Below are 144,179 nucleotides of genomic sequence, written 5' to 3'. Positions count from 1 at the left end.
GTCTGACCTACCGGGCGGCGGGCCCCTGCTCTGCCGGGCCCCGTCGCAGTGGCGACCGCTGCGACCGCGGTAGTTACGCCACTGCTCTCGGCTTATACTCGAGTCATACCCAGGGGTCGGCAGGGGAGGGGGAGCGGAGCTGTGTAATAATACTCACCTGCTCCTGGCACGGTCCCTGCACTTCTGTTCCCCGGCGCCGGCAGCTTCTTCCTGTAGTGAGCGGTCACATGGTACATACTTGTGACACGGTATTATACTTTTATTGGTATCTATTTTTATTTTTGAAATTTACCGGTAGCTGCTGCATTTTCCATCCTAGGCTTATACTCGAGTCATTAAGTTTTCCCAGTTTTTTGTGGCAAAATTAGGGGGGTCGGCTAATATTCGGGTCGGCTTATACTCGGGTATATACGGTATAAGTATATATATTGCAAAAATGAATTTATTAATACAAGTCAATGGCAAACAACAGGGCTAAAAAGTGACAGATAATACCGCCTACATAAGGGCGGTAGTTACAGCATGGAGATCACTGTTCCAAAGAACACAGGTTTGAGGATATATACAGAGTAATTTCAGTCATATGAAGGTAATAGAGTCAAATACACATACCAAGTATTCAGGTAGAGGGATCACACGCTGTCTCCCGCCCACCCCGACGCGCGTTTCAGCGATTTCCATCCTCAGGGGGCGAAACCGCCAAAATGGTATTGTATTAATAAATTCATTTTTTGCAATATATATACATATATGTTGATTTGGACTTTTTTCACTGGAATTTTTTCTGCGGTGTTTTTCTTATCGACAGTCAGTGTGACCATATTGTCCTAGCATGTAGCTATGGAATTTATTCATAGTATTCTCCATATATTTTCCAACATTATATATTTAACATGCTATCTTCCAGTAACTATATGTGTTTTTCCGCTTGCTATTTAGCCTGCCACTGTGCAGAGTCTATCAGACAGGGGAGGCGACATTGTGCTGCTCTCCCTGACACCACAAACACGGCAGTGGATCTCCGGTGGGCCCCTTCAGGTGACTGAGCCTGGGGCAATGGCCCCCTCTGCCCCCCCCCACTAGCTACGCTACTGGTGCTCACATAAAACCAGCCTATGCCTAAATTTAAAACAACCCTCTCAGCACATAGCGTGCTGGAGGGAAAACAATATTCTGGTTTTACATCACTGAACGCAGTATGCGCTGTGACACATATCTCTCATCCCACACTGTTGTAGTGACTCTGTCACATATTTCCCCCCCCCCCCCCTCAGTCCAAAGCCATGGGTTTTGGCACCTTCAGAAATTAAACAGGGAATTCGGGAGAAAGCATCTGCATTACCATGTAACCTACCGAGCCTACACTCCATGTGGAAAGTGAAGTCTTGAAGGAATAAGAACCACCCAGTCACCCTGACTTTCTCACCCTTCTCTCTCAACCATCTCAGAGGGGCATGGTCCTACACTAACATACACCTACGGCCTAGCAGGTAGTACTTCAGTGTGTCTATGGCTCACTTTATGGCTAAGCATTCTCTCTCAATTATTGCGTAGATATTTTCGCAAGAAGAGTTTCCGGCTCAGATACAGGATGGAATGCTCTTTTCCATTTATTTCCTGTGACAATATGGCTCCCAACCCAACTTCTGAAGCATCGGTCTGGACCACAAATTCTTTGCTAAAGCCTGGTGCGAGCAGAAGCGGATGCTTGCGCAGAATCCACTTACGTTCTTGAAATGCCATCTTTGTGTCAGGAGTCTATTTCACCATCGTTGACTTGGTGCCCACAAGGAGATCCGTTAACGGTGCAGCAATTATGGCAAAGTTCGGGTAAATCGCCGGTAATACCCCACAATCCCAAGAAACACCCTGACTTGCTTCTTCGAGAGCGGTTGTGATCACTCTTGAATTGCCTCTGCTTTATTTAACTGGGGCTTGATTTCGCCTTTCCCGTTGGTGTAGCCTAAGAACCTGACCTCTTCTTTCCCTATGGCACACTTCTTTGGAATTATGGTGAAAACCCGCTTTCCTCAATTCATCGAGGATCACCTGTACCTTAGGCAGATGCGCACTCTAGTCAGGGCTGAAGAAGACAATGTCATCCAAGTAGGCTGCAGCATACTTTTGGAGCCATGATTCGATCCATTGCCCTCTGGAAGCTAGCTGGAGTCCCCTGCAGTCCTAAGGGCATTCTGGTGTACTGAAAACACCCATCCAGTGTCGAGAAGGCCGTCTTCTCCTTGGTGCTCTGGGACATGGGGATCTGTGTTGTGAGTTCTGTTTTTGGGCTCCCTCTGGTGGATACTGATGGTACTGGGTGACTTGTGTTCTCTGCGGTCTCTGGTGTCCACCTGTTCCATCAGGTTATGGGAGTTTCCTATTTAACCTGGCTTTTTTGTCATTTCCTCGCCGGCTATCAATGTATTCAGCGTGTCTTTTTACCTCTGCTCCCTGCGTCTGTTTTCTTCAGGACAAGCTAAGATTTGATTTTCCTGTTCCACGTTTTGCTTTATTTTTGTCTTAGTCCAGCTTGCAGACATGTGATTCCTTGCTGCTGGTTGCTCTAGTGGGCTGAAATTACTCCTCATGTTCCATGAGTTGGCACATGACTTCAAGTAATTTCAGGATGGTTTTTTTTAAGGGTTTTTCGCTGACCGCGCAGTTCACTTTTGTATCCTCTGCTATCTAGCTTTAGCGGGCCTCATTTTTGCTGATTCTATTTTCATAACTACGTATGTGCTTTCCTCTCATTTCACCGTTATTACATGTGGGGGGCTGCTATTTCTGTGGGGTGTTTCTCTGGAGGCAAGTGAGGTCTGTGTTTCTTCTAATAGGGGAAGTTAATCCTTCGGCTGGCGCGAGACGTCTAGGAATCATCGTAGGCACGTTCCCCGGCTACTGCTAGTTGTGTGCTTAGGTTCAGGATCGCGGTCAGCTCAGGTTCCATCACCCTAGAGCTTGTTTTGTTTTTGTGCTTGTCCTTTTGTGATCCCCTGCCATTGGGATCATGATAGTATAGCCGGCCAAAAAAAAAAAATTGGTCATCGTTTTGGCTGAAGTAGGAGGAAAAGTAGTCTGAGGAAGTTTTTTTTTTTTTTTTTTTCCCCTCCTCAGTGTTTGCTGCCTAGCCTTAATTGCTGCTTGGCTGCTTCTTTCCTCCTCTTAATCCTTGAATGGCTCTGACCTCAGCTGTTTATTATGGACGTCCAGAGTTTGGCTTCCAGCCTGAATAATCTTGCTGCTAAGGTTCAAAATATACAAGATTTTGTTGTACATACGCCTATGTCTGAACCTAGAATTCCTATCCCAGAGTTTTTTTCTGGAGATAGATCTAGTTTTCTGAATTTTAGGAACAATTGCAAGTTGTTTCTTTCCTTGAAATCTCGTTCCTCTGGAGACCCTGCTCAGCAGATCAAGATTGTTATATCTTTCCTGCGGGGTGACCCTCAGAATTGGGCATTTGCATTGGCACCAGGGGATCCTGCGTTGCTCAATGTGGATGCGTTTTTTCTGGCATTGGGTTTGCTCTATGAGGAACCAAACCTAGAGATTCAGGCTGAAAAAGCTTTATTGGCTCTCTCTCAGGGGCAAGATGAAGCAGAAATATATTGTCAGAAATTTCGGAAATGGTCGGTGCTTACTCAGTGGAATGAGTGCGCTCTGGCTGCAAAATTCAGAGATGGTCTTTCTGAGGCCATTAAAGATGTTATGGTGGGGTTCCCGGCGCCTACAGGTCTGAATGAGTCCATGACTATGGCTATTCAGATTGATCGGCGTTTACGGGAGCGCAAACCTGTGCACCATTTGGTGGTGTCTTCTGAACAGGCACCTGAGATAATGCAATGTGATAGAATTCAGTCCAGAAGTGAACGGCAAAATTATAGGCGGAAAAATGGATTGTGTTTTTATTGTGGTGATTCAGCTCATGTTATATCAGCATGCTCTAAACGCACAAAAAAGGTTGATAAGTCTGTTGCCATTGGTACTTTACAGTCTAAGTTCATTCTGTCTGTGACTCTGATTTGTTCATTATCATCCATTTCCGTCGATGCCTATGTGGATTCAGGCGCTGCCCTGAGTCTTATGGATTGGTCATTTGCCAATCGCTGTGGGTTTAGCCTGGAACCTCTGGAAGTTCCTATTCCTTTGAAAGGAATTGAGTCTACACCTTTGGCTATGAATAAACCTCAGTACTGGACACAAGTGACCATGCGTATGACTCCCGTTCATCAGGAGGTGATTCGCTTCCTGGTACTGTATAATTTACATGATGTCTTAGTGCTTGGTCTGCCATGGTTACAAACTCATAACCCAGTCCTGGACTGGAAAACAATGTCTGTGTTAAGCTGGGGATGTCAGGGGGTTCATGATGATGCATCTCCGATTTCTATCGCTTCATCTACTCCTTCTGAGGTTCCGGTATTTTTGTCTGATTATCGGGAGGTTTTTGAGGAGCCTAAGCTCAGTTCGCTTCCTCCTCACAGGGATTGCGATTGTGCTATAGATTTGATTCCTGGCAGTAAATTCCCTAAAGGTCGTTTGTTCAATCTGTCAGTGCCAGAGCATACTGCTATGCGGAATTGTGTTAAGGAGTCCTTGGAAAAGGGACATATCCGTCCATCTTCGTCCCCTTTGGGAGCAGGTTTTTTTTTCGTGGCCAAAAAAGATGGTTCCTTGAGGCCTTGCATAGATTATCGTCTTTTGAATAAGATTACAGTCAAATATCAGTATCCTTTGCCATTGTTGACTGATTTGTTCGCTCGCATTAAGGGGGCTAAATGGTTCACTAAGATTGATCTTCGGGGTGCGTATAATCTTGTGCGGATAAGGCAGGGTGATGAGTGGAAAACCGCATTTAATACGCCTGAGGGCCATTTCGAGTATTTGGTGATGCCTTTTGGACTTTCGAATGCTCCTTCTGTCTTCCAGTCTTTTATGCACGATATTTTCCGTGAATATCTGGATAAATTTATTATCGTGTATTTGGATGATGTTTTGGTTTTTTCTGATGACTGGGAGTCTCATGTTCAGCAGGTCAGGAAGGTGTTTCAGGTCCTGCGGGCCAATTCTTTGTTTGTAAAGGGTTCTAAATGTCTCTTTGGAGTCCAGAAGATTTCTTTTTTGGGGTATATTTTTTCCCCTTCTACTATTGAGATGGATCCCGTCAAGGTTCAGGCTATTTGTGACTGGACGCAGCCTACATCTCTTAAGAGTCTACAGAAGTTCTTGGGCTTTGCTAAATTTTATCGTCGCTTCATAACTAATTTTTCTAGTGTTGTTAAGCCTTTGACGGATTTGACTAAGAAGAGTGCTGATGTTACTGATTGGTCTCCTGCGGCTGTGGAGGCCTTTCAGGAACTTAAGCGCCGGTTTTCTTCTGCTCCTGTGGTGCGTCAGCCAGATACGTCGCTTCCTTTTCAGGTTGAGGTTGATGCTTCCGAGATCGGAGCAGGGGCGGTTTTGTCACAGAGAAGCTCCGATGGCTCAGTGATGAAGCCATGTGCATTCTTTTCTAGAAAATTTTCGCCCGCTGAACGGAATTATGATGTTGGTAATCGGGAGCTTTTGGCCATGAAGTGGGCATTTGAGGAGTGGCGTCATTGGCTTGAGGGTGCTAGACATCGTGTGGTGGTCTTGACTGATCACAAAAATCTGATGTACCTTGAGTCTGCCAAGCGTCTGAATCCTAGACAGGCTCGTTGGTCACTGTTTTTCTCCCGTTTCAATTTTGTGGTTTCATACCTGCCAGGTTCAAAGATTGTAAAGGCGGATGCTCTTTCTAGGAGTTTTGTGCCTGACTCCCCTGGAAATTCTGAGCCCACTGGTATCCTTAGGGATGGGGTGATTTTGTCGGCTGTCTCCCCAGACTTGCGACGTGCTTTGCAGGAGTTTCAGGCGGATAAACCTGATCGTTGTCCGCCTTAAAGACTGTTTGTTCTGGATAATTGGACCAGTAGAGTCATCTCCGAGGTCCATTCTTCTGTGTTGGCAGGTCATCCTGGAATATTTGGTACTAGAGACTTGGTGGCCAGGTCTTTTTGGTGGTCTTCCTTGTCGAGGGATGTGCGTTCTTTCGTGCAGTCTTGTGGAGTTTGCGCTCGGGCTAAGCCTTGCTGTTCTCGGGCCAGTGGATTGTTGTCACCTTTGCCTATCCCGAAGAGGCCTTGGACGCACATTTCCATGGACTTTATTTCGGATCTCCCTGTCTCTCAAAAAATGTCCGTCATATGGGTTGTGTGTGACCGCTTTTCTAAGATGGTTCATCTGGTACCCTTGCCTAAGTTACCTTCCTCCTCTGAGTTGGTCCCTCTGTTTTTTCAAAACGTGGTCCGTTTGCATGGCATTCCGGAGAACATCGTTTCTGACAGGGGATCCCAGTTTGTGTCTAGATTTTGGCGGACGTTCTGTGCTAAGATGGGCATTGATTTGTCCTTTTCGTCTGCATTCCATCCCCAGACGAATGGCCAGACGGAACGAACTAATCAGACTTTAGAAACTTATTTAAGGTGTTTTGTTTCTGCTGATCAAGATGACTGGGTTTCCTTTTTGCCGCTTGCCGAGTTTGCCCTTAATAATCGGGCTAGTTCTGCTACCTTGGTTTCTCCTTTCTTTTGTAATTCGGGGTTTCATCCTCGTTTTTCCTCTGGTCAGGTGGAGCCTTCTGATTGTCCTGGAGTGGACATGGTGGTGGATAGGTTGCATCAGATTTGGAGTCATGTGGTGGACAATTTGAAGTTGTCCCAGGAGAGGGCTCAGCAGTTTGCTAATCGCCGTCGCCGCGTGGGTCCTCGACTTCTTGTTGGGGACTTGGTGTGGTTGTCTTCTCGTTTTGTTCCTATGAAGGTCTCTTCTCCTAAGTTCAAGCCTCGGTTCATTGGTCCCTATAGGATCTTGGAAATTCTTAACCCTGTGTCGTTTCGTTTGGATCTCCCAGCATCGTTTGCTATTCATAATGTGTTCCATCGGTCGTTGTTGCGGAAGTATGAGGTACCTGTTGTTCCTTCGCTTGAGCCTCCTGCTCCGGTGCTGGTGGAGGGTGAATTGGAGTATGTTGTGGAGAAGATCTTGGATTCTCGTGTTTCCAGACGGAAACTCCAGTATTTGGTCAAGTGGAAGGGTTATGGTCAGGAGGATAATTCTTGGGTGATTGCCTCTGATGTTCATGCTGCCGATTTGGTCCGTGCTTTTCATAGGGCTCATCCTGGTCGCCCTGGTGGTTCTCGTGAGGGTTCGGTGACCCCTCCTCAAGGGGGGGGTACTGTTGTGAGTTCTGTTTTTGGGCTCCCTCTGGTGGTTACTGATGGTACTGGGTGACTTGTGTTCTCTGCGGTCTCTGGTGTCCACCTGTTCAATCAGGTTATGGGAGTTTCCTATTTAACCTGGCTTTTTTGTCATTTCCTCGCCGGCTATCAATGTATTCAGCGTGTCTTTTTACCTCTGCTCCCTGCGTCTGTTATCTTCAGGACAAGCTAAGTTTTGATTTTCCTGTTCCACGTTTTGCTTTATTTTTGTCTTAGTCCAGCTTGCAGATATGTGATTCCTTGCTGCTGGTTGCTCTAGTGGGCTGAAATTACTCCTCATGTTCCATGAGTTGGCACATGACTTCAAGTAATTTCAGGATGGTTTTTTTTTAAGGGTTTTTCGCTGACCGCGCAGTTCACTTTTGTATCCTCTGCTATCTAGCTTTAGCGGGCCTCATTTTTGCTGATACTATTTTCATAACTATGTATGGGCTTTCCTCTCATTTCACCGTTATTACATGTGGGGGGCTGCTATTTCTGTGGGGTGTTTCTCTGGAGGCAAGTGAGGTCTGTGTTTCTTCTAATAGGGGAAGTTAATCCTTCGGCTGGCGCGAGACATCTAGGAATCATCGTAGGCACGTTCCCCGGCTACTGCTAGTTGTGTGTTTAGGTTCAGGATCGCGGTCAGCTCAGGTTCCATCACCCTAGAGCTTGTTTTGTTTTTGTGCTTGTCCTTTTGTGATCCCCTGCCATTGGGATCATGATAGATCTGCCAGTATCCCTTTGTCAAGTCGAAGGTTGTGATGTACCTTGTAGGGCCCAGTTGCTCAATGAGTTAATCCACGTGGGGCATCAGGAACACATCTAAACAGGACACCTCATTGAGCCTGCGGTAGTCGTTACAAAACAAAACTGACATTGGGCTTTGATATGAGAATGATGGGACATGACCAGCCATTTCTTGATTACTCTATCACCCCGTGGTCCAGCATTTTCTTCAGGTCCTTTGAGATTAACTCTCAGCATGCTTCAGGGATTCTGTAGGGCTTGAGGTTCACTCTTACATGTGGCTTTGTTAGTGTGGCGCCCCAGGGTCCTGGTCGTCACAGTAGCATTGCTTTCCTCACGGGGAGAGTGATGTTACGTTTGGAAGCGATGAAGAATATCTTTTATCAGGTAATCACATGCACACAACATGTTCACACTCCAGGCCACAAGGGGGAGCTTTTGACCCTATTTCTAGGTGACTCCCCTATATTTATTGTGGTTTGGAGGAAAAGAGAAGTCAGATTGTCAGAGATACAGGAGAGAGCAGACCGACATAGAGTGTCAGAAGGTCTGAAGGGGCCGTGTAGTCTGAAGTACTACAGCCCCTGGAGAAAGGGACATACAGAAGGAAAGGACATCGTTTAGTGAGAGTGAAGGAGAGCGAGGCACAGGCAAGGACACCAGGGGGAGGACAGCAGCGAGCAGACTGTCTCCCTGCCAAAGCGCATATAGCCAGTAGCCGGCACACCGAGGTTGTAAGGGACTCTAAGGCTTACATCAGAGACTGGCAGGAAAGCTGAACTGCAAGTTACCTGTCCGCCACACACACCTGAAGACACAGTCATACATAGAGCCCGGGGCGTGATAGAGTCCCTGTAAAAAGGCTCGAGTTACCTGTCATACAGGTATTGTCCTATCCTATATGGGGGACAGAGAGAAGAACTGTGAGAACCTTATCTGAAGCCATACGCAGTAAGGGACTACAACTCCACCGCGCTAGAGGAAGACTTTTAACTCTACCTGGTAAAGGGGACTCTGGAATCACTTCCAAGCCGGCCGGACCCTGCCTGCCCTGTGATCTGGTGCCCTGGACTGTGGCTGCCTGAAGTCTTCAGTAAACCAGGTAAAGAGACTGCAAACCTGTGTCCTCATTCTTTACTGCACCATTCACCATCTTCCATCAACACACCTGGAGCCCTGGGGATATACTTCACCTCTGGGAATATATATAGCAATAACTTGGCACTCAGTCAGTTATGAAGTGAAGGTTATCAGTTTTTATTGCACGTCCAGATACAGTTTCAATGGTTAAGTGTTTAAGGTCCCAAATGGACCTTCCTCAGAACAATTTCAATTTATCTGGGTTGCTGGATTGAACCATTTGGACAGAAGGAAAAAAAATACCTTCTGGGTAAATACTGTATGGTGTTGCAATAAGTGGGTATGTGGGCTCTTTGGCATATTAAGCCGCTTAAGGAATGCTGAGGCCCATGTTTGGAGCATGAGGGTACAGTGCTGGTGGCGTTCAAGCGCCAGTGAGGACGCGCTGTCGTGGGAAGCTTTACCATCTAGCTTCCATAACATCACCCCAGAAGACCCCTTAAAGCAGCGTTGGTCCCCACTGACCAAATACCACAGGTGGCGTCATGAATATAAACTTTATTCAATTTTCCCTTTTACATGGGCACCCAGAGCCACGGACTGGGTCGCCGCTGTGACATCCCCCTGTGAACACCGGATCCGGTGCCGGGTACCCCACGGCCCTGGCGGGCGACTCATCTGCACGTTGTGTTCAATGACTTGTATGCACCCTGGCAACTCCGAGAACAGGTCACGGTTCTGCTGTAGCAGTTGTTGACATTGTTGCTTCTGGGCCAGCATTATCGTCTCAGCAATCACAACCTCCTCAACCTTGGCATCGGGACGGGCCCCCAGGCAAGGAGCTTCTGGAGCGCCCCCAGCCACAGGGCCACAGGCTTCTCGGTACCGGTCCTCTCTGGCTCAGTTCTGGGGACGTCACGGTGGCTGGACCCGGTTCGTGACCCTGCTAAGGGGCGTCCAATAAAAGGGATGATGAAAGTCAGCTAATGCTTCGTGACGCCACCTGTGGTATTCGGTCACGGAGACCGACGCTGCTTGGGGTCCACTGGGGTGATGTGATGGCAGCTAGATGGTATACCTTCCCACAGGTGAAGTATGTCCCCAGGGCTTCCCGATAATGTAGATGGCGATGGTGTGAGGTGCAGTCAATAACGAGGACACAGGGTTGCAGTCTCTTTACCTATTTACTGAAGGCTTCAGGATCCTCAATCCAGAGCACTGTTAACAAAGCTGTCTGAGACCGGCCGGTCCGAAGGCACATCCAGAGTTCCCTTTGCAGGTGGAAATCGTGGCCTACCACTAGCGCCTGTGTGTTGTAGTGCTTCCCTGCTGAGCATTCGGGATATTCCTCACAACTTCTGTTCTTGTTCTTTCTAGTTCTTTCTCATTCTTTCTATTCTCCGTCCCCCAGGTTGCTCGGAGCTATTCTGAGACCTTAGAGATGCCCCTCTCCACGTTTGCCCCCTATGTCTTCTTAGGTGATGTAAGGTAGACAGCCAACCTATAATTAACTGTCCTGCGGTATTTGAAGTAAGGCGTAAAGTCAGTTACTTCCTCGGTTTTCCGGTCACCGTCTACGCGCCTCAGTAGGACGTTGCCGTTCTCGACTCCTACTGGCTCTCCTTTGTGCTTTGATCTCGTTTCTCACTGTCCACAATATCCTTCGCTTTGTGTCCTTTCTTTAGATGCCGCCGCAGGTAGTGCAGGCGCGGCTCTGTAACGTTCTATCCTTGTCACTAGGTGCCTGCCAGGTTCCCACGCCTGACAGGGACCCCCTGAATCTTCCCCGCAACACCCCCTGCCACGGGATGTTGCCTGGACAAAACCCAGTCAGCTTCTGACTAACTTCCTATCCAACCCCTAGTTTTACCAGTGTGAGGAGTGGCCTAATAAATAAAACCCTTTGCTCCCCCTAGTGGCCGGAGTGTGAAGTATAATGTGTGCTGGTGATACCTGGTCAGATGAAATCCTTTAGTGCCATCAGACGTACCATCACTCCCCTTAGTGGCAGAGCAATACCACTGCAACAACCAGGTTTCTGGGGCGCTGCACTCCCTGTTGTGAATTCTGTTATCGAACTCCCTCCTGTGGTCATGAATGGTACTTCGGCGAGTTCTGTCCATGGACTCCCTCTGGTGGCTGTGAGTGGAGCTGCTGCTTCTGAGGTTCCTTCCACAGGTGACGTAGTTTATTCTTTGACTGGCTGCTCTATTTAACTCCACTCAAATCGTTACTCCATGCCAGCTGTCAATGTTCTTGTACTGGTTCAGTTCGGTCTTGGATCTTTCTGGTGACCTGTCTACTCCAGCAGAAGCTAAGTCCCTGCTAGTTTATTATTTGTTCATTGTTTTCTTGTCCAGCTTGATATCATGATTTTGCCTTGCTAGCTGGAAGCTCTGGGATGCAGAGTGGCACCTCCGCACCGTGAGTCGGTGCGGAGGTCTTTTTGCAAACTCTGCGTGGTCTTTTTGTAGTTTTTTGTGCTGACCGCAAAGATACCTTTCCTATCCTCAGTCTGTTTAGTAAGTCTGGCCTCCCTTTGCTGAAACCTGTTTCATTTCTGTGTTTGTGACTTTCATCTTAACTCACAGTCAATATATGTGGGGGGCTTCCTTTACCTTTGGGGAATTTCTCTGAGGCAAGGTAGGCTTTATTTTCTATCTCTAGGGCTAGTTAGTTCTTAGGCTGTGAAGAGGCGTCTAGGGAGAGTCAGGAACGCTCCACGGCTATTTCTAGTGTGTGTTATAGGATTAGGGGTTGCGGTCAGCAGAGCTCCCACTTCCCAGAGCTTGTCCTTTGTTAGTTTAACCATCAGCTCTTTTTGGGTGCTCCTAACCACCAGGTCCATAACAGTACAGCTGGCCCAAAGTATTAATGCATCTCAATAGAGGGATAAGAGAAGTTCTGAGACCATTTTTTTTTCTCTGCAGCGTGTTTTGTCTTTCTTTTCCCGTTAACCTCTGGGTGGTTCAGGACACAGGTGTAGATATGGACATTCAAGGTCTGTCCTCTTGTGTGGATCATCTCACTGCAAGGGTACAAAACATTCAAGATTTTGTGGTTCAGAATCTGATGTTAGAGCCAAGAATTCCTATTCCTGATTTGTTTTCTGGGGATAGATCTAGGTTCCTGAATTTCAAAAATAATTGTAAACTGTTTCTTGCTTTGAAACCTCGCTCCTCTGGTGACCCCGTTCAACAAGTAAAAATCATTATTTCTTTGTTGCGTGGTGACCCTCAAGACTGGGCATTTTCCCTTGCGCCAGAAGATCCTGCATTGCGTGATGTAGATGCGTTTTTTCTGGCGCTTGGATTGCTTTATGATGAACCAAATTCAGTGGATCAGGCAGAGAAAATCTTGCTGGCTTTGCGTCAGGGTCAGGATGAGGCGGAGGTATATTGTCAGAAGTTTAGAAAGTGGTCTGTGCTTACTCAGTGGAATGAGTGTGCCCTGGCGGCAGTTTTCAGAAAGGGTCTTTCTGAAACCCTTAAGGATGTCATGGTGGGATTTCCCACGCCTGCTGGTCTGAATGAGTCTATGTCCTTGGCCATTCAGATCGATCGGCGCTTGCGGGAGCGCAAAGTTGTGCACCATTTGGCGGTATTCTCTGAGCACAGGCCTGAGCCTATGCAATGTGATAGGACTTTGACCAGAGCTGAACAGCAAGAACACAGACGTCGGAATGGGCTGTGTTTTTACTGTGGTGATTCCACTCATGCTATCTCCGATTGTCCTAAGCGCACTAAGCGGTTCGCTAGGTCTGCCACCATTGGTACGGTACAGTCTAAATTTCTTTTGTCCGTTACTCTGATTTGCTCTTTGTCGTCCTATTCTGTTATGGCATTTGTGGATTCAGGCGCTGCCCTGAATTTGATGGACTTGGAGTTTGCCAGGCGCTGTGTTTTTTTCTTCGAGCCCTTGCAGTATCCTATTCCATTGAGAGGAATTTATGCTACGCCTTTGGCCAAGAATAAGCCTCAGTACTGGACTCAATTGACCATGTGCATGGCTCCTGCACATCAGGAGGATATTCGCTTTTTGGTGTTGCATAATCTGCATGATGTGGTCATTTTGGGGTTGCCATGGCTACAGGTCCATAATCCAGTTCTGGATTGGAAATCTATGTCTGTGTCCAGCTGGGGTTGTCAAGGGGTACATGGTGATGTTCCATTGTTGTCAATTTCGCCTTCCACTCCTTCTGAAGTCCCTGAATTTTTGTCGGATTACCGGGATGTATTTGATGAGCCCAAATCCAGTGCCATACCTCCCCATAGGGATTGCGATTGTGCTATTAATTTGATTCCTGGTAGTAAGTTTCCTAAGGGCTGACTGTTCAATTTATCTGTGCCAGAGCACGCCGCTATGCGGAGTTATATAAAGGAATCCTTGGAGAAAGGTCATATTCGCCCGTCGTCATCACCGTTGGGAGCAGGGTTCTTTTTTGTGGCCAAGAAGGATGGTTCTTTGAGACCTTGTATTGATTACCGCATTCTAAATAAGATCACAGTCAAATATCAGTACCCTTTGCCGCTGCTGTCTGATTTGTTTGCTCGGATTAAGGGGGCTAGTTGGTTCACCAAGATAGATCTTCGAGGGGCGTATAATCTTGTGCGTATTAAACAGGGCGATGAATGGAAAACAGCATTTAATACGCCCGAGGGCCATTTTGAGTACCTGGTTATGCCATTCGGGCTTTCTAATGCTCCATCTGTATTTCAGTCCTTTATGCATGACATCTTCCGAGAGTACCTGGATAGATTCTTGATTGTATATTTGGATGATATTTTGGTCTTTTCGGATGATTGGGAGTCTCATGTAAAGCAGGTCAGAATGGTGTTCCAGGTCCTTCGTGCGAATTCCTTGTTTGGGAAGGGGTCAAAGTGTCTCTTTGGAGTTCAGAAGGTTTCATTTTTGGGTTTCATTTTTTCCCCTTCTACTATCGAGATGGACCCTGTTAAAGTTCAGGCCATTTATGATTGGACTCAGCCGACATCTGTGAAGAGCCTGCAGAAGTTCCTGGGCTTTGCTAATTTTTACCGTCGCTTCATCGCTAATTTTTCTAGTGTTGATAAACCGTTGACTGATTTGACCAAGAAAGGTGCTGATGTGGTCAATTGGTCCTCTGCGGCTGTAGAGGTTTTTCAGGAGTTGAAGCGTCGTTTTTCTTCTGCCCCTGTGTTGTGTCAGCCAGATGTTTCGCTCCCGTTTCAGGTCGAGGTTGATGCTTCTGAGATTGGAGCAGGGGCTGTTTTGTTGCAAAGAAGTTCTGATGGCTCGGTGATGAAACCATGTGCCTTCTTTTCTAGAAAGTTCTCGCCTGCTGAGCACAATTATGATGTTGGCAATCGAGAGTTGTTGGCCATGAAGTGGGCATTCGAGGAGTGGCGACATTGGCTTGAAGGAGCCAAGCATCACGTGGTGGTTTTGACGGATCACAAGAATTTGACTTATCTCGAGTCTGCCAAACGGTTGAATCCTAGACAGGCTCGATGGTCGCTGTTTTTCTCCCGTTTTGATTTTGTGGTTTCGTACCTTCCGGGATCTAAGAATGTGAAGGCTGATGCCCTGTCAAGGAGTTTTGTGCCCGACTCTCCGGGTGTTCCTGAGCCGGCGGGTATTCTCAAATAGGGGGTAATTTTGTCTGCCATCTCCCCTGATTTGCGGCGGGTGCTGCAGAAGTTTCAGGCTGATAGACCTGACCGTTGTCCAGCAGAGAAACTGTTTGTCCCTGATAGATGGACTAGTAGAGTTATCTCTGAGGTTCATTGTTCGGTGTTGGCTGGTCATCCTGGAATTTGGGTACCAGAGATTTGGTGGCTAGATCCTTTTGGTGGCCGTCTTTGTCGCGGGATGTGCGTTCTTTTGTGCAGTCCTGTGGGACTTGTGCTCGGGCTAAGCCCTGCTGTTCTTTTGCCAGTGGGTTGCTTTTGCCCTTGCCAGTCCCGAAGAGGCCCTGGACGCATATTTCCATGGATTTTATTTCAGATCTCCCTGTCTCTCAGAGGATGTCGGTCATTTGGGTGGTTTGTGATCGCTTCTCTAAGATGGTCCATTTGGTACCCTTGTCTAAGTTGCCTTCTTCCTCTGATTTGGTGCCATTGTTTTTCCAGCATGTGGTTCGTTTGCATGGCATTCCGGAGAACATCGTATCGGACAGAGGTTCCCAGTTTGTTTTGAGGTTTTGGCGGTCCTTTTGTGCTAAGATGGGCATTGATTTGTCTTTTTATTTGGCTTTCCATCCTCAGACAAATGGCCAAACCGAACGAACTAATCAGACTTTGGAAACCTATCTGAGATGCTTTGTTTCTCCATATCAGGATGATTGGGTGTCCTTCTTGCCTTTGGCCAAGTTCGCCCTTAATAATCGGGCCAGCTCGGCTACTTTGGTTTCGCCGTTTTTCTGTAATTCTGGTTTTCATCCTCGTTTCTCTTCAGGGCAGGTTGAGCCTTCGGACTGTCCTGGTGTGGATACTGTGGTGGACAGGTTGCAGCAGATTTGGACTCATGTGGTGGACAATTTGACATTGTCCCAGGAGAAGGCTCAACGTTTCGCTAACCGCCGGCGCTGTGTTGGTCCCCGACTTCGTGTTGGGGATTTGGTTTGGTTGTCGTCTCGTTATGTTCCTATGAAGGTTTCCTCTCCTAAGTTTAAGCCTCGTTTCATTGGTCCGTATAAGATTTCTGAAGTTCTCAATCCTGTGTCATTTCGTTTGGCCCTTCCAGCTTCTTTTGCCATCCATAATGTGTTCCATAGGTTGTTGTTGCGGAGATACGTGGCGCCTATGGTTCCCTCCGTTGATCCTCCTGCCCTGGTGTTGGTCGAGGGGGAGTTGGAGTATGTGGTGGAGAAGATTTTGGATTCTCGTATTTCGAGATGGAAACTCCAGTACCTGGTCAAGTGGAAGGGTTATGGTCAGGAAGATAATTCCTGGGTTTTTGCCTCTGATGTTCATGCTGCCGATCTAGTTCGTGCATTTGGCTCGTCCTAATCGACCTGGGGGCTCTGGTGAGGGTTCGGTGACCCCTTCTCAAGGGGGGGTACTGTTGTGAATTCTGTTATCGAACTCCCTCCTGTGGTCATGAATGGTACTTCAGCGAGTTCTGTCCATGGACTCCCTCTGGTGGCTGTGAGTGGAGCTGCTGCTTCTGAGGTTCCTTCCACAGGTGACGTAGTTTATTCTTTGGCTGGCTGCTCTATTTAACTCCACTCAGATCGTTACTCCATGCCAGCTGTCAATGTTCTTGTACTGGTTCAGTTCGGTCTTGGATCTTTCTGGTGACCTGTCTTCTCCAGCAGAAGCTAAGTCCCTGCTAGTTTATTATTTGTTCATTGTTTTCTTGTCCAGCTTGATATCATGATTTTGCCTTGCTAGCTGGAAGCTCTGGGATGCAGAGTGGCACCTTCGCACCGTGAGTCGGTGCGGAGGTCTTTTTGCACACTCTGCGTGGTCTTTTTGTAGTTTTTTGTGCTTACCGCAAAGATACCTTTCCTATCCTCAGTCTGTTTAGTAAGTCTGGCCTCCCTTTGCTGAAACCTGTTTCATTTCTGTGTTTGTGACTTTCATCTTAACTCACAGTCAATATATGTGGGGGGGCTTCCTTTACCTTTGGGGAATTTTTCTGAGGCAAGGTAGGCTTTATTTTCTATCTCTAGGGCTAGTTAGTTCTTAGGCTGTGAAGAGGCGTCTAGGGAGAGTCAGGAACGCTCCACGGCTATTTCTAGTGTGTGTTATAGGATTAGGGGTTGCTGTCAGCAGAGCTCCCACTTCCCAGAGCTTGTCCTTTGTTAGTTTAACCATCAGGTCTTTTTGGGTGCTCCTAACCACCAGGTCCATAACAACTCCCCCCCCAGTTAAATCCAGTACTCCTGGACTGGGAAGAAGAACAACAATACATGTTAGCAAAAGTCATGCAAATTTTTGAAATGCAAGGAACAAGTAAATATAACAATGCTTCCATTTATGGGAGGTGAGAACACTTGAACGTTACAAACAGAAACAAGTTTAAATATTTTAAATAACACTCTGACTATAAATACCTTCTGGTACCCAGCCGGGTATTCTACTAAGTGCAAATTCTGAACAAAAATTTAACTTCTCCTTTAAGGGCGTGTAGGCTGAACCCACTAAAGGCTTTCTATAAAATACTATAAGGCAAACTTAACTTTTTCTTTACTTTTCTAACTTCACAAATGCAGGACCGCCTAGCTCCTTGTCTGGTCCTACTGCCATCTGTTCTTCTGTCAGCGCAACTAACTATCTTTCTATGGTTCTCAGGAGGACTCTCTAACCCCTATGGGTTCACTATGTTGAAATTCGGCTTCCAACTTTTCCTGTCCTCAATCTCTAGTAACATTATTAACATTTCCTAAATCTCAACATTATTAAAATTTTAACTTTCTTAAGGCAACATTATACTTTATTGCAACACGTAAACATTCCCTTTAAGAGGGAACTAAGTCTCTTTGAGGTAGTGCAGATTCTCTCTATCTGCAAGTCCTTTGGAAAGCAAGACCTTCTATGCTGTATTCAGAAACAGTCTCTTCTCAAAGTCTTCTTTCTTTTGTAAAATCAGTAGAGGGAACCTTTAAGAAGGTGCAAACTATTTACAAAACAGTTTGTGAACCATTCATCGTCCATGATTCGGCAGTCTTTCAACAATGATGAACTTGTACAAGGTAGAAAAATGGAAAACAATAGGGATCCCGGGTCAACAAAGGGATCCCTTTAAGAAATAACCCTGGACGGGTTTAGCAGCAAAAGAGCAGGAAACAATTAACTATTTACTGTCACCGGGCTTCCGAGGTTTATTACAGCGAAGGTTGCGGTCTTACCTCGCAGACCACCCTTCCCAGCCGAGAACGGGTAGGACCCACAGTTACATGATGGGCTTGGTCAGTCTGGTGTTCTGTAGCGGGGACTTCGCCCCCTTGAGTTTCAGCAGCGACCTGAAGGACTGCACACCGCTGGACGCCCCTGGCCATCCAACCGGTCCCCCTCTGCCATCGGGTGTAGGTCACAGCATCCCCAGGTTTCAGGTCACAATCTTCATCGACCTCTCCATAACAGGGCTCCACCTTCGCTTCGGGTGACATGGACCTGTAGGGGCTCCCCGATCTCCTGGATAACTCCCCTTTCTTCCTTGGAGTTGAAGAGGATCACCACCCCCCAATGCGAGGGTGAGACCTTCACTTCCTCCGTGAGGTCAATCATGGCCACAGGTCGGGGCTGCCTCCATGCCGCGACTCTAGAGACGCCCCTCTCCACTTTTGCCCCCTATGTCTTCTTAGGTGATGTAAGGTAGACAGCCAACCTATAATTAACTGTCCTGCGGTATTTGAAGTAAGGCGTAAAGTCATTTACTTCCTCGGTGTTCCGGTCACCGGCTACGCGCCTCAGTAGGATGTTGTCGTTCTCAGGGCACAACTCCTACTGGCTGTCCTTTGTGCTTTGATCTCGTTTCTCACTGTCCACAATATCCTTCGCTTCGTGTCCTTTCTTTAGATGCCGCCGCAGGTAGCGCAGGTGCGGCTCTGTAACGTTCTATCCTTGTCGCTAGGTGCCTGCCAGGTTCCCACGCCTGACAGGGACCCCCCTGAATCTTTCCCTCAACACCCCCTGCCACGGGTTGTTGCCTGGACAAAACCCAGTCAGCTTCTGACTAATGTTGTTAATTCTGTTGTCGAACTCCCTCCTGTGGTCGTGAATGGTACTTCGGCGAGTTCTGTCCATGGACTCCCTCTGGTGGCTGTGAGTGAAGCTGCTGCTTCTGAGGTTCCTTACACAGGTGACGTGGTTTATCCTTTAGTTGGCTGCTCTATTTAACTCCACTCAGATCGTTACTCCATGCCAGCTGTCAATGTTCCTGCATTGGTTCAGTTCGGATCTTTCTGGTGACCTGTCTTCTCCAGCAGAAGCTAAGTTCCTGATAGTTATTATTTGTTCATTGTTTCCTTGTCCAGCTGGTTATCATGATTTTGTCTTGCTAGCTGGAAGCTCTGGGATGCAGAATGGCATCTCCGCACCGTTAGTCGGTGCGGAGGTCTTTTTGCACACTCTGCATGGTCTTTTGTAGATATTTGTGCGGACCGCAAAGATACCTTTCCTATCCTCTGTCTGTTTAGTAAGTCTGGCCTCCCTTTGCTGAAACCTGTTTCATTTCTGCGTTTGTGACTTTCATCTTTACTCACAGTCAATATATGTGGGGGGCTGCCTTTTCCTTTGGGGAATTTCTCTGAGGCAAGGTAGGCTTTATTTTCTATCTCTAGGGCTAGCTAGCTCTTAGGCTGTGAAGAGGCGTCTAGGGAGAGTCAGGAACGCTCCACGGCTATTTCTAGTTGTTGTGATAGGATTAGGGGTTGCGGTCAGCAGAGCTCCCACATCCCAGAGCTTGTCCTGTGTGAGTTTAACCATCAGGTCGTTCCGGGTGCTCCTAACCACCAGGTCCATAACAGACTAACTTCCTATCCAACCCCTAGTTTTACCAGTGTGAGGAGTGGCCTAATAAATAAAACCCTTTGCTCCCCTAGTGGCCGGAGTGTGAAGTATAATGTGTGCTGGTGATACCTGGTCAGATGAACTCCTTTAGTGCCATCAGACGTACCATCACTCCCCTTAGTGGCAGAGCGATACTACTGCAACGACCAGGTCTCTGGGGCACTGCACTTCCAGCGGTTCAGGGTCCCGCCAAGGACTGCGACCGGGCTGGTGTACCTTGTAATTCACGTCCCTGAGTTTTTCCACAATCTCATATGGATCTTGTCATAAGTAGGGATAAGTAGTAGTATACGGTCCCTAGGCTGGAATTGCCTTAGCCACGCTGATCCGTTGCATACCCTCGCTTGGGCCTCCTGTGCCTGGAGAAGATGTTCCTTTGTGATAGGCATTACGTGTTCCATCCCTTCCTGCAGCTGGGTGACATGCTCAATAACACTCCCGTGCGGAGTGACCTCAGCTTCCCAGGTTTCCTTGGCAATGTCCAGGAGCCCTCGTGGATGTCAATATTCAACCAAAGAAAAAAAGTGGACCTTAGAGAAATGTATATATAAATTTAATCATAAAAATGATTACATATAAAAACAGACAGGGTATAATGACATCATAGTGCCACGTCCGCAACACAGTATTGAAAAATTGCAGTCAAGGGAATGATAATATGGATATTCACGTATATTTCCAAAGGAAAACCAGCGTGCTGATTATGCTGGAGAGACATATAATAATGCCCGTTGAGTATTCCTATTTACAAGTTGATAACAAAGACCCTGGGTAAAAATATAATTGCATACTGCAGATAAATACCAGGATCAGAGTAATAATACACAGGGAATAATAGTGGAAACCAACATACATATATTAAAGCTAAGTATATAAAACATATACCAAAGGAGCTATACTAAGGCACAAGTCCATAAATGACATGCAATAAATAACATCAAAGATAATAGGGGGAAAGAAATGCCCATGGTAAACCAACCTGGATGCAGATGTGGAAAAACCGGACCCCAACGCACGTTTCGCAGTGTTGCTTCCTCGGGGGGCGTGATGTGTAAGTGAACACAGCAGGTTTTTATAGTGGCAAGCAGCCATTAATCAGTATGGGTGGCATCATGTGGCGCTTCCAAAGGCAATAGCGCCGACCGGAAGTCAAGGCCACAGCGTCCGACGTCACCAGCCCGCGCCCGCTGCTGACATGCCAGTCAAATGGGCGAAGGGCCGAGGATGTCATGAGGATGCGCTACCATGACAACGACCAAGACGTGAGCCAGAGGAAGTGCACGGTGCCAGGAGGGGCGTGGATTGATGTGCGGAAACCAGAGAGCATGAAAAAGAACCGTAATGAACATAATATACATGATGTACATGAGGGGCCATGATAGAAAAGGCAAGAAACAGATATACCGCTGTGAGTAATAACAATACGCATCTAAATTATAACGGTGGGAGCATCACTCTGTCCGAAGCCTTTATAGACTGCGCAAGCACGACGCACCGCGCCTGCACAGTCTGAACAAGAGTGACGCAGCCGAACTTACTTATCCCCCCCAATATACCGGCCATGGGGGCTCCACACACCCGTGTATCCCCCATAATATAGCGGCCATGGGGGCTCCGTGCTCTGCAGCTCCGGTCAGGGTAGATGTAGAGCCCAGCGGAGCTCCAGGACCTTCGATGATGTCACCAGCATGTGACCAGTGACGCGAGTGGGCGGAGTCAGCCCTCGCTGTGCTGGCTGCAGAGGTGCTGTATCCATTATAGCCAGCGCCGCACTCAGGCAGTAAGTACAGTCACACCCACGCAGTACAGCCACACTCACACAGTACAGCCACAATCACACAGTACATGTCAAACAAGAAAAAGATAGACTGATATGGTATGCACAACCACAAATATTAAGACAATATATAAATGTATATGTATCAAAGCACCTTTATTAACACCTCAAAAAAAACATATTTAAAAACATTTAAAACAAAATATCAAAATCAATACACACACCATACCCTGCAATGAATAACAGTTTCATGATTATGCCAACAATCTCATATAGACATATATTGCCCTTTGTGCACCAAATAAACAACCCTGCAGGAAATGCCCATTAGGGCTGCATAAACCTGACCCAAAGTTCTCTTCAGGCACCTCTAAGTTAGGGAAGCTGGGCTCTTCTGCTACCATCTCATCCTCCTCTCCAGCAAGGATGCAGAGGGGAAATTTCTTCACCTCTGACTATGACGGAGCCGCTTTCAGAGGGGCCTGGCTTTTGACCAGGACCCTCTGTACAGTCCCTTATTGCCACAGAGAACAGAAAAAAATCCTGCCCCAGTATGACCAGATGAATTAAGTATTTTCCACCCCAACCTTATGGGTCTTATTTCCACAGTCTGTTCCCATGACTACTCTGGCTACAGGGTAGTCTTTGGTGTCTCCGTGTATGCAGTGAATGCCCACAGACTTGTTAAGGATTAACTGGTGGGGCAATGCATCGCTGATTAGGGTCACCAGACTTCCAGAGTCCAACACCAACAGTCTCTGAACCATCACCCCATTGACAAACACGGCACATGACTGGGGACCCTAGCTGGGTTGACAGTCCACACTGCACGCCGGGTAGGCATAGTAGGGGCAGCACCTGCCTAGGCTATAGTCCATAGGTTCAGAGGGCATATGTCAAGGGCAGCTATGTGTCCACGATTGTGACACCACCAACAAACCATATCATGCATAACAACCTTAAGGGACCCCTCAGCAGGGTTGGAACGCCCCCCAGTTGTGGGTCTAGCCACCCTCTGTGGTGAGCCCACCCCCTTTTGGGTATCTCTGTATGGGGAAGTAGCAATGTATGGTTTTACAAGGAATTTCTCCACAACCTGGTATCTCTCAACCAGGCCGACCAGGTCGTCTGCATTCCGAGGGTCACCCTGGGCAACCCCGGTCTGTATTGGCCTGGGGAGGGAATGGATGAACCTGTCCATCACCACTCGCTCGACCTTCTGAGCCAGAGTGGAAGTCTTTGGCTGTAACCTCTTTTGGACCAGTTGCAACAGATCAAACATTTGGGAGCATGCAGGTTTGTAGCCAGCATACGCCCAGCAGTGGACTCGCTGAGCCCTTACAGACATTGTTACTCCCAGGCAGGGCTAGACTGAGACTAAAATTCAGCCCTGGCATTTGAAGGTACACAGAACCACTTGTCACATGATGAATATATAATATATTTGTGCACAAGATGTGAGGTGAGTGTAACTAGACTATACAACATACAGTCACAGATGTTTCACTATTACAGCTAATTCTAAGGCCAGGGTCACATGAGCATACAACATGGCTGAGTGCTATGCGATAAAACATTGCATAGCACTCGGCCCTGCGTAATTCTATTTGGTAGCTCTGATCTGTGATATTTTCTCACGTCGATTCGGCATGAGAAAACAATTGCTGCATGCTGCGATTGGCAGCGACACTTGGCTCACACACATCCACACAAGTCTATGGATGCATGTGAAACATGGGACTGCACTCGGATGTCATCCTAGTGCAGTCCGATATATGCTGATGTAACACCCCAGGAAACCGGTTGTCACAGTGGCATAGCTTTCCTCACCGGGAGAGTGATGTCATGCTTGGAAGCAAAGAAGGATCCCTTTAACAGGTACTCAGTACATGCAACATTGTTCTGACTCAAGGCCAGAAGGGGGAGCTCTGAACCCGTTTCAGGGGAGCTTCCCTAGAATATATATATATATATATATATATATATATATTCTGGCCTAGGGGAGGAGTTAGTTCAGTCAGTGAGAGTAGTCTGTGAGGAGGCAGTCTGTCAGAGGGACAGAGCAGAGTGGAAGCAGACAGAGTCTGAGAAAGGAAAGCTGGGGTCGTGCAGACCCATGGATCTGCAGCTCCTGGAAGTAGAGAAAAGCAGAGCAGTCTGTAGGAGACTGACAGGGAGGGAAGCAAAGGCGAGTAAAGAGCTGGAGGGAAGCTGCGACTGAGCTTCCTCCATGCTGAAGTGCAGAATTCCGGTAGCAGGAAGACCGAGGTTGTGGGGGTAACTCTATGCCAGGAGATTGCAGGTCGCCTGTCCACCATTAACACCTGAAGGCACAGTAACAGATAGAGCCGGGAATCATCTGAGAGACCCTGTAAAAAGGCTCGAGTTACCTTCCATGCGGGTAGTGTCCTACCAGCAAGAGGTACAGAGAGATCATGAGGACCTTGTGTGAGGCCTAAGGTAGCAAGGGGGATTCCCGAGTCACTTCCAAGCCTGCCAGACCGTACCAGTACCTGTGATCCGGTGTTCTGGACTGTGGCTGCCTTACACCAGTAAAGAGGTAAAGAGACTGCAACCTTGTGTCCTCTGTTTCTTACTACACCATCTTTATCTATTGCACTGGGTGCCCTGGGGATCCAGCTTCACCTGTGGGAAGCTATACCATCCCTGCTGCCATAACATCACCCCAGTGGACCCTTCTAAGTAGCGTCGGTCATCCCTGACCGAATACCACAGGTGGCGTCAAGAACATTCTTATTTCTAATACCCCTTTAAAGAACTTTCCTTTAATTTAGATGCCCAGGGCCACAGACCGGGTTGCTGCCACCGTGACACACCCCTTTAATGACGACCGGTACCGAGTACCCCTAGGCCCTGGCAGGGGCACTCCAAATCTTGGCATCACGAACAGGATGGACCTACCCGATAAACCGGGTCCTGTGTGCTATGGACTGTGTTAGATCATTTAATGGCCGCCATTGTTGCACCACAAGGTGGGTAAGGAGCGGAGAAGATGTGCTGCCATGGGTGGAGCTTAGGAATGGGCGCGAAAGCTGGACCCACCCACTACAGAGACTTTAATGTAAAAGGAACATGTCCATCAGGAGGACGGAGATGGCCGGTGGGAAAGTGGAGCAAGGACTGCCCAAGAAAGAGAGAGAAGAAAGGAGGCGCGGGAAAGCATGGCCGCAAATGGTTGCACGCTACCCGGTTGATGAAATGGCGAGCGGCGATGAGGAGCCGCAGAAGTAGACAGAAGGCGGAGTGGATGTCCCCAGTCGGCCAGAAGAATCCCTGGACCAGATGGAAGCATTGGATCCGGAGCTCCTCGGTGCAGAGATGGAGAAGCTGGCCCGACAACTCCTACAGACCCAGTTAGCAGCGGTGACCGCATGAAAAGAGTCCCTGCAGAAAAGAATGATGACCGCGCAGCACCAGACCTTGGCACCAGCGTTAACAGCCCCAGCAGAGCTGGAGAAGGAGACGCTGATGAAGACACTGCAGAAACAGATCCTACAACCAGTGATCCTGACCCCAATGGAGGCGGAGAAGGAGGATGGCACCGGAGAAGCAGGTATGGAAACTGCCTCAGTAGCTGAGGAGACCCTGGTGGGACCCCTAGATTCCCCGCCAACTCTAACACCCGGCCAGGTAGTAACAACAGTAACCTGGGACTGAATTACAGACCTGGGGGTATACTGAGAGACCCGCTGGTACCCGAACCCTTGTCCCTAGGGGCATGCAGGCAGGAGGAAGCCATACATTGGAGGCACCCTAAGACAGACCTGATGGGATTCCCAGAAAAGGCCCAAGCAGGGGCAAATTACGTAGAGATTGTGGAGAAGGAGGAATACTGCTGGCGGCAGATCATAAAGCTAGCGGCAGAACAGCGGGAGCGCAGATCAAAGTGGAAGTCTATGGAGGAGCACAACATGCTGGCCAAAGCTCAAACCCGCAAATCCAGACCCGCAGAAAGGGGTCCAATTAGTAAAGGGACTGTAGTTTCCTTCAACCTGGAAAGAGGATGGGGATTTATCAGTGAACCAGGAGAGCCCTCAGAACTCTTTGTCAACCGTAGAGACGTTGAATCGCATCTCTTAAAGTGACACCCATAACATGACCTTTATCCTGGAGACTAAGTGACATTCACCCAGCCCAATAGTGAAAGGGGATACTATGCCCTGAATGTAAAAAGATGCACAAAAGAGTGTGCTGATTTAGATGTAGCCTCTGAGAGTAAAGTAAAAACCAAGGCTACGCAAACCCAAGTTGCTGGACTGTTTTCAGTTGAGTCACCTGTTGTAACGCCCAGAACATACTATTCCCAACCAGGAGGTTGCAAACCTGAATACCTGCCCTGGAAGAGAAAATAAAGAAAAAGAACCAACAGATAATGACAGTTGTGGTTAATAGTTTGCTGCCTGGTTTAAAAATGTTGATTTTTGTTTATTGAAAGTTTAAAATGGACAGTAGGGTAATGAATGGTGCATAACCTGAAACTTCCCAGTAAATAGTTGCCACCTCTTAAGGTGCCCCTTATTGGTTTTGCCACACGCCGGCAGCGTGAGTGGAACTCTGTTTGTTCGCAGACCCGAAGAAAAACCGTTTGGCATGGCCGAAGACAAGGTCTGGATTGTTATCCTGGGTGCCACACTTCCAAGCCATCCGGACTGTACCAGTACCTGTGATCCGGAGTCCTGGACTGTGGCTGCCTTACACCAGTAAAGAGGAAAAGAGACTGCAGCCTTGTGTCCTCTGTTTCATACTACACCATCTTTGTATTACATCGGGAGCCCTGGGGATCCAGCTTCACCTGTGGGAAGCTATACCATCCTTGCTGCCATAACATCACTCCAGTGGACCCCTTTAACCCCTTCATGACCCAGCCTATTTTGACCTTAAAGACCTTGCAGTTTTTTGCAATTCTGACTAGTGTCCCTTTATGAGGTAATAACTCAGGAACGCTTCAACGGATCCTAGCGGTTCTGAGATTGTTTTTTCGTGACATATTGGGCTTCATGTTAGTGGTAAATTTAGGTCAATAAATTCTGCGTTTATTTGTGATAAAAACGGAAATTTGGCGAAAATTTTGAAAATTTCGCAATTTTCACATTTTGAATTTTTATTCTGTTAAACCAGAGAGTTATGTGACACAAAATAGATAATAAATAACATTTCCCACATGTATACTTTACATCAGCACAATTTTGGAAACAAAATTTTTTTTCGCTAGGAAGTTATAAGGGTTAAAATTTGACCAGCGATTTCTCATTTTTACAACGAAATTTACAAAACCATTTTTTTTAAGGACCACCTCACATTTGAAGTCAGTTTGAGGGGTCTACATGGCTGAAAATACCCAAAAGTGACACCATTCTAAAAACTGCACGCCTCAAGGTACTCAAAACCACATTCAAGAAGTTTATTAACCCTTCAGGTGCTTCACAGCAGCAGAAGCAACATGGAAGGAAAAAATGAACATTTAACTTTTTAGTCACAAAAATTATATTTTAGCAACAATTTTTTTATTTTCCCAATGGTAAAAGGAGAAACTGAACCACGAAAGTTGTTGTCCAATTTGTCCTGAGTACGCTGATACCTCATATGTGGGGGTAAACCACTGTTTGGGCGCACGGCAGGGCTTGGAAGGGAAGGAGCGCCATTTGACTTTTTGAATGAAAAATTGGCTCCACTCTTTAGCGGACACCATGTCACGTTTGGAGAGCCCCCGTGTGCCTAAAAATTGGAGCTCCCCTACAAGTGACCCCATTTTGGAAACTAGATGCCCCAAGGAACTTATCTAGATGCATAGTGAGCACTTTGAACCCCCAGGTGCTTCACAAATTGATCCGTAAAAATGAAAAATTACTTTTTTTTCACAAAAACATTCTTTAGCCTCAATTTTTTCATTTTCACATGAGCAACAGGATAAAATGGATCCTAAAATTTGTTGGGCAATTTCTCCTGAGTACACCAATACCTCACATGTGGTGGTAAACCACTGTTTGGGCAAATGGTAAGGCTCGGAAGGGAAGGAGCGCCATTTGACTTTTTGAATGAAAAATTATCTCCATCGTTAGCAGACACCATGTCGCGTTTGGAGAGACCCTGTGTGCCTAAACATTGGCGCTCCCCCACAAGTGACCCCATTTTGGAAACTAGACCCCCCAAGGAACTTATCTAGATGCCTAGTGAGCACTTTAAACCCTTAGATGCTTCACAAATTGATCTGTAAAAATGAAAAAGTACTTTTTTTTCACAAAAAAATTCTTTTCGCCTCAATTTTTTCATTTTCACATGGGCAATAGGATAAAATGGATCAAAATTTGTTGGGCAATTTCTCCCGAGTACGACGATACCTCATATGTGGGGGTAAACCACTGTTTGGGCACTCGGCAGGGCTCGGAAGGGAAGGTGCGCCATTTGACTTTTTGAATGGAAAATTAGCTCCAATTGTTAGCGGACACCATGTCGCGTTTGGAGAGCCCCTGTGTGCCTAAACATTGGCGCTTCCCCACAACTGACCCCATTTTGGAAACTAGACCCCCCAAGGAACTTATCTAGATGCATACTGAGCACTTTGAACCCCCAGGTGCTTCACAGAAGTTTGTAACGCAGAGCCATGAAAATAAAAAATAATTTTTCTTTCCTCAAAAATGATTTTTTAGCCTGGAATTTACTATTTTGCCAAGGGTAATAGGAGAAATTCGACCCCAAATGTTGTTGCCCAGTTTGTCCTGAGTACGCTGATACCCCATATGTGGGGGTAAACCACTGTTTGGGCGCACAGCAGGGCTCGGAAGGGAAGGCACGCCATTTGGCTTTTTAAATGGATAATTAGCTCCAATCATTAGCGGACACCATGTCACGTTTGGAGAGCCCCTGTGTGCCTAAACATTGGAGATCCCCCAGAAATGACCCCATTTTGGAAACTAGACCCCAAAAGGAACTAATCTAGATGTGTGGTGAGGACTTTGAACCCCCAAGTGCTTCACAGAAGTTTATAACACAGAGCCATGAAAATAAAAAAATAAAAACATTTTCTCAAAAATGATCTTTTAGCCTGCAATTTTTTATTTTCCCAAGGGTAACAGGAGAAATTTGACCCCAAAAGTTGTTGTACAGTTTCTCCTGAGTACACTGATACCCCATATGTGGGGGTAAACCACTGTTTGGGCACATGCCGGGGCTCGAAAGTGAAGTAGTGACGTTTTGAAATGCAGACTTTGATGGAATGGTCTGCGGTCGTCACGTTGCGTTTGCAGAGCCCCTGATGTGGCTTAACAGTAGAAACCCCCCACAAGTGACCCCATTTTGGAAACTAGACCCCGAAAGGAACTTATCTAGATGTGTGGTGAGCACTTTGAACCCCCAAGTGCTTCACAGAAGTTTATAATGCAGAGCCGTGAAAATAAATACGTTTTCTTTCCTCAAAAATAATTATTTAGCCCAGAATTTTTTAATTTTCCCAAGGGTAACAGGAGAAATTTGACCCCAATATTTGTTGTCCAGTTTCTCCTGAGTACGGTGATACCCCATATGTGGGGGTAAACTACTGTTTGGGCACATGCCGGGGCTCGGAATTGAAGTAGTGACGTTTTGAAATGCAGACTTTGATGGAATGGTCTGCGGTCGTCACGTTGCGTTTGCAGAGCCCCTGATGTGGCTAAACAGTAGAAACCCCCCACAAGTGACCCCATTTTGGAAACTAGACCCCAAAAGGAACTTATCTAGATGCGTGGTGAGCACTTTGAACCCCCAAGTGCTTCATAGAAGTTTATAATGCAGAACCGTGAAAATAATTAATACGTTTTGAGCCGTGAAAATAATAAGTACATTTTCTTTCCTCAAAAATAATTATTTAGCCCAGAATTTTTTATTTTCCCAAGGGTTACAGGAGAAATTGGACCCCAAAAGTTGTTCTCCAGTTTCTCCAGAGTACGCTGATACCCCATGTGTGGAGGTAAACCACTGTTTGGGCACACGTCGGGTCTCAGAAGGGAAGTAGTGACTTTTGAAATGCAGACTTTGATGGAATGGTCTGCGGGCGTCACGTTGCATTTGCAGAGCCCCTGGTGTGCCTAAACAGTAGAAACCCCCCACAAGTGACCCCATTTTAGAAACTAGACCCCCAAAGGAACTTATCTAGATATGTGGTGAGCACTTTGAACCCCCCAAGTGCTTCACAGACGTTTACAACGCAGAGCTGTGAAAATAAAAAATCATTTTTCTTTCCTCAAAAATGATGTTTTAGCAAGCATTTTTTTTATTTTCACAAGGGTAACAGGAAAAATTGGACCCCAGTAATTGTTGCGCAGTTTATCCTGAGTATGCTGGTACCCCATATGTGGGGGTAAACCACTGTTTGGGCACACGTCGGGGCTCGGAATTGAGGGAGCACCATTTGACTTTTTGAATACAAGATTGGCTGGAATCAAGCTTGAGGAGGCTAATTTGCATACTCCAGGTGCCTTCTGGGAAAAGCGAAGAGTCTCCCTAAGCTAGAAGATCGTTGGGTACAGCCGGGACCAGCTGCTTGGAAAGCATCACCAAACCGCGCGCCTTAAGGCGCGCAAATTTTTGCCTGTGGGACATTATTGCAAGAGAGCTTGGCTGAGTAGATTACGCAAGAAGGAAAACACACAGCAAGTCAGCAGGATCTAGGAGCAACATGGCAGATGTGACAACCTACATGGTGAGCTGCAGAATGTGCTACATGTTCACAGATCGACCAGAAGAAGAATCAAATTTCACCTGTCAGAAGTGTAGACTAGTGGCCCTTTTAGAAGAAAAGGTGCGGGGTCTGGAAGAAAGAATAGCAACTTTGAAACTCATCAAAGAGAATGAAGACTTCCTAGACAGAACAGAAGCATCTCTACTGGTCACAGAAGGTGAAAAAAAGTGTCAGAGAACCTCCAAAAGCAGATGAGTGGAAGCATGTGACCAAAAGAAGCAAGAAGACCATGGAGAAATCACCAACCACACAACTGAAGAACCGATATCAAATCTTTGTAGAGGATGAAGATGGCACACCTAAGGATGAAGCAATACCAGCAAGCAAAAAAGAAATGGGCACACAGCAACAAGTGACAGCAAAAAGTACAGCCAAGAAGCAACGAAGAGTGGTGGTGGTGGGAGACTCACTACTGAGAGGCACAGAAGCAGCCATCTGCAGACCGGACATAACTGCAAGAGAAGTATGCTGCCTTCCAGGTGCGATGATCAAGGATGTGACCGATAGGATACCAAAGCTCTTCAGCTTCAAGGACGTCCACCCATTTCTTCTGATACATGTTGGCACCAATGACACGGCAAGGAAGGACCTACCGACAATCTGCAAAGACTTTGAAGAGTTGGGGAAGAAAGTAAAGGAACTGGATGCACAGGTAGTTTTTTCTTCTATCCTTCCAGTAGACGGGCATGGCACCAGGAGATGGAACAGGATCCTTGATGCAAACAACTGGTTAAGACGATGGAGCAGACAACAAGGATTTGAATTCCTGGACCACGGTGTGAATTACTGGTACGATGGACTCCTCGCCAGAGACGGACTACACCTCAACAAACCTGGGAAACACACATTCGCCAGAAGACTCGCTACACTCATCAGGAGGGCGTTAAACTAGAAGAAGAGGGGACGGGAAGAAAAACATTAGACTTGAACAAATAAGACCCAGGAAAACATACTCAGATGGGAGGTAAGAACATTTCTAAAACAATCCACAGCGAGGAGATTGGAACAAAACAAAATCCTCTAAACTGCATGCTCGCAAACGCCAGAAGCCTGACAAACAAGATGGAAGAACTAGAAGCAGAAATATCTACAGGTAACTTTGACATAGTGGGAATAACCAAGACATGGTTAGATAAAAGCTATGACTGGGCAATTAACTTACAGGGTTACAGTCTGTTTAGAAAGGATCGTAAAAATCGGAGAGGAGGAGGGGTTTGTCTCTATGTAAAGTCTTGTCTAAAGTCCACTTTAAGGGAGGATATTAGCGAAGGGAATGAGGATGTCGAGTCCATATGGGTCGAAATTCATGGAGGGAAAAATGGTAACAAAATTCTCATTGGGGTCTGTTACAAACCCCCAAATATAACAGAAACCATGGAAAGTCTACTTCTAAAGCAGATAGATGAAGCTGCAACCCATAATGAGGTCCTGGTTATGGGGGACTTTAACTACCCGGATATTAACTGGGAAACAGAAACCTGTGAAACCCATAAAGGCAACAGGTTTCTGCTAATAACCAAGAAAAATTATCTTTCACAATTGGTGCAGAATCCAACCAGAGGAGCAGCACTTTTAGACCTAATACTATCTAATAGACCTGACAGAATAACAAATCTGCAGGTGGTTGGGCATCTAGGAAATAGCGACCACAATATTGTGCAGTTTCACCTGTCTTTCACTATGGGGACTTGTCAGGGAGTCACAAAAACACTGAACTTTAGGAAGGCAAAGTTTGACCAGCTTAGAGATGCCCTTAATCTGGTAGACTGGGACAATATCCTCAGAAATAAGAATACAGATAATAAATGGGAAATGTTTAAGAACATCCTAAATAGGCAGTGTAAGCGGTTTATACCTTGTGGGAATAAAAGGACTAGAAATAGGAAAAACCCAATGTGGCTAAACAAAGTAGTAAGACAGGCAATTAACAGTAAAAAGAAAGCATTTGCACTACTAAAGCAGGATGGCACCATTGAAGCTCTAAAAAACTATAGGGAGAAAAATACTTTATCTAAAAAACTAATTAAAGCTGCCAAAAAGGAAACAGAGAAGCACATTGCTAAGGAGAGTAAAACTAATCCCAAACTGTTCTTCAACTATATCAATAGTAAAAGAATAAAAACTGAAAATGTAGGCCCCTTAAAAAATAGTGAGGAAAGAATGGTTGTAGATGACGAGGAAAAAGCTAACATATTAAACACCTTCTTCTCCACGGTATTCACGGTGGAAAATGAAATGCTAGGTGAAATCCCAAGAAACAATGAAAACCCTATATTAAGGGTCACCAATCTAACCCAAGAAGAGGTGTGAAACCGGCTAAATAAGATTAAAATAGATAAATCTCCGGGTCCGGATGGCATACACCCACGAGTACTAAGAGAACTAAGTAATGTAATAGATAAACCATTATTTCTTATTTTTAGGGACTCTATAGCGACAGGGTCTGTTCCGCAGGACTGGCGCATAGCAAATGTGGTGCCAATATTCAAAAAGGGCTCTAAAAGTGAACCTGGAAATTATAGGCCAGTAAGTCTAACCTCTATTGTTGGTAAAATATTTGAAGGGTTTCTGAGGGATGTTATTCTGGATTATCTCAATGAGAATAACTGTTTAACTCCATATCAGCATGGGTTTATGAGAAATCGCTCCTGTCAAACCAATCTAATCAGTTTTTATGAAGAGGTAAGCTATAGGCTGGACCACGGTGAGTCATTGGACGTGGTATATCTCGATTTTTCCAAAGCGTTTGATACCGTGCCGCACAAGAGGTTGGTACACAAAATGAGAATGCTTGGTCTGGGGGAAAATGTGTGTAAATGGGTTAGTAACTGGCTTAGTGATAGAAAGCAGAGAGTGGTTATAAATGGTATAGTCTCTAACTGGGTCGCTGTGAACAGTGGGGTACCGCAGGGGTCAGTATTGGGACCTGTTCTCTTCAACATATTCATTAATGATCTGGTAGAAGGTTTACACAGTAAAACATCGATATTTGCAGATGATACAAAACTATGTAAAGCAGTTAATACAAGAGAAGATAGTATTCTGCTACAGATGGATCTGGATAAGTTGGAAACTTGGGCTGAAAGGTGGCAGATGAGGTTTAACAATGATAAATGTAAGGTTATACACATGGGAAGAAGGAATCAATATCACCATTACACACTGAATGGGAAACCACTGGGTAAATCTGACAGGGAGAAGGACTTGGGGATCCTAGTTAATGATAAACTTACCTGGAGCAGCCAGTGCCAGGCAGCAGCTGCCAAGGCAAACAGGATCATGGGGTGCATTAAAAGAGGTCTGGATACACATGATGAGAGCATTATACTGCCTCTGTACAAATCCCTAGTTAGACCGCACATGGAGTACTGTGTCCAGTTTTGGGCACCGGTGCTCAGGAAGGATATAATGGAACTAGAGAGAGAGTACAAAGGAGGGCAACAAAATTAATAAAGGGGATGGGAGAACTGCAATACCCAGATAGATTAGCGAAATTAGGATTATTTAGTCTAGAAAAAAGACGACTGAGGGGCGATCTAATAACCATGTATAAGTATATAAGGGGACTATACAAATATCTCGCTGTGGATCTGTTTATACCAAGGAAGGTGACGGGCACAAGGGGGCATTCTTTGCGTCTGGAGGAGAGAAGATTTTTCCACCAACATAGAAGAGGATTCTTTACTGTTAGGGCAGTGAGAATCTGGAATTGCTTGCCTGAGGAGGTGGTGATGGCAAACTCAGTCGAGGGGTTCAAGAGAGGCCTGGATGTCTTCCTGGAGCAGAACAATATTGTATCATACAATTATTAGGTTCTGTAGAAGGACGTAGATCTGGGGATTTATTATGATGGAATATAGGCTGAACTGGATGGACAAATGTCTATTTTCGGCTTTACTAACTATGTTACTTTGTAATGGTGGCGCCATGTTGCGTTTGTAGACCCCTGATGTGCCTAAACAGTGGAAACCCCTCAATTCTACCTACAACACTAACCTCAACACACCCCTAACCCTAATCCCAACTGTAGCCATAACCCTAATCACAACCCTAACCACAACCCTAATTCCAACCCTAACCCTAAGGCTATGTGCCCACGTTGCGGATTCGTGTGAGATTTTTCAGCATCATTTTTGAAAAAGTGTTTTTTGTGCGGATTTCACCTGCGGATTCCTATTGAGGAACAGGTGTAAAACGCTGAGGAATCCGCACAAAGAATTGACATGCTGCGGAAAATACAACGCAGCGTTTCCGTGTGGTATTTTCCGCACCATGGGCACAGCGGATTTGGTTTTCCATAGGTTTACATGGTACTGTAAACCTGATGGAACACTGCTGCGAATCCGCAGCGGCCAATCCGCTGCGGATCCGCAGCCAAATCCGCACCGTGTGCACATAGCCTAATTCTAAAGGTATGTGCACATGCTGCGGAAACGCTGCGGATCCGCAGCAGTTTCCCATGAGTTTACAGTTCAATGTAAACCTATGGGAAACAAAAATCGCTGTACACATGCTGCGGAAAAACTGCACGGAAACGCAGCGGTTTACATTCCACAGCATGTCACTTCTTTGTGCGGATTCTGCAGCGGTTTTACAACTGCTCAAATAGAAAATCGCAGTTGTAAAACCGCAGTGAAATGCGCAGAAAAAACATGGTAAAAATCCACAGCGGTTTAGCACTGCGGATTTATCAAATCCGCAGCGAAAAAATCCGCAGAGGACCAGAATACGTGTGCACATACCAAAACCCTAACCCTAGCCCTAACCCTAACCCTAGCCCTAACCCTAACTCTAACCCTAACCCTAACCCTAACCCTAGCCCTAACCCTAGCCCTAACCCTAACCCTAGCCCTATTCTAACATTAGTGGAAAAAAAAATTCTTTATTTTTTTATTGTCCCTACCTATGGGGGTGGGTGACAAAGGGGGGGGGTCATTTATTATTTTTTTATTTTGATCACTGAGATATAATCTATCTCAGTGATCAAAATGCACTTTGGAACGAATCTGCCAGCCGGCAGATTCGGCGGGCGCACTGCGCATGCGCCCGTCATTTTGGAAGATAGCGGCGCCCAGGGAGAAGACGGACGGACCCCGGCAGGATCGGTAAGTATGATGGGGTGGGGGGGAGCATGGGGGGAGGATCGGAGCATGGCGGGGGTGGATCGGAGCGCGGGAGGGGTGGAACGGAGCACGGGGGGGTGGAACGGAGCACGGGGGGGTTGAACGGAGCACGGGGGGGTGGAATGGAGCACGGGGGGTGGATCGGAGTGCAGGGGGGGTGATTGGAGCACGGGGAGGGTGATTGGAGCACAGGGGGAGCGGACAAGAGCACGGGGGGAGTGGAGCACAGGACGGAGGGGAGCCGGAGCAGTGTACCGGACAGATCGGTGGCTTGGGGGGGCGATCGGTGGGGTGGGGGCACATTAGTGTTTCCAGCCATGGCCGATGATATTGCAGCATCGGCCATGGCTGGATTGTAATATTTCACCAGTTATAATAGGTGAAATATTACAAATCGCTCTGATTGGCAGTTTCACTTTCAACAGCCAATCAGAGCGATCGTTGCCACTGGGGGGTGAAGCCACCCCCCCTGGGCTAAACTATCACTCCCCCTGTCCCTGCAGATCAGGTGAAATGGGAGTTAACCCTTTCACCGGATCTGCAGGGACGTGATCTTTCCATGACGCCACATAGGCATCATGGGTCGGATTGGCACCGACTTTCATGACGCCTACATGGCGTCATGGGTCGGGAAGGGGTTAAGCAGCGTCGGTCATCCCTGACCGAATACCACAGGTGGCATCACGAACATTCTTATTGCTAACTAGATGGTAGCCCGATTCTAACGCATTGGGTATTCTAGAATATGTATGTAGTTTATTTATGAAGATTTTAGAATAATACATTGAATACACAGGATTCGGCCGGCCGTGACCAATTAGCGAAGCGTGGTTCAAATCCCGTGCCAATTCTCGGCTGGACTGCGCCTGTCACTGATTGTCTGCGCCGGCCACGTAGTATATAACAGCCCACGTAGTAAATAGCACAGCAAAGTAGTACATAGCACAGCCACATAGTATATTGCACAGCCATGTAGCATATAGCACAGCCACGTAGTATATAGCACAGACCACGGAGTATATATCACAGCCCACGGAGTATATAGCACAGCCCATGCAGTGTATAACAGCCCACATAGCCTATAACACAGCTCAAGGAGTATATAACAGCCCACGCACGCAGTATCTATCGCAGCCCACGTAGTGTATAACACAGCCCACGTAGTATATAGCACAACCCACGTAGTATATAGCACAGCCCATGTAGTATATAAAACAGCCCATGTAGTGTATAGCACAGCCCACGTAGTATATTGCACAGCCACGTAGTATATTGCACAGCCCACGTAGTATATAGCAATGTGGGCATCATATCCCTGTTAAAAAATAGAACTAAAATAAAAAATAGTGATATACTCACCTTCCGTCGGCCCCTCGGATCCAAAACAGGCCTTTCCCGCTACTCGCGACGCCGCGGTGACCGCTCCATGCATTGCGGTCTCGCAAGATGATGACGTAACTGTGAGGCTGTGAGAATCTGGCTGCACTCGGATGTCACCCGAGTGCAGTCCTATTAGAGCATGTAGATTCAAACAGTGAAAAACGGAGAGTGGATCCACTGGACAGTGATGACGAACCCCTCTCGGACGAGCTGACCAGGTGGACCGCCCCCTATACAGGGAGAGTTAGAGGCAGGCCCGTGAGGGACTATCGCCACGGAAGCTGGAGGGTCGACTGAGATCAGATGGGAACACAGCAGGCACAAAGGGAAAGAGGGAACAGAAAGGAACTACTGAGACAAGAGAGAAGATGGGAACGCTACGGAGGCACGGAGGCTGGCAGGACAATATGGAGACACCGAGGCTGACGGGAGCAAAGAAAAGATATAGGAGCCGGGCAGGTACCGCAGAGGAAAAGGAACTGAAGGAACAAGGCAGGAACACAGGAAACAGGCAGGCACTGCAGAGGGCGGAGGAGACCCAAAGTCAGAGAGCTAGGAACGCACAGAGACCACAGCTGGCCAGAAGCACTTGTAAACACAAATGAACATCAGGCACAGAGAAGCAGCAGGAAGCAATTTACATAGCAGCATGGGAGCTACTTCCGGGTTACAGTCCTCCAGGATGACGGAGAGGACAGGAAAGAGCGCCAGAGGAATCAGATGTGCGCATGCGCAGAGCTGAATGCGACGCGCGCGCGCACCCGGCGAGCTGCAGTGGGGAGAGGCGGCGGCAGCAACGGCATGACAGTACCCCCATCTTTACGCCCCTCCTTTTTAAGACTAGAAAGAAACCGGGACAAAATACGAGGAGCCCAAATGTTCTCTCGAGGCTCCCAGGACCTCTCCTCAGAACCAAAACCCTTCCAGTCAACCAAAAACAAAGTTCTCCCTCTAAGTTTTTTCATGGCTAAAATGTCCCTAACTTCAAAGACATCATCCTCGGAAACAGGCGAAGGAGAACAAAGGTTAGAAGAATGAAACTGATTAAAAACTACAGGTTTAAGGAGAGACACATGAAAAGAATTAGAAATACGCAGAGAGGCAGGCAACTTAAGTTTGTAAGAAACGTCATTAATACGAGACAAAACTTCGAATGGACCGATATAGCGAGGACCCAGCTTATGTGAAGGGATTTTGAGACGGATAAATTTAGAAGAAACCCAAACCTTGTCCCCAGGATAGAATATAGGAGAATCAAGACGTCTTTTGTCCGCATGTCTCTTCATCCTAACTTGAGCCAACTCAAGGGCGGACTTGGTCTCCTGCCAGACCCTGGAGAACTCTCTAGACAGAAGATCAGCCGCTGGTACAGTAGAGACAGGAGGAACTGGAAGAGGAAGACCAGGATGTTGACCGTAGACGATAAAAAAAATGGAGATTTGTTAGTGGCTTCGCTGGGATGGTTATTGTAAGAAAACTCAGCCCATGGCAGTAAGTCAGACCAATCATTCTGATGAGAATTGGAAAAATGACGGAGATAAGTTACCAAGGTCTGATTAGTACATTCCACCTGGCCATTGGACTGTGAATGGTAGGCCGAAGAAAAAGCAAGCGAAATGTTCATAGATTTGCAGAGGGATCACCAGAAGCGGGCGGTGAATTGAACACCTCGGTCAGAAACAATATGTAAAGGAAGACCATGAAGACGAAAAATATGGTGAACAAAAATCTTTGCCTATTCGGGAGCAGAAGGTAAACCTGGGAGAGTGATGAAATGAGCCATCTTGGAGAAACGGTCCATGACCACGAAGATGACGGTGGAACCAGAAGAGTGAGGCAGATCAGTGATGAAATCCATAGATAAATGTTGCCACGGAGTGGAAGGTACTGGCAAAGGATGTAGAAGCCCAGAAGGTAGTTGCCTGGGAATCTTATTCTTGGCACAGGAAGGACAAGAGGCGACAAAACTTTGGACATCCTTAGACAACGTTGGCCACCAGTAAAAACGAGAGATCAAACGAAAGGTTTTTTTGAAACCAACATGTCCAGCCAGTTTGGAGGCGTGACCCCAAAGTAAGACACGTCTCCTGTTCTCTTCAGCGACAAAGGTCTTACCCGGAGGCAACGAAGTGAGAGAGACTGGAGCAACTGTGATGACTCTGGCAGGATCAATGATGTGTGCAGGCTCGTCCTCCAAATCCACCACCTGGAATGACCTAGACAGAGTGTCGGCTTTGGAGTTTTTATTTCCTGGCAAGAAACGAAGTGCGAAGTCAAACCTGGTGAAAAACAAGGCCCACCTGGCCTGCCGAGGATTAAGTCTTTGCGCAGAACGAATATACGCCAGATTCTTGTGATCGCTGTAGATTATAAAACGATGTAAAGCCCCTTCTAAGAGGTACCGCCACTCCTCTAATGCCAACTTGATTGCCAAAAGTTCTTTATCACCGATGGAATAATTTTTTTCTGAGGAGGAGAAGATCTTAGAGAAAAAACCACAGGGCACAAGACGACCAGAAGAGGATTTCTGCGAGAGCATAGCTCCAGCTCCAATTGCAGAAGCATCTACTTCAAGGATGAAGGGTTTATTGGCCACTGGACGATGAAGAATAGGAGCTGAGGCAAAGGCTTGCTTGATGGACCGGAAAGCCTCTTCGGCCTCAGACGACCACAGATGAGGATTGGCACCCTTCCGAATCATGGAGGAGATTGGAGCTGAAAGAGAGGAAAAGTGAGGTATAAACTGCCGATAGTAGTTAGCAAATCCAAGAAATTGCTGAATTGCTTTCACTCCAAGAGGACGCGGCCAGTTGAGCACGGCAGAAACTTTTCCCGGATCCATACACAAACCAGCGTCGGAAATGATGAAACCCAAGAAGGGTAGAGATGACTGTTCGAAGACACATTTTTCCAGTTTTGCGTACAGCCGATTCTCTCTCAAACGCTGAAGTACTTGCCGTACATCTCTTCTGTGAGTAGACAGATCTGGAGAGAACACAAGGATATCGTCCAAGTACACCACAACACAGGTGTAAAGTAGATCCTGAAAAACATCATTTACGAACTCCTGGAAGACTGCGGGTGCATTGCATAAACCGAATGGCATAACCAAATATTCATAATGACCATCTCTGGTATTAAACGCAGTCTTCCACTCGTCACCAGAACGGATACGGATCAAATTATAAGCTCCTCTGAGATCCAATTTGGTAAAGATTCGTGCTCCACGTAGACGATCAAAGAGTTCTGGTATGAGAGGAAGTGGGTACTTGTTTTTGATCGTGATGGTGTTGAGACCCCGGTAGTCTATACATGGGCGAAGAGAACCGTCCTTTTTAACGAAGAAGAACCCAGCTCCTGCAGGTGAGGAAGACTTTCGAATGAAGCCTCTGGCCAGATTCTCTTGAATATATTCGGACATGGCTTGAGTCTCGGTAGGAGACAATGGGTAAATACGACCCCTAGGTGGAGTAGAACCAGGAACAAGGTCTATCGGGCAGTCATAAGAGCGGTGCGGCGGCAAAATCTCCACTTCCTTCTTGTTAAAGACGTCCGAGAAAGCGCAATAGGCTGGAGGAATTCCCACGGACTCCGAAGCAGACCGAGAGGACGCAGGCTTGACGGGAAGCAGGCACCTGTTCAGACAAGACTGTCCCCACCGTAGAACATCTCCAGTACGCCAGTCCAGCGTGGGTTCGTGATCTCTCAACCAAGGAAGACCCAAAAGGAAAGAATGAGACAAAGAAGGCAAAACATAAAAGGCCAGTTTCTCACGATGAAGAGCTCCAATCTGAAGTTCGACTTCCTCCGTGACCAAGTTGACGGTCTCCCGCAAAGGCAGACCATCGACGGAAGCTATTTGTCTAGGAGTCTCCAAGGGTCTAACAGGTATCCCAAGCCTGTTAACCTCGAGCTGAACAAAGTTCCCAGCCGCTCCTGAATCAACATAAGCCTCCAGAGAAAAGTGACGGGAACCTAAATGTAGAATAACAGACAAAACCAGAGGCGGAGAGGAATCATAACCACCTAGGAAGGCCTCTCTTACCTGTCCTAGGCGGATGCGTTTCCCGGCTTCTGAGGACAAGTGCGTAAGAGATGAAAGGCACTGCCGCAGTAAAAACAAAGACCTTGTGCGAGTCTCTCCTTGCGGCGTTGCTCAGAAGACTTAAGGTGATCGACCTGCATGGGTTCAGGAGAAGATGAAGAAGCCACCGGGGCTGCTTGAGAAAAAGAAGTCCCTCGAGCAACAGTGGTCTGGCGAAGAGGTCTCCCCTCTCTGGCAAGCTCACGAGTGCGCTCCTGAAAGCGCAGATCAATGCGTATGGCCAAGGAGAAAAGATCATCCAAAGAGGTGGGAGTGTCCTGTCCCTCCAACTCATCCTTAATCCGTGAAGACAAACCACGCCAAAACGCTCCAACCAAAGCCTCATTATTCCACCCAAGGTCTGAGGACAGAGTCCGGAAACGGCTGGCGTACTGGGCTACTGAGAGAGTACCCTGGTAAAGGTTAAAGAGGGACTCAGTGGTAGAGACCAGACGACCAGGTTCATCAAAAACCTTACGGAAGGTATCCAGGAACGGATTAAGTTGGGAGACCAAAGGATCATCACGCTCCCAGAGGGGATTAACCCACGCCAAAGCCTCACCCTCCAAATGGGATACTATAAAAGCAACCTTAGCTCGGTCGGTAGGATAAAGTAGCGGAGATAATTCAAAATGCAACTGGCATTGATTAAGAAAGCCGCGGCACGCTTTAGAATCCCCACCATACCGAGGAGGTCTAGCAAGTCGGGGCGAGGGTTGTGGCGCAGAGACAGGAGTGGAAACAGAGGCCACATTCTGGAGGGAGAGAAGCCGATCATTAATGGAGGCCATAAAATTCAAAATATGGGACCGAGTGTCCCGTTGTTGACCTAGCTCCTGCTGAAGGGCAACCAACTGCGGAGCAATACCAGGATCAGAAGGCTGTAAAGCCGCCAGGCGAGACTCCATATTCTTTAAAAATAACATGATCCTAGTCTGGTTTTCACGCAAAAAGAGTAACTCCTTTTGAGTGGCGGAGACTCCAGCGGGGTCCATGGCCTGATGTTACTGTGACGCTGTAAGAATCTGGCTGCACTCGGATGTCACCTGAGTGCAGTCCTATTAGAGCATGTAGATTCAAACAGTGAAAAACGGAGAGTGGACCCACTGGACCGTGATGACGAACCCCTCTCGGACGAGCTGACCAGGTGGACCGCCCCCTATACAGGGAGAGTTAGGGGCAGGCCCGTGAGGGACTATCGCCACGGAAGCTGGAGGGTCGACTGAGATCAGATGGGAACACAGCAGGCACAAAGGGAAAGAGGGAACAGAAAGGAACTACTGAGACAAGAGAGAAGATGGGAACGCTACGGAGGCACGGAGGCTGGCAGGACAATATGGAGACACCGAGGCTGACGGGAGCAAGGAAAAGATATAGGAGCCGGGCAGGTACCGCAGAGAAAAAGGAACTGAAGGAACAAGGCAGGAACACAGGAAACAGGCAGGCACTGCAGAGGGCGGAGGAGACCCAAAGTCAGAGAGCTAGGAACGCACAGAGACCACAGCTGGCCAGAAGCACTTGTAAACACAAATGAACATCAGGCACAGAGAAGCAGCAGGAAGCAGTTTACATAGCAGCATGGGAGCTACTTCCAGGTTTCAGTCCTCCAGGATGACGGAGAGGACAGGAAAGAGCGCCAACAGAGGAATCAGATGTGCGCACGCGCAGAGCTGAATGCGACGCGCGCGCGCACCCGGCGAGCTGCAGTGGGGAGAGGCGGCGGCAGCAACGGCATGACAGTAGCGATCTCACGAGACTGCTACGTCATCATCTTGCGAGATCTCAATGCATGGAGCGGTCACCGGGGCGTCGCGAGGAACGGGAAAGGCTTGTTCTGGATCTGAGGGGCCGACGGAGGGTGAGTATATAAGTATTTCTTTTTTTTTTTAATTATTTTTAGCATTAGATCTTTTTACTATTGATGCTGCATAGGCAGCATCAATAGTAAAAAGTTGGTCACACATGGTTAATAGCAGCGTTAACGGAGTGCGTTATAACGCGGTCTGTTAACTCTGCCATTAACCCTGTGTGAGCGATGACTGGAGGGGAGTATGGAGCGGGCACTGACTGCGGGGAGGAAGGAGCGGCCATTTTGCTGCCGGACTGTGCCCGTTGCTGATTGGTGGTGGCCGCGACCAATCAGCGACTTGGGATTTCCGTGACAGACAGACAGAAGGACAGACAGAAAGACGGAAGTGACCCTTAGACAATTATATAGTAGATACCCCTTTAAAGACCTTTGCTTTAATTTGGAAGCCCAGGGCCACGAACCGGGTTGCTGCTACCGTGACACACCCCTTTAATGATAACCGAATCAGGTACCGAGTACCCCTAGGCCCTTGCAGGGGCGCTCTACCAAGATATGTAATGGATGAGATGGAGAAATTACTTTCTCCGTCTCCTCCGCAGCTTTGCTCTGATCCTGTCATGCGAGAGAATCGGAGCACAGAGCACTGACACTCGGATCACGCTTGCAGCAGAGCAGGAGCCGAGGGTCATTGGCATATCGCATCCGATGCTCTCGTATCTGATGTTATACGCTCATGTTATTTCAGCCTTAGTTGCAGTACCAAGAAAATTGCTTCTTTACAAAAGAGCGGGGTCTTGTAGATAATGAAGACTCTCCATGGTGCTACGGCCTGGTCCAAAGTGGCCACATTACCTATATTTTGCTTCTATGGGAAAAATGTGCACAGAAAATTTGGCATATCTGCAAGAAAAATTGACATGTTGGAAATTTGAAGCACACACCACAGGTCAGTGCACACTGCTTAAAAAAGCCCAGTTTGCAGGAGAATTTTATACAGTAAATAAGTATATAAGAATTTTATACAGTAACATTGCTGAACTGTAAGACGCTGCATTTTTTGATGCAACAAAAATATGTAGCTTCAAAAACTCACCAAAATCTCATTGTGGACACAGAGCCTAAGACTGGTGTCATACTTGTGTGTCACATTGGATGCGATATGCTATGACCCTCGGCTCCTGCTCTGCTGCGTGCATGATCCGAGTGTCAGTGCTCTGCACTCCGATGCTCTGGCATGACAGAATCATAGCACAGAAGAGGAGGAGATGGAGAAAGTAATTTCTTCGTCTCCTCCATGGCCTGACTCGGCATATATCGGACTGCACTGGGGTGACATCCGAGTGCAGTGTGATGTTTCACTCAGACGCATAGGTATGGGGGTGTGAGTGAGCAGAGTCTCGCTGTCAATCACAGTATGCTGTCATCGCTCTCTCATCTCGACTCGGTATGAGAAAATAATCACTGAACTGCTCTGCCCCATAAAATAACACTGGGCCGAGTGCTATCCGATAAAACATCACATGGCACTACACCCCACGTTGTCTGTTCTAAATAACAAACTGTGCTTTATTCATTCATGTATTCATTCTCAGATCCCGTGTCTACAGCTCTGATGTCACATCAATAGTGCTGCAGCCAATCAGGAGCTCAGCAGCTAATACTCTGTAGTGCTATCAACGTGATGTCAGAGATGCAGACGATAATAAACGCTGGATGCAGCCGCAGTTTGCATTCTTTTACAATAAAATCTCAGTCCAGATGTTATGGATGTACTGAGAGACAATGTTCACAGCAGAAAACTATTAGATTCAATTGGCAGACTCTCGACTAAAAACTGTGACAAAGGGAGGTTTCCAAGAAGACTCAGAAGCTGAATTGTTGTGGGCAAATCTGGCATCATACGTAGCCATGATAGTCTATGGAGTACTTCACATGTCTGATTTTTTAAAAACTGATGAAAATCTGACCAAACTCTGATAGTTGACACTGACCACTTTTATGACAATCTGATCAAAAACAATGATGAAACTCAAATTGATTGTTACATACAACAAAAATTAAAGACATCTGATTGCGCTCTAAGGCCCTTTTCACACGTCCCGATATTTCCGGTACTGGAAAGGTCCACGGTCCATGTAACATCCGTGTGTCAATGTGACACCATCCGTGTGACATACTTATGTCCGTGTGTCCATGTTTACGATCCGGGTGCCCTTTGTCTGCACTTTTACTGTGACAAGTACTGCAATTTAATGAAGAATATAAATGGCAGATATTTAGGTGTTAGATGTGCAAAGACAGAGAGAGATAAAGATAGATAGATAGATACTTTCCACCAGTGTTCCACACTGCTTTTGGGTGACCTTATGCCACTCCTGGTACCAAAATTTAAGCAGTTCTTCTTTGTTTGATGACTTGTGATTATCAATCTTCCTCTTGATTACATTCCAGAGGTTTTCAATGGGGTTCAGGTCTGGAGATTGGGCTGGCCATGACAGGGATTTTATGTGGTGGTTCTGTGGTGGTTGATTGACCTAGCTGTGTGGCATGGCGCATTGTCCTGTTGGAAAAACCAGTCCTCAGAGTTGGGGAACATTGCCTGAGCAGGAGGAATCAACTGTTTTCCAGGACAACCTTGTATGTGGCTTGATTCATACGTCCTTCGCAAAAATTAACCTGCCCAAATCCAGCCTTGTTGAAGCATCCCCAGATCAACACCTGGTCGTCTAATTGTTAGACGGAGACCTGGAGATGCGTACAAGCATTGTCTTGCACCCACTGTGAAATTTGGTGGAATTTGGTGGAGGATCGGTGATGATCTGGGGATGCTTTGGCAAGGCATGAATTATGCAGGATGTTCTTTGCGAAGGACGTATGAATCAACCCGCATACAAGGTCATCCTGGAAAAGCAGTTGATTCCTTCTGCTCAGGCAATGTTCCCCAATTCTGAGGACTGTTTTTTTCCAGCAGGATAATGCGCCATGCAACACAGCTAGGTCAATCAAGGTGTGGATGAAGGAAGACCACATCTAGACCCTGTCATGGCCAGCCCAATCTCCAGACTTGAACCCCATTGAAAACCTCCAGAATGTAATCAAGAGGAAGATGGATAGTCACAAGCCATCAAACAAAAAAGAACTGCTTAAATTTTTATACCAGGAGTGGCATAAGGTCACCCAAAAGCAGTGTGAAAGACTGGTGGAAAGCATGCCAAGACACATGAAAGCTATGATTAAAAATCATGGTTATTCCACAAAACATTGATTTCTAAACTCTTCCTGAGTTAAAAAGAAAACGAGTATTGTGGTTTCTAAATGATTATGAACTTGTTTTTTTTTTTTGCATTATTTGAGGTCTGCAAGCAATTGATTTGTTATTTTGACCATTTTTCATTTTCAGAAAATAAATAAAAAATGTACTGCTTGGAACTTCGGAGACATGTTGTCAGTAGTTTATAGACTAAAAGAACAGTTTACTTTTTACTCAAAAATATACCCATAAAGAGAAAAATCAGACAAATTGAAAATTATGCAGTGGTCTCTTAATTTTTGCCAGATCTGTTCAGCAGGGATGGCCTGAGGACAGGGAGGAGAAGGATGAGGATGAGGAGGAGGATGACAGCATGGTCAGTTGTTCTGTTGGGGAGGACGAAGTCTTGCCTGTTAGCAGTCTGGCACGTGTGGCTGACTTTATGTTGCGCTGCGTTTCACGTGACCCTCGCATTATAAAAATTTTTGGTGACACTCATTACTGGTTGGTGACACTTCTAGACCCACGCTACAAGGAGAACTTTCAATCTCTTCTGCCAGAGGCAGAGAGGTGTACTAAAATGTTGCAGTACCAGAGGGCCGTTGTAGCGGAATTAGTTAGAAAATTCCCATATGAGAACGCTGGCAGCAGACATCAGAGTTTGTTGTACAACCAAGGAGTCCAAGCGAGAGAGACAGAAGTACAATCCAGCCCAGGCAGGGGAACAATGGCAAAGTTCTGGCACAGTTTTCTTTGACCTTCCCATCGTGGCGGCACAGAGGCAAGGGGTGCTGTCACAAGAAGTGCAATGTTTGGGAAGATGCTGAGGGAGTACCTTGCAGATCGTACAACCGTCCTCCGGGATTCCTCTGTACCTTTTAATTATTGAGTATCCAAGCTGGTCACGTGGTATGAACTGGCTCTCTATGCCTTGGAGGTCCTGGCCTGCCTTGCTGCTAGCGCTCTGTCAGAGCGGGTTTTTAGTGCCGCTGGTGGAATTACAACAGAAAAGCACATCCGCCTGTCAACTGAAAATGCTGACAGGCTGACTCTTATAAAAATGAACAAGGGCTGAATTGGGAAGACTTCTGTACACCACCAAGTGAAAACAGTGAAACATAACCTCAAATATATTCTCTGTTTTGGGGAGGTGTATTCTCATGCACCTCTTCACAACCACACATGGGTATACGCTTCCAGATTTGGTCTGTTTGTTGTTATCCTCCTCCTTATTCTCATCCTCATCATCCACAACCAGTAGAATACTAGGGTAAACGGATTCCGTGATGCCAAAGTCACAAATTCTTTTTGTGCAGGGATGTAACTATGATGCCCGTTACTAATTGGAAATCAAAGCAAATGTTACTCCCACAGGGGGAAAAAGTCATAAAAAAAGAGATGTACATCTATTATTCCCATTTATTCATATATTTTCCATTTTCCCTATCTCTGGACAGTACTTAATGAGGTAGTATACCTCTACAATAGAAAATTATTCAAAGACTTTTAAATTATATTTTTATTTATAGCCCTGTCTCTGAGCTGTTGCTAGGGACAAACATATCTCGTTGAACACATTCTGGCTTCAAATCTATGAACCTGTGTTCACCCCTCCCTTTTGTTATTTACTTTCATTGGTGGATTCACATTTATTATTTATTTGTTTGATTTCATTATGATTTAGCTTTATGTCTCCTCATTCTCCACCACTAGATCACCAGGCTTAACGTCTTCTACACTGTGCAGAATTATTAAGCAAGCTGTATTTTGATCACATGATACTTTTTATACATGCTGTCCTACTCCAAGCTGTTCAGGCTTGAGACCCAACTACCAATTAAGTAAATCAGGTGATTTGCATCTCTGTATTGAGGAGGGGTGTTGTCTAATGACATCAAAACTCTATATAAGGTGTGCTTAATTATTAGGCAACTTCCTTTCCTTTGGCAAAATGGGTCAGAAGAGAGATTTGACGGGCTCTGAAAAGTCCAAAATTGTGAGAAGTCTTGCAGAGGGATGCAGCAGGCTTGAAATTGCCAAACTTTTGAAGCGTGATCACCGAACAATCAAGCATTTCATGGCAAATAGCCAACATGGTCGCAAGAAGTGTGTTGGGCAAAAAAAGCGCAAAACAACTGCCTATGAGGAAAATCAAGCATGCTGCCAAGATGCCATTTGCCACCAGTTTTGCCATATTTCAAAGCTGCAACGTTTCTGAAGTAACAAAAAGCACAAGGTGTGCAATACACAGGAACATGGCCAAGGTAAGGAAGGCTGGAAAAGAGCCACCTTTGAACAAGAAACATAAGATAAAACGTCAAGACTGGGCCAAGAAATATCTTAAGACTGACTTTTCAAAGGTTTTATGGATTGATGAAATGAGAGTGACTCTTGATGGGCCAGATGGATGGACCAGAGGCTGGATCAGTAAAGCGCAGAGAGCTCCACTCCGACTCAGACGCCACAAGGTGGAGGTGGGGTGCTGGTATCATCAAAGATGAACTTGTGGGACCTTTTCGGGTTGAGGATGGAGTGAAGCTCAACTCCCAGACCTACTGCCAGTTTCTGGAAGACAACTTCTTCAAGCAGTGGTACAGGAAGAAGTCGGTATCGTTCAAGAAATACATGATTTTCATGCAGGATAATGCTCCATCACATGCCTCCAACTACTCCACAGTGTGGCTGGCCAGTAAAGGTCTCAAAGAAGAAAAAATAATGACATGGCGCCCTTGTTCACCTGATCTGAACCCCATAGAGAACCTGTGGTCCCTCATAAAATGTGAGATCTACAGGGAGGGAAAACAGGACATCTCTCGAAACAGTGTCTGGGAGGCTGTGGTGGCTGCTGCACGCAATGTTGATCGTAAACAGATCAAGCAACTGACAGAATCTACGGATGGAAGGCTGTTGAGTAGGGTTGAGCGAAACGGGTCGAACATTTTCAAAAGTCGCCGACTTTTGGCTAAGTCGGGGTTTCATGAAACCCGATCCGACCCCTGTGCGGGGTCGGCCATGCGGTACGCGACTTTCGCGCCAAAGTCGCGTTTCAATGACGCGAAAAGCGCCATTTCTCAGCCAATGAAGGTAAACGCAGAGTGTGGGCAGCGTGATGACATAGGTCCTGGTCCCCACCATCTTAGAGAAGGGCATTGCAGTGATTGGCTTGCTGTCTGCGACGTCACAGGGGCTATAAAGAGGCGTTCCCGCCGACCGCCATCTTACTGCTGCTGATCTGAGCTTAGGGAGAGGTTGCTGCCGCTTTGTCAGAAGCAGGGATAGCGTTAGGCAGGGTCCATTAACCACAAAACCGCTTGTGCTGCAGCGATTTGCACTGTCCAACACCACCCTCGGTGTGCAGGGACAGTGGAAGTTTTTTTTTTTTTTTTTTTCCCCTCAGCGCTGTAGCTCATTGGGCTGCCCTAGAAGGCTCCCTGATAGCTGCATTGCTGTGTGTACGCCGCTGTGCAAACCAACTGCTTTTTTCAAAGCACAAATCCTCTTGTTCCTTCCTTTCTGCACAGCTATCTTTTTTGTTTGTCCACACTTTTTATTTCATTTGTGCATCAGTCCACTCCTTATTGTTGCCTGCCATACCTGGCTGAGATTACTGCAGGCAGGGAGATAGTAGCTGCCTGCCATACCTGGCTGAGATTACTGCAGGCAGGGAGATAGTAATTGTAGGACATTCCCTGTTTTTTTTTTTTTTTTTTTTTTGGTGGGAGATTAAGATTGGCAATTTGGCATTTCTGCTAGAGTGCCATCCCTGTGTGTGCCATCTCTCTCACATAGTGGGCCATAGAAAGCCTTTTCATTTTTCTGTATTTTTTTTTGTGGGGTGTATAAATTCTCCCTGATAAAAATACAGTGGGAGATTAATATTGGCCTTTGGGCTTGTGTGCCAGTCCTGAGTGTGCCATCTCTCTCACAAATAGTGGGCCATAGAAAGCCTATTTATTTTTTTTTTTGGTTTTATAAATTCTCCCTGAAAAAAAGGGAGATTAATATTGGCCTCTGGGCTTGTGTGCCAGTCCTGAGCGTGCCATCTGTGCCAGCCCTGAGCGTGCCATCTCTCTCACAAATAGTGGGCCATAGAAAGCCTATTTAATTTTTTTTTTTGTTTTATAAATTTTCCCTGAAAAAAGGGAGATTAATATTGGCCTCTGGGCTTGTGTGCCAGTTGTGAGCGTGCCATCTGTGCCAGTCCTGAGCGTGCCATCTCTCTCACAAATAGTGGGCCATAGAAAGCCTATTTAAATATTTTTTTGGTTTTATAAATTCTCCCAGAAAAAAAGGGAGATTAATATTGGCCTCTGGGCTTGTGTGCCAGTCCTGAGCGTGCCATCTGTGCCAGCCAGCCCTGAGCGTGCCATCTCTCTCACAAATAGTGGGCCATAGAAAGCCTATTTAATTTTTTTTTTTGTTTTATCAATTTTCCCTGAAAAAAGGGAGATTAATATTGGCCTCTGGGCTTGTGTGCCAGTTGTGAGCGTGCCATCTGTGCCAGTCCTGAGCGTGCCATCTCTCTCACAAATAGTGGGCCATAGAAAGCCTATTTAAATATTTTTTTGGTTTTATAAATTCTCCCAGAAAAAAAGGGAGATTAATATTGGCCTCTGGGCTTGTGTGCCAGTCCTGAGCGTGCCATCTGTGCCAGCCAGCCCTGAGCGTGCCATCTCTCTCACAAATAGTGGGCCATAGAAAGCCTATTTAATTTTTTTTTTTGTTTTATCAATTTTCCCTGAAAAAAGGGAGATTAATATTGGCCTCTGGGCTTGTGTGCCAGTTGTGAGCGTGCCATCTGTGCCAGTCCTGAGCGTGCCATCTCTCTCACAAATAGTGGGCCATAGAAAGCCTATTTAAATATTTTTTTGGTTTTATAAATTCTCCCAGAAAAAAAGGGAGATTAATATTGGCCTCTGGGCTTCTGTGCCAGTCCTGAGCGTGCCATCTGTGCCAGTCCTGAGCGTCCCATCTCTCTCACAAATAGTGGGCCATAGAAAGCCTATTTTATTTTTTTTTTGGGTTTTAGAAATTCTCCCTGAAAAAAGGGAGATTAATATTGGCCTCTGGGCTTGTGTGCCAGTTGTGAGCGTGCCATCTGTGCCAGTCCTGAGCGTGCCATCTCTCTCACAAATAGTGGGCCATAGAAAGCCTATTTAAATATTTTTTTGGTTTTATAAATTCTCCCAGAAAAAAAGGGAGATTAATATTGGCCTCTGGGCTTCTGTGCCAGTCCTGAGCGTGCCATCTGTGCCAGTCCTGAGCGTCCCATCTCTCTCACAAATAGTGGGCCATAGAAAGCCTATTTTATTTTTTTTTTGGGTTTCAGAAATTCTCCCTGGAAAAAAAAAGGGAGATTAATATTGCCCTTTGGGCTTGTGTGCCAGTACTAAGCGTTCCATCTCTCTCTCTCTCTCTCAGTCAGTGGGCCATAGAACGCATATTTTTGGTTTTATTTGTTTTCTAAATTCTCCCTGAAAAAATCATTTTATTTTATTTGGTTTCTAAATTCTTCCTGATAAAATCATATTTTTTTTATTATTTTTATTTCTAAAGTCTCCCTGAAAAAAAAAAAAAAAAAACAACCAAAAAAACAGTGGGAGATTAATATTGGCCTTTCTGCTTGTGTGCCAGTCTTGACTCCTGGGTGTGCCATCTCTCTCTCTCTCTCTCTCTCTCTCTCTCTCTCTCTCTCCAATTGTGGTCCATAGAAAGCCTATATTTTTTTTCCTTGATTTGGGTTCTAAAATCTACCAGAGAAAATAACTACATCAATCATTGGTAGAAAAATATTGGCCTCTGGGTTTGTGTGCCACTCCTGACTCCTGTGTGCGTCATCTCTCAGTCAGTGGGCCATAGAACGCCTATTTTTGGTTTTATTTGTTTTCTAAATTCTCCCTGAAAAAATCATTTTATTTTATTTGGTTTCTAAATTCTTCCTGATAAAATCATATTTTTTTTATTATTTTTTTTTCTAAAGTCTCCCTGAAAAAAAAAAAAAAAAACAGTGGGAGATTAATATTGGCCTTTCTGCTTGTGTGCCAGTCTTGACTCCTGGGTGCGTCATCTCTCAGTCAGTGGGCCATAGAACGCCTATTTTTGGTTTTATTTGTTTTATAAATTCTCCCTGAAAAAATCATTTTATTTTATTTGGTTTCTAAATTCTTCCTGATAAAATCATATTTTTTTTATTATTTTTTTTTCTAAAGTCTCCCTGAAAAAAAAAAAAAAAAAACAACCAAAAAAAACAGTGGGAGATTAATATTGGCCTTTCTGCTTGTGTGCCAGTCTTGACTCCTGGGTGCGTCATCTCTCAGTCAGTGGGCCATAGAACGCCTATTTTTGGTTTTATTTGTTTTATAAATTCTCCCTGAAAAAATCATTTTATTTTATTTGGTTTCTAAATTCTTCCTGATAAAATCATATTTTTTTTATTATTTTTTTTTCTAAAGTCTCCCTGAAAAAAAAAAAAAAAAAAACAACCAAAAAAAACAGTGGGAGATTAATATTGGCCTTTCTGCTTGTGTGCCAGTCTTGACTCCTGGGTGTGCCATCTCTCTCTCTCTCTCTCTCTCTCTCTCTCTCTCTCTCTCTCTCTCTCTCCAATTGTGGTCCATAGAAAGCCTATATTTTTTTTCCTTGATTTGGGTTCTAAAATCTACCAGAGAAAATAACTACATCAATCATTGGTAGAAAAATATTGGCCTCTGGGTTTGTGTGCCACTCCTGACTCCTGTGTGCGTCATCTCTCAGTCAGTGGGCCATAGAACGCCTATTTTTGTTTTTATTTGTTTTATAAATTCTCCCTGAAAAAATCATTTTATTTTATTTGGTTTCTAAATTCTTCCTGATAAAATCATATTTTTTTTATTATTTTTTTTTCTAAAGTCTCCCTGAAAAAAAAAAAAAAAAAAAAAAAAAAAAAAAAAAACAGTGGGAGATTAATATTGGCCTTTCTGCTTGTGTGCCAGTCTTGACTCCTGGGTGTGCCATCTCTCTCTCTCTCTCTCTCCAATTGTGGTCCATAGAAAGCCTACATTTTTTTTCCTTGATTTGGGTTCCAAAATCTACCAGAGAAAATAACTCCATCAATCATTGGTAGAAAAATATTGGCCTCTGGGCTTGTGTGCCACTCCTGATTCCTGTGTGCGTCATCTCTCACTCAGTGGCCCATAGAAAGCATATAGTTTGTTACATTTGTTTTCTAAATTCTCCCTGCAAAAATCTATTTTTTTTTTTTTGGGGGGTTTCTAAAGTGTTCCTGAAAAAAATAAAAATAAAAAAAAAATAATAGTGTGACATTAATATTAACATTTGTGCTTCAGTGACAGTCCTGCGTGTGGGGCATCTCTCTAATTTGCAGCCACCAAAAAAAGAGTGTGTAACATTGGGCCTGATTTTCGCTGTGGTCTCACCAACCTGTAAAGGGGTAGCTAAATCATACTGAAGTTATAGCTCACCGTGTAAGTTGTGTGACTGCAACAAATAACGTTAGTTTGGTTACGTTTTTAAAACAATGAGGAAGTCTAGTGGAAGAGGTCGTGGCCGGGGGCGTTCATTGTCAGCTGGTAATGAGGGTAGTGGTAGTGGTGGAGCATCAGGTGGTCGTGGGGGAAAAAATATTGCACCTAAGTCTGGAGCTGTGGAGCCAGGTTCGTCGTCCGGCTACACAAGGCCTCGAACGCTCCCTTTTCTGGGATTAGGAAAACCGCTTTTAAAGCCGGAGCAGCAAGAGCAAGTTTTGGCTTATCTTGCTGACTCAGCCTCTAGCTCTTTTGCCTCATCTCGTGAAACTGGTAAAAGTAAAAGCAGCGCGTCGTTAGTGGATGTTCACGGTCAGGGACAAGTCACTTCCTTGTCCTCTTCAGCAAAAACAACAACAGAGAAGAATGCAGCAGGCGACACAACGGGTTACTCCATGGAGCTCTTTACACATACCGTCCCTGGCTTAGAAAGTGAAGCAGTTAACAGTCCATGCCCATTACAAATTGAATCTGACATGGAGTGCACTGACGCACAGCCACAGCCAGACTACTATGCTGGTCCTTTGACTCAGACCACAACATTGCCCTCGCAGGGTGCTGATCAAGAATCAGACCCTGATGAGACTATGTTGCCCCATCACGAACGCTATACCACCGAACGACACGGTGACACAGACGAAGTTGCGCAGGAGGTACAAGAAGAGTTATTAGATGACCCAGTTCTTGACCCCGATTGGCAGCCATTGGGGGAACAGGGTGCAGGCGGCAGCAGTTCTGAAGCAGAGGAGGAGGAGGGGCCGCAGCAGGCATCAACATCGCCACAGGTTCCATCTGCCGGGCCCGTATCTTGCCCAAAACGCGTGGCAAAGCCAAAACCTGGTGGAGGACAGCGTGGCCATCCGGTTAAAGCTCAGTCTGCAATGCCTGAAAAGGTATCCGATGCTAGAAAGAGTGCAGTCTGGCATTTTTTTAAACAACATCCAATTGATCAGCGCAAAGTCATCTGTCAAAAATGTTCTACTTCCTTAAGCAGAGGTCAGAATCTGAAAAGTCTCAATACTAGTTGCATGCATAGACATTTAACCACCATGCATTTGAAAGCTTGGACTAACTACCAAACGTCCCTTAAGGTTGTTGCACCCTCGGCCAATGAAGCTAGTCATCAACGCAACATTCCTTCCGGCAGTGTAGGACCACCATTTAGCGCACCACCTGCTGTATCTGTGCAGGTATCTTTGCCAGGCCAAAGCAGTCAGGGTCAGGGAATCACCAGTTTCGTAGTAGGAAACACTGCATCTAGGGCACCGGCGGCAACAATACCATCTCCCACCGTCTCTCAGTCTGCCATGTCCACCGGCACCCCCGCTAGTTCCACGATCTCCAGCTCTCCAGTCCAGCTCACCCTACATGAGACTATGGTTAGAAAAAGGAAATACTTAGCCTCGCATCCGCGTACACAGGGTTTGAACGCCCACATAGCTAGACTAATCTCGTTAGAGATGATGCCCTACCGGTTAGTTGAAAGCGAAGCTTTCAAAGACCTGATGGACTACGCTGTACCACGCTACGAGCTACCCAGTCGACACTTTTTTTCCAGAAAAGCCATCCCAGCCCTCCACCAGCATGTTAAAGAGCGCATCGTCCATGCACTCAGGCAATCTGTGAGCACAAAGGTGCACCTGACAACAGATGCATGGACCAGTAGGCATGGCCAGGGACGTTACGTGTCCATCACGGCACACTGGGTAAATGTGGTGGATTCAGGGTCCACAGGGGACAGCAAGTTTGGGACAGTTCTGCCTAGCCCACGGTCTAGTAAACAGTTGTCTGTAGCCGTTCGCACCCCCTCCTCCTCCTCCTCCTCGTCCTCCTGCAGAAGCAAGAGCTCGTCCACAGACCGCAGTCGCACAAACACTCCATCCGCACCTGCCACTGTTGCACACCAGGTCTCCCATTATGGGGCAGCTACTGGCATACGTCAGCAGGCTGTATTGGCTATGAAGTGTTTGGGCGACAATAGACACACCGCGGAAGTTCTGTCCGAGTTCTTGCAGCAAGAAACGCAGTCGTGGCTGGGCACTGTAGATCTTGAGGCAGGCAAGGTAGTGAGTGATAACGGAAGGAATTTCATGGCTGCCATCTCCCTTTCCCAACTGAAACACATTCCTTGCCTGGCTCACACCTTAAACCTGGTGGTGCAGTGCTTCCTGAAAAGTTATCCGGGGTTATCCGACCTGCTCCTCAAAGTGCGTGGACTTTGCGCACATATCCGCCGTTCGCCTGTACACTCCAGCCGTATGCAGACCTATCAGCGTTCTTTGAACCTTCCCCAGCATCGCCTAATCATAGACGTTGCAACAAGGTGGAACTCAACACTGCACATGCTTCAGAGACTGTGCGAACAGAGGCGGGCTGTTATGTTTTTGTGGGAGGATACACATACACGGGCAGGCAGTAGGATGGCAGACATGGAGTTGTCAGGTGTGCAGTGGTCGAAGATTCAAGACATGTGTCAAGTCCTTCAGTGTTTTGAGGAATGCACACGGCTGGTTAGTGCAGACAACGCCATAATAAGCATGAGCATCCCCCTAATGCGTCTGCTGATGCAAAGTTTGACGCACATAAAGGATCAGGCGTCTGCACCAGAGGAAGAGGAAAGCCTTGATGACAGTCAGCGATTGTCTGGTCAGGGCAGTGTACATGACGAGGTACCGGGCGAAGAGGAGGTGGAGGATGAGGAGGATGATGGGGATGAGTATATTTTTAATGAGGAAGCTTTCCCGGGGGCACGGGAAATTGGTGGCGTGGCAAGGCCGGGTTCTGGTTTTTTGAGGGACACAAGTGACGTAGATTTGCCTGCAACTGCCCCTCAACCAAGCACAACCGCAGATTTGACAACGGGAACTTTGGCCCACATGGCGGATTATGCCTTGCGTATCCTCAAAAGGGACACACGCATTACAAAAATGATGAACGATGACGATTACTGGTTGGCCTGCCTCCTTGATCCTCGCTATAAAGGCAAATTGCAAAATATTATGCCACATGAGAACTTGGAACTAATATTAGCAACAAAACAATCAACTCTTGTTGACCGTTTGCTTCTGGCATTCCCTGCACACAGCGCCCGTGATCGTTCTCACACGAGCTCCAGGGGCCAGCAGACCAGAGGTGTTAGAGGGGCAGAAATCAGAAGTGGCGTTGGACAGAGGGGTTTTCTGACCAGGTTGTGGAGTGATTTTTCTATGACCGCAGACAGGACAGGTACTGCAGCATCAATTCAAAGTGACAGGAGACAACATTTGTCCAGTATGGTTACAAACTATTTTTCATCCCTTATCGACGTTCTCCCTCAACCGTCATTCCCATTTGATTACTGGGCATCCAAATTAGACACCTGGCCAGAATTGGCAGAATATGCATTGCAGGAGCTTGCTTGCCCGGCAGCTAGTGTCCTATCAGAAAGAGTATTCAGTGCTGCAGGTTCAATACTAACAGAAAAAAGGACTCGTCTGGCTACCCAAAATGTAGATGATCTAACCTTCATTAAAATGAACCACAACTGGATTTCAAAATCTTTTGCCCCACCCTGCCCGGCTGACACCTAGCTTTCCTATGAAAAGGTCTTGCCTGTGGACTATTCTGAATGACTTTTCCAATCTCGTAATTTTCTTCACCTGATTGTCCAGCATACGACATGTTTCCACCTCACGAAATGGCCAAACTCCCCACACGGGGCCGTGCTATCGCCACTTTGCGCTTGGACCCTTGAGAGTGCTGTTTGTCTGAAGAGGTGGGTGTGGCCGCTTTTGGTCGACGGCACTGCCACTGGGTCCCTCATAGTACAATAAAGTGTCTCTGGCGGTGGTGGTGCGCACCCAACGTCAGACACACCGTTGTAATATGAGGGGCCCTGTGCCTGTACCGCCGGCCACAAGACAGTTCCCCCCCCCAGCTCAAACAGTGCTCTACCACTAGCAAAATTATCTCTCACAGCTTCACCAATGTGTAGTCTAGCCGCTGACATCCTTCAATGCCTGGCACTGACAATACCATTGTTTTGACATTTTTGTTATGTTAGGCCTTCGAAGCCTGTCTGCGGTCCCTTCTTTCTACAACTACTACACTGACCAGGCCACTGCTGGCCGTGTTACCCTGGAACCAATTTAAAAGTGCCTACAGTCAGCCCAATTTTGTTATGTTAGGCCTTCGAAGACTGTCTGCCGTCACTCCTTCCACTAGACTTCCACTGACCATACACTGCTGCCCATGTACCCCTGGAACCAATTTAAAGTGCCTACAGCCAGCCCAATTTTGTTATGTTAGGCCTTCGAAGCCTGTCTGCGGTCACTCCTTCCACTAGACTTCCACTGACCAGACCACTGCTGCCCGTGTACCCCTGGAACCAATTTAAAAGTGCCTACAGCCAGCCCAAGTTTGTTATGTTAGGCCTTGGAAGCCTGTCTGCGGTCACTCCTTCCACTAGACTTCCACTGACCAGACCACTGCTGCCCGTGTACCCCTGGAACCAATTTAAAAGTGCCTACAGCCAGCCCAAGTTTGTTATGTTAGGCCTTGGAAGCCTGTCTGCGGTCACTCCTTCCACTAGACTTCCACTGACCAGACCACTGCTGCCCGTGTACCCCTGGAACCAATTTAAAAGTGCCTACAGCCAGCCCAAGTTTGTTATGTTAGGCCTTGGAAGCCTGTCTGCGGTCACTCCTTCCACTAGACTTCCACTGACCAGACCACTGCTGCCCGTGTACCCCTGGAACCAATTTAAAAGTGCCTACAGCCAGCCCAAGTTTGTTATGTTAGGCCTTGGAAGCCTGTCTGCGGTCACTCCTTCCACTAGACTTCCACTGACCAGACCACTGCTGCCCGTGTACCCCTGGAACCAATTTAAAAGTGCCTACAGCCAGCCCAAGTTTGTTATGTTAGGCCTTCTAAGCCTGTCTGCGGTCCATTCTTTCAACTACTACTACACTGACCAGGTCACTGCTGCCCGTGTACCCCTGGAACCAATTTAAAATTGCCTACAGCCAGCCCAATTTTTTTATTTTAGGCCTTCGATGCCTGTCTGCGGTCCATTCTTTCAACTACTACTACACTGACCAGGTCACTGCTGTCCGTGTACCCCTGGAACCAATTTAAAATTGCCTACAGCCATGTGTTATTATTTTAGGCCTTCGATGCCTGTCTGCGGTCACTCCTTCCACTAGGCCTCCACTGACCACACCACTGCTGTCCGTGTACCCCTGGAACCAATTTAAAATTGCCTACAGCCAGCCCAATTTTTTTATTTTAGGCCTTCGATGCCTGTCTGCGGTCCATTCTTTCAACTACTACTACACTGACCAGGTCACTGCTGTCCGTGTACCCCTGTAACCAATTTAAAATTGCCTACAGCCATGTGTTATTATTTTAGGCATTCGATGCCTGTCTGCGGTCCATTTTTTCAACTACTACTACACTGACCAGGTCACTGCTGCCCGTGTACCCCTGGAACCAATTTAAAATTGCCTACAGCCATGTGTTATTATTTTAGGCCTTCGATGCCTGTCTGCGGTCACTCCTTCCACTAGGCCTCCACTGACCACACCACTGCTGCCCGTGTACCCCTGGAACCAATTTAAAATTGCCTACAGCCAGCCCAATTTTTTTATTTTAGGCCTTCGATGCCTGTCTGCGGTCCATTCTTTCAACTACTACTACACTGACCAGGTCACTGCTGCCCGTGTACCCCTGGAACCAATTTAAAATTGCCTACAGCCATGTGTTATTATTTTAGGCCTTCGATGCCTGTCTGCGGTCACTCCTTCCACTAGGCCTCCACTGACCACACCACTGCTGTCCGTGTACCCCTGGAACCAATTTAAAATTGCCTACAGCCATGTGTTATTATTTTAGGCCTTCGATGCCTGTCTGCGGTCACTCCTTCCACTAGGCCTCCACTGACCACACCACTGCTGTCCGTGTACCCCTGGAACCAATTTAAAATTGCCTACAGCCATGTGTTATTATTTTAGGCCTTCGATGCCTGTCTGCGGTCACTCCTTCCACTAGGCCTCCACTGACCACACCACTGCTGTCCGTGTACCCCTGGAACCAATTTAAAATTGCCTACAGCCAGCCCAATTTTTTTATTTTAGGCCTTCGATGCCTGTCTGCGGTCCATTCTTTCAACTACTACTACACTGACCAGGTCACTGCTGCCCGTGTACCCCTGGAACCAATTTAAAATTGCCTACAGCCATGTGTTATTATTTTAGGCATTCGATGCCTGTCTGCGGTCCATTTTTTCAACTACTACTACACTGACCAGGTCACTGCTGCCCGTGTACCCCTGGAACCAATTTAAAATTGCCTACAGCCATGTGTTATTATTTTAGGCCTTCGATGCCTGTCTGCGGTCACTCCTTCCACTAGGCCTCCACTGACCACACCACTGCTGTCCGTGTACCCCTGGAACCAATTTAAAATTGCCTACAGCCATGTGTTATTATTTTAGGCCTTCGATGCCTGTCTGCGGTCACTCCTTCCACTAGGCCTCCACTGACCACACCACTGCTGCCCGTGTACCCCTGGAACCAATTTAAAATTGCCTACAGCCAGCCCAATTTTTTTATTTTAGGCCTTCGATGCCTGTCTGCGGTCCATTCTTTCAACTACTACTACACTGACCAGGTCACTGCTGTCCGTGTACCCCTGGAACCAATTTAAAATTGCCTACAGCCATGTGTTATTATTTTAGGCCTTCGATGCCTGTCTGCGGTCACTCCTTCCACTAGGCCTCCACTGACCACACCACTGCTGTCCGTGTACCCCTGGAACCAATTTAAAATTGCCTACAGCCATGTGTTATTATTTTAGGCCTTCGATGCCTGTCTGCGGTCACTCCTTCCACTAGGCCTCCACTGACCACACCACTGCTGTCCGTGTACCCCTGGAACCAATTTAAAATTGCCTACAGCCAGCCCAATTTTTTTATTTTAGGCCTTCGATGCCTGTCTGCGGTCCATTCTTTCAACTACTACTACACTGACCAGGTCACTGCTGTCCGTGTACCCCTGGAACCAATTTAAAATTGCCTACAGCCATGTGTTATTATTTTAGGCCTTCGATGCCTGTCTGCGGTCACTCCTTCCACTAGGCCTCCACTGACCACACCACTGCTGTCCGTGTACCCCTGGAACCAATTTAAAATTGCCTACAGCCATGTGTTATTATTTTAGGCCTTCGATGCCTGTCTGCGGTCACTCCTTCCACTAGGCCTCCACTGACCACACCACTGCTGCCCGTGTACCCCTGGAACCAATTTAAAATTGCCTACAGCCAGCCCAATTTTTTTATTTTAGGCCTTCGATGCCTGTCTGCGGTCCATTCTTTCAACTACTACTACACTGACCAGGTCACTGCTGTCCGTGTACCCCTGGAACCAATTTAAAATTGCCTACAGCCATGTGTTATTATTTTAGGCCTTCGATGCCTGTCTGCGGTCACTCCTTCCACTAGGCCTCCACTGACCACACCACTGCTGTCCGTGTACCCCTGGAACCAATTTAAAATTGCCTACAGCCATGTGTTATTATTTTAGGCCTTCGATGCCTGTCTGCGGTCACTCCTTCCACTAGGCCTCCACTGACCACACCACTGCTGTCCGTGTACCCCTGGAACCAATTTAAAATTGCCTACAGCCAGCCCAATTTTTTTATTTTAGGCCTTCGATGCCTGTCTGCGGTCCATTCTTTCAACTACTACTACACTGACCAGGTCACTGCTGCCCGTGTACCCCTGGAACCAATTTAAAATTGCCTACAGCCATGTGTTATTATTTTAGGCCTTCGATGCCTGTCTGCGGTCACTCCTTCCACTAGGCCTCCACTGACCACACCACTGCTGTCCGTGTACCCCTGGAACCAATTTAAAATTGCCTACAGCCATGTGTTATTATTTTAGGCCTTCGATGCCTGTCTGCGGTCCATTCTTTCAACTACTACTACACTGACCAGGGCACTGCTGGCCGTGTACCCCTGGAACCAACATCAGAAAATATAAAAATAAGTATTTTGCTTATAAAAAAGAAAATACTGGTGAGATATCAAATGCAGACATTTTAACATTAAAAACAAACACACAACTCTAATCTGGTACAGTACTAAAAATGGCCACCAGCTACAATTACTTTCTCCTGCAAGTAGTTAACTGAAAGTTTTTTTAAATTGAAAACACACATATGGCATCCACCGAGTGTTGTCCTGTCGCGTCTTCTTTATATTATTGCCGAGAAGATGCAAAATAATGAAAATAATAAAATCATTAATTACCAAAATAATAGAGAAAGTCAACACCACATTGCAAATAAACATTCATTCCAAATAAAGAAGCAGGGCGCGTCCGAGGGTGAGTATATACCTAATAAGAATATAATCACCCTCGGACGCGCAATGCTTATTTCCAACAGCCTTCCTTCCTAAGAATCAGCCCTTCCGTCGTGTAGAGAGACGTTGTGTTACACTCCAAGGTGTTCCCCAGGTTGCCTTTCCTGAGCTTCGATCTTCCGGCTCTCGTTTAGTAGTTCTTGGAAACTACTCTGCATTAGGCCTTCAAATTGGGTATGGGGTGTAGAGAGATGGTGTGTTCCACTCCAAGGTGTTCCCCAGGTTGCCTTTCCTGAGCTTCGATCTTCCGGCTCTCGTTTAGTAGTTGTTGGAAACTACGCTGCATTAGGCCTTCAAATTGGGTATGGGGTGTAGCGAGAGGGTGTGTTACACTCCAAGGTGTTCCCCAGGTTGCCTTTCCTGAGCTTCGATCTTCCGGCTCTCGTTTAGTAGTTCTTGGAAACTACACTGCATTAGGCCTTCAAATTGGGTATGGGGTGTAGAGAGAGGGTGTGTTACACTCCAAGGTGTTCCCCAGGTTGCCTTTCCTGAGCTTCGATATTCCGGCTCTCGTTTAGTAGTTGTCGGAAACTACGCTGCATTAGGCCTACAAATTGGGTATGGGGCGTAGAGAGAGGGTGTGTTACACTCCAAGGTGTTCCCCAGGTTGCCTTTCCTGAGCTTCGATATTCCGGCTCTCGTTTAGTAGTTGTCGGAAACTACGCTGCATTAGGCCTACAAATTGGGTATGGGGTGTAGAGAGAGGGTGTGTTACACTCCAAGGTGTTCCCCAGGTTGCCTTTCCTGAGCTTCGATCTTCATGCTCTCGTTTAGTAGTTGTTGGAAACTACGCTGCATTAGGCCTTCAAATTGGGTATGGGGTGTAGCGAGAGGGTGTGTTACACTCCAAGGTGTTCCCCAGGTTGCCTTTCCTGAGCTTCGATCTTCCGGCTCTCGTTTAGTAGTTCTTGGAAACTACACTGCATTAGGCCTTCAAATTGGGTATGGGGTGTAGAGAGAGGGTGTGTTACACTCTAAGGTGTTCCCCAGGTTTCCTTGCCATTGCTTCGGTCTTCCGACTCTCGTTTAGTAGTTGTAGAAAAGTACACTGCATTAGGCCATACAAAATGGGTATGGGGTGGAGAGAGATGGTGTGTTACACTCCAAGGTGTTCCCCAGGTTGCCTTTCCTGAGCTTCTATCTTCAGGCTCTCATTAAATTGTGGTTAAATGGAACAACTGCATTTGGCGTACTAGTTGGTTTGGGGCCTACTATCGGTGTCTGCCACTCCTTGCTGTTCTCCTCCACTGAACAAAGCTGTGCCGCCTGTTTACTACGGTTGCCAATTTTGAACTGCATTTCGACTACTTACTGATTTGGCCCTACTCTCTGTGTCAGCCTCTCATTCCAGTTGTCCTCCACTGCAATGCCCCCTGGTTATTCCTGTGTTACCAATTTTGAACTGCATTTAGCCCACTTTCTTCTTTGGGCCTATATCTGTGTTTCCACTTCATCGTGCCCATTGCCCAGCCAGTGATAGATGAGTCTGCTGGTACATTGACCCATAACGCAACATTCCCCGTGCACGCTACACAACAACATTGTGACCCTGCTGAAAGTCAGGTTGCTCTTCCCGCATACCATACCACCTTACACGGGGACAAAGAGGAAGGTGCAGATGAAAGTGCAGGTTCCTTCATCAGGTGGGGGGAGGAATACTAGTTGGCGACGTCACTGGCACAGGGCCTCTCATAGTACGCAAAAGTGTTGCTGCCGGTGGGAGGCGCCCCCGCCGTGCAAACACACCGCTGTACTTTGAGGGGCCCTGTGCCAGTGCCAATGCCAACGAGTGGGCCCCCCCTGCTTGCTCAGGTTCACAGCACTTGCAAAGTTGAAATACTTACCTCTCCCTGCTCCACTGCCGTGACGTGGTCCAGATTTCCTGGGCCCACTAATTACTTGAACCAGCCCTACCCCCCACAACTTTAGCCAAATGACCCCCAATTTCAAATGCCTTCCAATTATTATAAGGTAAATTACGCTTGACAAGCTTCATTAAGAAGAATGGATGGTTTTGACATTAAAATGGCCACTCTAGGTGTTTTCCTGGCCCCCACTCACTGCCGACTATGCTGCCCCATTGACTTGCATTGGGTTTCGTGTTTCGGTCGATCCCGACTTTACGTCATAATCGGCCGATTTCACTCGACCCGACTTTGGACATAGTCGGGTTTCGCAAAACCCGGCTCGACTCTAAAAAGGTCAAGGTCGCTCAACTCTATCGGTCACCCCTGACCGAATACCACAGGTGATGTCACGAATATTCCTATTTCAATAACCCCTTTAAAGACATTTCCTTTAACCTTCGTCAGGCTGCATAATTTTACAACATTAACAGGCTGCAGAGGTACAATTGTACCTTCATATATATTTTATTGAAATTTGACCAATATATTCTGGACCAAAACTGCAGAGATGTCACGAAATTTCAGCCCTCTACGGCTTTTCGAAAAAAAGTTATTGCAATTTTAAAACGGAATAGTTAGAATTGTACCTACTCAGCCGGACGAAGGTTAATTTGGACACCCAGGGCCACGGACTGGGTCGCTGCCACTGTGACCTCCCTTTTAATGACCGCCGGACCCGATACCGAGTACCCCTAGGCCCTGGAGGGCGCTCCACTCACACTGACACTGCCTGCCTCTATATAGTCAATATCTCCGTCTGCATATGCAACCAAATCCCGTTTTGCAGGGCTTTAGACGTAAGCCCCGATAAAACCACCAATGTGAAGGTAATATACGATGTGAACATAGCCATTGAGGTTGCAATTGTGGGTTCTCCACCAAACAGACTTTTATACAAACTGTTTCAAACATCCATACTGACCAAAGAATTGTATCTGAAGAAGGATTGAAACAAAATGAAGGAGATGACAAAACTATTCTACATCTTTCAGTCCCAAAAATAGAACCAGACAAAAAGCAACTGAAGAGAGAACTGATATAACTTAAGGTACCGTCACACCAAACGACGCTGCAGCGATACCGACAACGATGTGGATCGCTGCAGCGTCGCTGTGTGGTCGCTGGGGAGCTGTCACACTGACAGCTCTCCAGCGACCAACGATCCCGAAGTCCCCGGTAAAAAGGGTAAACATCGGGTTACTAAGCGCAGGGCCGCGCTTAGTAACCTGATGTTTACCATGGTTACCATCGTAAAAGTAAAAAAAAAACACTACATACTTACATTCCCGGTGTCTGGTCATGTCCCTCGCCTTCAGCTTCCCGCACTGACTGAGCGCCAGCTGTAAAGTACAGCGGTGACGTCACCGCTGCACAACGTGCTTTCCGGCCCGCCGGCGCTCAGCGGGAAGCTGACGGCGGGGGACATGACCAGACACCGGGAATGTAAGTATGTAGTGGTTTTTTTTTTACATTTACAACGGTAGCCAGGGTAAACATTAGGTTACTAACCGCGGCCCTGCGCTTAGTAACCCGATGTTTACCCTGGTTACCAGTGAAGACATCGCTGGATCGGCGTCACACACGCTGATTCAGCGATGTCAGCGGGAGATCCAGCGACGAAATAAAGTGCTGGACTTTCCCCAGCGACCAACGATCTCCCAGCAGGGCCTGATCGTTGGTCGCTGTCACACATAACGATTTCCTTAACGATATCGTTGCTACGTCACAAAAAGCAACGATATCGTTAATGATATCGTTATGTGTGAAGGTACCTTTAATGTACCAGCTATCCAATCTATGCAAATGTACTGGACAACAAATTCCAAGACAAATACACTCAGTATGCAGCAACGTTTTGGCAGATTTCTCTGCCTTTCTCAAGCCTCCTTTTCTACTTTGGAGGTTTGGATATCACCTGTGAGGCCGGCGTCACACTAGCAGTATTTGGTCAGTATTTTACATCAGTATTTGTAAGCCAAAACCAGGAGTGGGTGATAAATACAGAAGTGATGCAGATGTTTCTATTATACTTTTCCTCTAATTGTTCCACTCCTGGTTTTGGCTTACAAATACTGATGTAAAATACCGACCAAATACTGAGTGTGTGATGCCGGCCTCACAGGTTTTAATGCACCCTTTTTTTTGGTAGTGCTGCCAAATTTTCTTTAATTATATATATATATATATATATATATATATATATATATATATGTGTGTATGTACTTATATAAATATATGTAACTAATGATGATTGTTATGTTATCACAATATTATATACAATATATATATATATATATATATATATATATATATATGTATATATATTATAGTAATAAGAATTACTATTACTTCAAAAAGAATAAATAAGTACTCTAAATAAATTTCACCATAATGATAATGTCTATAAAAAGGTGTGGAATTAATGGAACTATCTAAGAAAGTAAAATAAATAAATAAATAAATGGATTCAATCATTTTGCCCATTAAAGATCTATCATATTTGCTTGATTTTGAACAACTTGTAATAAAGTAGATGTTTTATAAAACTGCTGTATAAATGTAGAAATCTTATTGCCACTTCAATGTTCTTTTTGTACTGTTTTTTTTTTAATAATATAGAAAATTACTTAATTTTCTTAAGTTATTGTCATGAATCTGGTATTTAACATGGGATCTTTTACAATAAGAAGAAAATTGCATCTGACCAGTCCACAGCAACCATTGTTATTATTATCATTATCATTTATTATATATGTTTTATTGAAAAAAATAAACCAGCTATTGTTTAGTAATATAGAAGAATACACATATAGTGAAGCTTACATATAGAGTGTATGGATATATTCCCTGTATGTCTGCTGCTTTCCAGAAAGCTTCACATTTTGGAGGCAACTGAAATGGCCTTTTCTAAATGTCTTGTAAATGAAGACTCTCTCACAAGATAAATCTGGGGTCTGGGCTGGAGAATGTGCATGGACTGTGCACTCATAACACTGCTCCATGAGTGCAGCAGCATTTGGATGGGAAGTTAATGGAGCTATTGTTTTCCTGGTGTAAACCGCAGAGCAGGCTGTGCAGAGTGATCTGTGTGTCTGGGACCCTCTGCTGGGCCACACTTCACTGGGCTTCTCCAAGCTGTGGGGCTGGCTGATGAAATCTGTGGCCACAAGATGCTCTGCAACATTGCTGTGGATTCTGCAGGTACACTCCCCGCTCTGTGCTGTGCCCTGCGGTGTCACCTCTACACAAGGGCAAGGCTATTGTAGAATGATATGCAGGCATTGGGGAAAGGAGAAGGTATTAGAGGTGTGTGCATTATATAGATTGGGGCACATATACACATTTACATATTATATGTGACCCTGTGCATTATATAGATTAGGGTATATATATATATATATATATATATATATATATATATATATATATATATATATATATATATATATATATGACCCTGTGCATTATATAGATTAGGGCACATATACATATTATATTTTATGTGACTGTGTGCATTATATAGATCAGGGCACATATACATATTATATGTGACTGTGTGCATTATATAGATTAGGGCACATATGCATATTATATGTGACCATGTGCATTATATAGATTAGGGCACATATACATATTATATTTTATGTGACTGTGTGCATTATATAGATTAGGGCACACATTATATATATATATATATATATATATATATATATATATATATATATATATATATTTAATATGTGACCCTGTGCATTCTATAGATTAGGGCACATATATATATTTACATATTATATTATATGTGACACTGTGCATTATATAGATTAGGGCACATATACATATTATATTTTATGTGACTGTGTGCATTATATAGATCAGGGCACATATACATATTATATGTGACTGTGTGCATTATATAGATTAGGGCACATATGCATATTATATGTGACCATGTGCATTATATAGATTAGGGCACATATACATATTATATGTGACTGTGTGCATTACATAGATTAGGGCACATATGCATATTATATGTGACCATGTGCATTATATAGATTAGGGCACATATACATATTATATGTGACTGTGTGCATTATATAGATTAGGGCACATATGCATATTATATGTGACCATGTGCATTATATAGATTAGGGCACATATATATATATTTACATGTTATATGTGACCATGTGCATTATATAGAGTAGGGCACATTTACATACTTACATATTATATTATATGTGACTGTGTGTATTATATAGATTAGGATATATATATATATATATATATATATATATATATATATATACTCTCAATTCTAAATATATATATATATATTTATACTATTTTATGTAACTGTATAAATATATATATATATATATATTAGTATATGTGACTGTGTATTTTTATATCTATATATATATAAATATATATATATACACTATTATATGTGACTGTGTATCTGTGTATATATATTTTAATACTTTTAAATATACATACACTCGCATTATTTTTCCTTCCACGCTATATCACTGCAATCACACATTGTGTATAGTCGCATGGACATGAAACAGTCGTATTCAATATACATTTGTCTTTTCTCTAGTTTGTAATATTTCGTTGAACGCAATTGTGTAATCTCATGATAACTGTCACATTCTAGTGCATATTATCTTTCCATTGCTGGAGAATTGTGTTGTTGTTGTTGTTGTTATTATTATTCCAGTTTGCAAGGTTTATATTGCCGGAAAGTAGAACGAAGAGGTATAAATTGTAATTATGCCATTCTGGGTGAGAGATTACACTATGGGAGATTTTATTTATAAAACTTGTTTTAAATGTTAATAGAAGCCCGGAGTAGAGTGTAAATGTATACTAACTCTTCTGTGTTTTTTTTTTTCTTCGAAAACTTTTGTAGCACACATTGAAATAAATATTGTTATCCAAGCAAAAGCAAAAAGTATTTTTTATGCAATAGTGTATTGCGGAATTTTGCATATAATGATGATTGTTTAGAAACTGTATGTATTTAAATATGTGTAATAAAAATATATCATTATTTTACTATTTATATATTTAAATATATATAGTTTCTAAACAATCACCATTATATGTAAAATCCCACAATATTCCATATATAAATATTTAAATGTGTGCACGTGTGTATATATATATATATATATATATATATATATATATATATATATATATATAGTGTATAGATAGATATTTATATTCATTTTTATCAGAAAAACAGACCTCTTTATAATAATTTGCACATATGTGTGTGTGCTTAGTACTAATGATAATGCATGTTGTAAAATAGGTGCATGAGTCGCCTTTGGCCTTTATACTTTGTTTTTATATGTAGCCAATTAAATATTGCTATTTACATCTAACACTAATATTTAGATAGACATTTTTGCCTACACGAATTCCTCTACAACATTAACCCCAAAACGTCCATAATGAAGTTCGCAGCAGCCTCTGGATTTCCAGCAGCATGGTGCAGGGTTTGCTGAATATTTATTTCATACAAACAGCTCGGAGTATTCTCCAATATGACAGATGAGAAGGAAGAGGGGAGAGTTATGAGCTGTGAGCCCGATGTATATTTCCACCCCGAGCAGAGCTAATATTGATAGAAGGAATATGACATAAGCATTGGATAAGAGGCATGCCGGGGTGCTGCAATCATTAATAGAATATGGGGTGCAGTTCATAAAGGGCTCGTCATTCATGAATCCGCAGTGTTAATTGCTGAATGCAGCCCCTCTCCTCTGGGAGCACATGGAGGGGGCTGGCCCCATAGCTGCCATTGTTTGCTCTGCTAGGTGTAAACCCTATAATCACTGTGGCCAGCACCAGGCTGCAGAGCTCACTCTGGAATAGATCACTATTTTTCATTTGTCCCTCATTTTCCTGAGCTTTCTTTAATGTTTCCTATATGCTCGGATTTGCCATTAAACTTTATTACGATCCCCAGCTATAAACCGGCGCTAGGAGCAGAGGGAGCGTTCCCGGGAGCGGCCCGTCCCCTCCTCTCCGTGCTCTATAGGAGGCTTGCTGGCTGCCAACTTGGCTTTCAGAAGAAAAAGCCCTTTTAGGGCACAGAACAGGGTCAGCTCCGCTTTCCTCCGTGATTTATGCTGCTTTGATGAAAAATTTGTCTGTGCAATTAAAAAGTATAGGTAAAGTTTAATACCCCGTCCTGGAGCAGAGGGTTCTGTAGTGTAGTCACAAGCACTTACGTAATGTTTTCTTTGGGATGGGCACAGGCTGCATGTTCTGCGCACACATCCAGGCTGGGGAGCCGGCCAGCTGCCCCTATCTGATCAGAGACACTTCTCAGGGGTTAATAGCGCCCGCACGCGCCTTATTACTGGACCTGCAAAGGCTGATGATAGCCTGGTGGCACCTAGGGACTCAGATGGCCTGTCCACAAGAGCTCAGGTCTGCAGCTTCTATACAGCCTCCGGCATAGCAATTCCACTATCTATCCATCTATCTATCTATCTATCTATCTATCTATCTATCTATCTATCTATCTATCTATCTATGTATCTATCTCATATCTATCTATCCTATATTTATCTATCTCATTATCTAATTATATTATCTATCTATCCATCTATTATGTATCTATCTCATATCTATTATCTATCTTTCTATCTATCTATCTATCCCATTTCTATATCTCTCATATCTATCTATCTATCTATCTATCTATCTATCTATCTATCTATCTATCTATCTATCTCATATCTATCTATCTATCTATCTATCCTGTATTTATCTATCTCATTATCTATCTATCTATCCCATTTCCATCTATCTCGTATCTATCTATCTATCTATCTATCTATCTATCTATCTATCTATCTATCTATCTATCTATCCTGTATTTATCTATCTCATTATCTATCTATCTATCCCATTTCTATCTATCTCATATCTATCTATCTATCTATCTATCTATCTATCTATCTATCTATCTATCTATCTATCCTATATTTATCTATCTCGTTATCTATCTAATTACATTATCTATCTATCTATTTATCTATCTATCTATCTATCTATCCTATATCTATCTATCTATCTATCTATTATTTATCTACTATCTATCTATCTATCTATCTATCTATCTATCTATCTATCTATCTATCTATCTATCTATCCTATATCTATCTATCTATTATTTATCTACTATCTATCAATCTATCAATCTATCTATCTATCTATCTATCTATCTATCTATCTATCTATCTATCTATCTATCTATCTATCTATCCTATATTTATCTATCTATCTCATATCTATCAATGTATCTATTATCTATCTCTCTCATATCTATCTATCTTCTTAATTTCTTTTAAGTAGACGTCTGTATATATATATATATTGTGGTGCACTGGTAGCCAGTGATGAGGCAGTGACCCACAACGTTCAAACATAAAAATCTCTTTAATGCTTTATCTTCACACAGAAAAGGTTCCATGCATATAACTTCAGTGCATATTATCAGAGTTCAATTCACACCAGTTCATAAAAGCATCCTTTAGATTGCAGTCACTACACACACTAGTCCTTCTCTGACTAGTTCCGAGGGTGTCCTGCACCGCTGTATCACAGTCTCTACTCACAGCCGTACACAGACCTTGACATCCTCCTGTCTGCAGCTGTGATACACGCCAGTTCTTCCTTCGTGCTCAGGACAGTCTACCTCCGGTTCACCTCTGGGCATAAGACCTGTCCACATCTGTGGCCAGTCATCATGGACAGCAGCACCCCTGTGTATGCTGTGGGTTGTCAGGCCTTACTCTGGCCCTGACACACCTGAGACTCCTCAGCCTCAACTATCTATACTACAGGGCTTTTAACTATTGTAATCACAGCTACACCTGGGAGAACAAACAGCGCCCCCTTTTTGTAACAGGGGTCATTGCCTCACATATCCCCCTTCCCTGTTCAAACCTGTGGGGTTGAACACTTTTCACCCCACATGGGCGCGAGACAGGCCATCTGCATGCCCCTATGACATCCCGGCCCGACACTACACTAAGAAACCAAAGTAGGGACCAGAACCATCGATTGGTGCATGCATCCCTCCCCTTTACATTTCTCCTCCTTATTTCCTTATGGGACCACCCACCACCTCGGTGTCCGTTGCTGACGACATGCTCACTTTCATGTTTTACCATAGGTTTGGGCCTTGGGCCGACTTTGGGTGGTCTCGAACTTGATAATGTTGGGTTCACTAACCCCGCAGCTCATCCTGTCACCTAAATACCTGCCTTCAGGTACCTGGCACCAGTTCCTCCATACGCTTACCTGTGCCCCGGTGACTATGTCATGCTGAAATGCCGCAGTCCGCGCCGGCAACTCCAAGCATACATCTGCATTGTGCTGCACTCGAACCTGAGCCTCCGGACACTGCTGTCTAGCAAGCGCTCTCTCTATTTTACCCTGACCAGATCCTTGGCCGGTGCCAGAGGGTTCCTTGTGCGCACGTCCCCAGTCGCCTCAGCAACCACACACTCCGAGATCTTGCCAGCGCCCTTTCTATTTGCACATTTCTTATACCTGCGTCTCGGTGTGGGACCATGGATCTGAGCTGTTCCGAACTTACCAGGGAACACCTCCAGCTTGGGGTTCAATGCGGTCCCCACGACCTCTACTCCCACAACCTCTAGGGGGAGCCTAGTGGGGTTACACTCTATCCCTAAATTGGTGACCCCTGTGGCAGACATCTTAGCATCTTCGGGTTCTACGACCAAAACAACATTTTCAGTTTCTCCTGCCATTACCTCTATGGGGAGCCTATCGGGATTGCACTCTGTCCCTAGGTTGGCGACCCCTATGGCAGGTATCTCAACATCTTTGGGTTCAGCACCCAGCTCAACATTTTCCCTGAGAGGGTTGTCCCTGGTCTCCCACAGGGACCAAAATAGAGGCAAATCTCTCCCCCACACAGTCGCATATGTAAGGTTCTTTGGCACTCCCACCACCTGTTTACAGTCCCCACACGCCGTGGAAAAATTAACCTCTGCGATCGGATACTCCCGGATTTCCCCATCGATACCCATCACCTCCACTTTTGGTCCTTTGGGGTTGTCCTCTATAACAAGAGCCCTATGGACCAAAGTCACATTACTCTCCGTGTCCAGGAGAGCCTCTGTTTGGTACCCATTCATGAGTACCTGGCACAATCGTGGTTTGTTGTCAACAGTGCCCGTAGTGATGGTACATACTGGCTGAGCATATATAGACTCATGGTGAGTGTTCCTGTAGTCCATGTGCTCAGATGTCACCGTACAACATCCTGAGTGGGTTTGTACCACTCAATCACCTCTATCAGCAGTTCCATGGTGCCTAGGTCCCTTAGTCCGACCCAACGCTGCATGGCAGCTGGCAGAGCCCTCACCATCCGGTCAGCCACGATTCTCTCCATCATCTCAAATGGGGAAAAAAGCTCAGGCTGGAGCCATTCCTCCACCAGCTGCAATAAGTAATTTGGCTGAGACCTGACGGATCGAGACTCTACATAGGACCACTGGTACAACAATGATCATCCCTTACCTTTGGGGTCTCTTCATGACTCTGATGATCGCCCTCATCTTAGGGGTCTCCTGTTTACCATGCTGAAGCTCTGCTAGCTTCCACTACAGTGCCTCTTGCTGCCGCTGCTGCTGCAACTGCAGCTCCTGTGTTATGAAAGGCAATTCAGTATCACAATGGACATGGAGGTCAGAGCACATACAGTGATCTGACAATAACCCAAAATAATAGAACGAGCTCTGAGACGTGGGAACTCTGCAGACCGCAATCCCTAATCCTCTCCAAACACAACTAGAGGCAGCCGTGGATTGCGCCTAACGCTCCCTATGCAACTCGGCACAGCCTGAGAAACTAACTAGCCTGAAGATAGAAAAAATAAGCCTACCTTGCCTCAGAGAAATACCCCAAAGGAAAAGGCAGCCCCCCACATATAATGACTGTGAGTAAGATGAAAAGACAAACGTAGGGATGAAATAGATTCAGCAAAGTGAGGCCCGATATTCTAGACAGAACGAGGATAGGAAAGATAACTTTGCGGTCTACACAAAACCCTAAGAAAACCACGCAAAGGGGCAAAAAGACCCTCCGTACCGAACTAACGGCACAGAGGTACACCCTTTGCGTCCCAGAGCTTCCAGCAAAACAAATAGACAAGCTGGACAGAAAAAATAGCAACAAATAGCAAAGAAGCACTTAGCTATGCAGAGCAGCAGGCCACAGGAATGATCCAGAGAAACACAAGTCCAACACTGGAACATTGACAGGAAGCATGAATCAAAGCATTAGGTGGGGTTAAGTAGAGAAGCACCTAACGACCTCACCAGATCACCTGAGGGAGGAAACTCAGAAGCAGCAGTACCAGTTTCCTCCACAAACGGAAGCTCCCAGAGAGAATCAGCCGAAGTACCACTTGTGACCACAGGAGGGAGCTCTGCCACAGAATTCACAACAGTACCCCCCCCTTGAGGAGGGGTCACCGAACCCTCAGCAGAGCCCCCAGGCCGACCAGGATGAGCCACATGAAAGGCACGAACAAGATCGGAAGCATGGACATCAGAGGCAAAAACCCAGGAATTATCCTCCTGAGCATAACCCTTCCATTTAACCAGATACTGGAGTTTCCGTCTTGAAACACGAGAATCCAAAATCTTCTCCACAATATACTCCAATTCCCCCTCCACCAAAACCGGGGCAGGAGGGTCAACAGATGGAACCATAGGTGCCACGTATCTCCGCAACAATGACCTATGGAAGACGTTATGTATGAAAAAAGAATCTGGAAGGGTCAGACGAAAAGACACAGGATTAAGAACCTCAGAAATCCTATACGGACCAATGAAACGAGGTTTAAACTTAGGAGAGGACACCTTCATAGGAATATGACGAGAAGATAACCAAACCAGATCCCCAACACGAAGTCGGGGACCCACACGGCATCTGCGATTAGCGAAACGTTGAGCCTTCTCCTGGGACAAGGTCAAATTGTCCACTACATGAGTCCAAATCTGCTGCAACCTGTCCACCACAGTATCCACACCAGGACAGTCCGAAGACTCAACCTGTCCTGAAGAGAAACGAGGATGGAACCCAGAATTGCAGAAAAATGGCGAAACCAAGGTAGCCGAGCTGGCCCGATTATTAAGGGCGAACTCAGCCAAAGGCAAAAAGGACACCCAGTCATCCTGATCGGCAGAAACAAAGCATCTCAGATAGGTTTCCAAGGTCTGATTGGTTCGTTCGGTCTGGCCATTAGTCTGAGGATGAAAAGCCGAGGAAAAAGACAAGTCAATGCCCATCCTACCACAAAAGGCTCGCCAAAACCTCGAAACAAACTGGGAACCTCTGTCAGAAACGATATTCTCTGGAATGCCATGCAAACGAACCACATGCTGGAAGAACAATGGCACTAAATCAGAGGAGGAAGGCAACTTGGACAAGGGTACCAGATGGACCATCTTAGAAAAGCGATCACAGACCACCCAAATGACTGACATCTTTTGAGAGACGGGAAGATCTGAAATAAAATCCATAGAGATATGTGTCCAAGGTCTCTTCGGGACCGGCAAGGGCAAAAGCAACCCACTGGCACGAGAACAGCAGGGCTTAGCCCGAGCACAAATCCCACAGGACTGCACAAAAGAACGCACATCCCGCGACAGAGACGGCCACCAAAAGGATCTAGCCACTAACTCTCTGGTACCAAAGATTCCAGGATGACCAGCCAACACCGAACAATGAACCTCAGAGATCACTTTATTTGTCCACCTATCCGGGACAAACAGTTTCTCCGCTGGACAACGATCAGGTTTATTAGCCTGAAATTTTTGCAGCACCCGCCGCAAATCAGGGGAGATGGCAGACACAATTACTCCTTCCTTGAGGATACCCGCCGGCTCAGATAAACCCGGAGAGTCGGGCACAAAACTCCTAGACAGAGCATCCGCCTTCACATTTTTAGAGCCCGGTAGGTACGAAATCACAAAGTCAAAACGGGCAAAAAACAGCGACCAACGAGCCTGTCTATGATTCAAACGCTTAGCAGACTCGAGATAAGTCAGGTTCTTATGATCAGTCAATACCACCACGCGATGCTTAGCTCCTTCAAGCCAATGACGCCACTCCTCGAATGCCCACTTCATGGCCAGCAACTCTCGGTTGCCCACATCATAATTCCACTCAGCAGGCGAAAACTTCCTGGAAAAAAAAGCGCATGGTTTCATCACTGAACAATCAGAACCTCTCTGCGACAAAACAGCCCCTGCTCCAATCTCAGAAGCATCAACCTCGACCTGGAACGGAAGAGAAACATCAGGTTGACACAACACAGGGGCAGAAGAAAAACGACGCTTCAACTCTTGAAAAGCTTCCACAGCAGCAGAAGACCAATTGACCAAATCAGCACCCTTCTTGGTCAAATCGGTCAATGGTTTGGCAATACTAGAAAAATTGCAGATGAAGCGACGATAAAAATTAGCAAAGCCCAGGAACTTTTGCAGACTTTTCAGAGATGTCGGCTGAGTCCAATCATGGATGGCTTGGACCTTAACAGGATCCATCTCGATAGTAGAAGGGGAAAAGATGAACCCCAAAAATGAAACCTTCTGCACACCAAAGAGACACTTTGATCCCTTCACAAACAAAGAGTTAGCACGCAGGACCTGAAAAACCGTTCTGACCTGTCTCACATGAGACTCCCAATCATCCGAGAAGATCAAAATGTCATCCAAGTACACAATCAGGAATTTATCCAGGTACTCTCGGAAGATGTCATGCATAAAGGACTGAAACACTGATGGAGCATTGGCAAGTCCGAATGGCATCACTAGATACTCAAAATGACTCTCGGGCGTATTAAATGCAGTTTTCCATTCATCGCCTCGCCTGATTCGCACCAGATTATACGCACCACGAAGATCAATCTTGGTGAACCAACTAGCCCCCTTAATCCGAGCAAACAAATCAGATAACAAAGGCAAGGGGTACTGAAATTTAACAGTGATCTTATGAAGAAGGCGATAATCTATACAAGGCCTCAGCGAACCATCCTTTTTGGCTACAAAAAAGAACCCTGCTCCTAATGGCGACGATGACGGGCGAATATGCCCCTTCTCCAGGGATTCCTTCACATAACTGCGCATAGCGGTGTGCTCAGGCACGGATAAATTAAACAGTCGACCTTTTGGGAATTTACCACCCGGAATCAAATTGATAGCACAATCACAATCCCTATGCGGAGGTAGGGCATCGGACTTGGGCTCATCAAATACATCCTTGTAATCAGACAAGAACTCTGGAACCTCAGAAGGGGTGGATGACGAAATTGACAAAAATGGAACATCACCATGTACCCCCTGACAACCCCAGCTGGACACCGACATGGATTTCCAATCCAATACTGGATTATGGGCTTGTAGCCATGGCAACCCCAACACGACCACATCATGCAGATTATGCAACACCAGAAAGCGAATATCCTCCTGATGTGCAGGAGCCATGCACATGGTCAGCTGGGTCCAGTATTGAGGCTTATTCTTGGCCAAAGGCGTGGCATCAATACCTCTCAATGGAATAGGACACTGCAAGGGCTCCAAGAAAAACCCACAACGCTTAGCATATTCCAAGTCCATCAAATTCAGAGCAGCGCCTGAATCCACAAACGCCATGACAGAATATGATGACAAAGAGCAGATCAAGGTAACGGACAGAAGAAATTTTGACTGTACCGTACCAATCGTGGCAGACCTAGCGAACCGCTTAGTGCGCTTAGGACAATCAGAGATAGCATGAGTGGAATCACCACAGTAGAAACACAGCCCATTCAGACGTCTGTGTTCTTGCCGTTCAACTCTGGTCAAAGTCCTATCGCACTGCATAGGCTCAGGTTTAAGCTCAGGTAATACCGCCAAATGGTGCACAGATTTACGCTCACGCAAGCGTCGACCGATCTGAATAGCCAAAGACATAGACTCATTCAAACCAGCAGGCATAGGAAATCCCACCATGACATCCTTAAGGGCTTCAGAGAGACCCTTTCTGAACATAGCTGCCAGCGCAGATTCATTCCATTGAGTGAGCACTGACCATTTTCTAAATTTCTGGCAATATACCTCTATCTCATCCTGACCCTGACAAAGAGCCAGCAAATTCTTTTCTGCCTGATTCACTGAATTAGGCTCATCGTACAGCAATCCGAGCGCCAGGAAAAACGCATTGATATTACTCAATGCAGGATCTCCTGGTGCAAGAGAAAATGCCCAGTCCTGAGGGTCGCCGCGCAAAAAAGAAATAATAATCAAAACCTGTTGAACTGGATCACCAGAGGAACGAGGTTTCAAGGCCAGAAATAACTTACAATTATTTTTGAAACTCAGAAACTTAGTTCTATCTCCAAAAAACAAATCAGGAATAGGAATTCTTGGTTCTAACATAGATTTCTGATCAATAGTGTCTTGAATCTTTTGTACTCTTGCCGAGAGCTGATCCACAAATGAAGACAGACTTCTAATGTCCATCGCTACACCTGTGTACTGAACCACCCAAATGTCTATGGGAAAAAAAAGACAAAACACAAAGCCAAGAAAAAAAAATGGTCTCAGAACTTCTTTTTTCCCTCTATTGAGAATCATTAGTACTTTTGGCTTCCTGTACTGTTATGAAAGGCAATTCAGTATCACAATGGACATGGAGGTCAGAGCACATACAGTGATCTGACAATAACCCAAAATAATAGAACGAGCTCTGAGACGTGGGAACTCTGCAGACCGCAATCCCTAATCCTCTCCAAACACAACTAGAGGCAGCCGTGGATTGCGCCTAACGCTCCCTATGCAACTCGGCACAGCCTGAGAAACTAACTAGCCTGAAGATAGAAAAAATAAGCCTACCTTGCCTCAGAGAAATACCCCAAAGGAAAAGGCAGCCCCCCACATATAATGACTGTGAGTAAGATGAAAAGACAAACGTAGGGATGAAATAGATTCAGCAAAGTGAGGCCCGATATTCTAGACAGAACGAGGATAGGAAAGATAACTTTGCGGTCTACACAAAACCCTAAAAAAACCACGCAAAGGGGCAAAAAGACCCTCCGTACCGAACTAACGGCACGGAGGTACACCCTTTGCGTCCCAGAGCTTCCAGCAAAACAAATAGACAAGCTGGACAGAAAAAATAGCAACAAATAGCAAAGAAGCACTTAGCTATGCAGAGCAGCAGGCCACAGGAATGATCCAGAGAAACACAAGTCCAACACTGGAACATTGACAGGAAGCATGAATCAAAGCATTAGGTGGGGTTAAGTAGAGAAGCACCTAACGACCTCACCAGATCACCTGAGGGAGGAAACTCAGAAGCAGCAGTACCAGTTTCCTCCACAAACGGAAGCTCCCAGAGAGAATCAGCCGAAGTACCACTTGTGACCACAGGAGGGAGCTCTGCCACAGAATTCACAACACTCCTGTTGCTGCAGAACCTCTTGCTGTGACTGCTGAAACTGCTGCACCTCTTGCTGAAGCCTTTGCTGATTGAGCACAACCTGTTCCAAAAGCTCCTCCATTTCTCCAGCAGACTTGCACAATGATCTGCAGCACTCTCTGGGGTATGCCGCAGTTCACAATGCGCACATTCTTTCCATCATATGTAGTGCACAGGTAGCCAGTGATGAGGCAGTGACCCACAAAGTTCAAACATAAAAGTCTCTTTAATGCGCTATCTTCACACAGAAAAGGTTCCATTGGTATCAGGCTCTCATCAATGTTCTTACAATTATGCAAAGCAAACAGTTCATTTACATACACATATCACATAACACAAATAATCAACTACAAAACATTACCATATGTCACGGTTTGCATGGTTATCACATCATCATATGATGTCAAAACGTTAGGTGTTTCTATTATTTTGTCCAACCCCTATATATATATGTATATATATATATATATATATATATATATATGTATATATATATACATATATATATATGCACCCTACCATTCAAAAGTTTAGGGTTGCCCAGATAATTTTGTCTTTTCCATGGAAACTCATACTTTTATTAATCAAATGAGTTGCCAAATGAATTGAAAATCTAGTCCAGAGATTGATAAGGTTCGAAAAAGAGATTTTTATTTGAAATAATCATTTTCTCCTTCAAACTTTGCTTTCGTCAAAGAATGCTCCCTTTGCAGCAATTACAGCATTGCAGACCTTTGGCACTCTAGCAGTTAATTTGCTGAGGTAATCTGGAGAAATTTGACCTGATGCTTCCAGAAGCCCCTACCACAAGTTGGTTTAGCTTGATGGCCATTTCTTGCCTACCAAGCTGCACCCACAACAGCTCAATGGGGTTGAGATCTGGTGACTGCGCTGGGCACTCCATTACAGATAGAATACCAGCTGCCTGCTTCTTCATTAAATAGTTCTTGCATAATTTGGAGGTGTGCTTTGGGTCATTGTCCTGCTGTAGGATGAAATTGGCTCCAATCAAGCGCTGTCCACAGGGTATGGCATGGCGTTGCAAAATGTAGTGATAGTCTTCCTTATACAAAATCCCCTTTACCTTGTACAAATCTCCCACTTTACCAGCATCAAAGCAACCCCAGACCATCACATTACCTCCACCATGCTTGACAGATGTTGTCAGGCACACTTCCAGCATCTTTTCAGCTGCTCTGCATCTCACAAATGTTCTTCTGTGTGATCCAAACACCCCAAACTTGGATTCGTCTGTCCATAACACTTTTTTCCAATCTTCCTCTGTCCAACGTCTATATTCTTTTGCCCATATTAATCTTTTCCTTTTATTAGCCATTCTCAGATATGTCTTTTTCTTTGCCACTCTGCCCTGAAGGCCAGCATCCCAGAGTCGCCTCTTCAATGTAGACGTTGACACTGGCGTTTTGCGTGTACTATTTTATGAAGCTGCCAGTTGAGGACCTGTGAAGCATTGATTCCTTAAACTACAGACTCTAATGTACTTGTCTTGTTGCACAGTTGTGCAGCGGGGCCTCCCACTTCTCTTTCTACTCTGGTTAGAGCCTGTTTGTGCTCTCTTCTGAAGGGAGTAGTACACACCGTTGTAGGAAATCTTCAGTTTCTGGGCAATTTCTCTCATGGAATAGCCTTCATTTCTAATAACAAGAATAGACTGTCGAGTTTCACATGAAAGTTGTTTTTTTCTGGCCATTTTGATAGTTTAATGGAACCAACAGATGTAATGCTCCAGATTCTCAACTAGCTCAAAGGAAGGTCAGATTTATAGGCTCTCTAATCAGCCAAACTGTTTTCAGCTGTGCTAACATACTTGCACAAGGGTTTTCAAGGGTATTCTAACCATCCATTAGCCTTCTTACACAGTTAGCAAACACAAAGTACCATAAGAACACTGGAGTGATGGTTGTTGGAAATGGGCCTCTATACACGTATGAAGATATTGCATTACAAACCAGACATTTGCAGCTAGAATAGTCATTTACCACATTAACAATGTATAGAGTGTATTTCTGAATCATTTAATGTTAGCTTCATTGGAAAAAACTGTGCTTTTCTTTCAAAAATAAGGACATTTCTAAGTGACCCTAAGTGACCCTACACTTTTGAATGGTAGTGTATATATATATATATATATATATATATATATATATATATATACAGTACAGACCAAAAGTTTGGACAAACCATCTCATTTAAAGTTTTTTCTGTATTTTCATGACTATGAAAATTGTAAATTCACACTGAAGGCATCAAAACTATTAAATAACATGTGGAATTATATACTTTACGAAAAAGGGTGAAACAATTGAAATTTTGTCTTATATTCTAGGTTCTTCAAAGTAGCCACCTTTTGATTTGATGATTGCTTTGCACACTCTTGGCATTCTCTTGATGAGCTTCAAGAGGTAGTCACCGGGCATGGTTTTCACTTCACAGGTGTGCCCTGTCAGGCTTAATAAATGGGATTTCTTGCCTTATAAATAGGCTTGGGACCATCAGTTGTGTTGTGCAGAAGTCTGATGGATACACAGCCGATAGTCCTACTGAATAGACTGTTAGAATTTGTATTATGGCAAGAAAAAAGCAGCTAAGTAAAGAAAAACAAGTGGCCATCATTAATTTAAGAAATGAAGGTCAGTCAGTCCGAAAGATTGGGAAAACTTTGAAAGTGTCCCCAAGTGCAGTGGCAAAAACCATCAAGCGCTACAAAGAAACTGGCTCACATGAGGAATGCCTCAGGAAAGGAAGACCAAGAGTCACCTCTGCTTCTGAGGATAAGTTTATACGAGTCACCAGCCTCAGAAATCGCAGGTTAACAGCAGCTCAGATTAGAGACCAGGTCAATGCCACACAGAGTTCTAGCAGCAGACACATCTCTACAACAACTTTTAAGAGGAGACTTTGTGCAGCAGGTCTTCATGGTAAAATAGCTCCTAGGAAACCACTGCTAAGGACAGAAGCAGAAGAGGCTTGTTTGGGCTAAAGAACACAAGAAATGGACATTAGACCAGTGGAAATCTGTGCTTTGGTCTGATGAGTCTAAATTTGAGATCTTTGGTTCCAAACGCCATGTCTTTGTGCGACACAGAAAAGGTGAACGGATGGACTCTACATGCCTGGTTCTTACCGTGAAACATGGAGGAGGAGGAGGTGTGATGGTGTGGGGGTGCTTTGCTGGTGTCACTGTTGGGGATTTATTCAAAATTGAAGGCATACTGAACCAGCATGGCTACCACAGCATCTTGCAGCAGCATCCTATTCCATCCGGTTTGCGTTTAGTTGGACCATCATTCATTTTTCAACAGGACAATGACCCCAAACACACCTCCAGGCTGTGTAAGGGCTATTTGACCAAGAAAGAGAGTGATGGGTGCTACACCAGATGACCTGGCCTCCACAGTCACCAGACCTGAACCCAATCGAGATGGTTTGGGTGAGCTGGACCGCAGAGTGAAGGCAAAAGGGCCAACAAGTGCTAAGCATCTCTGAGAACTCCTTCAAGATTGTTGGAAGACCATTCCCGGTGACTACCTCTTGAAGCTCATCAAGAGAATGCCAAGAGTGTGCAAAGCAATCATCAAAGCAAAAGGTGGCTACTTTGAAGAACCTAGAATATAAGACATAATTTCAGTTGTTTCACCCTTTTTTGTCAAGTATGTAATTCCACATGTGTTAATTTATAGTTTTGATGCCTTCAGTGTGAATGTACAATTTTCATAGCCATGAAAATACAGAAAAATCTTTATATGAGGTGTGTCCAAACTTTTGGTCTGTACTGTATATATGTTTCAAAATTAAATTCCTATATTTCCTGAAAAAGAGGGTGGGTGGGTGGCTAAATGATATCCCCACCAGAATGACCCCCCTTTTCCCACACTTTTCTTTTTATACATCCCTTTTACTGTCCCCTCCCACTCATTCATGTTCCAATCCCATAGCCCCCACTCAAGCTTTATTTCCCTCTCATGGCCTGATCAGTCACGTGGGCCTCTGCCTACAAGTATGGCTCTGGCCCCTTCTTGATCCTTTGTTTTCACAGGATATCAACTGTTGCTAATGGTTTTTGGCATTGGCTTATCTCCCTACACATGACAACACATGCTAGATTGGCTGAGCAGAGCGTCCATGTTTATCAGGGAGCCATGAGAAATCACTGTTGGCTGGCATCTATGTGAGGTTCATGGCAACATTACCATTCTGATCACATATGTTAGGCAGAGGAATCAGTTCTCTGTAAACAGTCTAGTTGGTAAACATGTATATGTAGTATCTAACACTCCTGCAGGCAAAACTTACAGCTCGGAAAGATAATATGTATTTATTCTATATACAGGTCCTTCTCAAAAAATTAGCACATAGTGTTAAATTTCATTATTTACCATAATGTAATGATTACAATTAAACTTTCATATATTATAGATTCATTATCCACCAACTGAAATTTGTCAGGTCTTTTATTGTTTTAATACTGATGATTTTGGCATACAACTCCTGATAACCCAAAAAACCTGTCTCAATAAATTAGCATATCAAGAAAAGGTTCTCTAAACGACCTATTACCCTAATCTTCTGAATCAACTAATTAACTCTAAACACATGCAAAAGATACCTGAGGCTTTTATAAACTCCCTGCCTGGTTCATTACTCAAAACCCCCATCATGGGTAAGACTAGCGACCTGACAGATGTCAAGAAGGCCATCATTGACACCCTCAAGCAAGAGGGTAAGACCCAGAAAGAAATTTCTCAACAAATAGGCTGGTCCCAGAGTGCTGTATCAAGGCACCTCAATGGTAAGTCTGTTGGAAGGAAACAATGTGGCAGAAAACGCTGTACAACGAGAAGAGGAGACCGGACCCTGAGGAAGATTGTGGAGAAGGACCGATTCCAGACCTTGGGGAACCTGAGGAAGCAGTGGACTGAGTCTGGTGTGGAAACATCCAGAGCCACCGTGCACAGGCGTGTGCAGGAAATGGGCTACAGGTGCCGCATTCCCCAGGTAAAGCCACTTTTGAGCTACAGAGAAGCAGCACTGGACTGTTGCTAAGTGGTCCCAAGTACTTTTTTCTGATGAAAGCAAATTTTGCATGTCATTCGGAAATCAAGGTGCCAGAGTCTGGAGGAAGACTGGGGAGAAGGAAATGCCAAAATGCCTGAAGTCCAGTGTCAAGTACCCACAGTCAGTGATGGTGTGGGGTGCCATGTCAGCTGCTGGTGTTGGTCCACTGTGTTTCATCAAGGGCAGGGTCAATGCAGCTAGCTATCAGGAGATTTTGGAGCACTTCATGCTTCCATCGGCTGAAATGCTTTATGGAGATGAAGATTTCATTTTTCAGCACGACCTGGCACCTGCTCACAGTGCCAAAACCACTGGTAAATGGTTTACTGACCATGGTATTACTGTGCTCAATTGGCCTGCCAACTCTCCTGACCTGAACCCCATAGAGAATCTGTGGGATATTGTGAAGAGAAAGTTGAGAGACGCAAGACCCAACACTCTGGATGAGCTTAAGGCCGCTATTGAAGCATCCTGGGCCTCCATAACATCTCAGCAGTGTCACAGGCTGATTGCCTCCATGCCACGCCGCATTGAAGCAGTCATTTCTGCCAAAGGATTCCCGACCAAGTATTGAGTGCATAACTGAACATTATTATTTGTTGGTTTTTTTGTTTGTTATTAAAAAACACTTTTATTTGATTGGATGGGTGAAATATGCTAATTTATTGAGACAGGTTTTTTGGGTTATCAGGAGTTGTATGCCAAAATCATCAGTATTAAAACAATAAAAGACCTGACAAATTTCAGTTGGTGGATAATGAATCTATAATATATGAAAGTTTAATTGTAATCATTACATTATGGTAAATAATGAAATTTAACACTATATGCTAATTTTTTGAGAAGGACCTGTATATATATTTAAACAACATACCACATGAATTCTTGCTAATTAGGGAAATTATTTGTTGGTTTAGCAGCTAGTTAAAGCCAAATACCTTCTAACCAATTCCCTAGTTTATATCTAATGAAGATCTGATTTTGTTCTAAACGGCTTGTTTATGCCATATAAGCAGTCTGGTAGCAAATATCAATGTGGTCGACACTTCATTCACTGCTTTCATCTTGTGCAGGAGTGACTACCTTAGAGAATGAAAATCCTTGAGTGAGTGGGTGGTTGTTCCCATCAGTAGTTTGCACCTGTGCTGCTCCAGCCTTTATCAGTGGGGGCCTGCTGGACCCTGCGAGTGCATTTGTCATTTGACAAGGTTTGGGTGAGTCTGCTTTTCATGATGTTTTTTTGAGTTTCTCTATGTTAACTGTTTTTGATATTAGAGTAGGACTCGCAAGTTAATGAGGACCCTTGACGTTGGGTTGCGAGCTTATCCATTTTGGCCAAAATAGTAACCAATACCTCATTTAATGTATTATATGCATTAATTAATTTTTTCATCTTTTTGCACTTTTTATCATTTTTTTGCAGGGTGTGGCAGGGCCCCTTTATGTTGGCTTGGTTTTTGTGTGGTTCATTTATATATAGTGCTGGACGGCCCGCCTGCTAATACTATGGGTGTGATCAATAGGTTGTCCAGACACTGTGCATCACACCTATCTGTGTGAATAGTGTCTTATGCAAGCCTTACCTGTGTGCATTTTTGCTACTAGGCAGCCAACCCTCCATTATTTAGCTGAGTGAGTGGGTGGTTGTTCATCAGTGGCTTGCACCTGTGCTGCTCCAGCCTTTATCAGTTGTTTTTGTGATGTGTTCATCTGGCACTATAACCTGTGCCTAGGATACATCATAGGGAACAATACAGTATCCATGAACAGAACATGTGTTAAGTTGGTATTTGTCCAGTGAAGACATATCACACCTCTATGTCCCTAAACACAAATCACATTTGCAATGGCAGCCAATTAGGTAAATTATCATTAATCGTACCTTCACTTAATTGTATCCATTTGTCTTGCTACAAAAAATGTACAATTTTGAGGAATTCAACCTTCTATTATTTCCAAGTAATGTGATTTTTAGATTTTGCATCATTACAGTAAAAGTACCATGAGGTACATGAACCCTCATTGCAGAAAATCTAGTCATTGGCTACACTAGGTTCCAAAAACAGAGTTTCTTCACTGCGGAAGATTTGATTTGATCAATAGAGACTTTGATGCTTGGAATTCGTAAATGTGCAATTATTTGTTAAAAAACGAATATTATACAATGATAAATGAAGAACAGGTTTCTTTGTGTACAGGAATCCATAGGTTCATAAACCTACGGGGAAGCTTAATGATAATATACCAGCTCCAACAACGTTTTGAAGTGTGGGCAGAGATCAAGTGGGATTGGTCGTGGTCAAGAGCACCAAACAAACTCAACATAACTTATATCACAAAAGTGTTATAAATTATGACAACCATATATGCCAGCACCTTCTCTGGTCTACATGTCTGGTGGTGGTACATGACAAGTGAAGATGTGCCTTTTGATGAATATGGTACGTCTAACTCTAGGGCCCCTTTTATTATGACCGGTGTACAAAATATCAGTCTTGATGAATCGGGCCTTAGTTTTTTATCATTCAAATCTTCCCATATCGGATAAGAAAAATGAGGAAGGGTAGAGGAATGCAAAATGGAAAATAGAGAGATTTGCTATAAAGACAGGAGATATTTTTACAATTTCTGTGAAAAGGCCACAACTCAGAGTTGGCTGAAGTCACTAATCTTGGCAGGATCAGACATCCACCTGATATGTATAGGTCCTCCCAACTCTCCTCCAATACATGATTTTCAGTGGATCAGCCACTTTGAATTTAAATGCCGCTCCTTTTGACTATGCTGGAGATAAACATTTCCAGAGCTGCGTCATAGTGGGTACTTTCAGTTCCTGTTACAGGCTGGGCCGAGCATGCATGTGTGTGGGGGCTGAATAAAGAGCGTTCAACCAACACGTATCTAATATGTGCAGCTATGTCATGTCTGAAAGTGGGCACCCTTGAAATTGTTCCAGAAAATGCAATATTTCACACAGAAAATTATTGCAATTACACATGTTTTCTTAAACATATGATTAGTTGGAGCGCCCCCAGACACAGGGCCACAGGTTACTCGGTACCGGTCCTCTCTGTCTCAGTTCTGGGGTGTCACGGTGGCTGGACCCGGTCCATGACCCTGCTAAGGGGCGTCCAATGAAAGATGATAGGAGTCTGTCAAGGTTTCGTGACGCCACCTGCGGTGTTCAGTCAGGGTGACCGACGCTGCTTGGGGTCCACTGGGGTAATGTGATGGCAGCTAGATGGTGTAACTTCCCACAGGTGAAGTATGTCCCCAGGGCTTCCCAGTAAGGTGCATGGTGATGGTGTGAGGTGCAGACAATAACGAGGACACAGGGTTGCAGTCTCTTTACCTCTTTACTGAAGACTTCAGGATCCTCAATCCAGAGCACAGTTAACAGGGCTGTCTGAGACCGGCCGGTCCGATGGCACATCCAGAGTTCCCTTTACAGGTGGAAATCATTGCCTACCAATAGCTCCTGTGTGTTGTAGTGCTACCTTGCTGAGCATTCGGTATAGTCCTCACAACTTCTGTTCTAGTTCGTTCGTTCTTTCTAGTTCTTTCTCTTTCATTCTATTTCATTCCAGATGTTTCTAGTTTCTCGTCCCCCAGGTATATTATGGCTAGGACGCACCCGTATGACGGGAAGGCTCGGAGCTCTTCCGGGACCCTAGAGATGCCCCTCTCCACGCGTTGCCCCCTATGTCTGCGTAGGAAATTTAAGGTAGGCAGCCAACCTATAATTAACTGTCCTGCGGAGTTTGAAGTAAGGCATAGAGTCAGTTACTTCCTCGGTGTTCCGGCCACCGGCTACGCGCCTCAGTAGGATGTTGCCGTTCTCGGGGCACAACTCCTACTGGTTCTCCTTGTGCTTGATCTCGTTTCTCACTGTTCCACAATATCCTTCGCTTCGTGTCTCTTTCTTAGGATACCGCCGCGGGGTGTGCAGGCACGGTTCCATAACGTTCTGTTCTGTTCGCTAGGCACCTGCCAGGTTCCCACGCCTGACAGGGACCCCCCCGAATCTTCTCCCTGCAGCACCCCCTGCCACGGGATGCTGCCTGAATCCAACCCAGTCAGCTTCTGCCTAACTTCATATCCAACCCCTAGTTTTACCAGTGTGAGGAGTGGCCCAATAAATAAAGCCTTTTTCTCCCCCTAGTGGCCGGAGTGTGAAGTGTAATGTGTGCTGGTGATACCTGGTCAGAAGAACTCCTTTAGTGCCATCAGACGTACCCTCACTCCCCTTAGCAGTAGAGCGTCATACTGCAACGACAAGGTCTCTGGGGCGCTGCATATTTCCTCTGCATGTATTGGAACAACACAAAAAGAAATGAGAAAAAAATGCAAATTTCACACAAAACTCCAAAAATGGGGAGGACAAAATTGTTGGCACCCTCAACTTAATATTTGATTGCACATCCTTTTGAATAAATAACTACAATCAATTGGTTCCTATAACCATCAATTAGCTTCTTACACTTCTCAACTGAAATTTTAGCCCACTGTTCTTTTGCAAACTGCTCCAGATCTCTCGTATTTGAAGGATGCCTTCTCCCAACAGCAATTTTAAGATCTTTGTACAGGTGTTCAATGGGATTTAGATCCGGACTCATTGCTGATTACTTCAGAACTTTCCAGCGCTTTGTTTTCATCCATTTCTTGGTGCTTCTTGAAGTATGTTTGGCATCAATGTCCTACTGGAAGACCCATGACCTAAAACGCAAATCTAGCTTTCTGACACTGGGTACTACATTGCAACCCAAAATTCTTTGATAATCTTCAGATTTCATGATGCCTTGCACACAGTCAAAGTACCCAGTACCATAGGCAACAAAACAACCCCAAAAACATATTACTGTGTTCTTTTCTTTGTAGACCTAATTTCATTTTCATTAAACAGTTGAATGAAGTGTTTAACCAAAAAGCTCTCTCTTGGTCTCATCTGTTCATAAGACGCTTTCTCAGCAGGATTTTGGCTTACTCACGTACATTTTGGCAAACTGCAGACTATTTTTTTATGTCTGTGTGAGCAGTGGGGTCCTCCTGCGTCTCCTGCAATAGCGTTTCATTTAATACAAATGCCGACGGATTATTCTCCCTGACACTGATGCCCCCTGAGCCTGCAGAACAGCTTGATTTTCTTTGGAACTTGATTGGGGCTGTTTATCCACCATTCAGACTGTCCTGCGTTGCAACCCTTTATCAGTTTTTCTCTGCCATGCACTCCCAGGGAGTTAGCTGCTATGCCATGCCATGGGTTGAAGTTGTCTTGTTTATGTATCGCACAGTGGACAAAGGAATATCAAGATCTCAGCAGATGGACTTGTAACCTTGATATGGTTCATATTTTTCAACTCTTTTAGTTCTCGATTCCTCAGACAATTCTCTTCTCATCTTTCTGTTCTCCATGCTTAGTGTAACACACAGACACACAATGCAAAGATCGAGCCACTTCTCCCCCTTTTATCTGGTTTCAGGTGTGATTTTCATATTGACCACACCTTTTACTTGCCACAGGTGAGTTTGAATGAGCATTGCATGCTTGAAACAAAGTTGTTTACCCACAGTTTTGGAAAAGTGGCAACAATTTTTTCGGGCCCATTTTTGGTGGATTTGAGGGAAGTTATGTCCAATTTGCCTTTGTTTCTGTTTTTTTTTGGGGGGGGAGTAAAATAATCATGTGTATAACAAAATATGTGTAATTGCAATAATTTTCTGGGAGAAATACTTCATTTTCTGGAACAATTTCAAGGGTGCCAACACTTTCAGCTATGACTGTATCACCACTTTTGCTATAAAGTAATGATTTGCCTTTTTTAAGCAATGTACACAGAAAAGAAAGAATGCTGTGACCTCCAATGTGCAAACATTTATCTGTCTAGAATTTGGATTCCTTGCATTTAAAGGGAAGCTACCATCAGAAAATTATCTATTTATAACGTCTAGTTTTTGTGTTAAATTTGTTTTTTTGGAATTTTTTTTAAAATATCACAATCTGTACCCCTTCACGACGTGTGTCAAACATGTATAGCGCATGTCGTGTCCCTCCCTTTGATGTGGGCTCCGGCACTGAGCCCACATCTTTCCCAGCACGTCAGCTGTTTTGAACACATCCGGAATCACTGCGTGTACAAGAAGGGGGTGACGCTTTGGGCAGAGCGGGGTATCCGCTGCGTCCAAAGCGCAGAGCTTCCGGACCGTGGAAGAATACCCTTAGGCCGGGATCAAATACGCGAGAAATACGGTTGAGTCTCGCATGTTAATACCCGGCATTGCCGCAGTCACTCAGGAGCGGAGCGTGCGTCCGCATAGCATATATGCAGCTGCACGCTCTGCTCCTGAGTGATGACGGCAATGCCGGGTATTAACATGCGAGATTTGGCCGTATTTCTCGCATGTGTGATCCCGGCCTTAGAGGGGGGCAATACACGGTATTAAAAATTGGGGTATGTGAACTTTTGATCGGGGTCATTTGAACATTTAGGGTTGTCATTATGATTTATAAAGAGAAAACACAATCGTTTGACAATAAATGGCTTCACCCAGCCACTAACCATGAGTGGAGAAAAATTTTAGTGTTTTCATTCATATTCTCTGAAAAAAGGCCAAAAAAGTAAACTGGGGTATGTAAACGTTTGAGCACAACTGTAAATATATCCTTTATTGAATTGCATAATAAATAGATTAAAAGCACTTAAAAGGAGAGACCAATAACTGCGCTGACATGGTATAACATGAAGGAAGTGTTAACAGCTAGCATGAATGTAAAAGTTATCCATTTAGGAAATGAATAACTCAGCTACTGAGAGAAACCAATAATCACAGTCACAGAATAATGGAATCAAGTTAAAGCCATTTGCAAGACACAGTTAGCCATCCCATGGGTAGATAAATGGACCATACGTTTTGCTTAGGCATCGTCTTTGCCCCAGTTGCAGTAGGATGTGAAACGCTCCTCAAGAAGCATTTGGTGACACATGACTGTGTGACTTACTGGATGACAGGTTAAGGTATTTAATACTGATAATTGAATATATGGGACAGAGCTCGGGGATCATGGGTGATCAGCCTGAATATGTTTTATATTTCATGCATTAGGCATTTTATTTTAAACATTTGGAGACATAGGATAGAGACTATAAGTCTTACTGATGTATGACTTTCCTGTGTTGATTCATTCCGCACTGTGAGTCTGCTATTTGTTATGTTTGCATGGGGTGTGATGTCTCTCAGACTATTTTAACACGTATTATGTGCTATCTTCCATGTTTAATGGGTGAATCAGTGCTATAAATTACACTACTTTGTTTAATATTTTGGATTATATTTTTAAGCACTAGTCACATTATTAATGCAATATAATATACTTCCCCAGGTGTATCCCCATATGTACCCGTGAGTGAACATGCTCGGATAAGGTATTATCTGAGCATGCTCGAGTGCTAAGCAAGTGCCATCGGTGTGCTCTAAAAATATGTTCGAGTCCCCGCGGCTGCACGTCTCACAGCTGTTTGACAGCTAAAACACATGCAGGGATTGTCTAACAAACAGGTTGTGTTTTAGCACTCGAGCATGCTCGGATAATGACTTATCCGAGCACGTTCATCACTTATTATAAAATGATTTATTGCATTTGTATATGAGTTTAAGGGGCCTATTAGTTTTTTGGATCGACAGTATATGTGACGCCTTATTGGGCCATATTAGCTATTTCTGCTTCGGTTTTTGACTGATACTGCTAAATGTGTAGCATGCACATTGTGACCAGACATCAGTATACCATGTGGACAATGCAAGTATTCTATTCTAGCAGCTGATTTTAGAACATTTGTTACAATAATAGAATATCAGAATTTTGGTCTGAGTCTAACATGTAATAAACCATGCAACAAATAATTCCTCAGTATTTTGTTGTGATGCGTTCAGCACACTTCTTTTACTATTAAAGTGGCTATATGAAAGATTGAGGCCGAACATATGTGGAATAAGTCTGTGAATGTTACAATTCCCTTCTGGATTGAAGCTCTCTGCTGGACATTTAACATGTGCCAATTCTCTAATTCAAGCAAAATGCTGCTTGCTGTCTTGCTTCAAAGGGATATATACGTTTCTGACATCGGTGGCTCTCACCCCCAAGTGCTCTGGATTTCAAACTGTCACACATAACCACTGGAATCAAACCAGGCTCTTACATTTTAAGTGCTGTCCTTCTTTTGACTTTCCATCTGGGGAGTATTTTAGGGTCCTTTCCGCTTGGAAAATTCTTGGTCATTGGACTTAGTCTCATCTGATTTGAAAGGTACGAAGCAATATGCCCGATTCAGGAGGAACATATGGAACATGGTAAATAATGTTGTGATTATTGAGCAAAATAATTGTACTAAAGGTGCGTATATACTGCATTTATCGTGAACGAGCGCTCCTAGGAATACGCTTTTCCTGATAATGGTGATGACACAAAAGAGCACAGTGAGGTCAAAAATACTCTGTTGTAAAAAAATCACAGTAATAAGCAAGTGCTAGTCAAAAGATGGAAAAAACAAGGGTATTTAGTTGATACTTTTTTTGCAAAAAAATGTATACTAAGCTGCTCCACCAATCGTCAAGGTATACCCATATAGAGCAGTCCTACCTAATGTATATAATCCCTATCTGATGTATTTAAAAACCTGATCATCTGTATAGTACCTGTATAAGCAGAGTTCAGAGACAGAATTTTCATGTGGACATGCTGGATGGAACAGCTTTGATGCAAATGACCCATAAGGAGTGGTGGACTCCCTAGTCTTGTAGAAACAAGAGAACAATTACAGAACCAGAAACGCATGGGCTACTTGCACAATGAACAAGTCTGTAGGAACCTGTTCACACACCACCAAGAAACTAGAAGACACAAAAGAGCACAGTGAGGTCAAAAATACTCTGTAGTAAAAAAAAATCACAGTAATAAGCAAGTGCTAGTCAAAAGATGGAAAAAACAGGGTATTTAGTTGATACTTTTTTTTGCAAAAAAATGTATACTAAGCTGCTCCACCATCATCAAGGTATACCCATATAGAGCAGTCCTACCTAATGTATATAATCCTTATCTGATGTATTTAAAAACCTGATCATCTGTATAGTACCTGTATAAGCAGGGTTCAATGTTATGATCTGGTGGTTTAGGAGCAACATGGGGCGAGCTGTGAAGGAAGTGGTACCTGTACTGACCGCAGTCCCTAAGCTCAACACAACACTAGAAGTAGCCGTGGGATGCTCCTGACACTCCCTAGGCACCTCGTCACAGCCTGAGAACTAACTACCCCTAAAGATAGAAACAGGAAAACTATCTTGCCTCAGAGAAAATCCCCAAAGGATAGATAGGCCCCCACAAGTAATGACTGTGAGTGGAGAGGGAAAAGACATACACAGAATGAAACCAGGATGAGCACAGGAAGCCAGTCTAGCTAGACAGATAGGACAGGATGGAATACTGTGCAGTCAGTATAAAACACTACAAAAAATCCACACAGAGTTTACAAAAATCTCCACACCTGACTAAAGGTGTGGAGGGTAAATCTGCTTCCCAGAGCTTCCAGCTACACAGAATTAATTCATACTGACAAGCTGGACAAACATAGAAAGCATAGAACGGATAAGTCCACAACCTGTGGACAGAAAAGAGCAAGCAAGGACTTAGCTTTGCTGAACTGGTCAGGATAACAGGGAAATCCAAAGAGATGTGGATCCAACCAGGAACCATTGACAAGTGGCACAAGCTGAAGAAAAGAGCCAGGCTAAATAGCCGAGCAGAATAGACAGTCAGTGGAAGCAGCTGCTGACTGCTAAATCCAAGGAGCAGCCATTCCACTTAAAACCACCGGAGGGAGCCCAAGAGCGGAATTCACAACAGTACCCCCCCCTTTAGGAGGGGTCACCGAACCCTTACCAGAGCCCCCAGGCCGATCAGGACGAGCCAAGTGAAAAGCACGAACCAAATCGGTGGCATGGACATCGGAGGCAACAACCCAAGAATTATCCTCCTGGCCATAAGATACTGAAGCCTCCGCCTCGAAAAACGAGAATCCAAAATTTTCTCAACCTCATATTCCAACTCTTCCTCAACCAACACCGGGGCAGGAGGATCAACTGAGGGAACAACGGGCACCACATATCTCCGCAACAAAGATCTATGGAAAACATTATGAATGGCAAAAGAGGCTGGAAGAGCCAAACGAAAAGACACCGGATTGATAATTTCAGAAATCTTATAAGGACCAATAAACCGAGGCTTAAACTTAGGGGAAGAAACCTTCATAGGAACATGACGAGAAGACAACCAAATCAAATCCCCCACACGAAGCCGGGGACCAACACACCGATGGCGGTTAGCAAAACGTTGAGCCCTTTCCTGAGACAACGTCAAATTGTCCACCACATGAGTCCAAATCTGCTGCAGCCTGTCCACCACAGAATCCACACCAGGACAATCAGAAGGCTCAACCTGCCCAGAAGAAAAATGAGGATGGAAACCAAAATTACAAAAGAAAGGTGAAACCAAAGTAGCCGAACTAGCCCGATTATTAAGGGCAAACTTGGCCAACGGCAAGAAAGCCACCCAATCATCCTGATCAGCAGACACAAAGCATCTCAAATAGGTTTCCAAGGTCTGATTAGTTCGCTCAGTTTGGCCATTAGTCTGAGGATGAAACGCCGAAGAAAAAGACAAATCAATGCCCATCCTAGCACAAAAGGCCCGCCAAAACCTAGAGACAAACTGAGAACCTCTGTCAGACACAATATTCTCCGGAATGCCATGCAAACGAACCACATGCTGAAAAAACAATGGAACCAAATCTGAGGAGGAAGGCAACTTAGGCAAAGGTACCAGATGGACCATTTTAGAGAACCGGTCACAAACAACCCAGATAACCGACATCTTCTGGGAAACAGGAAGATCCGAAATAAAATCCATGGAAATATGCGTCCAGGGCTTCTCAGGGACCGGCAAAGGCAAAAGCAACCCACTAGCGCGGGAACAGCAAGGCTTGGCCCGGGCGCAAGTCCCACAGGACTGCACAAAAGCATGCACATCGCACGACAAGGAAGGCCACCAAAAGGACCTAGCAACCAGATCTCTGGTACCAAAAATCCCAGGATGACCAGCCAACACTGAACAATGAACCTCAGAAATCACCTTACTTGTCTATCCATCAGGAACAAACAGCTTCCCCACTGGACAGCGGTCAGGCCTATCAGCCTGAAATTCCCGAAGCACCCGCCGCAAATCAGGGGAGATGGCAGAAAGAATCACCCCTTCCTTAAGAATGCCAACCGGCTCAAGGACTCCAGGAGAATCAGGTGAAAAACTCCTAGAGAGGGCATCAGCCTTAACATTCTTAGATCCCGGAAGATACGAGACCACAAAATTAAAACGGGAGAAAAACAGGGACCATCGAGCCTGTCTAGGATTCAGCTGCTTGGCCAACTCGAGGTAAATCAGATTCTTATGATCAGTCAAGTCCACAACGCGGTGCTTAGCTCCCTCAAGCCAATGTCGCCACTCCTCAAACGCCCACTTCATAGCCAACAACTCCCGATTGCCGACATCATAATTGCGTTCTGCAGGCGAAAACTTTCTGGAAAAAAAGCACACGGTTTCATCAAAGAACCATCAGAATCCCTCTGAGACAAAACGGCCCCTGCCCCAATCTCAGAAGCGTCAACCTCAACCTGAAAAGGAAGAGAAACATCCGGCTGACGCAACACAGGGGCAGAAGTAAATCGGCGTTTAAGCTCCCGAAAGGCCTCAACAGCCGCAGAGGACTATTTCGTCACATCAGCGCCTTTCTTCGTCAAATCAGTAAGGGGCTTAACCACACTGGAAAAGTTGGCAATGAAACGGCGATAGAAATTAGCAAAGCCCATAACATTTTTGAAGGCTCTTCACAGATGTGGGTTGAATCCAGTCATGAATAGCTTGGACCTTAACAGGATCCATTTCCATAGACGAGGGAGAAAAAATAAAACCCAAAAAAGAGACCTTCTGAACTCCGAATAGGCACTTAGACCCCTTCACAAATAAAGCATTATCACGAAGGTTCTGGAACACCATCCTGACCTGCTTCACATGAGACTCCCAATCATCGGAAAAAATCAAAATATCATCCAAATATACAACCATGAATTTATCAAGATAATTGCGGAAAATATCATGCATGAAGGATTGGAACACAGATGGAGCATTAGAGAGCCCGAATGGCATCACAAGGTATTCAAAATGGCCTTCGGGCATATTATATGCAGTTTTCCATTCGTCACCCTGTTTAATACGAACAAGATTATATGCCCCTCGGAGGTCAATCTTAGTAAACCAACTAGCCCCCTTAATCTGAGCAAACAAATCAGAAAGCAAAGGCAAGGGGTATTGGAATTTGACCGTGATCTTATTAAGAAGACGATAATCTATACAGGGTCTCAAGGAGCCATCCTTCTTAGCAACAAAAAAGAAACCCGCTCCCAATGGTGACGAAGACGGCCGAATATGCCCTTTCTCCAAAGATTCCTTAACATAGCTCCGCATGGCAGCATGCTCTGGCACAGACAGATTGAAAAGTCGGCCCTTAGGGAACTTACAACCAGGAATCAAGTTAATAGCACAATCACAGTCCCTATGTGGAGGAAAGGAACTGGACTTGGGCTCATCAAATACATCCTGGAAATCCGACAAAAACTCAGGGACCTCAGAAGAGGGGGAAGAGGAAATTGACATCAAAGGAACGTCACTATGTACCCCTTGACAACCCCAACTAGTCACAGACATAGTTTTCCAATCCAGCACCGGATTATGTTCCTGTAACCATGGAAAACCCAGTACAAAAACATCATGCAGGTTATGCAACACCAGAAAACGGCAATTTTCCTGATATGCAGGAGCCATGTACATGGTCATCTGCGTCCAGTACTGAGGTTTATCCTTGGCCAATGGTGTAGCATCAATGCCCCTCAAAGGAATAGGGCTCTGCAAAGGCTGCAAGGAAAAACCACAGCGCCTGGCGAATTCTAAGTCCATTAAGTTCAGGGCAGCGCCTGAATCCACAAATGCCATGACAGAAAAGGACGACAATGAGCAAATCAGGGTCACAGATAAAAGAAATTTAGGCTGTACAGTACTAATGGTAACAGACCTAGCGACCCTCCTAGTACGTTTAGGGCAATCAGAAATAACATGAGCAGAATCACCACAGTAAAAACACAGCCTATTCTGATGTCTGAATTCCTGCCGTTCTGTTCTAGTCAAAATCCTATCACATTGCATAGGTTCAGGACTCTGCTCAGAGGATACTGCCATATGGTGCATAGCTTTGCGCTCGCGCAGACGCCGATCAATCTGAATGGCTAGAGACATAGATTTGCTCAAATCAGTAGGCGTAGGGAAGCCCACCATAACATCTTTAAGGGCTTCAGAAAGACCTTTTCTGAAAATAGCAGCCAGAGCATCCTCATTCCATTTAATGAGCACAGACCATTTCCTAAATTTCTGGCAGTATAATTCTGCCGCTTCCTGACCTTGACACAGGGCCAACAGGGTTTTTTCTGCATGATCCACAGAATTAGGTTCGTCATACAATAATCCGAGCACTTGAAAAAATGCGTCTACATTCAGCAATGCCGGATCCCCTGATTCAAGGGAGAATGCCCAGTCCTGAGGGTCACCACGCAGCAAGGATATGATGATTTTAACTTGCTGAATGGGATCACCAGAAGAATGGGGTTTCAAAGCAACAAACAATTTGCAGTTATTTTTAAAGTTCAAAAACTTGGATCTGTCCCCAAAAAACAAATCAGGAGTAGGAATTCTAGGCTCCAAAGCCGGAGTCTGGACAACATAATCTTGGATACTCTGTACTCTTGCAGCAAGTTGATCCACATGAGAAAACAAACCCTGAACATCCATGCCAGAGCATAAATCCTGAACCACCCAGAGATCAAGAGAAAAAAAAAGACAGAACAGAGCACAGAAAAAAAATGGCTCAGAATTTTTTCCTTCTTTTGAGATGCATTTAATTCATTTTTGGGCCACTTGTACTGTTATGATCTGGTGGTTTAGGAGCAACATGGGACGAGCTCTGAAGGAAGTGGTACCTGTACTGACCGCAGTCCCTAAGCTCAACACAACACTAGAAGTAGCCGTGGGATGCTCCTGACACTCCCTAGGCACCTCGTCACAGCCTGAGAACTAACTACCCCTAAAGATAGAAACAGGAAAACTATCTTGCCTCAGAGAAAATCCCCAAAGGATAGATAGCCCCCCACAAGTAATGACTGTGAGTGGAGAGGGAAAAGACATACACAGAATGAAACCAGGATGAGCACAGGAGGCCAGTCTAGCTAGACAGATAGGACAGGATGGAATACTGTGCGGTCACTATAAAACACTACAAAAAATCCACACAGAGTTTACAAAAATCTCCACACCTGACTAAAGGTGTGGAGGGTAAATTTGCTTCCCAGAGCTTCCAGCTACACAGAATTAATTCATACTGACAAGCTGGACAAACATAGAAAGCATAGAACGGATAAATCCACAACCTGTGGACAGAAAAGAGCAAGCAAGGACTTAGCTTTGCTGAACTGGTCAGGATAACAGGGAAATCCAAAGAGATGTGAATCCAACCAGGAACCATTGACAAGTGGCACAAGCTGAAGGAAAGAGACAGGCTAAATAGCCGAGCAGAATAGACAATCAGTGGAAGCAGCTGCTGACTGCTAAATCCAAGGAGCAGCCATTCCACTTAAAACCACCGGAGGGAGCCCAAGAGTGGAATTCACAACAGTTCAGAGAAGGAATTTTCATGTGGACATGCTGGATGGAACAGCTTTGATGCAAATGACCCATAAGGAGTGGTGGACTCCCTAGTCTTGTAGAAACAAGAGAACAATTACAGAACCAGAAACGCATGGGCTACTTGCACAATGAACAAGTCTGTAGGAACCTGTTCACACACCACCAAGAAACTTGAAGACAAAAAAGAGCACAGTGAGGTCAAAAATGCTCTGTTGTAAAAAAAATTACAGTAATAAGTGCTAGTCAAATGATGGAAAAACAGGGTATTTAGTTGATACTTTTTTTTTGCAAAAAAATGTATACTAAGCTGCTCCACCAATCATCAAGGTATACCCATATAGAGCAGTCCTACCTAATGTATATAATACCTATCTGATGTATTTAAAAACCTGATCATCTGTATAGTACCTGTATAAGCAGGGTTCAGAGAGGGAATTTTCATGTAGACATGCTGGATGGAACAGCTTTGATGCAAATGACCCATAAGGAGTGGTGGACTCCCTAGTCTTGTAGAAACAAGAGAACAATTACAGAACCAGAAACGCATGGGCTACTTGCACAATGAACAAGTCTGTAGGAACCTGTTCACACACCACCAAGAAACTAGAAGACACAAAAGAGCACAGTGAGGTCAAAAATACTCTGTTGTAAAAAAAATCACAGTAATAAGCAAGTGCTAGTCAAAAGATGGAAAAAAACAGGGTATTTAGTTGATACTTTTTTGCAAAAAAAATGTATACTAATCTGTTCCACCAATCGTCAAGGTATACCCATATAGAGCAGTCCTACCTAATGTATATAATCCCTTTCTGATGTATTTAAAAACCTGATCATCTGTATAGTACCTGTATAAGCATGGTTCAGAGAGGGAATTTTCATGTGGACATGCTGAATGGAATAGCTTTGATGCAAATGACCTATAAGGAGTGGTGGACTCCCTAGTCTTGTAGAAACAAGAGAACAATTACAGAACCAGAAACGCATGGGCTACTTGCACAATGAACAAGTCTGTAGGAACCTGTTCACACACCACCAAGCAACTAGAAGACACAAAAGAGCACAGTGAGGTCAAAAATACTCTGTGGTAAAAAAAATCACAGTAATAAGCAAGTGCTAGTCAAAAGATGGAAAAACAGGGTATTTAGTTGATACTTTTTTGCAAAAAAATGAATACTAAGCTGCTCCACTAATCGTCAAGGTATACCTATATAGAGCAGTCCTACCTATTGTATATAATCCCTATCTGATGTATTTAAAAACCTGATCATCTGTATAGTACCTGTATAAGCAGGGTTCAGAGAGGGAATTTTCATGTGGACATGCTGGATGAAACAGCTTTGATGCAAATGACCCATAAGGAGTGGTGGACTCCCTAGTCTTGTGGAAACAAGTGAAAAATTACAGAACCAGAAACGCATGGGCTACTTGCACAATGAACAAGTCTGTAGAAACCTGTTTTTTTTTACAACAGAGCATTTTTTGACCTGACTGTGCTCTTTTGTGTCTTCAAGTTTCTTGGTGGTGTGTGAACAGGTTCCTACAGACTTGTTCATTGTGCAAGTAGCTTATGCGTTTCTGGTTCTGTAATTGTTCTCTTGTTTCTTCAAGACTAGGGAGTCCACCACTCCTTATGGGTCATTTGCATCAAAGCTGTTCCATCCAGCATGTCCACATGAAAATTCCCTCTCTGAACCCTGCTTATACAGGTACTATACAGATGATCAGGTTTTTAAATACATCAGATAGGGATTATATACATTAGGTAGGACTGCTCTATATAGGTATACCTTGATGATTGGTGGAGCAGCTTAGTATACATTTTTTTGCAAAAAAAAGTATCAACTAAATACCCTGTTTTTTCCATCTTTTGACTAGCACTTGCTTATTACTGTGATTTTTTTTTACAACAGAGTATTTTTGACCTCACTGTGCTCTTTTGTGTCTTCAAGTTTCTTGGTGGTGTGTGAACAGGTTCCTACAGACTTGTTCATTGTGCAAGTAGCCCATGTGTTTCTGGTTCTGATAATGGTGATGTCTAACCAGGCTGCCAATGACCCAACGAATAAGCAAAACGCTCATTCATCAAGTATAATGATCTTTTACTTTGCTTAAAAGATCATCAGTTTAGGCAGCACCTTGTCTCTTGTAAACAGGACATGTGCTGCCGAGAACAATGCCCACTGAACGACCTATTACTGATCGTTCCTATTAAATTCGGTCTGCTAGTCTAAATATTCTAATAAACAGCTGCTGATTGGCAAATGTGTAGCAAATGGTCGTTATTTAAGGCTGAATGTGTAAATCCACCTTCGGGGCTCATGCAGACAGGCGTATAAATCAGACGTGATTTTTAATCAGAAAGCATACTGACCCATGTTGTTCAAAAGGGCTGTTCAGATGAGCAATTTTTCTCTTGGTCTATGTGAAAAAAATTCATGGCATGCACTACTTTCATGCGAGTCTTGGATGAGACTTGCATATCCAAGTCTATGGGTGTGAGAAAAAAATCAGATACACTCTTCGAGTGACATCCAATTTTTACTGATAGATTTTTATTATACTTGTGAAGTTGGAGATGAGTGGGTTAAAATCTGTGCTGCCAAAGGTCCAGAGATGAGCAGGAGACAGGAATGGTAGAAATGTGGTCTATTAGTCAACGCGTTTCGAAGTGACCAACTTCTTCATCAGGACACACCACAGCGATCAGTACAGTGTCACTTCGAAACACGTTGACTAATAAACCACATTTCCACCATTTTGGTCTTCTGCTCATTTCTGGACCTTTGGCAGCACAGATTTTACTAATTTCCAGCCTCACAAGTTTCTCCACATAATGGATCTTCAGAAGCCTTTTTCTAAGCTTTTATATGGGTTTTGACTCTTACAACCTCTCGATCTCTCGGTTTCCTCTCGGATAAGACTCTATTGCAATTATAGTCTTTCCAGTTTTTCCTTTTGCTAGATTTTTATCATAAACCTAGGAAATTGTATGTGTATGTGATTGTGTACATGTTATTATGTAGTTGTTTGAAAACAGATTGCACATGGATGCCACATAGATGTCACACAGACATAAAAAAAACGGACACACGGATGATGCATGGATGAAAATCTTATGAAAATTAGAAAAAGATCATCCAAATTTTCTGGATGAAGCTCGGAAGATTTTCAGCATTGTTAACAAATAAGATTGTATGTCAATAATCCCAAGGGTATATGTGAAAACCACTTGTCTGTTAAGTGCAACAAACAAATGCTATAATAGGAGCCCATCATCAACTTTGTTATGGTGCCCCCCTTCTTCTATATACTCCACTGCATAAAACTGTATCCTATGTCACTACAGAAAGATGCGACAAAAGGGACTTCTAAAAGTATATTTTGTAATATTTGGTAATAAATCTCACATGATAATCATCCTCATCAGGTCATAAATCAGCTAAGATGAGCTCAGATAAAAGAAAATCAGTTAACCCATTCTGTATCTGACAAAAACATTTTTAAACAAACCCAAGTAAAATTAGTTTTAGCTGCTATTAATAAAATAATTGCATCAGATATTTAAAGAGTCTACCTAAGATTATATAAAAGTACATAAAAGAGGTGAATGTGAAAAAATAAAAAAAAGGACATGAATAAGAAAATAATAATGTCAGTATGAATTGTCTTACAGTAGAAATGACTTTCTGTACCTGTCCAATAATTCAGAATATTTTTTTCCATAATTTGGTATTTATTAGAGCTATTTTTCTATATTATTTAATATTATTCTATTTATTTCAGAATCTTGGCAGCTGCCACAAGGTGGCACAATGTTTTCCAAGTTCACCAGCGCTACTATCTAATGACATGCTACTGTACTGTATGTACCAACCATTACTTTCCCACATGCCTGTGTAGCTGGACCTGGACAGAGGCCGTGAGGACAGCAGCTCTGGTGGGAGATGGTGCCTCCTCTACTAAGCAAGTACACAGCATGGTGCAGAAAAATGGGGGGGCTGACAGTAAAGCCTAATTGTGACTGCATATAAAATGTCGCACTGATGTTTTTACAACCTACTGATATGGCAAAAAACTGCAACCTTCCATCGCACTTATGGCTACAATAAGATTTCTTATGCACCTTGCTATAACATATTTTTGTGGCACCATGTAATGTTCAAATACCTCTTAGTATCATGAGCGTGACATGTAAAGAGGCTGCATACAACAATTTAATGTTGCTACATTTTGGAGAATGGAGACACATCTGTTTTTTACTGGCAGCACGAATGACAAGGGCAAATGCAAGTCTATGGGTCTGTGAACATCACGTACAGCACATAGATGGCATCTGTGTGCTGTACGAGTTTAGCACTGCAAAGTATAGGAGAAGTTTTGTAATTTATTTCTTTATCTATCAGTTAAAAACACTGATGACACACAGAACGGACACACGGACCATACACTGATGACACACTGATCGTAAGAACGGACACACGGACCAAACACTGATGACACGCTGGTAGTAAGAATGGGCACAGGGACAGTACACTGATGACACACTGATCGTAAGAATGGACACATGGACCACACACTGATGACACATTGATAGTAAAAACAGACACACAGACGATACACTGATGACACACTGATAGTAAGAATGGACACACGGACCACACACTGATGACACATTGATAGTAAAAACAGACGCTGATGACACACTGATAGTAAGAATGGACACATGGACCACACACTGATGACACACTGATCGTAAGAATGGACACACGGCCCATACACTGATGGCACACTGATAGTAAAAACAGACACACAGACAATACACTGATAACACACTTATAGTAAGAATGGACACACGGACCATACACTGATGACACATTTATAGTAAAAACAGACACCAAGACCATACACTGATGCTACACTGATAGTAAGAACAGTCACAGAGACCATACACTGATGACAAGGACGGACACACTGACCATACATTGATGACACACTGATAGTAAATACAAACACACGGACCATGCATTAATGACACACTGATAGTAAGAACAGACACGTGGACCGTACGCTGATGAGACACTGATAGAATGGACATACAGACCATACACTGATGACATACGGATAGTAAGAACAAACACACGGACCATGCACTGATGACATACAGATAGGATGGACACACAGATTATACACTGATGACAAGAACAGACACACTAACCATACATTGATGATAAACTGATAGTAAAAGCGGACACACACGCCATACACTGATGACACACTGATAGTAAGAATGGACATATGGACAATACACTGATGATGGAAGTGCGTTGAACAGCAAGGTGGATTGCTGCTGAGGAGAAAGAGAAAAAAAATCTCTTTAAATCTTCAGCTTAGCGAGTGTGACCGGAGCGTAAGTGTGAACGGCAGTAAGTGTGACTTGTGATTCAGTAACTTTGGATTCAGGGAGTTTCCAAGGGAAGAATTACTGAATTGCTATCTGTATTTTATTAATACTTTGTATTTATTTTTATTTAACATTTGGTGCAATCCCCATTAAGAAATGGGCTCCACTATTGTTAATGCCATCCAGTGCACATCTTGCCACATGTATGCAGTCCTTGATCAGCCGATCGAGGGTGCATACTGCTGTGCGAGATTAGAGCACGTTGTGCATTTGGAAGCCCAGATTCTGAATCTAAATGTGCAGCTGGCAACACTGAGATCCATAGACAATATGGAGAGGAGTCTTCTGCTCACGGAGCAGACGCTCAATGGGATAGTGTTATGAATAGGTAATTCAGAACCACAATGGACCTTGAAGTTCAGAGCACACAAGTGACCTGACAAAAACCACAAAACATAGGACGAGCTCTGAGACGTGGAAACTCTGCTGATCCCTAAACCTATCAAACCACACTAGAGGTAGCCGTGGATTGCGCCTAACGCTCCCTATGCAACTCGGCACAGCCTGAGAAACTAGCTAGTCTTGAAGATAGAAAAATAAGCCTACCTTGCCTCAGAGAAATTCCCCAAAGCAAAAGGCAGCCCCCCACATATAATGACTGTGAGTTAAGATGAAAATACAAACACAGAGATGAAATAGATTTAGCAAAGTGAGGCCCGACTTACTGAATAGACCGAGGATAGGAAAGATAGCTTTGCGGTCAACACAAAAACCTACAAACAACCACGCAGAGGGGCAAAAAGACCCTCCGCACCGACTAACGGTACAGAGGTGCTCCCTCTGCGTCTCAGAGCTTCCAGCAAGCAAGCAAAACCAAAAAAGCAAGCTGGACAGAAAATATAGCAACAAAAGTAACAGAAGCAGAACTTAGCTTATGCTGAGCAGACAGGCCACAGGAACGATCCAGGAGGAAGCAAGACCAATACTAGAACATTGACTGAAGGCCAGGATCAAAGCACTAGGTGGAGTTAAATAGAGCAGCACCTAACGACTTAACCTCATCACCTGAGGAAGGAAACTCAGAAGCCGCAGTACCACTTGTGACCACAGGAGGGAGCTTGATCACAGAATTCACAACAGATAGATGAGGATAGATAGATGGTAGGATGGAGCTGCAGGACAGTGGAGCAGCAAGCTGGGTGACAGAAGGCCGGGTAGAGGGAAGAGTGCCAGGGAGGCTAGTCCTGATCTGGCACACCCCAATAAGTTTGCTAAGTTGGCAGATGAGGGGGGTGCCAGTACAGGGGTAGCACTGCTGCAGCCAGGCGTGTCCTCTGAAAGCCGGAGGAGTGACTGCTCCAGTAAGGAGGGAAATAGGAGAGCAGAGCAGGCCAGACAGGTGCTGGTAGTGGGGGACTCGATTATTAGGGGAACAGATAGGGCAATCTGTCAAAAAGACAGGGATCGTCGAACGGTGTGCTGCCTACCTGGTGCTCGAGTCCGACACATCGCTGATCGGGTTGACAGATTACTGGGAGGGGCTGGTGAGGACCCAGCGGTCATGGTGCACATTGGCACAAATGACAAAGTTAGAGGTAGGTGGAAGGTCCTTAAAGATGATTTCAGGGAATTAGGCTGCAAGCTGAAAGCAAGGACCTCCAACGTGGTATTTTCCGAAATACTGCCTGTACCACATGCCACGCCAGAAAGGCAATGGGAGATTAGGGAGGTTAATAAGTGGCTCAAGAATTGGTGTAGGAAGGAGGGGTTTGGGTTCCTCCAGAACTGGGCCGACTTCTCAGTTGGCTACAGGCTCTACACTAGGGACAGGCTGCACCTCAATGGGGAGGGTGCAGCTGTTTTGGGGGAGAAAATGGCTAGAAGGTTGGAGGAGTGTTTAAACTAGGGATTGGGGGGAGGGTATACATTTTATAGGAGTGGAAGATAGTGCAGATAGAGACCTGGGCACAAATAAGGAAGTTGGGGGTGGCGGTGGCATGGGGGGTGGGGTTAGAACAGTTAATAATTTAAGAAAGAATAGAGGTGCAGAGAAATACATAAAATGTATGTATACTAATGCCAGAAGCCTCGCCAACAAAATGGACAAATTAGAACTAATGTTGTTGGAGCATAATTATGACATGGTGGGGATATCTGAGACATGGCTGGATGAGAGCCATGACTGGGCTGTTAACTTGCAGGGTTATAGTCTGTTCAGAAATGACCGTACAGATAAGCGAGGGGGTGGGGTGTGTCTATATGTAAAATCGTCCTTAAAACCCATCCTGCGTGATAATATAGGTGAATTTAATGAAAATGTAGAATCCCTGTGGGTGGAGATAAGGGGAGGGGGAAAAAATAATAAATTACTGATAGGGGTTTGTTATAAGTCTCCAAAAATAATGGAAGCAATGGAGAATATCCTCGTAAAGCAAATAGATAAAGCTGCGACTCAAGGAAAAGTCATTATTATGGGGGACTTCAACTACCCTGAAATAGATTGGGGAACAGAAACCTGCAGTTCCAGCAAAGGTAATCGGTTTTTGACAACTATGAGAGACAATTACCTTTCACAACTGGTTCAGGACCCAACAAGAAGGGGGGCACTGCTAAACCTAATATTAACCAACAGGCCAGACCGCATAGCAAATATAAGGGTTGGGGGTCACTTGGGGAATAGTGATCACAAAATAATACGTTTTCATGTATCCTTTAAAAAGATGTGTAATAGAGGGGTTACAAGGACACTAAACTTCAGGAGGGCAAATTTCCACCGGATGAGAGAGGATCTTGGTGCAATTAACTGGGACGATATCCTGAGACATAAAAATACACAAAGAAAATGGGAGACGTTTATTAGCATCCTGGATAGGACCTGTGCACAGTATATACCGTATGGGAATAAACATACTAGAAATAGGAGGAAACCAATATGGCTAAATAGAGCTGTAAGGGGCGCAATAAGTGACAAAAAGAAAGCATTTAGAGAATTAAAGGAAGTAGGTAGAGATGAGGCATTAAATAAATACAGAAAATTAAATAAATTCTGTAAAAAGCAAATCAACGCAGCAAAGATTGAGACAGAAAGACTCATTGCCCCGAAGAGTAAAAATAATCCCAAAATATTCTTTAACTACGTAAATAGTAAGAAACTAAAAAATGATAGTATTGGCCCCTTAAAAATAGTCTGGGTAAAATGGTGGATGAGGATGAGGAAAAAGCCATTATGCTAAATGACTTTTTTTTCATCAGTATTTACACAAGAAAATTCCATGGCAGACAATATGATCAGTGATAACAAAAATTCCCCATTAAATGTCACCTGCTTAGCCCAGCAGGAAGTATGGCGGCGTCTAAAAATCACTAAAATTGACAAATCTCCAGGCCCGGATGGGATACACCCTCGAGTACTGCAGGAATTAAGTACAGTCATTGATAGACCATTATTTTTAATCTTTAAAGAGTCCACAATAACAAGGTCTGTACCACAAGACTGGCGTATAGCAAATGTGGTGCCAATATTCAAAAAGGGGAAAAAATCTGAACTCGGTAATTATGGGCCAGTAAGCTTAACCTTTACTGTGGGTAAAATCCTGGAGGGCATTCTAAAGGTACCACCACACTCAGCGACGCTGCAGCGATATAGACAACGAGCCGATCGCTGGAGCGTCGCTGTTTAGGTTGCTGTAGAGACGTCAAACACAGCAACTCCAGAACGATGCAGGAGCGATCCAGTGACGTAACGGCGACTCACTTATCGTTCTCGCTGGTTGTTAGCTCCATGTAAAACATTGCTGGCATCGTTGCTTTTGCTGTCAAACATGACGATACACGCCGACCTGACGACGAAATAAAGTTCTGGACTTCTAGCTCCGACCAGCGATGGCACAGCGGGATCCAGATCGCTGCTGCGTGTCAAACACAACGAGATCGCTATCCAGGATGCTGCAACGTCACGGATCATTGTCGTTCTCGTTGTAAAGTTGCTGAGTGTGAAGGTACCTTAAGGGATGCTATACTGGAGTATCTGAAGAGGAATAACCTCATGACCCAATATCAGCATGGGTTTACTAGGGACCGTTCCTGTCAGCCAAATCTGATCAATTTCTATGAAGAGGTAAGTTTCGGACTGGACCTAGGGAACCCAGTGGACATAGTGTATATGGACTTTTCAAAAGCTTTTGACACGGTGCCACACAAAAGGTTGATACATAAAATGAGAATATTGGGGTTAGCGGAAAATATTTGTAAGTGGGTTGAGAACTGGCTCAGGGATAGGAAACAAAGGGTGGATATTAAATGAGCACATTCGGACTGGGTCGCAGTTAGCAGTGCGGTACCACAAGGGTCAGTATTGGGCCCTCTTCTTTTTAACATATTTATTAATGACCTTGTAGGGGGCATTCAGAGTAGAATTTCAATATTTGCAGATGACACTAAACTCTGCAGGGTAATCAATACAGAGGAGGACAATTTTATATTACAGGATGATTTATGTAAACTAGAAGTTTGGGCTGATAAATGGCAAATGAGCTTTAATGGGGATAAATGTAAGGTCATGCACTTGGGTAGAAGTAATAAGATGTATAACTATGTGCTTAATTGTAAAACACTGGGCAAAACCGTCAATGAAAAAGACCTGGGAGTATGAGTGGATGACAAACTCACATTTAGTGGCCAGTGTCAGGCAGCTGCTACAAAGGCAAATAAAATAATGGGATGCATTAAAAGAGGCATAGATGCTCATGAGGAGAACATAATTTTACCTCTATACATGTCACTAGTTCGACCACACTTAGAATATTGTGTACAGTTCTGGTCTCCGGTGTATAAGAAAGACATAGCTGAACTGGAGCGGGTGCAGAGAAGTGCGACCAAGGTTATTAGAAGGCTAAGGGGTGATCTTATATTAATGTATAAATATATGAGGGGACAGTACAAAGACCTTTCTGATGATCTTTTTAATCATAGACCTGAGACAGGGACAAGGGGTCATCCTCTGCGTTTGGAGGAAAGAAGGTTTAGGCATAATAACAGACACGGATTCTTTACTGTAAGAGCAGTGAGACTATGGAACTCTCTGCCGTATGATGCTGCAATGAGTGATTCATTACTTAAATTTAAGAGGGGACTGGATGCCTTTCTTGAAAAGTATAATGTTACAGGTTATATATACTAGATACCTTGTTAGGGTGTTGATCCAGGGAACTAGTCTGATTGCCGTATATGGCATCAGGAAGGAATTTTTTTCCCCAATGTGGAGCTTACTCTTTGCCACATGGGTTTTTTTTTGCCTTCCTCTGGATCAACATGTTAGGGCATGTTAGGTTAGGCTATGGGTTGAACTAGATGGACTTAAAGTCTTCCTTCAACCTTAATAACTATGTTACTATGTTACTATGATGTGACAGGTTTACCGTGACAGAGGAGCCAGAAGAGAGCAGCGTCTGATTTCTCCCACTCCTGCACTGATTAGAAGCACTTCACCTTCTTAATAAATGGTGTAAATTTCTTTTTGGCAGTGCAGGGATTAATCTGCTCCGTTGAGCGCTCCTGGAGCAATAAGGCTCTCAGCTGTGAACTGTTAGCCACTCCCATCTCCTTTATATAAACTGGGTCCTGGCTAGCACTCATTGTCAGAGGTAGCTTGTGCTGCATGACTGGAGGTTGTTGGTGGTGGTTATTGGAGAAGGCAGTTAGTGGATTTATCTGGGACTGTTTTTGAGTGTGTTATAATTCCCTTTCTTCTCCTAAATTGGTTTAACTTCATCCTCTACTCCCTGGTGCATTCCTCTATTGTATGTGTGAGTACTGTATATTTGCATGTTTTTTATTTTTTGTTACCCCTGTTCATATTACCTTGTTCGTCTGGTTGGTGTATTACAGTACAATACTACTCCTCTCTTCCCTGGTTGGGGAAAGACTGAGGGCTGATTCAGGAGCTAAGGCAAGGTACATGGCCCCGGCATCTTCACCATCAGAAGTAATTCAGGAGTATGCAGCCACCTGCAGTGTCTGTGCACGTTCTACAACCTCTCATACTCATCTGTATGGGCCTCTCCAACCATTAGCATTTCCCAGTAGATCTTGGACTCATTTATCGGTCGATTTTATCACTGATCTACAGGTGTCGGCACTGCAGGTAATACTGTAATTTTGGAGGTGGTGGACAGATTCACTAAAATGTCATATTTTGTTGCGCTCCCTGCTTTACCTATCACAACCTTGCGCAAATTTTCATCAATGAGATTGTGTCTGACTGTGGGTGCAGTTTATTTACAAATTTTGGAGGGCGTTTTGCACTCGTTACGGCATCCACTTGTCGTTCTCTTCAGCATTTCACCCTCAGTCTAATGAGCAAATTGAATGGGTTAACTAGAATCTTGAGACTTATCTTAGGTGTTTTGTGTCTGAGAATCAGGCGGATTGGGTTACCTACTTACCTATAGCTGAATACGCAGTAAATAATGATTGGGCATGAGTCCCCATTTTCAGGGGCATACGGGTCTCATCCTCAGTTCAGTTCATTTAAAAGGAATCGTTCTTTTGGAATACCTGAAGAAGAACCATTTTCATCATCAGTTACATCTGTATGGCAAGGGGTTCTTGATAATTTGAGGAAGATGGGGTCCAAATATAAGAGTGTAGCTGATCGGAGATGTTTGGTGGGTCTGGACCTGTGTGTTGGTGACTTGGTGTGGTTGCCCTCAAAGAAGATTAAGTTGAAGGTTCCCTCTTGGAAACTGGGTCCCAGGTGCATCAGTCTTTATAAGATTGTGCCCGTCATCAATACTGTAGCATTCCGTTTTGCTTTGCCTCTCACTTTTAGGATCCAAATACATTGAGTCCTCTGTAATAGCACCGCTACCACCATCTGCAGTCATTGTGGATGGAAATTTGGAATTCCAAATAGCCAAGTTCATGGATTCTCAGTTAGTTTTTTGGTTCCTTCAGTATCTAGTACACTCGAAGGGATATGGTCCTGAAGAGAAGATGTGAGTACCAGCATCTGACATCCATGCGGCCCGGCTGATACGGTCTTTTCACGTGTTATACCCTGATAAACCCAGTTCTGAAGTTCTGATGGTCCCTCATAGAAGGGGGGTACTGTCACAGGTTTACCATGACAGAGAAGAGCTAGAAGACCGCAGCATCTGATTTGTCCTTCTCCTGCACTGATTAGAAGTACTTCTCCTACTTATTAAACAGTGTAAATTTATTTTACAGTGCAGGGGTTAATCTGCTCAGTTGAGTGCTCCGGGAGCATTAAGGTGCTCAGCTGTGCACTGTTAGCCACTCCCATCTCCTACATAAAATAGACCCTGGCTTGCACTCATTGTCAGAGGTAGCTTTTGCTGCATGGCTGGAGGTTGTTGGTGGTTATTGGAGAACGCGGTTTGTGGATCTATCTGTGACTGTTGCTAGGTTTTGAGTGTGTGACAATTCCCTTTCTTCTCCTAATTTGGTTTAACTTCATCCTCTACTCCCTGGTACATTCCTCTGTTGTATGTGTGAGTATATTTGTATGTTTGGTATTTTTCATTACCCCTGTTCATATTACCTTGTTAGTCTGGTTTGTGCATTTTCCCTGGGTGGGGGAAAGGTACTGATTGAGGGTGGATTCAGGAGGTAAGGCAAAGTACGTGGCTCTGCTGTCTTCACCATCAGAAGGGTTCTGGGGAACAGGGTGAGCTAGGGCACCCCTAGCGTTAGGGACAGGGAAGGAGCCCCTGGTCCCGAGACACTTGACAACAGAGTCGTGACACATGACATATGAATAGTAAGAATGGACACATGGACTGTACACTGATGACACACTGATAATAAGAACGGACACACGGACCATACACTGATGACACACTGATAGTAAGAATTGACATGCAGATCTTACACTGATTACATACGTGTAGTAAAACAGACACAGGGACCATACATTGTTGACACACTGATAGTAAGAACGGACACATGGACCATACGCTGATGACACACTGATAATAAGATTGGACACACGGACCATACACTGAAGATACACTAATAGTAAGAATGGACACACAGACCATACACTAATGGCACACTGATCGTAAGAACGGACACATGGACCATACACTGATGACACAATGATAGTAAGAACGGACACACTGACCATAACCTGATGACACACTGATAGTAAGAATGGACACACAGACCATACACTGATGATACACTGATCATAAAAATGGACACATGTACCATACACTGATGATACAATGATAGTAAGTATGGACACACGGACCATACACTGATGACACACTGATCATAAGAACAGACACACGTACGATACACTGATAACACACTGATCGTAAGAACTGACACACGGACCATACACTGATGACACAATGATAGTAAGAATGGACACACTGACCATGCACTGCTGATACCCTGATAGTAACAACGGACACGCAGACCGTACGCTGATGAGACACTGATAGAATGGACATACAGACCATACACTGATGACATACGGATAGTAAGATCAAACACACGAACCATATATTGATGACACACTAATAGTAAGAATGGACACACAGACCATACAGTGAAGATACACTAATAGTAAGAATGGACACACAGACCATGCACTGATGACACACTGATAGTAAGAACGGACACATGGACCATACACTGATGATATACTGATAGTAAGAAAGGACACACGGACCGTACACTGATGATACACTGATCATAAGAACGGACACGGACCATACAATGAGGACATACTGAGTGCAAGAACGAACAAACGGACCATACACTGATGACATGATAGTAAAAATGGACACACAGACCATACACTGATAGTAAGAACAGACACACTGACCATACACTGATGACACATTGATAGTAAGAATGGACGCACTGATGATACACCGATGATATGCTGATAGTAAGAATGGACACACAGACCATATACTCATGACATACTGATCATAAGAATGGACACAAGGACCATACATTGATGACACACTGATAGTAAGAATGGACACATGGACCATACACTGATGACACACTGATCGTAAGAGTGAAGACATGGACCATACACTGATGAAACACTATTGGGACCTGAGCTGGAGAAAGCTGGCCAACAAATAAAAACTTTGTCACTCCCTGCCCCATCAGGAGAGGAGGTAGCTAGAAGGAATATAGAGCGCACATAGGGTCTTATCCGAGATAAAGGGAATATTCGTGAGAGATAATATAAATTCACTCACCTAGTATGGTTGTGTGAGACACAACCACCGCACTTAGCATTGGCGGCTGCTGCAAGCCCTGATGGGATGATCCTTTCCTAGGTGAAGAGAATGGGGCATCAGACTGCGCTGCTCGCCTGTCAGGATAATGTACCACAGAAGTCCAAGTAGATGTAATAGAGAATAGACTTTATTTATTCACGTTTCGTGGTGATCATACCACTTCCTCAGGACAGTATCAGGTTGAGAAAGCAGAATGGTACCTGAATAGATCTCCTTTTGGTGTAGGTCCTTGATAACATTCCACAGGTCAGGGCAGCTAGGCAGCATATCAAATGAAAGGTACTAGTTAGTTGTAGATGTGTGCCACTGTGTGTGTGTCTGTGTGTATATATTCAGCAGAGTATGTATGTGTTAGTATGCAGCAGAGCTGTGTGACTGTATGTATGTATGTAGCTAAAGTGGGTGTCTGTGTATGTTTTGTAGTGCAGCGGTAGCACTCTGTGCAGTGATGAGGCAGTGACTCAGCAAAGTTTAAAGCAAAACATCTCTTTAATGTTCAATTAAAAAAATAAACAGCACACGATATCCTCCGGATCACAGCCGAGCACATATCCTCTGGATTACAGTCACTAAACACGCCAGTCCACCTCTAACCGATTGCCATGGGCGACTGCACTGCTGTGTTAATGTCTAAATAAAAAGGGGTGAAGTTGGCAATGTCTTTGCATATTATGTCTGTGTGTGACACACTAAGCATGGGGAACAGAAAAAGGAGAAGAGAAATTTTCTGAGGACTTGAGAACCAAAATTGTTGAAAAATATCAAGTCCATCTCCAAAGATCTTGATGTTCCTTTGTCTATGGTGCGCAATATAATTAAGAAGTTTACAACCCATGGCACTGTAGCTAATCTTCCAGGATGTGGACGGCAGAGAAAAGTTGTTGAACTTAGTCTCGATGGTGGACAAGCAGACCCAATCAAGTTCCAAAGAAATTCAAGCTGTCCTGCAGGTTGAGGGTGCATCAGTGTCAGCACGAACTAACTGTCCATCAGCATTTAAATGAAATGAAATACTATGACAGCAGACCTAGGAGGACCCCACTGCTGACACAGAGACATAAACAGCTATACTGCAGTTTTCCAAAATGTATGTCAGTAAGCCAAAATTCTTCTAGGAAGCGCCTTGTGGACAGATGAACCCAAGATAGAGCTTTTTGCCAAGCATGTCATTCTACTGTTTGCCAAAAATGGATTGAGGCCTGCAAAGAAAATAACACAGTACCTACAGTCATATGGTGGAGGTTCAAATATGTTTTGGGATTGTTTTGCTGCCTCTGGCACTGGGAGCTTTGACTGTGTGCAAGGCATCTTGAAATCTAAAGATTACCAAAGGATTTTAGGCCCAATGTCAGATAGCTAGGTTTAGGTCCTAGGTCATATAACCCCAAACATACCTCAAGAATCACCCAGAAATAGATGGAATCAAAGCGCTGGAGAGTACTTAAGTGTTCGGATCTAAATCCCATTGAACACCTGTGAAGAAATCTTAAAATTGCTGTTGGGAGAAGGCACCCTCCAAATATGAGAGAACTGGAGCAGTTTGCAAAAGAAGAGTGGTCCTAAATTCGAGTTGAGAGGTGCAGGAAGCTTGTTGATGGCTATAATAAGTGATTGACTGCAGTCATTTATTCCAAAGGATGTGTACAAAATATTAAGCTGAGGGTACAAACAATTTTGTCCTGCCCATTTTGGTGGTTTTATGTGAAATTATGTCCAATGTGCCTTTTTTTCTCTGTATTTTGTGTTGTTCCAATACCCAGAAAATTAATAAATGTATATAATAAAATATGTGCAATTGAAATAATTCATTTTCTGGAAAAATTTGAAGGGTGCCAAAATTTTCATCCATGACTGTATAGTAGAAAAAGTACTATTGAGAAGGGTTGAGTGAAACGGATCGGACAAATTCAAAAATCGCTGACTTTTGGCAAAGTCGGGTTTCATGAAACCCGACCCGATCCTAGTGTGGGATCGGCCATGAGGTCGGCGATCTGCGCACAAAAGTCGCGTCTCGTATGACGCTTTCAGCGCCATTTTTCAGCCAATGAAGGAGGACGCAGAGTGTGGGCAGCATGATGACATAGGTCTCGATCCCCACCATCTTAGAGAAGGGCATGACAGTGATTGGCTTGCTTTTTGCGGCGTCACAGGGGCTATAAAGGGGCGTGCACGCCGGCCACCATCTTACTTCTGCCGATCTTAGCATAGGGAGAGGTTGCAGCAGCTTCATCAGAAGAAGGGATATAGTTAGGGAGGGAAGATTAACCTCCAAACCGCTTGTGCTGTAGCGATTTCCACTGTCCAACACAACCATTTTTTTGCAGGGACAGGGGAGGCTATATTTTTGTGCATCAGCTCTGTAGCTTATTAGGCTGCCTTATAAGGCTCCCTGATAGCTGCTTTGCTGTTTCCACGCTGCTGCGCAAACCAACTGCTTTTTTAAAAGCAAAAATCCTGTTGCTCCTTTCTGCACAGTTATCTTGTTTATTTGTCCACACTTTTGTGTGCAGCAGTCCTTTTTATTGCTGGCATACTTTTCCTGAGATCATTGTAGAGAGATTGAAATTGTACTACAGTCCTTGTATTTTTTCATATATCATCCAGCCACCTTCTGCCACTTACATTGTGTTGTTTTATGCAATGGGCCTGAGTTTTGGTTCAGTCTCCCCCCAAAAAAGTGAGATTCAAATTCTCACAAAGTGAATATACTGCAGTCCTGTTAGTTTGTCGTATGTCAGCCAGCCACTTTCTGCCACTTACATTGCGTTGTTTTATGCACAGGGCCTGAGTTTTGGTTCAGTCTCCCCAAAAAAAGTGAGATTCACATTCTCACAAAGTGGATATACTGCAGTCCTGTTAGTTTGTCGTATGTCAGCCAGCCACTTTCTGCCACTTACATTGCGTTGTTTTATGCACAGGGCTTGAGTTTTGGTTCAGTCTCCCCCCCAAAAAAGTGAGATTCAAATTCTCACAAAGTGGATATACTGCAGTTATGTTAGTTTGTTGTATGTCAGCAAGCCACTTTCTGCCACTTAGATTGCATTGTTATACATAGTAACATAGTAACATAGTAACATAGTTAGTAAGGCCGAAAAAAGACATTTGTCCATCCAGTTCAGCCTATATTCTATCATAATAAATACCCAGATCTACGTCCTTCTACAGAACCTAATAATTGTATGATACACTGGGCCTGAGTTTTGGTTCAGTCTCCCCAAAAAAAAGTGAGATTCAAATTCTCACAAAGTGGATATACTGCAGTCTTGTTAGTTTGTCGTATGTCAGCCAGCCACTTTCTGCCACTTAGATTGTGTTGTTATATACACTGGGCCTGAGTTTTGGTTCAGTCTCCCCAAAAAAAAGTGAGATTCAAATTCTCACAAAGTGGATATACTGCAGTCTTGTTAGTTTGTCGTATGTCAGCCAGCCACTTTCTGCCACTTAGATTGTGTTGTTATATACACTGGGCCTGAGTTTTGGTTCAGTCTCCCCCCCCAAAAAAAGGGAGATTTAAATTCTCATAAAGAATAAACCAGAAGGCGCTGCTTTGTCACTTGAGGTTAATTGCGGCAAATATAAGGACGAAACCACTCCTGTTTGTCCAGAAAATAATATATAAGGGGGAATGTTTAAAATATTTGCGCTAAAAAACTCAATTAAGACCATGAATAAATAAAAATAAACATTCCCCCTTAGATTTAAATTCTCAACAAGTTTATATACACCTTCTAACTTGTTTTACAGTACCATATAACGGTTGTTATTTTGCTTAGATTTTCCAAAAAAATGAGGAAGTCTGGTGGAAGAGCCCGTGGACAGTTGTTGTCAGCTGGTATTGATGGTAGTGGTGGTGCATCTGGTGGTAGTGGCAAAAGCACAATAGCACCTAAGGCTGGAGGTGTTGAGCCAGCGTCATCATTCAGCTACACAAGGCCTCGAAGGCTCCCTTATCTGGGAGTAGGAAAACAGATTTTAAAGCCGGAGCAGCAGGAAAAAGTTTTGGCTTTCCTTGCTTACTCAGCCTCTAGCTCTTTCGCCTCCTCTTCAGAAAGTTCCATATATAAAAGCAGCGAGTCATCAGTGGATGCTCCCGGTCAGGAACAAGACGTTTCCTTTTGTCCTTCACCAAAACCAAAAGTGAAGGATGCGTCAGGCGACACTACAGGTTACTCCATGGAGCTCTTTACACATACCGTGCCTGGGTTAGAAAGGGAAATTGTTAACTGCCCATTACAAGATGAATCGGACGTGGAGTGCACTGATGCACAGCCACAGCTAGATTATTATGCTGTTCCATTGACTCAGATCACTACATTGCCCTCGCAGTGTACTGAGCCAAAATCTAACCCTGCTGAGACTATGGTGCCCCGTTCCGAACGCTACAGCACCTTACACGATGACACAGAGGAAAGTGCACATGACATTGAAGAGGAAGTGATAGATGACCCAGTTGTTGACCCGGAATGGCAGCCATTGGGGGAAGAGGGTGCCACTGCCAGTAGCTCAGAAGCGGAGAAGGATGATCCGCAGCAGCCATCTACATCGCAACAGCTGTCATCTGGCAGGCCCGTATCAGGCCAAAAACGTGTGTCAAAAACAAAAACAGCTTTAGGACAGCGTGGCCACAGCGTGCAATGCCTGAAAAGGTATTCCATAGTAGGAAGAGTGTAGTGTGGCAACTTTTTAACCAAGATCCGAATGATCAGTCAAAAGTTATCTGTAAGAAATGCTCAAAGACCTTTAGCAGAGGGAAGAATCTTCAAAATTTAAATAATAATAATAATCTTTATTTTTATATAGCGCTAGCATATTCCGCAGCGCTTTACAAATTGCACACATTATCATCGCTTTCCCTGTTGGGGCTCACAATCTAAATTCCCTATCAGTATGTCTTTGGAATATGGGAGGAAACCGAAGTACCTGGAGGAAACCCACGCAAACACAGAGAGAACATACAAACTCTTTGCAGATGTTGTCCTTGTGGGGTTTGAACCTAGGACTACAGCGCTGCAAGGCTGCTGTGCTAACCACTGAACCACCATGCTGCCGTACAATGTGCATGCTTAAACATTTAACCAGCATGCACTTGCAAGCCTGGACTAACTACGAAATATCCCGTACCGTTGGTGTACCTGCTCAGAATGAAGGTAGTCAGCAGCGCTACATTGCTTCCCTCACTGTAAGGCCACCGGTTAGGACACCACCAGCAGCAAATGTGGAGGTATCGTCACAAGGCCAAAGCAGTCAGGGAATCACAAGGTTATTGGTAGGAAACACTGTATGTAGGCCAACATCAAGAATACCATCACCAACCCTCTCTCAATCCGCCATGTCCACCACCACCACCGCTAGTTCCACCATATGCAGCTCTCCATTCCAGCTCACCCTACAAGAGACTCTCATTAGGAAAAGAAAGTACTCATCCTCTCATCCGTGTACACAGGGTTTGAACGCCCACATTGCTATACTAATCTTGTTAGAGATGATGCCCTACCGATTGGTTGAAAGCGAAGCTTTCAAAGACCTGATGGCCTGTTGGCCTACGCAGTACCATGCTATGACCTACCCAGTCGGCACTTCTTTGCGAGAAAAGCCATCCCAGCCCTCCACCAACATGTCAAAGACCGCATTGTCCATGCACTGAGCCAATTAGTCAGTGGAAAGGTGTACCTCACAACAGATGCATGGACCAGTAGGCATGGCCAGGGACATTATGTGTCCATCACGGCACACTGGGTTAATGTGGTGGATGCAGGGTCCATAGGGGACAGCCATAGTGGGACAGTTCTGCCTAGCTCACGGTGTAGGAAACAGTTGGATGTAGGCGTTCGCCACCCCTCCTCCTCCTCCTCCAGAAGCAAAAGGTCGTCCACAGAGCGCAGTTGCATGACCACTCCATCCACGGCTGCCAGTGTTGCACACGAGGTGTCCCATTATCGAACAGCTAGTGGTAAGCGTCAGCAGGCTGTGTTACAAATGAAGTGTTTGGGTGACAGCAGACACACCACGGAGGTACTGGCCAAATACGTGCAGCAACAAACTCAGTCATGGCTGGGCAGTGTACATCTTGAGGCAGGCAAGGTAGTCAGTGATAACGGAAGGAATTTTATGGCTGCCATAGCCCTTTCAGAACTGAAACACGTACCTTGCCTGGCTCACACCTTGAACCTGGTGGTGCAGTGCTTCCTGTTGAGAATTCTGTGGTCAAGCTCCCTCCTGTGGTCATGAGTGGTACTTCGGCTGGTTCTGTCTATAAGCTTCCTCTGGTGGATGTGAGTGGGGCTGCGGCTTCTGAGTTTCCTTCCTCAGGTGACGAGGTTATGTCGTTAGGTGCTGCTCTATTTAACTCCACCTAGTTCTTTGTTCCTGGCCTCCAGTCAATGTTCCAGTATTGGTCTCACTTTCTCCTGGATCGTTCTTGTGGCCTGTCTGCCCTGCATAAGCTAAGTTTTGCTTGTGTTACTTTTGTTTGCTATATTTTCTGTCCAGCTTGCTATATTGGTTTTTCTTGCTTGCTGGAAGCTCTGAGACACAGAGGAAGCACCTCCGTACCGTTAGTCGGTGCGGAGGGTCTATTTGCCCCTCTGCGTGTTTGTTTGTAGGTTTTTGTGCTGACCGCAAAGCTATCTTTCCTATCCTCGGTCTATTCAGTAAGTCGGGCCTCGCTTTGCTATAGTCTATTTCATCTCTGTGTTTGTATTTTCATCTTAACTCACAGTCATTGTATGTGGGGGGCTGCCTTTTCCTTTGGGGAATTTCTCTGAGGCAAGGTAGGCTTATTTTTCTGTCTTCAGGGCTAGCTAGTTTCTCAGGCTGTGCCGAGTTGCATAGGGAGCGTTAGGCGCAATCCACGGCTACCTCTAGTGTGGTATGATAGGATTAGGGATTGCAGTCAGCAGAGTTCCCACGTCTCAGAGCTAGTCCTATGTTATCAGGTCACTTTGTGTGCTCTTAACCACTAGGTCCATTGTGGTTCTGAATCACCTGTACTAATGCTTCTCAATAGAGGGAAAAGAGAAGTTCTGAGACCATTTTTTTTTCTCTGTACTGTGTTTTGTCTTTCTTTTCCCCTAGACATTTGGGTGGTTCAGGACACAGGTGTAGTGATGGACATTAAAGATCTGTCTTCTTGTGTGGATCATCTCACTGCAAGAGTACAAAATATTCAAGACTATGTGTTTCAGAATTCTATGTTAGAGCCAAGAATTCCTATTCCTGATTTGATTTCTGGAGATAGAGCTAAGTTTCTGATTTTTAAGAATAATTGTAAACTGTTTCTGGCTTTGAAACCCCGCTCCTCTGGTGACCCAGTTCAACAAGTTAAGATCATTATTTCTTTATTACGTAGCGACCCTCAAGACTGGGCATTTTCCCTTGCGCCAGGAGATCCTGCATTATGCGATATTGATGCATTTTTTCTGGCGCTCGGATTGCTGTATGATGAACCTAATTCAGTGGATCAGGCAGAGAAAAATTTGCTGGCTCTGTCTCAGGGTCAGGATGAGGTAGAGATATATTGTCAGATGTTTAGGAAGTGGTCTGTGCTCACTCAATGGAATGAATGTGCGCTGGCAGCAATTTTCAGAAAAGGTCTCTCTGAAGCCCTTAAGGATGTCATGGTGGGATTTCCTATGCCTGCTGGTCTGAGTGAGTCTATGTCTTTGGCCATTCAGATCGGTCGACGCTTGCGTGAGCGTAAAACTGTGCACCATTTGGCGGTATTATCTGAGCATGGACCTGAGCCTATGCAGTGCGATAGGACTTTGACCAGAGCTGAACGGCAGGAACACAGACGTCAGAATGGGCTGTGTTTTTACTGTGGTGATTCCACTCATGCTATCTCCAATTGTCCTAAACGCACTAAGCGGTTCGCTAGGTCTGCCACCATTGGTACGGTACAGTCGAAATTTCTTTTGTCCGTTACTTTGATCTGCTCTTTGTCATCCTATTCTGTCATGGCATTTGTGGATTCAGGCGCTGCCCTGAATTTGATGGACTTGGAGTATGCTAGGCGCTGTGGGTTTTCTTGGAGCCCTTGCAGTATCCTATTCCATTGAGAGGAATTGATGCTATGCCTTTGGCCAAGAATAAGCCTCAGTACTGGACCCAGCTGACCATGTGCATGGCTCCTGCGCATCAGGAGGATATTCGCTTTTTGGTGTTGCATAATCTGCATGATGTGGTCGTGTTGGGGTTGCCATGGCTACAAGTCCATAACCCAGTATTGGATTGGAAATCAATGTCTGTGTCCAGCTGGGGTTGTCAGGGGGTACATGGTGATGTTCCTTTTCTGTCTATTTCATCATCCACCCCTTCTGAGGTCCCAGAGTTCTTGTCGGATTACCGGGATGTATTTGATGAGCCCAAGTCCAGTGCCCTACCTCCGCATAGGGATTGTGATTGTGCTATCGATTTGATTCCTGGTAGTAAGTTTCCTAAAGGTCGACTGTTTAATTTGTCTGTGCCTGAGCACGCCGCTATGCGGAGTTACGTAAAGGAATCCTTGGAGAAGGGTCATATTCGCCCGTTGTCGTCGCTAGGGTTGAGCGACCTTCACTTTTATAGGATCGGGTCGGGTTTCACGAAACCCGACTTTTGGAAAAGTCGGGTCGAGTGAAATCGGCCGATCCTATAAAAAAGTCGGGGTCGGGGTCGGCCGAAACTCGAAACCCAATGCAGTGCATTGGGTTTCCATGGTTCCCAGGGTCTGAAGGAGCGGAAACTCTCCTTCAGGCCCTGGGATCCATATTTAAGTGTAAAATATAGAATTAAAATAAAAAATATTGCAATACTTACCCTCTGACGCGCCCTGGTACTAACCGGCAGCCTTCCTCCTTCGAATCCGCGCTTCTAGGACCTTGCCGTGACGTCGCGGTGACGTCGCGGCTTGTGATTGGCCGCGCGGCCGCCCATGTGACCGCTCGCGCGGCCAATCACAAGCCGCGACGTCACCCGCGACGTCACCGAAGGTCCTGGAAGGGCTGATTCTTAGGAAGGAAGGCTGTCGGAAGGAAGCAGGGCGCTTCCGAGGGTGAGTATATTCCTATTAGGTATATACTCACCCTCGGAAGCGCCCTGCTTCCTTCCGACAGCCTTCCTTCCTAAGAATCAGCCCTTCCAGGACCTTCGGTGACGTCGCGGGTGACGTCGCGGCTTGTGATTGGCCGCGCGAGCGGTCACATGGGCGGCCGCGCGGCCAATCACAAGCCGCGACGTCACCGCGACGTCACGGCAAGGTCCTAGAAGCGCGGATTCGAAGGAGGAAGGCTGCCGGTTAGTACCAGGGCGCGTCAGAGGGTAAGTATTGCAATATTTTTTATTTTAATTCTATATTTTACACTTTAATCTGAATTCCGATACCAATTCCCGATATCTTAAACATATCGGGAATCGGGATCGGAATTCCGATTCCAGATTCAAAAGATCGCCGACTTCATGGCCGACCCCCCACTGGGGTCGGGTCGGGTTTCATGAAACCCGACCTTGCCAAAAGTCGGCGACTTTTGAACAATTTCAACCCGTTTCGCTCAACTCTAGTCGTCGCCATTGGGAGCAGGGTTCTTTTTTGTGGCCAAGAAGGATGGGTTGCTGAGACCTTGTATTGATTACCGCCTTCTAAATAAAATCACGGTCAAATTTCAGTACCCCTTGCCGCTGCTGTCTGATTTGTTTGCTTGGATTAAGGGGGCTAGTTGGTTCACCAAGATAGATCTTCGTGGTGCGTATAGTCTTGTGCGTATTAAACAGGGCGATGAATGGAAAACAGCATTTAATACGCCCGAGGGCCATTTTTAGTACCTGGTTATGCCATTCGGGCTTTCTAATGCTCCATCGGTGTTTCAGTCCTTTATGCATGACATCTTCCAAGAGTACCTGGATAAATTCCTAATTGTATACTTGGATGATATTTTGGTCTTCTCGGATGATTGGGAGTCTCACGTGAAGCAGGTCAGAATGGTGTTCCAGGTTCTGCGTGCGAATTCTTTGTTTGTGAAGGGGTCAAAGTGTCTCTTTGGTGTTCAGAAGGTTTCATTTTTGGGGTTCATTTTTTCCCCTTCTACTATCGAGATGGACCCTGTTAAAGTTCAGGCCATTTATGATTGGACTCAGCCGACATCTCTGAAGAGTCTGCAAAAGTTCCTGGGCTTTGCTAATTTTTATCGTCGCTTCATCAATAATTTTTCTAGTATTGCTAAACCGTTGACTGAGTTGACCAAGAAGGGTGCTGATGTGGTCAATTGGTCTTCTGCTGCTGTGGAAGCTTTTCAAGAGTTGAAGCGTCGTTTTTCTTCTGCCCCTGTGTTGTGCCAACCAGATGTTTCGCTCCCGTTCCAGGTTGAGGTTGATGCTTCTGAGATTGGAGCAGGGGCTGTTTTGTCGCAAAGAAGTTCTGATGGCTCGGTGATGAAACCATGCGCCTTCTTTTCCAGGAAGTTTTCGCCTGCTGAGCGTAATTATGATGTTGGCAATCGAGAGTTGCTGGCCATGAAGTGGGCATTCGAGGAGTGGCGTCATTGGCTTGAAGGAGCTAAGCATCGCGTGGTGGTCTTGACTGATCACAAGAACTTGACTTATCTTGAGTCTGCCAAACGGTTGAATCCTAGACAGGCTCGTTGGTCGCTGTTTTTCTCCCATTTTGACTTTGTGGTTTCGTACCTTCCGGGCTCTAAAAATGTGAAGGCGGATGCCCTGTCTAGGAGTTTTGTGCCCGACTCTCCGGGTTTGTCTGAGCCGGCAGGTATTCTCAAAGAGGGGGTGATTTTGTCTGCCATCTCCCCTGATTTGCGGCGGGTGCTGCAAAAATTTCAGGCTAATAGACCTGACCGTTGCCCAGTGGAGAAACTGTTTGTCCCTGATAAATGGACGAGTAGAGTTATCTCTGAGGTTCATTGTTCGGTGTTGGCTGGTCATCCTGGAATCTTTGGTACCAGAGATTTGGTGGCTAGATCCTTTTGGTGGCCGTCTCTGTCGCGGGATGTGCGTTCGTTTGTGCAGTCCTGTGGGATTTGTGCTCGGGCTAAGCCCTGCTGTTCTCGTGCCAGTGGGTTGCTTTTGCCCTTGCCAGTCCCGAAGAGGCCCTGGACACATATCTCTATGGATTTTATTTCGGATCTCCCCGTCTCTCAAAAAATGTCGGTCATTTGGGTTGTTTGTGATCGCTTCTCTAAGATGGTCCATTTGGTACCCTAGTCTAAATTGCCTTCCTCCTCTGATTTGGTGCCATTGTTCTTCCAGCATGTGGTTCGTTTACATGGCATTCCGGAGAACATCGTTTCTGACAGAGGTTCCCAGTTTGTTTCGAGGTTTTGGCGAGCCTTTTGTGCTAGGATGGGCATTGATTTGTCTTTTTCCTCGGCTTTCCATCCTCAGACAAATGGCCAGACTGAACGAACCAATCAGACCTTGGAAACATATCTGAGATGTTTTGTTTCTGCCGATCAGGATGATTGGGTGTCCTTTTTGCCTTTGGCTGAGTTCGCCCTTAATAATCGGACCAGCTCGGCTACTTTGGTTTCGCCGTTTTTCTGCAATTCGGGTTTCCATCCTCGTTTCTCTTCAGGGCAGGTTGAGTCTTCTAACTGTCCTGGTGTGGATACTGTGGTGGATAGGTTGCAGCAGATTTGGACTCATGTGGTGGACAATTTGACATTGTCTCAGGAGAAGGCTCAACGTTTTGCTAACCGCAGGCGCTGTGTGGGTCCCCGACTTCGTGTTGGGGATTTGGTTTGGTTGTCATCTCGTTATATTCCTATGAAAGTTTCCTCTCCTAAGTTTAAGCCTCGTTTTATTGGTCCGTATAGGATTTCTGAGTTTCTTAATCCTGTGTCTTTTCGTTTGACCCTTCCAGCTTTTTTTTCCATCCATAACGTATTCCATAGGTCATTGTTGCGGAGATACGTGGCACCTGTGGTTCCATCCGTTGATCCTCCTGCCCCGGTTTTGGTTGAGGGGGAGTTGGAGTATATAGTGGAGAAGATTTTGGATTCTCGTATTTCGAGACGGAAACTCCAGTACCTGGTTAAGTGGAAGGGTTATGGTCAGGAAGATAATTCCTTGGTTTTTGCCTCTGATGTTCATGCTGCCGTTCTGGTTCGTGCCTTTCATTTGGCTCATCCTGGTGGGCCTGGGGGCTCTGGTGAGGGTTCGGTGACCCCTCCTCAAGGGGGGGGTACTGTTGTGAATTCTGTGGTCAAGCTCCCTCCTGTGGTCATGAGTGGTACTTCGGCTGGTTATGTCTATAAGCTTCCTCTGGTGAATGTGAGTGGGGCTGCGGCTTCTGAGTTTCCTTCCTAAGGTGACGAGGTTAAGTCGTTAGGTGTTGCTCTATTTAACTCCACCTAGTTCTTTGTTCCTGGCCTCCAGTCAATGTTCCAGTATTGGTCTTGCTTTCTCGTGGATCGCTCTTGTGGCCTGTCTGCCCTGCATAAGCTAAGTTTTGCTTGTGTTACTTTTGTTTGCTATATTTTCTGTCCAGCTTGCTATATTGGTTTTTCTTGCTTGCTGGAAGCTCTGAGACACAGAGGAAGCACCTCCGTACCGTTAGTCGGTGCGGAGGGTCTTTTTGCCCCTCTGCGTGGTTGTTTGTAGGTTTTTGTGCTGACCGCAAAGCTATCTTTCCTATCCTCGGTCTATTCAGTCGGGCCTCGCTTTGCTATAGTCTATTTCATCTCTGTGTTTGTATTTTCATCTTAACTCACAGTCATTATATGTGGGGGGCTGCCTTTTCCTTTGGGGAATTTCTCTGAGGCAAGGTAGGCTTATTTTTCTGTCTTCAGGGCTAGCTAGTTTCTCAGGCTGTGCCGAGTTGCATAGGGAGCGTTAGAGCTACCTCTAGTGTGGTATGATAGGATTAGGGATTGCGGTCAGCAGAGTTCCCACGTCTCAGAGCTAGTCCTATGTTAGTAACTATCAGGTCACTTTGTGTGCTCTTAACCACTAGGTCCATTGTGGTTCTGAATCACCTGTTCATAACAGCTTCCTCAAAAATTATCCGGAGTTACCAGCCCTGCTCCTGAAGGTGCGAAGACTTTCCTCGCACATCCGTCGGTCGCCCGTACACTCCAGCCGTATGCTGAACCATCAGCGATCGCTGAATCTTCCCCAGCACAGCCTAATAATCGACGTTGCAACAAGGTGGAACTCCACACTGCACATGGTTCAGAGGCTGTGCGAACAGAGGTGTGCTGTAATTAATTTGTGGGAGGATACACATACCCGGACAGGCACTTGGATGGCAGACATGGAGTTGTCTGGTGTGCAGTGGTCGAAGCTACAAGACCTATGTCAAGTCCTTCAGTGTTTTCAGGAATGCACACAGCTGGTAAGTGCAGACGACGCCATCATAAACATGAGCATCCCACTAATGCTTCTGCTGATGCAAAGTTTGACGCATATTAAGGAGCTGGCGTCTGCAGCCGAGGAGGAGGGAAGCCTTGATGACAGTCAGCCATTGTCTGCTCAGGGAACTCTCCTGGACGAGGTGGTGGACGAAGAGGAGGAGGATGATGGGGATGAATATTTATGGGAGGAGGATGCTTTTCAGGGGCAATACAAACTGGTGGTGTTGCAAGGTCAGGTACAGGGTTTTTGCGGGACACAACTGATGTTGATTTGCAAGAAAGTGCTCCTCAACCCAGCACAAGCAGTGAATTGACACCTGGAACATTGGCCCACATGGCTGAGTATGCCTTGCGTATACTAAAAAGGGACCCATTATCAAAATGATGACCGATGACGATTACTGGTTGGCCTGCCTTCTGGATCCACGATATAAAGGAAAATTACAAAATATCATGCCACATGAGAACCTTGAGCAAATATTGGCTACCAAACAAGCAACTCTTGTAGACCGCTTGGTTCAGGCATTCCCAGCACACAGCGGCGGTGATGGTTCTCACACATGGCAGAGGTGTTAGAGGTGCACAAATCCGAAGTGGCGTTGGACAGAGGGGTTTTATGACCAGTTTGTGGAGTGATTTCGCAATGACCGCTGACAAGACAGGTACTGCTACATCGATTCAAAGTGACAGGAGACAGCATTTGTCCAGTATGGTTACAAACTACTTTTCCTCCCTTATCGATGTTCTCCCTCACAGGTCATTCCCCTTTGATTACTGGGCATCTAAAATAGACACCTGGCCAGAATTAGCAGAATATGCATTACAGGAGCTCGCTTGCCCTGCTGCTAGTGTGCTATCAGAAAGAGTCTTCAGTGCTGCTGGTTCAATACTGACCGAAAAAAGGACACGTCTGGCTACCCAGAATGTTGATGATCTAACCTTCATTAAAATGAACCAATCATGGATTTCAAATTATTTTGCCCCACCTTCCCCTGCTGACACGTAGCTTGCGGGAAAAATGTCTTTCTTCTTACTGACTTCTCCAATTCCTCCATTTGCAACTGCTGAATGTCCACCATAGGCCATTTTTATACCTCCCTAAAAGGGCTGACTGCCCCCACAAGGCCGTGGTCACCACCTGGCGAGTGCCTTTTGCCTGGATAGGTGGGTGTGCCCACTCTTGGGCGACGGCACTGGCACAGTGTCCCTCATAGTACAATGAAGTGTCTCTGACGGTGTTGGTGAACAACCAATGTCAGACACACCGTCGTAATATGAGGGGCCCTGTGCCAGTACCGCCGCCCACAAGAGAGTGTTCCCCCCAGCTCGAACAGTGCCCTACCACTTGCAGTACTTACCTCTTCCTGCTCCACCACTGTGTAGTCTGTGCTGTTAAATCCTTCAATGGCACTGCCAATACAAATTTGTTGAAATGATAGATGATAGTTCAAATATTCAGGGGCCCTGGCCTCCATTTTGACCAGTTAATACTTTGTGCCTACTACCACTGTCTGCTACTCAGCAGAGGAGCCCACCCCTGTGCCTAGCTATGCCACCTGTTTAGTCCTGTTACAAATTTTGAACTGCATTTAGCCTACTTTATTATTTGGGCCTACTAACTGTTTCTGCCACTCATTACAGTTGTCCTCCACTGAACAAAGCAATGCCGCCTGTTTAGTCCTGTTACAAATTTTGAACTGCATTTAGCCTACTTTATTATTTGGGCCTATAACTGTGTTTCCTCCTCATCCTGCCCATTGCACAGCCACTGCTAGATGAGTCTGCTGGTACATTGACCCAGACCACTACATTCCCCTTGCACTCTACACAGCCAGAATCTGACCCTGCTGAAAGTCAGGTTCCCCTTCCCGCATACTATTCCACTTTACACGGGGGCAAAGAGGAAGGTGCAGATGAAAGTGCAGGTTTCTTCATCAGGTGGGGGGGCATACTCGTTGGCGACATCACTGGCACAGGGCCCCTCATAGTACGCAAAAGTGTCTCTGCCAGCAGGAGGGTCCACCTGCCGTCAAACACACCGCCGTACTATGAGGGGCCCTGTGCCAGTGCCAACAAGTGCCCCCCCCCCTGCTTGCTCAGGATCACAGCACTTGCAAAGTTGAAATACTTACCTCTCCCTGCTCCACCGCCGTGACGTATTCTGCGTTTCCTGGGCCCACGAAAATCTTGAGCCAGCCCTACCCCCACACAACTTTAGCCAAATGACCCCCAGTTTTCAATGCCTAACTATTATCATAAGTATTATAAAGTAAATTAAGATTGACAAGCTTAAGTAATAAGAATTGATGTTTTTGGCATTAAAATGGGCACTGTAGGTGTTTTCCTGTCCTCCACTCACTGCCGACTTTGATTCCCCATTGACTTGCATTGGGTTTCGTGTTTCAGTCGGACCCCGACTTTTCGCAATAATCGTCCGATTTCACCCGAACCGACTTTTGACAAAGTTGGGTTTCGCAAAACCCAACTCGATCCGAAAAAAGTAAAAGTTGCTCAACTCTACTATTGAGCCATCCATTCATCTATACCACCAAGGAAGATTTTATTAGTAAGAAACATGTTATTCATAGTCTTTAATATCTAGGATTTATATTAAAGTGCTTACTTTAGTCCGAAAATACTGTACATGTACCCCAACTGTGCACTGCACTAGTCAGCATTAAAATGGGTTGTCATGTGAAGAAGGAGCTTTCAAAACTATGCTCTGAGGTCTAAGATTTTCTAGTTATTCTTCTACCAAGGAATATTCAACATATTGCAAGCTGATCAAAAGAGAGACTCTTAACATGATGAATTATCACTAATATTAGTAGTTTTTCCTTTTTGTACATGTTGCAGATATATATTGGGACCTTGTTGTACCTTGCACAGCGAGGACTACCATACTCTGACCTCAGTCTGTAACCCCTCATTTATTTACCAATAGATTTGTAAAGCTATAAGTGAAAGGTCATTCTTGGACCCAATGACTGTCTAATCTGTAAATACATGAATCACTCAGCTGGCTTTTTCTTCCTGAAGACAGGCAGAAAGCTTGCTATCAAAGGACTTAAGTAGATGTGTTTATTTTTGTAAATCTGCACAACTTTTCCCCTCCCATCCATTTCTCTAGTCTTGATTCCATCCCAAATCTTTCCTTATGAAGCCTATTTATCAAGCAATAACTGCCCTGCTAAAGGAAAGGTACTTAACCCTGAACATTCTGTTATCGCTGTATAAGAGTACAAGAGAAAGTGTATTTATGGGGACGGAATATCACAAATGGTTTTTGAAATCATGGTAGTATATAAAATTCATTATTAAAAAGAAACAAAAAGTATGGGAAATGTTATTGCCAACTTTTATGCAGAGTGTACAGTAATGTAAGATATATCTACCTCCTCTTTTTATGGACAAATCCTTGGAGACCCTTTTTAACCAATAAAACTTTGCAAAATCAGTGGTGATCCATCTCTACTGGTGCTCCTTAAACAGTGAGGCTTCCCCAGTTATTGGTGGTTATTAAGGCACAACTGGGGACCTACTTCTAATAAAAGTGATCATATGCTTAAGCCTTTCTCTGACTGTAGCAATATTTGGTTAAGTGTAATAACTGATCATTTGAGTACATAAAGCACCACTCCAGCATTTCTTCCATTTTTTCAGCACTGGAATTGTGCTTTAAATGTGGGCCCCTTGGGTTCGGTCATATATTCAGCTTCCAGCAACTTCACCTTTTTCCAACGCGGCTCCGGTCCCATGGCATTATCTCGTGACCGTAACTTCTGACTGGCTGGAAGACAGAAGGTACATCACAGAGCTCAATGCAAGGCTGTAAGAGCCAGAATGAGACTCTCATAGCCGTGTATTGAAAAGTAACCTCCAACGCGCTCCATGAAACACTGGAGCTGCTGGAAGGTGACCTTTCGCTGGAGACCAACGAGAGTGACGCTGAAAAAGCATGAAGGCGGTGGCAGGTGAATATGAGACAGGGGGCAGGGGAATTGGCCCTATCCTGGATCTCGTCATACCTAACTGACTGAACATTCAGCGTCTCCCATTCACACACCACCTCCTCACCTCGTCCCCTATCTCTTGGAGTCCCGCAAGTTTCAGTTCTAGGGCCCCTGCTCTTCTCCATTTACACTTTTGGCCTGGGACAGCTCATAGAATCTCACAGTTTTCAGTATCATCTCTATGCTGATGATACACAGATCTACATCTCTGGACCAAATATCACCACCCTACTAACCAGAATCCCTCAATGTCTATCCGCTATTTCATCCTTCTTCTCCGCTAGATTTCTAAAACTTAACATGGACAAAACAGAATTCATTGTCTTTCCCCCATCTCATGCGACCCCCCCCCCAACGAACCTATCCATTACAGTAAACTGCTGCCCACTCTCCCCAGTCCCACAAGCTCACTGTCTTGGGGTAATCCTTGACACTGATCTCTCCAAACCACATATCTAAGCTCTTTCCACTTCCTGTCGCCTTCAACTCAAAAATATTTCATGGATCCATACATTCCTAAACCAAGAATCTGCAAAAACCCTAGTCCATGCCCTCATCATCTCCCGCCTCGACTACTGTAACCTCCTGCTCTGTGGTCTCCCCTCGAACACTCTCGCACCCCTCCAATCTATTCTAAACTCAGCTGCCCGACTAATCCACCTGTCCCCCCGCTATTCCCTGGCCTCTCCCCTCTGTCAATCCCTTCACTGGCTCCCCATTACCCAGAGACTCCAGTACAAAAGCCTAACCATGACATACAAAGCCATCCACAACCTGTCTCCTGCATACATCTGTGACCTCGTCTCCCGGTACTTTCCTGCACGGAACCTCTGATCCTCACAAGATCTCCTTCTCTACTCCCCTCTTTTCTCCTCTTCCCACAATTGCATACAAGATTTCTCTCGCGCATCACCCCTACTCTGGAACTCTCTACCACAACATATCAGACTCTCACCTACCATCGAAACCTTCAAAAAGAACCTGAAGACCTACCTCTTCTGGCAAGCCTACAACTTGAAGTAACCACCGATCAACCAAACCACTACACGACCAGCTCTACCCTCGCCTATTGTATCCTCACCCATCCCTTGTAGATTGTAAGCCCTCGCGGGCAGGGTCCTCTCTCCTCCTGTACCAGTTGTGACTTGTATTGTTCAAGATTATTGTACTTGTTTTTATTATGTATACCCCTCCTCACATGTAAAGCGCCATGGAATAAATGGCGCTATAATAATAAATAATAATAATAATAATTACATTTAAAGCACCACTCCAGTGGTGCAAAAAATAAAAGTGTGTTTTCATTTATTTTGAATTCAGGAGAAAAATGGGAAAAAAATCTAAAAATAACTATATGGATATAAATGTAAACTCACCGCTGACAGCCAATGTAGTGGGGTTTGGAGTTAGCAGTGAAACTGTCAGAAGGAAGGTCCTCTGAACTGCACGGCCATCAAGCACATCATTTTCATATGAACAAAAAAAAGTTCTCTCCAAAATTATCCAGCACATTTTTAAATTAAATTAATGGTATTGCTCTTATAAATGACTTGCTCTATCTGTTGTAAGGTCACCTACTGGAATGGTTCTCTGCTTTGTCTTACTATACATTTTTATAAAAGTTAAAGTGGTTTTGTCCAGAGCAACCAATCAGATTCCAAGCACAAGTTTTCTAGTGAAATAACGAGGCAGCTATGCTGATGTCATTTTTAGAGCTGGGCAAAGTGAAATAATTTAACACCTACAAAAGATGGTAATAGCATAAATTATGAAATAGTAAACAAGTCAGCTGGAAACATAAAGAACCATGATAAAACCTACAAAAATCTAGCACAAGACCCATAATGAAATATTAAAAGAGTATTTATTGGAAAAAAAATGGACAAGAAACATAAATTAAAACTATATATGAAAAAAACAGTCAAGATATAATAAATGAAGGTGGAGGAATGCAGAGCAAAAGTTCTGATGTAGATATAGTAGGGAGAGATCCAGAGACCAGGATAAAATAATTAATCAGATGGAAAAACCTATATGCCTTGTAAACGACCAAAAAGTGCTTGGTTCATGAAATCCTTATCTATGAATATAGTAGTCAAAGAAAGTGTAAAAATATAAATGTCTAAATACAACCTATAAAGTGTCAGTGCACAATAAAAACACACAGTGCTTAATTCATAACAGAATAAATAGAATTGAGTTAAATTCATAAATGAATTATGGAATCCCAAGAATAAATAACCTAAACATATACGAAGTTCATAGATAAAGGGTCACAACAATGTAAAAATATTAAAAGGACTACAAACAAATAGTATCAAAGGGCACTGCTCGCCCTCCACCTCATCGTCCAACGCGCGTTTCGCCAATGCTTTAATCGGGGAATAATTTTCAATGTAATTCTGACCCAATTTTTATTTTAAATTGTGACTCAAGTTTTCACCATTTGCAACGCCGCTATATAGACGTCAGTGCACTAAATTATGAAATAATTGTATTTGAATTATAAACAGGGTTCAGAATCAGAACTTAAAGGAAAGCTGGGGGCTAGATGTTATTTTGTTCTTTAGCATTTTGCTTATTTCCCACACCCGACTATTTTTTATACACATAAATGAACATATATTTCGGGACAGATGTTATTTATTATTTTAAGGAAGAAATATTCCCCAAACTCATACCGTACTGTATATAAATGCCATTAATTTGCCTGTAAATGTGTTTTTGTGGTGTGTGCTGCACATGCTGCGATACTGCTTCCTTGTGGCTTCCTACAGTGAAAAGCAACCTGATGGAATGACAATGTGTCAGTTATAGGTTTATTAAACCTGAGTCTTCTAAACAGATGGACGACTGATTTAATTCACCCATTGACAAACTGCAGATTGCAGAACTGGAGGCATTTCACTCATTAAGCTTTTACTCCCACCTAGACGGTCAATGAGCCGAGCTCCTGAACAAGTCCCAGTCATGCAGACTTCACTTCTGTTTCTGATCTCCAAGCACAGGCTTCCCGCACTCGTCTGATAAGGTGAAAATATTGGCCGGTCAGACAGCAATTACAAAAATACATAAAACACTTTTGGTATATTGACTACATAAATAGCTCCTCTAAATTTGGGAAATCTCAAGTTTACAAATTACAAAAAAAATCTAATTTATAATATTCACAGTGCAATATGATTTACATTTATAATCAGGAAGTTTTATTTAGTCAATTAATCAAAAATTGGAGTATTGCAATCTTTTATATGTATCTCTCCAATGCAAAGTGGTATCACTACAAACTAAAAACAACGTAAAGCAACCAATTAGAAATGTGGTTTGTTTTTGTAAAATCTGAAGGGGGGGGGGAGATCAGTTTATACCTGCAGATTATTATTATCATTATTATTAATATTATTATTCATAAGCTTTAAAGTGATCATGTGCCACTATGAATGCTCTTTAATAAAACTTATAATGTTACACAGTAAAATGCTAAGGGTTGTCAAGTCTTAAACTACAAGTCTGCAGTCACACAATGGGATTGCAGACTTGTTAATCCTCACATCGCGGACACTGCGCACTGTGATGATTCTCTGGTGTCGGCTGCGACACTGAGCGGTCATGTGACCACAAGTTTGTGATAAGCATACTCCCAGGCACATTCCGACTAGACTGTTTCTTGCATTGCTCAATACACTTGAGAGGTCACACTCATCTGGTCAAAATGTGACTGAGAGTTACTTGTGGTCACACGCCCGACACTCCAGGTGCCAGCATCAAAGAATACTGACAGCACACAGTGCCCGCCATGTGAGGATTTAGGTTCACATTGTGTTAGTGGGTGTCCGCTAACGGACTCCGTTACATGGCGCAATTGTCACAATTAACGCTATGTAACGGATCCGTTAGCGCACCCATTGACTGCAATGTGCTAACGGATCGCTAACGCATCGCAAACGTATGCCATTTTTGGCATGCGTCTGCGATGTGCCATTAGTTTTGGACGGACCTCGAACGCTGCTTTCAGCGTTCAGGGTCCGTTCCTCGCTAGCGCAGATCGGCATCTGCGCTAGCAGGATTGTCGAACGCAATCCCTTTTTGGACATTGCGTTAGCGCAATCCGTTAGCGTATCCGCTAAACGGATAGCGCTAACGCAATGTGAACCTACAAGTCTGCAGTCACATATATTGACTGCAGACTTGCAGCTTAACACCGGACAACCCCTTTAGCTGTTTGCAATGAGAAACCTTTAAAGGTTTTACTACTCCGGTACCCCAATAATAAGGTTGATTATAGAGTGTCCTACTCTGGGAACAAATAAAAGCATTGCTCACTTAAAATTGAAATCAATAGAGGGGTCCTTATAATGATGAAAGGTGCGCTATATTGCCGCTCTGCTCTGCCAAACAGATAAGGGTCCTTTTGAATTTTATTTTTCTATTCTAGATATTCCAATTGAAAATACAAAATGCCCAATGAAAAAAAAATAATCCAGCGTGCCATATTTATTTGAAGGATTATCTGTTTGTAATACATTTGTTGGATAAAAGAACATGATCAATGGCCAAGAATCAGAAAAAAAAACTGTAGAAATCATACAATTTCATAATCTCATGTCTATGGCCAATATCAGTGTATTAAATAAATCTGTTTTCCTGTACAACAAGAAGAGTTCAATGTTTCTCCTCCCTGCTCACTCACTAACAGTCTCTCTGTCTCCTCTTTGTCTTTTCTTATCTCTTATCTCATTCTCTATGTCCTAACTCCAAAGCACTTTCTCCTTGGTGCCCTTCCTCCAAGCATCCTCACATCTCCTGTCTGCTTTTTCTCCTAAGTGAACATTGAAATTGTAATTTCTTGTTTGTCACATTAGTCATTTCTATCAAAGTACCAGTTCATGTAATGTATGTGTGCTGTCATGTTCCTCCATTGTGCTGCATATCACAGATATACACATCATACTTATATCAGTGTCAGCTCCACCGTTGCAATATATTACAATAAAAATACAAATAAATACAGGTGGAAACATAATATGCGCTCATACTGTGGGAATATGTAGCCTACCGTTAGGAAGCATTTATGATTTACAAGGATCAAATATCTTTAGGTTACAGCACGGACCTTAATTATTTTTCAGAATGGCTGCCTGTTTTTCTTAAGGTACCTTCACACTCAGCAACTTTACAACGAGAATGACAACGATCCATGACATTGCAGCGTCCTGGATAGCGATCTCGTTGTGTTTGACACGCAGTAGCGATTTGGATCCCGCTGTGCCATCGCTGGTCGGAGCTAGAAGTCCAGAACTTTATTTCGTCGTCAGGTCGGCGTGTATCGTCATGTTTGACAGCAAAAGCAACGACGCCAGCAACGTTTTACATGGAGCTAACAACCAGCGAGAACAATAAGTACGTCACTGGATCGCTCCTGCATCGTTCTGGAGTTGCTGTGTTTGACGTCTCTACAGCGACCTAAACAGCGACGCTCCAGCGATCGGCTCGTTGTCTATATCGCTGCAGCGTCGCTGAATGTGACGGTACTTTTAGGCTAAGTTCATACTGGGCGTTTTTGCTGCTTTTTTATGTGTTTTTTTTAGTTAATTTTCAGCTGCATTTGACAGTGCCAGCTATGTCTATGAGATTTCAGAAATCTCATGCACACAGCTTGTTTTTTTTTGTCATCAGTATTTTGTGCTTTGCATGGTTTTGGGGATATAGAAAATGTCACTTCTTTCAGCGCTTCTTTTAACGTTTTTCCCTCTTTGAGTTGAACAGAAAAAACGCATTAAAAAGCACCAAAAACACAGCAAAAAAAAAAGGCAGCAAAACCTTAATTTTTGCCGCAGCTTCTTTCCTGCCAAGCACTCAGGTATTGCTGCAGAAAAACGCCCAGAGTGAACTTAGCCTTATACTTGCATATATTAACCCCTTCACTACCTTTGACGTATACGTACAGTACAGACCAAAAGTTTGGACACACCTTCTCATTTAAAGATTTTTCTGTATTTTCATGACTACGAAAATTGTACATTCACACTGGAGACATCAAAACTATGAATTAACACAGGTGGAATTATATACTTAACAAAAAAGTGTGAAACAACGGAAATTATGTCTTATAGTCTAGGTTCTTCAAAGTAGCCACCTTTTGCTTTGATGACTGTTTTGCACACTCTTGGCATTCTCTTGATGAGCTTCAAGAGGTAGTCACCGGGCATGGTTTTCACTTCACAGGTGTGCCCTGTCAGGTTTAATAAGGGGGATTTCTTGCCTTATAAATGGTGTTGGGACCATCAGTTGTGTTGTGCAGAAGTCTGGAGGATACACTGCTGATAGTCCTACTGAATAGACTGTTAGAATTTGTATTATGGCAAGAAAAAAGGAGCTAAGTAAAGAAAAACGAGAGGCCATCATTACTTTAAGAAATGAAGGTCAGTCAGTCCAAAAAATTGGGAAAACTTTGAAAGTGTCCCCAAGTGCAGTGGCAAAAACCATCAAGCATCACAAAGAAACTGGCTCACATGAGGACCGCCCCAAGAAAGGAAGACCAAGAGTCACCTCTGCTTCTGAGGATAAGTTTATCCGAGTCACCTCTGCTTCTGAGGATAAGTTTATCCGAGTCACCAGCCTCAGAAATCGCAGTTGAACAGCAGCTCAGATTAGAGACCAGGTCAATGCCACATAGAGTTCTAGCAGCAGACACATCTCTACAACAACTGTTAAGAAGAGACTTTGTGCAGCAGGCCTTGATGGTAAAATAGCTGCAAGGAAACCACTGCTAAGGACAGACAACAAGCAGAAAAGACTTGTTTGGGCTAAAGAACACAAGGAATGGACATTAGACCAGTGGAAATCTGTGCTTTGGTCTCATGAGTCCAAATTTGAGATACAGTATTTGGTTCCTACCACCGTGTCTTTGGGCGACACAGAAAAAGTGAACGGATGGACTCTACATGCCTGGTTTCCACCATGAAGCATGAATGAGGAGGTGTTATGGTGTGGGGGTGCTTTGCCGGTGACACTGTTGGGGATTTATTCAAAATTGAAGGCATACTGAACCAGCATGGCTACCACAGCATCTTGCAGCGGCATGCTATTCCATCCGTTTTGCGTTTAGCTGGACCATCATTTATTTGTCAACAGGACAATGACCCCAAACACACCTTCAGGCTGTGTAAGGGCTATTTGACCAAGAAGGAGAGTGATGGGGTCCTACGCCAGATGAACTGCCCTCCATAGTCACCAGACCTGAACTCAATCGAGATGGTTTGGGGTGAGCTGGACCACAGAGTGAAGGCAAAAGGGCCAACAAGTGCTAAGCATCTCTGGGAACTCCTTCAAGATTGTTGGAAGACCAATTCCGGTGACTACCTCTTGAAGCTCATCAAGAGAATGCCAAGGCTGTGCAAAGCAATCAAAGCAAAAGGTGGCTACTTTGAAGAACCTAGAATATAAGACATATTTTCAATTGTTTCACACATTTTAGTTAAGTACATAATTACACATGTGTTAATTCATAGTTTTGATGCCTTCAGTGTGAATGTACAATTTTCCTAGTCATGAAAATACAGAAAAAATCTTTAAATGAGAAGGTGTGTCCAAACTTTTGGTCTGTACTGTATGTCAAAAGTAGTGTCCCTGCCTTTGATATGGGCTCACACGCCGAGACCGCATCTTTCCCCAGACGTGATGGCTGATTTAATCAAATTTCCAAACTTTTTTCACCACCTAAATTTAAAATAAAAAACTAAACATGTTTAATATCTGCTTACTCATACTGACCTTGAGAATCATATTGCCAGGTCAGTTTTACTATATGATGAAAATGGTAAATAAAAAAAAAATTAAAAAAAACAATTGTGGAATTGCACTTTTTACAGTTTCAAAGCACTTGGAATTTCATATCCGTTTTCCAGTACACTGTACGAAGAAATTAATGGTGTCACTCAAAAGTACAACTCGTCCCGCAAAGTACAAGCCTTAATATGACTGTATTGAAGGAAAAATAAAAAAAAGTTGTTACACTTGGAAGAAGGGGAGGAAAAAACAAAAATGAATAAACGGAAAACTGCCAGCTAGTGAAGGGGTTAAAATGAAAACTGTATTTTATCTTATTTTCAAATTGCATTTTTGGGAGAATTTTTTAACAGAAGTTTTTATCAGTAATGGCTATTGGTAGGAGGGAAAGAAATGATTAGGACATTTTTAGCCATTGACTACTAAGCTGAGCATAGGTTTTTATCATATGGTCAGGAAAGACAGCAATCTAGGCGGGCCCTAGGCACTATGGCAATTTTTGTTCCCCCTGTCTCCAACAATCCCTAAGCCCTAGTATAAGTTGCATGCGGCAAAGGCTTTGTACAGTATTCGTATGTATGGTCATAAGTCTCTGTGCAGTGTGATATCATTAGAAGTGTCATGTAACACCAATAACTCATACAAGGGTGAAAATGAGTATTTGATCCCTTTCTGATTTTGTAAGTTTGCCCACTGACAAAGACATGAACAGTCTATAATTTTAAGGCTTGGTTAATTTTAACATTGAGGCTATGTGCACACGTTCAGGTTTTTTCACGTTTTTTTCATGTTTTTTCACGGTAAAAATGCTATAAAAACTCTTAAAACCGCATACATTATACATCCTATCATTTAGAATGCATTCTGCATCGCGGTAAAAAAAGCAGCATGTTCATTAATTTAGCGGATTTTCTGCGTTTTTCCCGCTATTCTATGCATTTGGAAAAAACGCATAAAAAACGCACCAAAAACGCACCAAAACGCGGTAAAATCAAGGTAAAAATGCATGCGGATTCCTGGCAGAAATGTCCGGTTTTTGTCAGGAAAATTTCTGCACGAAATCCTGACGTGTGCACATACCCTGAGAGATAGAATATCAAAAATAAAATCCAGAAAATCCCATTGTATAAATTATATAAATTTATTAGCATTTTGCAGTGAGAAATAAGTATTTGAACTCCTACCAACCACTAAGGGTATGTACACACGTTGAGGATTTTGCTCCGGTACCACAGCAGATTGGCCACTGCGGATTCCCAGCAGTTTTTCCTGAGTTTACAGTACCATGTAAACCTATGGAAAACAAAATCCGCAGTGCACATGGTGCAGAAAAAAAACGTGCCGAAACGTAGCGTTATTTATTCTGCAGCATGCCAATTCTTTGTGTATATTCCGCAGCGGCTTACACCTGCTCTAAAATAGGAATCCGCAGGTGTAAAACCGCAGGTGGAATCCGCACAAAATCCACCTAAAAATCGAAGTAAATCCGCTGTAATTCAGCAAGAAATCCGCAATGCGGTTTACCTGCAGATTTACTAAAATAAGTCTGGAAAAATCCGCAGAGTAATCCGCAGCGTGTGCACACTGTCATGATAAGGTAATTCAGTACCACAATGGACATTGAGGTCTGAGCACATACAGTGACCTGACAATAACCCAAAAACATAGAACGAGCTCTGAGACGTGGAAACTCTGCTGACCGCAATCCCTAATCCTCTCCAACACACTAAAGGCAGCCGTGGATTGCGCCTAACGCTCCCTATGTAACTCGGCACAGCCTGAGAAACTAGCTAGCCTGAAGATAGAAAATAAGCCTACCTTGCCTCAGAGAAATACCCCAAAGGAAAAGGCAGCCCCCACAAATAATGACTGTGAGTAAAGATGAAAAGACAAACGTAGAGATGAAATAGATTTAGCAAAGTGAGGCCCGACTTTCTGAACAGAGCGAGGATAGGAAAGATAACTTTGCGGTCAACACAAAACCCTACAAAAACCACGCAAAGGGGGCAAAAAGACCCTCCGTACCGAACTAACGGCACGGAGGTACACCCTCTGCGTCCCAGAGCTCCCAGCAAGCAGGAAAAAACAAAAGACAAGCTGGACAGAAAAAAAACAGCAAACAAAATAGCAAAGCGGAACTTAGCTATGCAGAGCAGCAGGCCACAGGAACGATCCAGGAGGAAACAGGTCCAATACTAGAACATAGACTGGAGGCCAGGATCAAAGCACCAGGTGGAGTTAAATAGAGCAGCAACTAAAGACTTCACCACATCACCTGAGGAAGGAAACTCAGAAGCCGCAGTACCACTTTCCTCCACCAACGGAAGCTCACAGAGAGAATCAGCCGAAGTACCACTTGTGACCACAGGAGGGAGCTCTGCCACAGAATTCACAACAGCACATGCCCTAAGTGTTCTGGCTCCTACAAACCAGTTAGATGCTCTTAATCAACTCGTTGCCTGCATTAAAGACAGCCGTCTTACATAGTCACCTTTATAAAAGACTCCTGTCCACAGACTCAATTAATCAGTCGGACTCTAACTTCTACAACATGGGCAAGACCAAAGATCTTTCTAAGGATGTCAGGGACAAGACCATACACCTACACAAAGCTGGAATGGGCTACAAAACCATAAGTAAGACGCTGAGTGAGAAGGAGACAACTGTTGGTGCAATAGTAAGAAAATGGAACAAATCCTTGATCATGAGGAAGGTGAAAGATCAGCCTAAAACTAAATGGGGGGAACTTGTTAACGATCTCAAGGCAGCTGGGACCACAGTCACCAAGAAAACCATTGGTAACACATTACGCCTTAAGGGTTTAAAATTCTGCTGTGTCCGCAAGGTCCCCCTGCTCAAGAAGGCACATGTGCAGGCCCATCTCAAGTTTGCCAATGAATACCTTGATGAGTCTGTGAGTGATTGGGAAAAGGTGCTGTGGTCAGATGAGACAAAAATTGAGGTCTTAGGCATTAACTCAACTCACCGTGTTTGGAGGAAGAGAATTGCTGCCTATGACCCAAAGAACACCAACCCCACTGTCAAGCATGGAGGTGGAAACATTATGTTTTCGGGGTGTTTCTCTGCTAAGAGCACAGAACTTCTTCACCACATTAATGGGAAAATGGATAGATGCATGTACCGCAAAATCCTGAGTGACAACCTCCTTACCTCCACCAGGACATTAACCCCTTTACCCCCAAGGGTGGTTTGCACGTTAATGACCGGGCCAATTTTTACAATTCTGACCACTGTCCCTTTATGAGGTTATAACTCTGGAACGCTTCAATGGATCCTGGTGATTCTGACATTGTTTTCTCGTGACATATTGTACTTCATGACAATGGTAAAAAATTTTTGATAGTACCTGCATTTATTTGTGAAAAAAACGGAAATTTGGCGAAAATTATGAAAATTTCGCAATTTTCCAAATTTTAATTTTTATGCAATTAAATCACAGAGATATGTCACACAAAATACTTAATAAGTAACATTTCCCACATGTTTACTTTACATCAGCACAATTTTGGAACCAAAATTTTTTTTTGTTAGGGAGTTATAAGGGTTAAAAGTTGACCAGCAATTTCTCATTTCTACAACACCATTTTATTTTAGGGACCACATCTCATTTGAAGTCATTTTGAGGGGTCTATATGATAGAAAATACCCAAGTGTGACACCATTCTAAAAACTTCACCCCTCAAGGTGCTCAAAACCATATTCAAGAAGTTTATTAACCCTTCTGGTGCTTCACAGGAATTTTTTGAATGTTTAAATAAAATTGAACATTTAACTTTTTTTCACAAAAAATTTAATTCAGCTCCAATTTGTTTTATTTGACCAAGGGTAACAGGAGAAAATGGACCCCAAACATTGTTGTACAATTTGTCCTGAGTATGCCAATACCCCACATGTGGGGGTAAACCACTGTTTGGGCGCATGGCAGAGCTCGGAAGCGAAGGAGTGCCATTTGACATTTCAATGCAAAATTGACTGGAATTGAGATGGGACGCCATGTTTCGTTTGGAGAGCCCCTGATGTGGCTAAACATTGAAACCCCCCACAAGTGACACCATTTTGGAAAGTAGACCCCCTAAGGAACTTATCTAGAGGTGTGGTGAGCACTTTGACCCACCAAGTGCTTCACAGAAGTTTATAATGTAGAACCGTAAAAATAAAAAATCATATTTTTTCACAAAAATTATCTTTTCGCCCCCAATTTTTTATTTTCCCAAGGGTAAGAGAAGAAATTGGACCCCAAAAGTTGTTGTACAATTTGTCCTGAGTACGCTGATAGCCCATATGTGGGGGTAAACCACTGTTTGGGCGGATGGGAGAGCTCGGAAGGGAAGGAGCGCCGTTTGACTTTTCAATGCAAAATTGACAGGAATTGAGATGGGACGCCATGTTGCGTTTGAAGAGCCACTGATGTGCCTAAACATTGAAACCCCTCACAAATGACACCATTTTGGAAAGTAGACCCCCTAATGAACTTATCTAGAGGTGTGGTGAGCACTTTGACCCACCAAGTGCTTCACAGAAGTTTATAATGCAGAGCCGTAAAAATAAAACAAAATGTTTTTCCCACAAAAATTATTTTTTTAGCCCCCAGTTTTGTATTTTCCTGAGGGTAACAGGAGAAATTGGACCCCAAAATTTGTTGCCCAATTTGTCCTGAGTGCGATGATACACCATATGTGGGGGGAACCACTGTTTGGGCACATGGGAGGGCTCAGAAGGGAAGGAGTGCCATTTGAATGCAGACTTAGATGGAATGGTCTGCAGGTGTCACATTGCGTTTGCAGAGCCCCTAATGTACCTAAACAGTAGAAACCCCCCACAAGTGACACCATTTTGGAAAGTAGACCCCCTTAGGAACTTATCTAGATGTGTGCTGAGCGCTTTGACCCACCAAGGGCTTCAAAGAAGTTTATAATGGAGAGCCGTAAAAATAAAACAAAAATTTTTTCCCACAAAAATTATTTTTTAGCCCCCAGTTTTGTATTTTTCCTGAGGGTAACAGGAGAAATTCGACCCCACAATTTGTTGTCCAATTTGTCCTGAGTGCGCTGATACCCCATATGTGGGGGGGAACCACTGTTTGGGCGCATGGGAGGGCTCGGAAGGGAAGGAGCTCCATTTGGAATGGTCTGCAGGTGTCACATTGCATTTGCAGAGCCCCTAATGTACCTAAACAGTAGAAACCTCCCACAAGTGACACCATTTTGGAAACTAGACCCCCTAAGGAACTCATCTAGATGTGTTGTGATAGCTTTGAACCCCCAAGTGTTTCACTACAGTTTGTAACGCAGAGCCG

This window comes from Ranitomeya imitator, chromosome 1, assembly GCF_032444005.1.
Source record: "Ranitomeya imitator isolate aRanImi1 chromosome 1, aRanImi1.pri, whole genome shotgun sequence".
Classification (NCBI taxonomy): Eukaryota; Metazoa; Chordata; class Amphibia; order Anura; family Dendrobatidae; genus Ranitomeya; species Ranitomeya imitator.
Note: the sequence above shows the minus strand (reverse complement) of the source record.